This window comes from Scatophagus argus, chromosome 13 (assembly GCF_020382885.2).
Source record: "Scatophagus argus isolate fScaArg1 chromosome 13, fScaArg1.pri, whole genome shotgun sequence".
NCBI lineage: Eukaryota > Metazoa > Chordata > Actinopteri > Scatophagidae > Scatophagus > Scatophagus argus.
Genome location: NC_058505.1, coordinates 3388251 through 3528769, shown reverse-complemented (window position 1 = coordinate 3528769; position 140519 = coordinate 3388251). Strand labels below are relative to the sequence as shown.

Below are 140519 nucleotides of genomic sequence, written 5' to 3'. Positions count from 1 at the left end.
GAAACAGGGTGTTGCTGTCGACACTGTGGCTGAGTCAGGTGCAGCAGCAAATTAGCCAAAGTAGATGACAATGTTCTAACATGAATCAGCATATATTTTAACAGCACAAAGCCTCTCCCCGTTCACTTCACAGGTCCTGGTTTGGCCTTCATTGCTTACCCTCAGGCAACAGCCTTGATGCTTTTGCCACAGTTCTGGACTGTCTGCTTCTTCCTGATGCTTCTTCTACTGGCTGCTGATACACATGTAATAACGTTTGTCACATTACCAGCTGACAAATAACAGAAATGCAGACACAAATAATTATTTTTTCATTTATCCTGTCCCCAGTTTGTAATGGTGGAGAGTTTAATCACCACAGTGAGTGATTTGTTTCCGAAGTTGTTTCGTGCACCAGTGAGACACGAGATCTTCGTCCTCATCATCTGCATATCCAACTTCCTCGTACATCTCATCTTGGTTACAGAGGTGCACAAAAATATTTTCATGAAATCTTTTTTCTAAAACACATTTTAAAAATGCATTAAAATTATGTGTTTCAATCAAATATTGTGTCTTTCTGCTGCAGGGGGGAATTTACTTATTCCAACTCGTTGACTTCTATGGCTCCACCAGAGCCTGTCAGAATTTTATGGCAATTTGTGAATGTCTGGCTGTGGGTTGGATTTTTGGTGAGTGAGATTACTTATTAATTAAACCCAGTGACCCAGTTTTTGGTGAGTGAGATTAGGGAGTGAGTGAGATAAGGCTGCCAATATTCTACATTTTTATATTCTTACATTTGTCAACAATCCTGTAAAAGGCTAAAACCAAAAAGGTGTTAGTCACACAACTCTTAATTTGTTCTCGTTACCTTAACTTGTCTGCAGCTTTCAGCACCAAGCCCAACTGTTAAGATAGAAATCTTAAAAGAAATGGTCAAAAATATCTAGTTTCAATCTTCATATATAGATTTTTTTTTTCAATTTTTCAGTATTTTTTATATTCCCAAAAGAGCTGGCCACTGAAGTTTGGAGCCAATGGTACTCAAACTGGAGGCCCTAAATTCCCCCAAATCCCACAACCTGGACTTTAACTTTGTATGACTTTGGCATTATGGTTTAACTAAAAATATCTGTTCATTTTTAGAGAAATATTCCTAAATTCAATATGTTAATCAGTAAAAAAGATCCAGTGACTTTCACCAGACTTTCACATCAGCTGAGTGAGAGCAGATGTTTTAACCACTTTAACGGTTCATTCATCTGCCTGGATCACACTCTTCTCAGCACAATTCAAACACTGACTAAAAGGGTCATTTGGATTTTCATCAGGTGCTGACCGCTTTTGTAACATCATCGAGGACATGACAGGACAGAGACCATCTGTTTTATTCAAAGTGTGTTGGAAATACACCGTTCCTCTGCTGTCACTGGTGAGTCTGAAAGTTTATTTGTGTCTACCAATGATTTTACATTCTTTCATCAATGTTGGAAAGTTTGTTCAGTGGTTGTCAGCGAGATTTGTCAAAATGATATAAGATGATAAAACAGAATGGATCAACTTCTCCATGTCTTCACAGATTTCCTTCATCCTGTACCTGGTTGATTACAAACATCTCAGGATTAATGACTGGTACGTTTACCCTGACTGGGCGTACGCACTGGGATGGACTATGACACTTTCCTCTGTTCTCCTGGTGCCACTGTGTGCCGCTGTACAGATGATTTTGACAGCAGGGACCTTCAGACAGGTGAGTGTCCATCTGTTACAGTCTAAACAGTAGGAATAATCAGGATGTCCTTCTCTACGCTGCATGTTTTTGGTACTGGTTAATCACAAGGGTCCTCTTGAAAAGATGGCCCAGAATGTCACCTGTTGATTGTGGTAGTGCATAAACTTACTCATCTTGTCTGTTCCAGCGTTTGTCTGTCCTTTGTCGTCCTGGTGGAGATCCAGCCTGGCAGAGAAGAACAATGGAAGAGGAGGGAACGACTGTTGAACTGGTGAACCCTGCAGTGACAACTGAGTGACCTGCAACATCTAACTCAACATTTCAGCTATCATATAAGTAATTTAAATGACAAAGCCCAAACAGTGACGTTTCTGTATTGTTTTAATTTAACCTGTAACTCAAGCTGCTGCCCCCGCCTCCGATGAAGCGGAAGAAAATAGATGGATGGATGGATGAATCTTGAGCTCCGGAAAAATACGAGTTGTGTTTCCCAGTTTGTTTTGACAGCTTGAATAAATAAATAGTAAATGACAACCAATGGTCACACTTTTGTTCAAATCTACACTAAAAACTATATAGTCTAGTATAGGCTGCTAGCCTACTGGAAAAACAACAGAGTGGGGATAAGATGAGCAGAGGTAAGAATTTGGCTGGTTTGACCATTTACATCAGGTGTCTTCAGATGAAACGTTCAGCCTCAATACAGACAATGCGCTCAGCAGTGTCGCTTTTTATGAACCGACCAATCACAACCCGGAGGGGCGGGGACATTAAAAAAAAAAAAAAAGGTTGACACAGTACAGCAAACTTTTGAAATGTTGAACTTACTGTTTTGCATGAATGGTGATGATTGTTTCACATGTTAGTACTTAGCACCATAAATTTAAGATTCTAAATATGAAGGGATTTTTTTACGTGTATTTGTGTTAACCTCATGACTTATTATTCATTCTTTTAAATTTAAATAAGTTTCGACCTTTAACCGCTACACCCTCCAGTTGGCGGGTCAGCAGTGGTGGCCAGGTCACTGCCCCTCAATTCCAGGTCTCCAGCCCCCCTCCTGTTCTGGTGTTCTTGCATTTCATATGGTGCCATCCCTGTGTGGTTTGGGTGAGCTGTCTCATTAGTCGTGTCTCAGTCCTGGTCATTACCGTTGGGTCTGTCCGTGTGAGTCTCTCATCTCCCCCCTCTCGGAAGATTCTGAGGGTATTGTTCTAATTTACTAATTTCATAGTAAAATACTATGAAATTAAATGATTATGTTATACACAATTAGATTGTAAAATCATACACTCTTTTGCACTGAGCAGCAATGACTATCAGTGGAGTGAGGAAAACTCCACCTGCTGCTGTGGATGCCTGTGCTTCTAAAAATCTACCTGAGAAAGGAATGGCCTCTGCACAGACAGGATGTTTGCTCCTCTTATCATATGCCAGTATGCTCTAACTGCCTGAAGGAGATGTGGTTCATCTTTCTATGTACACTAAAAAAATAAAATAGAATTTGAACGACATTTATTCAACCGGTATTTTGACGCAGGGTGTCAAAGGAGCACAGCAATATCACATATTATATCTGTCAGCCTCTCTCTCCCAGCCAGTCATTAACTTCCCTGCCCATTGCAGGTCGCAGGTGAAGTTAGAATGGACTCTACCAAAAGTGATTGGCTGGGAGAGAGAGGCTGACAGATGTAATACCCAATGTCAGCAGGCTGGCAGCCTACTCACCTGGGCTAGTAAGAGACACAGCACCTGGGACCAGATTTATCTAACAAAGGTCAAGGTGACCTTTTGTTTTGTTTTATTTGATCAACAGTTACAGGTTAAATTAAAACAATACAGAAAAGTCACAAATTCATTTTGTTGATTCATCACTGTTTCAGCTTTGTCATTTAAATCGCTTGATGATAGCTGAAATGTTTCATTAATCAGACTTTGCAGGTCACTAAGTTGTCACTGCAGGGTTCGTCAGTTCAACAGTCGTTCCCTCCTCTTCCATTGTTCTTCTCTGCCAGGCTGGATCTCCACCAGGACGACAAAGGACAGACAAACGCTGGAACAGACAAGATGAGTAAGTTTATGCACTACCACAATCAACAGGTGACATTCTGGGCCATCTTTTCAAGAGGACCTTTGTGATTAACCAGTACCAAAAACATGCAGCGTAGAGAAGGACACCCTGATTATTCCTACTGTTTAGACTGTAACAGATGGACACTCACCTGTCTGAAGGTCCCTGCTGTCAAAATCATCTGTACAGCGGCACACAGTGGCACCATGACAATAGAGGAGAATATCATAGTCCATCCCAGTGTGTACGCCCAGTCAGGGTAAACGTACCAGTCATTAATCCTGAGATGTTTGTAATCAACCAGGTACAGGATGAAGGAAATCTGTGAAGACATGGAGAAGTTGATGCATTCCGATCTGTCATCTGTACTTGAAAATGTAAAATTCATACAAATAATCCAATAGCACAAACTTTGGCTCTACTGGTTTAATAAATCTCACTGAAATTCACTGAAGATCCTGCCAAATTAAGGAAAGAGCGTAAAATCGTTCATTACGACAAAAAACCTTCCTGCCTCACCAGTGACAGCAGAGGGATGACGTATTTCCAGCACAGTTTGAATAAAACAGATGGTCTCTGTCCTGCCACATCCTCAATGAAGTTAGAAAATTGGTCAGCACCTGATGGAAATCCAAATGACCCATTTAGTCAGTCAGTGAATTGTGCCTTTCTGTCTCTTTTTGTGGACAATGCAGTACGATTGACGACTGAAACAGTAAATTAAGGAGCTTTTCTGAAAATTAAGTTAGATATTTTGGACAAGATTTATGTCAGTAACAGCTAAACCACTTGTGGCTGGAAGTCAAAGAAAAAAACTTACTAAGAGATGGAGTAATACAAGTGAGCTCACAGGGTCACAGGGTTTAATTAATAAGTAATCTCACTCACCAAAAATCCAACCCACAGCCAGACATTCACAAATTGCAATGAAATTATGACTGAATCTGGTGCCGCCATAGAAGTCAACGAGTTGGAATACGTAAATTCCTCCCTGCAGTACAAAGAGAGTTTTGGTTAAAACATGATCATTTGGAATACATTTTTCAAAGGAATTATCTTTGTTACTTTGTTTGACTTGTAAAGAAAGATATATTATTTTTTCTCACCTGGGTAACCAAGGTGAGATGTATGAGGAAGTTGGAAACACAAATAGCGAGGACAAAGATCTCGTGTCTTACTGGTGCGCGAAACAACTTCGGAAACAAATCACTCACTGTGGTGATAAAACTCTCCACCATTACAAACTGGGGACAAAAAAATAAAGAACAAACGATTTTATTTCTGTCTGAAACACATCTACTGTTTGTCAGTCGGATATGTGACAAAGTTATTACGTGTGAGTCAACAGCCAGTAGAATAAGCATCAGGAAGAAGCAGACAGTCCAGAACTGTGGCAAAGGCATCAAGGCTGTTGCCTGAGGGTAAGCAATGAAGGCCAAACCAGGACCTGTGAAGTTAGCAAAGATGCTTAGTAGCATTAAAATATAAACCTGTTAAGGTTAGAACATTAGATTAAACATTGAATAATTTTTTACTGTACCTGACTCAGCCACAGTGTCAACAGCAACACCCTGTTTCTGAGCCATGAATCCAAGTACTGAGAAGACGACAAATCCAGCAACAAAACTGGTCCCACTGTTCAGCAGACAGAGCCAGAAACAGTCCCTGGAGGTCACAAAAAAGACGAGGACATTCCACTGCATAAATTTCAATATATTGTCTATTAATTGGTGATGTGACACAAAAAAAAAAGAAATCAGATCAAACAAAACTTAAGAAAGTATGAGAAAGAATAAAATGCTGTGAAACAGGAAAGTCACCTTAAAAGTAAAATTTATGACTTGCAAACAAATTACTCGTGTAATCATGTAAACTATTAGGTTTTGGTTTTTTTTTATAATGTGCTTTTGTTTACAGTTCTCTACTTCATCCTTATTTACTTACTACCTCAGATTTTTGCTCTTGCTCAGTAACCTGGACATTATTTTGTGCATATTTCATAGCTAACTTTACCACATTTCTATTAGACTGATAAAGTATAAATACTGAAAATGCTGTCACTACTACACTACTACACTCGACATTTTGTTGTCTTAGGTTAACAAAAGCTTGACTTTGCTTTGATGCAGCTTGATTTTTGGGTTTATAAAATTAACGTTAGCTAACTTGCTATCTCTAGCAATTGCTTGCTAAGGAGCTCCATATTATATGCCTTGGTTTAGAGGAGAGGAGATCATGTGTGAGTCTAATATTACTACAGGAAAACACTATGCTTTAGAAACCGTCTCAGAAAAATTCCTCTCAAAACCAATCATAAGGTAAGCTTACACTGCTTACACATACTACATCTCTATTATTACAAACCCCATGTTGACCGCTATTTTGAACCCTCACATTGGATGAATTTAACACATAACTATCTTTTCATTTTTCAGCATGTTCCTCTAGACGGAAAGACATTCACCAAAATGGTCAATATTGAGAATCCATAATATAGGACATAATACATAATGGCATTAGACTGAAAGTTTACGTAATGACACAAATAACTGCAATTATGCAAGTTATACATTTTACTTATGAGATTACTTTTTTTTTTTTTTTTTTTTTTTGCTTTAATGAGCTTCATTTTCTCTCAAATTCTTATTTTTGTTTAATATTTAAAAAGTCTTGTTTTAATATATTGGCCCAGACTGGATTCCATAAACCTTTTGCTCACACCAACACTGTGATACCAAATTATTTGTCATCCGTGTTATACTTACTTGTAACAGTTATTGTCTATAGGACTATAGCTTCCCAGGACATTTAGAACCCCTCCTGTCAGGCTGTAGGAAAAAAATATTTGAGATCCTGCCTCTATCCAGACCTGTAATGTAAGAAAAGGTGTATTATATATGACAATAAAGTATCTAAATTAAGGCGTCAATATGCTTAAAATTCTAATTCTACAGTTAGAATCAATTTAACACGCCACCTCAAGGTTAGCTAGGCGATTCAGGTCTGGATACAGGTAGTAGTAGATCCCTTCCCAAGCTCCTGGTAGAGTCAAGCCTCTGATGAGTAGGATGAGGAGCATCACATAGGGGAACGTGGCTGTGAAGTATGCTACCTTAAAAGAACAAAATGTTAACATGACCTTTCTTGTCCTGAGCATCCCCAGGATTAGGGTTACGTGATATTGGCACATTGCTATTGACTAATAAGTTTGTGAAATGACATGCGACACAAACTGTTGACCAAGTACTGCAGTTTTCTTATTTTGCTCACTGAATGTGTGTATTTTGGATTGAAAATCTGCATCTGCTAATGGGTCATAACAAAAAAGAAGGCATTGATAAGTTTGTTGCCAATGGTAGAAGAGATGAGTGAAAGTGTTTTTTTTTTTTTTTTAATGCATGTGCAGTTCAATGCCAGCTTTCGTTCCTTGGTCTTAAGGGCTAATTACCCAAGCAGGTCCACCAGGCCCTGGTGGCAACATGAGGGGGGTGCCCAAACTAGAAGGATGGTCACTCTCACCATACAGGAGGCCACTGACAGGATCCATGATATGATCTTGACAGGTCGAAAACCACAATACAGTGTTACGTTGTCGCAGAGCTGGGTATCTCCCAAGAAACAACCAAGTCTGTGTCCTGAAATTTCCTTGGGCCTGAGATGTGGATTGTGCACAACAGGTCGAGATACAATTTTGAGGCGCATACTGAGAGATTTATCTATGGATGAGACTTAGGTCCACCACATCTGATCAGAGACAAAAGAAAAGTTGAAAGAGTCTTCAGTTCCCAAGAAAACAAAATCTATGACATCTATAGACAAGGTCATGGCCTCCATTTTATGGAATGCAAAGGGAGGGCTGCCGGTGGACTTCCTGAAAAACGCTATTACAGAGACCTGCTATGGTAATCTGTTGAGATATCTAAACTGACAAATTGAGTGGTCTTCCACTGGGACAACATCCAGCCCATGGGAATGGCTGTCATCCAGGAATATGGATTTGAACTACCACCTGCCATGTTCACCTGGTTTGACAACCTCAGACACCTACCTGTTTCTCAAGATGAAGAAGGACCTTAGTGGTCAATATTGCTGGACTAAATGAAGGAGGAGATTATGTTGACAGATAAAGGTTTTCTCAAACTGACTTCTTCTTCAACAGTCCATGAGCTCATCAGTCATCATATTATTTTATTCCACTACAGGAAAGATTTGACATTCTCTGCAGATAGGTGTAAAAACATGTGCATATCGTTTTTGTTTTTATTGTTTTATTCAATTTCTTTGTACCACAAGTCTAACATTATAGGTGAAATAGTCCACTGACCTTTCCAGAGGATCTGACGCCTTTCCAGATACTGAAGTAGCAGAACATCCAGCCGGCCAGGAGACACAAAGCCAGCTCCCATCTCACACTGCCCAGCTCCTCGATGCCTCCAGACACGCCCAGCACCCGTCGTCTGAGGAGAGGGAGAATTTACAAGGAACATGTAAAATAACAAAAGACAGTATGCTGCAGTAGCTGTCAACCAGGTAAAAGTGAAAGGTCACGTCCAGTACAGTGTAAGCTGTATAGATGATTTATATGAGTTAGCGATCCCAGTTAGACACAAAGACAGAAGGACAGTAAAAGCAAGATTGTCATGACTTTGGACTGTGCAGCAGAAGGCTATCAGCAACCATTCTTTTCAGTATGATTTGTGGGATGTATTGCACAGACAACAAACAACTGCTTTCACATACAATGCAGTACACCTCTTGATTAAACTGAACTTCATGTGTAAAATCAATAGTGTCCCTTTTAAACGATACTGATTTTTTTGGGTCATCAATTTGTAAAAATCTTTATTATTTAAAAAGTCATGAAAAGAAAAAAAAAGAATTTTAACTCACTCCCAGAACTCAATTGCAGCAGAGGTGGTGTTTCTCAGCATGGTCTGATTTACTGTCAAATTCATTGAAGGAGAATCCAAAATTTGAAGACCCACACAGTTAGCTGGTTGAGAGAACAAACACATAATCATAGTAAAGTGCTCTCACACAAACTTACCTAAGATGTAAGAGAGTGAAGTTGGTGCAATTAATTGTATGTTGCAAAAATGTACTTTTTACAGAAACAGTTTTTATAACAGATGTCATCTCATCAAACCTTTTTTATGTTCTTTGCCTGTATTTATTTTTCTTTTTTTACTCGTCCACTTAAGGAGTTTTACAATGTCTTGCTCAGAAATTCGGTCTCGCTGCCATTTTGGCTTTGTGGGTTTTTTCATTGAGTGGTTTTTCTATTTCTCCAGTTACTTGCAGATCTGAAGTAAACAGCAATATGTGTCATCGTGGTTACTGTAATGTCCTGTTTATTTGACATTTTCAAGCTTAAGAAACATATTCTAAACATTACCTGTATTCCAGGTGTTCTCACAGGTGGCCCAGGGAAGCTGGGATCCAAACGAGAACACCAAGTAGAGGAGAGCCCAAACTTCGATTATAATGTAGGTGAAGTCATAAAAATTCTTGATCAATTGTCCGTATCCAATTCCTAAAATACAAAAAATTAATCTTTTCCAAATTTATTTGAGCCACATTTTCAAGGATAGGTGCGTTTTGCACAACTCATTACATTTCTGCAGTGTCATGTCCGTCATGTGAATGGTTTTGTTTTTCCTCTTCTAGTGGCTCATCTTTTATCTCAGCAAACATCAGCTCACCTTGTGCCAGTGGACACAACTTCCTCCAGCAGGTCACAAATCCTTCCTGGGTGCACTGACCAACTGAAGTCTCCAACAGGAACAGAGGTATCCCACAAACCACAGCTAACAGACCATATGGCACCAGGAAGGCACCTACAGGTGTAGAAAAATGATATGGACATGTACAAAAATGGCAGTGACAAGTTTTGTCACTCATCAATCATAAATATTCGCATTATTTCAGCGCAGTGTGCACAGAGTTTGTAATATTCACCTCCACCATTCTTGTAGCAGAGGTAAGGAAATCTCCACACGTTGCCCAGGCCGACCACATCTCCTGCAACGACCAGAATATATTCTGTTTTAGTGGCCCACTGCCCTCTGTCTTCAGCATTTCTCTGCTTTTCTGTTTTTCCTCTTTGTCTGTTCATCTCAGCTTGAAGACTTCATCTGCTCTTTAAGTTACAATTCAACAGTACTGCAAACTGGTCTTTGCTTCTTTTATTGTGTTTTTTCCTCATCTGACTATATCCTGCCCTCAACCCAGAAATCATCTGTAAATGCAAACCAGTTCCAGTGTGGATGTGCCAACCTTTATGTTTGTCAAGAGCTAAGGGGCCCTATTAAAGACTCACCAATTCTGACTTGGTTTGAAAGCATGCATTTCAATATATAATAGCAAGCTGATCATTGCTGCTTTCTCTTAATTTGACTACATCCTGGTCTCAAGGCAACAATTCCAGTCATTCTGGTGTTTTGTTTTATTGTTGAGTTTTTCATTTGAAAAACCCTGAAAAGTTCTTGAAGAGCCATTTTGTTTATTTTTTAATGAGGCTTTCTGATGAAACATGCAAATAAAAAACAAATATGCAAATCAAATAAGTCATTATATATTTAATTACAGTGGGACCAGACTCATTTAGTAATACAGTTTTGTAAATTAATATGTCATGTGGATAATTTTAATTGATAATCATGCTCTGTATAATTTGTATAATTTAAACAGAAGGACATGAAAACTGTCCCTCAGGCAACTCTGTCATTTATACACTTCAATGTACCGGTTGACACTGTGGTTTTTCTCTCTTTCTGCTACTGTCATTGCTTCCTCCTCTCCCATTTTTCTCCTCTGCCAGGCTGGATGTTCAGCAGATTGACAAAGCATGGTGAAATGCTTGAACAGACAGGATGAGTACATTTTTACGTATATAATTTTCTTGAGGTAAACCAAGGCAGCAAATGATGAAGCACTTCAAATAAAAGCCAGGAAAACAGACCTACAGGAGCTTAAACAGAGCCTTGACAAGGGGATGCGAGGTGGGCTGGTTGTTACTGATAACTGAAGAATACAAATGATTTTTCTAAGAAGTTATCCAACCAGGAAAACTGTTCTTCATGTTTTATATTTTGTAATGCAGCCTATGATTTATAGTCCATAGTAAAGTTTTTAGATAGTGCAAATACTTTTTGGTGATCCATACAATCAAACTGATGTTGATGTTCTTTTTCTTCAATTTAAAAGATGTTGGTAGTGGAAAGGGAAAGAAATTCGGGCCATCAGAGGTCTTAAACCTTTATATGGTTTCATATTTGACCTTCTGTTTAGCAACAAATGATATAAAACACCACATGAAACCAGTCATTCCAGTGTTTAGCTCTAATATTCTGGATGTGGTCTTGAAGAGAGAATTTGTCCCTCTTGTAATGCCGTCCTGTCACAATCTTCCTCTCATGTCTACATAGCTGTTCATTGTCATTATCTACCTGCCCACCAGGTGTCCTCAGACTTCCTTCTTTCTCACTCCCACATCCAGCTACACAAGTAGAGCTGGTATCACTGAACTAACTGGACTGATTGGCTGGCACCCGCACCAAATGAATAATTTGTTATTTTAAAACATTCGATGGCATCAGCTTCAAGGGACTTCAGCCCCTTCTCTCTCTCTGTTTATCAACATAACATTTTTCTTTCTTGTTCCATTCTCCTATTTTTTCCAAAGGTCACCTAACAGGACAGGAAATGGGCAGGGCACAGGTGAAGTTAGAATGGACTCTACCAAAAGTGATTGGCTGGGAGAGAGAGGCTGACAGATGTAATACCCAATGTCAGCAGGCTGGCAGCCTACTCACCTGGGCTAGTAAGAGACACAGCACCTGGGACCAGATTTATTAACAGAAGATCAAGGTGACCTTTTGTTTTGTTTCATTAGACCAAAACAAAAGGTTAAATTAAAACAATACAGAAAAGTCACAGATTAATTTTGTTGATTCATCACTGTTTCAGCTTTGTCATTTAAATCGCTTGATGATAGCTGAAATGTTTCATTAATCAGACTTTGCAGGTCACTAAGTTGTCACTGCAGGGTTCGTCAGTTCAACAGTCGTTCCCTCCTCTTCCATTGTTCTTCTCTGCCAGGCTGGATCTCCACCAGGACGACAAAGGACAGACAAACGCTGGAACAGACAAGATGAGTAAGTTTATGCACTACCACAATCAACAGGTGACATTCTGGGCCATCTTTTCAAGAGGACCTTTGTGATTAACCAGTACCAAAAACATGCAGTGTAGAGAAGGACATCCTGATTATTCCTACTGTTTAGACTGTAACAGATGGACACTCACCTGTCTGAAGGTCCCTGCTGTCAAAATCATCTGTACAGCGGCACACAGTGGCACCATGACAATAGAGGAGAATGTCATAGTCCATCCCAGTGTGTACGCCCAGTCAGGGTAAACGTACCAGTCATTAATCCTGAGATGTTTGTAATCAACCAGGTACAGGATGAAGGAAATCTGTGAAGACATGGAGAAGTTGATCCATTCTGTTATATCATCTTATATCATTTTGACAAATCTCGCTGACAACCACTGAATAAACTTTCCAACATTGATGAAAGAATGTAAAATCATTGGTAGACACAAATAAACTTTCAGACTCACCAGTGACAGCAGAGGGATGACGTATTTCCAACACAGTTTGAATAAAACAGATGGTCTCTGTCCTGTCATGTCCTCGATGATGTTACAAAAGCGGTCAGCACCTGATGAAAATCCAAATGACCCTTTTAGTCAGTGTTTGAATTGTGCTGAGAAGAGTGTGATCCAGGCAGATGAATGAACCGTTAAAGTGGTTAAAACATCTGCTCTCACTCAGCTGATGTGAAAGTCTGGTGAAAGTCACTGGATCTTTTTTACTGATTAACATATTGAATTTAGGAATATTTCTCTAAAAATGAACAGATATTTTTAGTTAAACCATAATGCCAAAGTCATACAAAGTTAAAGTCCAGGTTGTGGGATTTGGGGGAATTTAGGGCCTCCAGTTTGAGTACCATTGGCTCCAAACTTCAGTGGCCAGCTCTTTTGGGAATATAAAAAATACTGAAAAATTGAAAAAAAAAATCTATATATGAAGATTGAAACTAGATATTTTTGACCATTTCTTTTAAGATTTCTATCTTAACAGTTGGGCTTGGTGCTGAAAGCTGCAGACAAGTTAAGGTAACGAGAACAAATTAAGAGTTGTGTGACTAACACCTTTTTGGTTTTAGCCTTTTACAGGATTGTTGACAAATGCAAGAATATAAAAATGTAGAATACTGGCAGCCTTATCTCACTCACTCCCTAATCTCACTCACCAAAAATCCAACCAACAGCCAGACATTCACAAATTGCCAGAAAATTCTGACAGGCTCTGGTGGAGCCATAGAAGTCAACGAGTTGGAATAAGTAAATTCCCCCCTGCAGCAGAAAGACACAATATTTGATTGAAACACATAATTTTAATGCATTTTTAAAATGTGTTTTAGTATAAAGATTTCATGAAAATATTTTTGTGCACCTCTGTAACCAAGATGAGATGTACGAGGAAGCTTGATACGCAGATGATGAGGACGAAGATCTCGTGTCTCACTGGTGCACGAAACAACTTCGGAAACAAATCACTCACTGTGGTGATAAAACCCTCCACCATTACAAACTGGGGACAGGATAAATGAAAAAATAATTATTTGTGTCTGCATTTCTATTATTTGTCAGTAGGCGATGTGGTAAAAGTTATTACGTGTGAGTCAACAGCCAGTAGAATAAGCATCAGGAAGAAGCAGACAGTCCAGAACTGTGGCAAAGGCATCAAGGCTGTTGCCTGAGGGTAAGCAATGAAGGCCAAACCAGGACCTGTGAAGTGAACGGGGAGAGGCTTTGTGCTGTTAAAATATATGCTGATTCATGTTAGAACATTGTCATCCACTTTGGCTAATTTGCTACTGTACCTGACTCAGCCACAGTGTCGACAGCAACACCCTGTTTCTGAGCCATGAATCCAAGTACTGAGAAGACGACAAATCCAGCAACAAAACTGGTCCCACTGTTCAGCAGACAGAGCCAGAAACAGTCCCTGGAGGTCACAAAAAGACCATGGAGAGCAAAGTAATATTATGTATTTTAACTAGTCTGTAATGTAACAAAAGCTTTTTCGTACTCCGGCATGTAGTATGAAGTATGATATCAATGTTATACCTACTTGTAACAGTTGTTGCTGTAGTCATTATAGCTGCTCATGACAATTAAAGTGCCTGCGGCCAGGCTGTAGGAGAATAATATTTGAGCTCCTGCTTCTATCCAGACCTGTAATGTCAGAAATATGAACAGATGGATATGCACTCCTTGCTGACTAACAGTTTCTCTGATGTTTTCCTGGTTAGATCACTTCTTAGAAAACTAAATTGTATTCTTCAGTTATTAGGAATGACCAACTCACCTCGCATCCCCCCTTCTGAGGCTCTGCTTAAGCTCCTGTATGCCTGTTTTCCTGACTTAGTTTTTAAGTTTTCTCATAGGTTTTAATGAGGTATTTTACCCATTCTCTCATATACTTTATCATTAATGTTATTGCATTAGCTGTCTTTTTTTCTTTTGTAGCATAAAAGGTGAGATATAAATTAAGTTGAGTTGCGTTAAACTGTAATGCTAAAGTTGGGTTCAGACAGGCCACCTGATGGTTCGCCAGGCGGTTCAGGTCTGGATACAGGTAGTAGTAGATCCCTTCCCAAGCTCCTGGTAGAGTCAAGCCTCTGATGAGTAGGATGAGGAGCATCACATAGGGGAACGTGGCTGTGAAGTACGCCACCTTTAAAGGAAATAAATAAATAAATTCAACATCATCTTTTTTCATAATTTTGTCATTGTAGGTGACTGACCTTTCCAGAAGATCTGACGCCTTTCCAGATACTGAAGTAGCAGAACACCCAGCAGGCCAGGAGACACAAAGCCAGCTCCCATCTCACACTGCCCAGCTCCTCGATGCCTCCAGACACGCCCAGCACCCGTCGTCTGAGGAGGGTGTTAAGCACAGTTCATAGCTTCTTGTTTTCTTCTGAAAATACTCATCTCTTGTCTCGTTTTCAGATCACATCAGGGACTGGTGGTTTTCTCTCGTTTTAGTACCTCAGTTTTTATCTTCCAGCCATTTCTCATGGTGTTCTTTTGTGGTAATCAGACCTTGCTTCTCGTGTATGCGACTCTGACCTTATCCAGTGTTTTTGGATAACTGAAACTACCTGCTTTGTGTGTAAATCTCTGAATTCCCTGTCTGTTGGTACCAGTGGCACAGAGAGGGGAAATCATTATATTATGGGGTATATCATCATATGTCAACTCCTTCATTAGTGTGACTCTCGAGAACTTCTGAATAAATCTTCACATCACTGGCCTCACATTCAGCCTCATAAAACCTTCATTCATTCATCTGTTTTCACAGATGAACATCGATGTCCTGCTCCTTTGAATGTTACACTATAGTTAAGGTTGTTTTGACATTTTAAGTGGGTCGTCACTGCATAATCTTTCATGCATAAAAAGTCATGAAAAGAGAACAAACTGAGACTCACTCCCAGAACTCTGTAGCAGCAGAAGTGGTGTTTTGCAGCTTGGTCTGATTTCCTGTCAGATTTGCTGAGGGAGAATCCGAAATCTGAAGACCCACACAGTTAGCTGGTTTAGAGAACAAACAAATAAATGTCGTAAATGACTCTCATACAAACAGCAGAATATATTTAAAGATTGTGAACCTCCCAAAAAGAGCTGTCATCCTCATAAAGGCTAGTAAGACAGCTAGAGCTTAAGTAATGTCTGAAGTCAGACTGAAAGTTGTTGCAACTACTTAAATGTCATAAAAATGAGCGGGTACAGGTAACAACTTTTTGTGGGAAATGTTACCTGTATTCCAGGTGTTCTCACAGGTGGCCCAGGGGAGCTGGGCACTGAATGAGAAAACCAGGTAGAAAAGAGCCCAGACTTCAATGATAATGTAGGTGAAGTCATAAAGTTTCATCATCAAATATGCGCATCCAATTCCTAAAATACAAAACACACACAAAAAAAACCAACTACATATTGAGACATCGTTGAGTTGTTAAAATATAACATTTCTGCTGTGTCATGTGCAAAGTGTAACAGTGACGTTTTTGGTTTTTCTCTTCCTTTGACTCATCTTTTATCTCAGCCCACATCAACTCACCTTGTGCCAGTGGACACAACTTCCTCCAGCAGGTGATGAATCCTTCCTGGGTGCACTGACCGACTGAAGTCTCCAACAGGAACAGAGGTATCCCACAAAACACAGCTAACAGACCATATGGCACCAGGAAGGCACCTGCAGGTGTAGAAAAGTTATACAGACATGTAAACACATGGCAGTGACAAATATTAACATTATTCTCATGCACTGTGCACTAAAATAATGCAATTCGACTAAAAACATAGTTTGTAATATTCACCTCCACCATTCTTGTAGCAGAGGTAAGGAAATCTCCACACGTTGCCCAGGCCGACTACAAATCCTGCAACAACCAGAATATATTCTGTTTTAGTGGCCCACTGCCCTCTGTCTTCAGCATTTCTCTGCTTTTCTGCTTTTCTTCTTTGTCTGTTCATCTCAACTCAAAGGAGGTTATCTGTTGCTTATTTCCGTTACAGTTCAAAAGTACCCAACTGATCCTTGCTCTTATTAGCATTCCTAATCTGACTGTATCCACCAGTTCCAGTGTGGAGGTGCTTGCTTTGCTGGAGCCAAGCATGCATTTAAATATGTATTAGCAAACTGGCAGTTTTTGCTTTCTCTTAATTTGACTACATTCTGGTCTCAAGATAACAATTTCAGTCATTCTAGCGTTCAGTTTTAATGCTGAGTTTTTCATTTGCAAAACCCAGAGGAACTCTTGAAGAGCCATTTTGTTCCTCTTGTAATGGAGCTTAGTGGTGAAATATGCAAAATAACCCTGTTAAGCTCAGGTTTATTCAAATATCTATTGAAGTTATGTTTGTTCAACTTGAGAAGGTCATGGCAAATCCAGTCACTGATGAGCATACTTACTTAAATACTTACATCACAGATAATCAATGCTCTGCATAATTCGAGCTACAAACAACATGCATAATTTAAACAGCAGATAGGAGAACTGCCCCTCGAGGATCTCTGTCATTTATTCACTTAAGTGTACCAGTAATGGTGAGGTTTTTCTCTCCTGTAAATGAATTTGAACTGTGACTGTGCCCAGGGCTGTGGATAAATGTGTCCAAGACCTTAAATGGGGGAAATTGGAACATGTTACTGTAAGTACTTTGCTAACCTTTCACCAAGACAGTTACCAATACAAGCTTTCTATCAGATGAATATGTTAATTCTACAAAAATAATTTAGTCTGTAGGTTAAAACCATATTTGAAATGACAGGGAATAAAGTAGTAAGTAAAAGACCCAGACTTCAGAGTAGATTAGAATTATTATTTTCTTACTGTTATTCATCAGATTTTCCATTTACTCAAGATGTAGACAAACACTGAGAAATACCCATCGTATTTTTCCAAAGCTTAAGATGACAGCTACGTACATTGGTCATATAAACAACAATAAATCTGTGTGAAACCCCAAGCCAGTGGGCCAAATCCAGCCTAGCACCTCATTGCATGTGCCCTGTAAGAGCTTTCAAAGAATATAATTTGCACAATGGTATTCTATGCTCTCTTACCAAAGTACAGTGTCCAAAGACCATATGTCCCAACATGTAGTCTAGCCTATGTAGTCATCTGAGGTGCTGGGTTGCTAGGTGTCTGTATACCTGAGTATACATTGCCATTTCCAGCAGTGTTTGTAGCTAGTAATGTTCATAGCAGCTGAGTGTCCAAGAGAATAAAGGTGAACTCAGAGGGAAGAAACTTTAATGAGGGATGGGAAGGCAAATACATTTGTATACAGCTGCACTATGACGCCAAACATGGAATGCGTTCCCCAAAATTCCATCTTTATTGTTGTTGATCAAATCGTTCCTTCGTCAAAGTGCTTTTGACAAAGTACATTTCTGTGTTGAAGTTGTGTGAATAGTTCTGCACATGAATGCCTTGCTTGCCATTATTTTTTGCTAGACTTTTTCTTTCATAGCTAGTTACTGATTACTGAGTTAATACTAAAGCCAATAATGATAAAATGAAAAAGCGTTAACATAATATGAAATAAAGTAGATGAATTTATATATTCAACTGTCTCTTTGAGGGCAACCAAAATACTGACTTAGCCTGGAACTGGAATTGACACCATGTTATACAGTATGATGCCGAAATGTGTAGTTAATTTGACTTTGACACTAAGTTGTCACTGCTGGCGACGTCAGTTCAACGGTCGTTCCCTCCTCTCCCGTTTTTCTCCTCTGCCAGGCTGGATCTTCAGCAGATCGACAAAGGACGGACAAACGCTGAAACAGACAGGACAAGTACCTTTTTTACAAAATCAATGGCTGGACACTGAATGAGAGGATGAAACCTTCATTATCTCAAAGATAGGAATAATCTACTACAGCCTGTTTAGGCTGCAACAGATGGACACTGACCTGTCTGAAGGTCCCTGCTGTCAAAATCATCTGTACAGCGGCACACAGTGGCACCATGACAATGGAGGAGAATGTCATAGTCCATCCCAGTGCGTACGCCCAGTCAGGGTAAACGTACCAGTCATTAATCCTGAGATGTTTGTAATCAACCAGGTACAGGATGAAGGAAATCTGTGAAGATATGGAGACATTTTTCTGTGACACTTAAACACAGTATTACATTGATGCATTCTGTTACATCATCAGCACTTGTGTTGGTTGGCAGAAAACAAAGGAAAAAATGAAAGAGTTCGTAAAATGTAAAAGTCACAGTCAGATAAACTGATAACAGATAAACACAGTCAAATAAATGTAAAATTCACCCAAATAACCCAGCAGCACAAAATCCAGCTCTGCTGGTTTGACAAATCTCACTGAAATTAACTGAATAAACTGCCAAAGTTAAGGAAAGAGCAAATAATCATTCCTAGCCACAAAAACCTTTCCAGACTCACCAGTGACAGCAGAGGAATGGTGTATTTCCAGCACAGCTTGAAGAAAGCAGATGGTTTGTGTCCTGTCATGTCCTCGATGATGTTAGAAAAGCGGTCAGCACCTGAAGGAAGTCCAAAGGATTGTTATAACATGTTGTCCAAATTGCAAAAAGATGAAGAAGACAGGTGGTGGGATTTTGCATTTTTTTTCTGAAAAGAGCCATGTGTCTTAATCCACTTCTGAAAATATGAAATTGCTGAGCCTTTTTGAAAAGTAAACTGATTTTTTCGACAAGATTTATGTCATTCGTAACCAGTCTGCTTGTGGCTGGAAGCCATAGAGAACAACTTAATGAGAGATACACACCCTTTGTTTTCAATAATAAGTCATCTCACTCACCAAAAATCCAACCCACAGCCAGACATTCACAAATAGCCAGAAAGTTCTGACAGACTCTGGTGGAGCCATAGAAGTCAATGAGTTGGAACACATAAATTCCCCCCTGAAGGAGGAGACAAAACTTGCATAAAACATATACGGTAATTTGGAATACATTTTTAAAATGAACCATCGTCACTATTTTAGTGAAATGTTGTAGTGAAATGTATGTCATGAAAATATTTTTGTGCACCTCTGTAACCAAGATGAGATGTACGAGGAAGCTTGATACGCAGATGATGAGGACGAAGATCTCGTGTCTCACTGGTGCACGAAACAACTTCGGAAACAAATCACTCACTGTGGTGATAAAACTCTCCACTATTACAAACTGGGGACGGGATAAAAAGAAGTCATAATTTTGTAACTGTCTAAACCACATCTACTGTTTGTCAAGATGTAGGTGACAAAAGTTATTACATGTGAGTCAACAGCCAGTAGAATAAGCATCAGGAAGAAGCAGACAGTCCAGAACTGTGGCAAAAGCATCAAGGCTGTTGCCTGAGGGTAAGCAATGAAGGCCAAACCAGGACCTGTGAAGTGAACGGGGAGAGGCTTTGTGCTGTTAAAATATATGCTGATTCATGTTAGAACATTGTCATCCACTTTGGCTAATTTGCTACTGTACCTGACTCAGCCACAGTGTCGACAGCAACACCCTGTTTCTGAGCCATGAATCCAAGTACTGAGAAGACGACAAATCCAGCAACAAAACTGGTCCCACTGTTCAGCAGACAGAGCCAGAAACAGTCCCTGGAGGTCACAAAAAGACCATAGAGACTCAACAAACAAAGGACATTCCACTGCGTACTTTTCAATATATTATCCTTTAATTGGCAATGTGGCTAAAAAAGAAAGATATATTCAGTATATTCAAACAAGTTTCATTAGATATCAAACAGAATAATGAATTGAGAGAGAATAAAATGCAGTGAAGCAAAAAGAGTCATCCTAAAATTAAAACTTAAAACTTGCAAATAAATGATTTGTATAATCATGTAAACTATTAGTTCTTTGCTTTTTTGATAATATGTGTTTTAGTTTACCATTCTCTGCTTCTTTCTCACTGACATTATTTCATGCATATTTCATAACTAACTTTACTAGATTCCTACAAGATGAATAAAACGTAATTATTGAACATATTATCTATATGTTGTCGTTTTAGGTTAGAGCTAAAGCTCAGCTTTGCTTTTATGTAAGTTAAATTTTAGCTTTTACAAAATTTATGTTAGCTAACTTGCTATGTATAACAGTTGCTAGCTAAGTAGCTATGTGTATGTGTTGGTTTAAAGGACATACATAAGATAACATTATTAGTTCCACACTGGGGAGGAGATCATTTGTGAGTCAGTTAACATTACTACTGAGAGGAAAACTCTCTGCAGTTAGAAACAGCACAAATAACCCGAAGAAACTCCTGAGCTAACATAGAGACGATGATGTTCCTAACAAACAAAAGAGAAGGACTGGTGCGTGAGCTCCAGCAACGGAAGTTGGGTTCCTCTGAATCTGCCCTGCCTGTGAAGATGCTGGAACCCCCATGAGGTTAAGAAGCTCTTGGCAGAGTATGCAGTCAAAGACATGCTGCCTCTGTTAACTGTAAAGTCAAAGCCAATCATAAGCTAAGCTAATGTTGCCATAGACCAGGTTAAGGCAATAATGTTATTACAAATGCCAAAGATATCAGTAAGACATAGAAACATACAGTATTGTCTACCATTTTGAACCATGGCATAGCATGAGTTTGATCTTTTCAACATGTCCTACTAGACAGAACGACGTTCACCAAAATGGTCAACACTGAGCATCCATAACCGGAAAGAAGCAGGCAGAACCTGAAATGGAACATAATATGTTTTTCTTTTTTGATTCAAGATTCAATTAGTTTATTTTCTCACAAATTCTTATTTTTGTTTAATTTTTTTTGAAAAGTCTTGTTTGATTACACTGGCACAAACTGCATGCTAAACACTGACATTATGTTTTCCTGTTTATTCAGTGTTATACTTATAACAGTCATTGTTGTAATCATTATAGCTGCCCAGGACATGTAGACCTCCTCCAGTCAGGCTGTAGGAAAAAAATATTTGAGATCCTGCCTCTATCCAGACCTGTAATGTAAGATAGATAGATAGATAGTTTATTGATTCATATTGGGAAAATAGGGAAAATATCCAGCAGCTCACATGCAAAAACAAACAAAACTCATCCACTCATAAAAAACTTAAATAAATAGAAAATAACCCAAAATAAATAGTGTAAAAAAGAGGATAAAAGCAAGCATGGTGCAGCATTACACAGTCAAGACAGGTTGTGGCAGGGGGGTGAAATGTGTGTGTATGATCGGGGGGGCAACATTTTATTATGTCTCCTTCAGGAGGTGTCCTACTTTAATTTAATGTGTGAATCTTAGCAGTAATTCCGAGATGCTTTATAAATAGGGGCCCTGATTTCCTGAAGAACTCCAGGTGATGACACCACAGTGGACAGATTAAACTGAAAATGGAGGATGCACCTCCAAGAGCCAAGACCACACCCAACATAATAATAATAATAATAATTATAATAATAATATAGTAAATAATCTAAATTAAGGCCTCAGTATGCTTAAAATTATAATTCTAATGCTAAGATAAAATGAAGAGGCCACCTGAAGTTTAGCCAGGCGGTTCAGGTCTGGATACAGGTAGTAGTAGATCCCTTCCCAAGCTCCTGGTAGAGTCAAGCCTCTGATGAGTAGGATGAGGAGCATCACATAGGGGAAAGTGGCTGTGAAGTAAACTACCTTAAATGAAGAAAATGTTTACATTATCATTTTTGTCATAACCAGAATGCATGATATTGGCACACTGCTACTGACTGATTTGAAGTAGGATTTGAAATTACATACGACAGAAACTGTTGACCAAATACTACAGTCTTCGTATTTTGTTCACTGTATGTATGTATTTTGAAAAGCACCAAAGGTCTGCGTCTGCCACTGGGTCATAATGATAAAACTTGGCATTGATAAGTTTGTGGCCAGTGGTGAAAGAGAGGAGTTATAGCTTTTGTTCTCTGCATGTGCCATCCAGTTCTTTGAGCAGCTAAAAAGAAAGTTAAAGAAGTTAATAACTTTTTAGTGGTAAAGTCGCAAGTTGATATTGTCTGAAAAAATGGACAATTCTCGCCTTTGAGCAGTCATCTGCTCCCTCGGTCTCAAGAACTGGTCTACCAGGACCTGGTGGAAACAGTAAAGGAGGGTGCCCATCCTACCATCCTATGAGGACAGCCACTCTGATCACATCAAAGACCACTGATAAGATGGCATGACATGATCTTGACAGGTCAACAAATAATATAGTGGTACATTGCCACAAAGCTCCCAGGAAAGTGTCAACACAGTTATCCGCAATGAACTTGAAATAACCAGCGTGTCAGCTTGCTGGGTCCCGAAACTTCCTTGTGCCTGATGTGACTGGTGGGATTGGTTGGATTCTGTGCAACAGGTCAAGGAACAATTTTGCTATTTTTGAGTCAAAATTTCTTTGTACGACAAGTCTAACACTATAGATAAAATAGTCCACTGACCTTTCCAGAAGATCTGATGCCTTTCCAGATACTGAAGTAGCAGAACATCCAGCCGGCCAGGAGACACAAAGCCAGCTCCCATCTCACACCGCCCAGCTCCTCGATGCCTCCAGACACGCCCAGCACCCGTCGTCTGAGGAGAGGCGGAATTTACAAAAAAAAAAGGTGAAATAAAAAAACACTGTATGCTATGGGTAACAGATGGCAATCAGGTAAAAGTGAAAGGTCTCGTCCAGTACAATGTAAGCTATGTAGATGCTTTATATTTTAAGTAATTTGTTGTCCCTCTTTGACAGAAAGAAAGAGAAAGCAAAAGCAAAATTTCTTGCATCATCACACTATGCAGCAGAAGGCTGTTCAGCCACTGTCGTTAGTGCTGGTTCTACATAGTAAACTTATGACTTCATAATAGGCAAGGGTTACAGCAAAAATATAAAAATGAATTCAGATTTTTATGCCTCTGCGGCATGAAGGCATTATGTTTTTGTACTGTCAGCGTCTCAGGAACGCCTTGAAGGAATTTATTCAAATTTACCTCAAATATCCACTTTGGACTCAAGGTTGAACTGATTAGATTTTGGTGGCCAAAGAATGCATTCACTGATCATTGCAGCATTTCATTTCTAATGGGACAAATTGATGAAGTGATGACAACTTTCTGTCCGTTATTCAACAGCATAACTCAGTAACAGAACAGCAGATTGTGGCCATATTCCACATTTGATTAGACACTAAATTGGTGACACTAACTTTGGGTTTCAAACTTGAGCTGACTGTATAGACGTACTGTACTGCCAGTTTGAATGAATGATTTCAAGCTTCAGGTGATTGTCATTGCCGCATGCGATGAAGCTCTCTGGCAGTCAGCACATAGGAGTCTGAACAGGCTGACTGGTATGACCATGAGGATGTAACTCTAGTTTAAATAATGAATTGATCCATCCATGTAAATAAAATTGATCTGTGTTTCAACACTTTCAGTGTCTTCGGAAGAGACAAATGAGGTTGTCTGGTCGATAGTTGTCATATCTGAAAACACTGACAACATATTTTCTCAGTTTCATTGCACAGACAACAAACAACTGCTTTCACAAACAATGCAGTACACCACTTGATTAAACTTAACTTCATGTGTAAAATCAATAATGTCCCCTTTAAACGATACTGAATATCTGGGTCATCAATAATCTTTAATATGCAAAAAGTTATGAAAAGAAAAAAGAATTTTGACTCACTCCCAGAACTCAATTGCAGCAGAGGTGGTGTTTCTCAGCATGGTCTGATTTACTGTCAAATTCATTGAAGGAGAATCCAAAATTTGAAGACCCACACAGTTAGCTGGTTGAGAGAACAAACACATAATCATAGTAAAGTGCTCTCACACAAACTTACCTGAAACTTAAGATGTTTACAGTTACACTTTGAATGTCCCAAGAACATCTGTCACTCTGATAAACACTAATGTGGCAGCACACACATAATGTCTAATTTTCTAACAAATAGCAAAGAAAGTAAAGTCAAATTGAAGGTTGGCGCAATTTCCCTCGGGATCAATAAAATATCTATCTATCTGTTAACTGTATTTCGTTAAAATGAACTTTTTACAAAAGCCGTTTTTGCAGCAGGCATCATCACAGCAAATCTTTCTTCTGTTCTTTGCCTGTAATGTCCAGTTTGTGAAATTTATGGTGTCTTGGTCAGAAATTCATTCTCCCTGTCATTTCTGCTCGATGATTTTCTTCATAGAGTGTTTTTATATTTCTCAAATTAATGTTTCCCAATTTTTTTATTTGAAATTTGGTCTCCCTGTCTGCTGTTGCAGATGCAGTCAGAAGAACAGGACAAAACCCTAACCCTATGTATCTCACTAAGGTTATTGTAATACTCTCCTTGTCTGGCCTAATTCAAACTCAGGAAACATATTCTAAACATTACCTGTATTCCAGGTGTTCTCACAGGTGGCCCAAGGGAGCTGGGATCCAAACGAGAACACCAAGTAGAGGAGAGCCCAGACTTGGATTATAATGTAGGTGAAGTCATAAAGTTTTTTGACCAATTGTCCGTATCCAATTCCTAAAATACAAAACAAGTTAATCTATTTTCAAATTTATTTAAGTCACATTTTCAGAGGTAGATGAGGTTTACACAACCAATTACATTTCTGAATGTCTGTCATTTATTTTATTGATTCATCTTTTATCTCAGCACACATCAACTCGCCTTGTGCCAGTGGACACAACTTCCTCCAGCAGGTGATGAATCCTTCCTGGGTGCACTGACCGACTGAAGTCTCCAACAGGAACAGAGGTATCCCACAAAACACAGCTAACAGACCATATGGCACCAGAAAGGCACCTACAGGTGTAGAAAAGTTATACAGACATGTAAACACATGACAGTGACAAATATTAACATTATTCTCGTGCACTGTGCACTAAAATAATGCAATTCGACTAAAAACATAGTTTGTAATATTCACCTCCACCATTCTTGTAGCAGAGGTAAGGAAATCTCCACACGTTGCCCAGGCCAACTACAAATCCTGCAACAACCAGAATATATTCTGTTTTAGTGGCCCACTGCCCTCTGTCTTCAGCATTTCTCTGCTTTTCTGCTTTTCTTCTTTGTCTATTCATCTCAACTCAAAGGAGGTTATCTGTTGCTTATTTCCGTTACAGTTCAAAAGTACCCAACTGATCCTTGCTCTTATTAGCGTTCCTAATCTGACTGTATCCACCAGTTCCAGTGTGGAGGTGCTTGCTTTGCTGGAGCCAAGCATGCATTTAAATATGTATTAGCAAACTGGCAGTTTTTGCTTTCTCTTAATTTGACTACATTCTGGTCTCAAGATAACAATTTCAGTCATTCTAGCGTTCAGTTTTAATGCTGAGTTTTTCATTTGCAAAACCCAGAGGAACTCTTGAAGAGCCATTTTGTTCCTCTTGTAATGAAGCTTAGTGGTGAAATATGCAAAATAACCCTGTTAAGCTCAGGTTTATTCAAATATCTATTGAAGTTATGTTTGTTCAACTTGAGAAGGTCATGGCAAATCCAGTCACTGATGAGCATACTTACTTAAATACTTACATCACAGATAATCAATGCTCTGCATAATTCGAGCTACAAACAACATGCATAATTTAAACAGCAGATAGGAGAACTGCCCCTCGAGGATCTCTGTCATTTATTCACTTAAGTGTACCAGTAATGGTGAGGTTTTTCTCTCCTGTAAATGAATTTGAACTGTGACTGTGCCCAGGGCTGTGGATAAATGTGTCCAAGACCTTAAATGGGGAAAATGGAACATGTTACTGTAAGTACTTTGCTAACCTTTCACCAAGACAGTTACCAATACAAGCTTTCTATCAGATCAATATGTTAATTCTACAAAAATAATTTAGTCTGTAGGTTAAAACCATATTTGAAATGACAGGGAATAAAGTAGTAAGTAAAAGACCCAGAGTAGATTAGAATTGTTGTTTTATTATTGTTATTCATCAGATTTTCCATTTACTCAAGATGTAGACAAACACTGAGAAATACCCATCGTATTTTTCCAAAGCTCAAGATGACAGCTACGTACATTGGTCATATCAACAACAATAAATCTGTGTGAAACCCCAAGCCAGTGGGCCAAATCCAGCCTAGCACCTCATTGCATGTGCCCTGTAAGAGCTTTCAAAGAATATAATTTGCACAATGGTATTCTATGCTCTCTTACCGAAGTACAGTGTCCAAAGACCATATGTCCCAACATGTAGTCTAGCCTATGTAGTCATCTGAGGTGCTGGGTTGCTAGGTGTCTGTATACCTGAGTATACATTGCCATTTCCAGCAGTGTTTGTAGCTAGTAATGTTCATAGCAGCTGAGCAAAGTGTCCAAGAGAATAAAGGTGAACTCAGAGGGAAGAAACTTTAATGAGGGATGGGAAGGCAAATACATTTGTATACAGCTGCACTATGACGCCAAACATGGAATGCGTTCCCCAAAATTCCAGCTTTATTGTTGTTGATCAAATCGTTCCTTCGTCAAAGTGCTTTTGACAAAGTACATTTCTGTGCTGAAGTTGTGTGAATAGTTCTACACATGAATGCCTTGCTTGCCATTATTTTTTACCAGACTTTTCTTTCATAGCTAGTTACTGATTATTGAGTTAATACTAAAGCCAATAATGATAAAATGAAAAAGCGTTAACATAATATGAAACAAAGTAGATGAATTAATATATTCTTACATTTTCAACTGTCTCTTTGAGGGCAACCAAAATATTGACTGCCTGGAATTGACACCGTGTTATACAGTATGATGCCGAAATGTGTAGTTAATTTGACACTAAGTTGTCACTGCTGACGACGTCAACTCAACGGTCGTTCCTTCCTCTCCCATTTTTCTCCTCTGCCAGGCTGGATCTTCAGCAGATCGACAAAGGACGGACAAACTTTGGAAACAAATCATTCACTGTGGTGATTAAACTCTCCACCATTGCAAACTGGGGACAAAACAAAAATAACAATTTTATTTCTGTGCAAAACATGTCTACTATTTATCGAGAGGTTTTGTGACAAATTTTATTGCATGTGAGTCAACAGCCAGTAGAATAAGCATCAGGAAGAAGTATCTCAAGGAAATTCAATCGAATGCAACTGGACTTAGTTATTTGTCTTTGAAGACGTTTTACCTCTCATCCAAGAGGCTTCATCAGCTCATGATCACTTGACTAGGCTGGGACTAGTCCTATTCACAGGCTTATCAGGAAGAAGCAGACAGTCCAGAACTGTGGCAAAGGCATCAAGGCTGTTGCCTGAGGGTAAGCAATGAAGGCCAAACCAGGACCTGTGAAGTGAACGGGGAGAAGCTTTGTGCTGTTAAAATATATGCTGATTCATGTTAGAACATTGTCATCCACTTTGGCTAATTTGCTGCTGTACCTGACTCAGCCACATTGTCAACAGTTACACCCTGTTTCTGAGCCATGAATCCAAGTACTGAGAAGACGACAAATCCAGCGACAAAACTGATCCCACTGTTCAGCAGACAGAGCCAGAAACAGTCCCTGGAGGTCACAAAAAGACAATGGAGCCTTGTCAAACAGAGGGCATTCCACAGCACCTTTAATTGTTAAACTGACAAAATCGTTTATCAAATCAGGTTTGTGCCAACAAGATTAGTCAATAAAAATCCATGGGAGTTCAATCCCTTGTGCCATTCATTGCCCCTTTCAATTTTCCCCATGTCACAATCACTGTGAATAAAAGTAACAATTGATAATCCTACATTATTTTTTAGAAGCAATAAAGTAACCCTAAAGTAACACCTTACTCATAGGATCTCAGAGATATTATTTGGTTAACTATGTCACCTAACTTGTTACTGCCCGAGAACCCTATTATGATATCAGAGCAATGCCAGTGTTACACTTACTTGTAACAGTTGTTGCTGTAGTCATTATAGCTCCCCAGGACAATTAAAGTGCCTGCAGTCAGGCTGTAGGAGAAAAATATTTGCGATCCTGCCTCTATCCAGACCTGTAATGTAAGAAAAGATGTATTATATACTGAAGGTGTATTATGTAAATTAAGGTCTCAATATGCTTAAAATTCTAATTCTAAAGTTAGAATCAAATAAAGAGGCTACCTGAAGGTTAGCCAGGCAGTTCAGGTCTGGATACAGGTAGTAGTAGATCCCTTCAAGAATTTCCCTTCAGGGATAAATAAAGGAATTCTGATTCTGATTCTGATTCTGATTCCCAAGCTCCTGGTAGAGTCAAGCCTCTGATGAGGAGGATCAGGAGCATCACATAGGGGAACGTGGCTGTGAAGTATGCTACCTTAAATGAAGAAAATGTTTACATTAGCATTATTGTCATAATTGGAATTAATGAAGATGATCCATGAACATAAGTATTTCATTCTAATAAACATGACGGCAATGTCTTTGTACCACAAGTCTAACTCTATCGATGATATATTCCATCTGACCTTTCCAGAAGATCTGACGCCTTTCCAGATACTGAAGTAGCAGAACACCCAGCAGGCCAGGAGACACAAAGCCAGCTCCCATCTCACACTGCCCAGCTCCTCGATGCCTCCAGACACGCCCAGCACCCGTCGTCTGAGGAGAGGGGGAATTTAAAAGGTTCCTACAAGATAACAGGCCACAGTGTGCTACACTAGCAGGTGGTCACCCTAAGGATGTTAAGTTGAGTATAAGATATTTTTGTATCTGATTGCAGGCATTTGGGAGACATTTTCCACCTTTAAGTAAAAGCATGAATGTTGAGACACTGGACTGTGCAGCAGGAGGCTGTTCAATCCTTTTTCTGTGGAGTTTCAGTCAGCACCACCAGACCTGCAGAAGACTGTCACCACTGCCAGCTACAAAATGTAAGCTTTTCATCTTGTGACAGTAACGTTAAAGCAAAGATTTCAATAAACATGGCAGTGATAGCTGTGGCCAGAAGCATTATGTTTCAGGGTTGTCCTTCTGTCTGTTCATCCCTCTCTTGTGAGTGCAGTAACTCCGGAACACCTTGAAGGAATTTTATTCAAATTTGGCACAAATATCCACTTGGACTCAAAGTTGAACTGTTTAGATTTTGGTAGTCAAAGGTCTGTGTGACCTCACAAAACTTGTTTTTAGGCAAAACTTAGGAGTTCATGCACTAATTATGACAACTTCTTGTGTAAAATTAGTGGTGTCCCTTTGAAAAGATACTGGATATCTGGATCATCACGATGTAACCTTTAATGCCTAAAACATCATGAAAACTGAGACTCACTCCCACAACTCCGTAGCAAGTTTGATACATAAATCCTCCAGTCTGCAATGTTAAAGTGTCCTTATCCAATTCCTAATTCGTAAGCATTGGTGGTTCAGTGGTAGAATTCTCGCCTGCCACGCGGGAGGCCCGGGTTCGATTCCCGGCCAATGCATCTGTTTGGTGGGCAGTCATGGATCAGCGGTTAGGGTGTCGGACCCGTAACCGGTGGATTGCTGGTTCGTTTCCCCGTCCCGGTGTCCATGGCTGAGGTACCCTTGAGCAAGGTACCTAACCCCCACTGCTCCCCGGGCGCTGCACACGGTCGTCCACTGCCCCGGGTTTGCTGTGTGTGTGTGCACGTCACTTGGGTGGGTTAAATGCAGAGCACGAATTTTGTTGGAGTGAGTTCCCTCCAATGACAAAATATGTCACTTTCATCTTCATCTTTAAAAATACAAAAAAAGTTAATATTTGCCAAATTTATTTAAGCCACATTTTCAGAGATAGATGAGGTTTACACAACCAATTACATTTCTGCAGTGTCATGTCTGTCATTTTTTTTATTGATTCATCTTTTATCTCAGCACACGTCAACTCGCCTTGGCACCAGGGAGGCACCTACAGGTGTAGAAAAGTTATACAGACATGTACACACATGACAGTGACAAGTCTTTTGACAAAATAATGCAACTCAACTGAAAACAGAGTTTGTAATATTCACCTCCACCGTTCTTGTAGCAGAGGTAAGGAAACTTCAACCCTTTCCTCTTCATTATTTCACCATGTGTTTGGACTCTCTTGCTATGGCATTCATATATATTCAAATGAAAAAGCTCTGTTTTAAACTTTGTTCATTCAATATTGTTTCCTTTGAAAAATTTGTTATCTATTCATCCTGGATTCTGGTTGTGGAACCTGAAATATATGCAACTTTCTTTTTACTTGTTTGGGAGCAAGATGCATCTAGACACAATAACTGAAGACTTGACAAATTCAATTTATACAACATCCATGAAATTTCCCTCATGGGAGTGAAGTATTTGAGCCACAGATTTGTATGTTCTTTAGTGAATGTGAAACATTTATGACATTGTTTATACAACTTCTTTTTCGTGTCAACATTGTTAAATGTGATGATAAGGTATTGAGCACATAAGATCAAAATTATTCAGCAAAACATGCGGAAAAGCCAAGTGATAGTCACAAGATCCACATGATAGAATGTCTCCACCTTCTGGCAGATTGTGGGTTTGGCTGTGATGCCAGGTCTGCCATTTTATCTTTTTGATAAGCTCAGAAGCATGGTCTTAAGCCAAGCATTCCAGTCAGCCATGTGTTAAGTGCTTAAGTTTTCATTTGCAAAGCCACAAACAGTTCTTATACAACCTTTTCGTTCCCCTAGTAATGCAGCTTTATCCCTTTTAGCACCATAATAATAGATATATTTATTAAAACGCCTGTTTGTTTTTTTTTTTTGTCTATTTTTGTCAATAATCGTGTCATATAGTTTGAAATACACATGCGCCGTGGTGTCACTGGTGATTCCCGTGGTTTTAAAAGAGTTAAGGTGAAACATGTACAAATACTCCTGATATATATATATATATATATATATCCATATCCAGAAAGGCTAGCTGCGTAACGTTAGCAGTCTTCCTCTGTGCCAAATCATTTCAAAATTGTCTTTACCCCTCATCCTAAGAGATTTAGTGAATATTAGCTGCACATATTAGCTACGTATGTATATACTGTAAGTTATGTTTCTGGGCACTTGTTGCACATATTGAGGGCTGTAGCTAATGCAGCGTTAGCTTTGTGTGAGATTGAGGGCATTGAACATTGAACACAAATGTTATTCATCAGATTTTCCATTATTCACGATGTAGAAACATGCTGAGAAACACCCATAGTATTTTTCCTTGCACTGATGACAACATGATTGTTGAAATGTCTCCAGACTTTGCAGTCACACTAATTTATCACTGCAGACAGTGTCAGTCGTTTCCTCTCTTGTTTTTCTCCCCTTGCAGGCTGGATCTTCAGCAGGGCGACAAAGGACAGACAAACGCTGGAGCAAACAAGATAGGTAAGTTTTTACATCATCACTAGGACAATTAGAGGAGGCATTTTTGAGCCATCATTTAGAGTCTTTGGCTCTCTAATCACCAAAAACAACAACTGCACATACAGGGTACTGGGTGATGAAAGATTTTTAATTTAATTATCTCCGAAGTGAGAATAATCAGCTACAGCTTGGTGTATGGACTGCAACAGATGGACACTGACCTGTCTGAAGGTTCCTGATGTCAAACACATCTGTCCAGCTGCCCACAGTGGCACCATGAGAACAGAGGAGAGTGTCATAGTCCATCCCAGTGCGTACGCCCAGTCAGGGTAAACGTACCAGTCATTGATCCTGAGGTGTTTGTAATCGACCAGGTACAGGATCAAGGAACTCTGGCATTCGTTGGATGTAAACACAATATTTTGTTGTTAGATTATGTTACATTGTCTGCATTTTTGGTAGGCAGTGCAAAATATGGTGTTAATAATAATACATAATACAAATGACACCGCAATGGATTGTCTGATCCAGCAGCAGAAAGTCTGGCTATACTATGGCAAACCCATTTGATTTAATCTTTGGAGATAACAGGGATTATACATATCAACAATTATTTTATGGTCAGTAGAAATTCTTACCAAAGATATCCAAAAGATAATCCAAAAATTAACTTGATATCAACAATTAATAACTTGAATATTCATTGTAGATGCCTCAAATAAAAACCTATCTCTGATAATGGTCAGGGAGGTGATTGATATGAAGAAAACAACGCCAGTCCTCAAATACAGGCTGGGTGAGTATATGAATGAATGAATAGATTCAAATAGAAGTGCCAATTAATGTCAGCTACATATAAAGCATGTACTTTGACAATGACCCAAGTAATGTTACTGGAAAAACAGAAGCGTGAGTTGGTGTTAGCATAGCACGGCTAGCATGGCTCACGTTGCATTTGATTTGTAAGTAGTAACTCTGGACTTGGAGTGACATCACATCCGTTAAAAACCGAGACAAACGTGCTAAAAACATGTAGAACCACAGCTTTTATTGGACATCTACTCTTGAGTGAGTATGAGGCAAGATGTCTGTGGCTAGGATATTTGTGGGGTTGGCTACAAATATCTCTACTGCACAAGAACCTCACTGGACATCACACCATCATGGCCCTTACAGGCTGACGTTGATTCAATGAGAATATCTTTAATAAGTATCTATGTTCTTAAAATTTACATATTGAAATGTCCTTTCCACTTATTTGTATTTGTCAGCTCTGCTGAATGTTTAAGGGACTGGCCGTAGCTGTGCTGGTTTGATGAATCTGATAAATTTACAGAATGAACTGTGAAAGATACTGAAAGAATTTCAGGTCATCAATAGCCATAAAGAAGCTCTCTGACTCACCAGTGACAGCAGGGGAATGGTGTATTTCCAGCACAGTCTAAAGAAAACAGTTGGTCTCTGTCCTGTCATGTCCTCAATGATGTTAGAAAAGCGATCAGCACCTGATGAAAGTCCAAGTAACTGTATACTATGTAGTCAAAATTGTAAAAAAATTAAAGAAGAAGACTAGGGCCAAAAAATTCAGTGAATACACCAAAATGTGTATTAATCCACCACTGAAGATCACTGTGTGTGCTGTGAGAACATATTGACAAATGGAAGAATATCAGTGTACCCACATCACAGGCTTTAAGTAATAAATAATCTCACTCACCAAAAATCCAACCCACAGCCAGGCATTCACAAATTGCCATAAAGTTCTGACAGACCCTGGTGGAGCCATAGAAGTCAATGAGTTGGAACACATAAATTCCTCCCTAAAGCAGGAGACAAGAACTGAATAAAACATATACGGTAATTTGAAATCCATTTTTAAAATGAATCTGAATGAGAACACTACTAGAGAAGATGATGAAAAATATTTTTGTGCACATCTGTAACCAAGGTGAGATGTATGAGGAAGCTTGATACGCAGATGATGAGGACGAAGATCTCGTGTCTCACTGGTGCACGAAACAACTTCGGAAACAAATCACTCACTGTGGTGATTACACTCTCCACAATCACGAACTGGGAACAAAAGAACAGTTTTACTTGTGCTGGCACATCTATGTATTACATCAACAAGTAATATGACAAATGTTATCACATGTGTGTCAACGGTCAGTAGAATAAGCATCAGGAAGAAGCAGACAGTCCAGAACTGTGGCAAAGGCATCAAGGCTGTTGCCTGAGGGTAAGCAATGAAGGCCAAACCAGGACCTGTGAAGTGAACGGGGAGAGGCTTTGTGCTGTTAAAATATAAACCTGTTTCGGATACAACATTCAACTTGGCTTATTTGCTACTGTACCTGACTCAGTCACAGTGTCGACAGCAACACCCTGTTTCTGAGCCATGAATCCAAGTACTGAGAAGACGACAAATCCAGCAACAAAACTGGTCCCACTGTTCAGCAGACAGAGCCAGAAACAGTCCCTGGAGGTCACAAAAAGACCTTGTCAAAAAGAGGATTCTTCTGTGGATTCCTCACTTTTAAGGCCTGTTTATTGTGACAAAATCTTCCTCTACAACCAGTATCAAAGTTGTTGTGATATTTGACTTGTACCAACTTGTAACAGTTGTTGTTGTAGTTGTTATAACTGCCCAGGACATTTAGAGTGCCTGCAGTCAGGCTGTAGGAGAAAAATATCTGAGATCCTGCCTCTATCCAGACCTGTAATGTAAGAAAAGGTGTGTTAGATACTGAAGTAAGAGTTTCATGTTAACGTTTAGTGTGAGTTCTGGGCAATGATTCTGAGATGCTTTCTTCACGAGGGTGATAATGAATAATGTTACCCAAGAGTTGTCCAGTCAGCCATTGAACTAAGCCAGGACTAAGTCAGTCTCACTGACTCAAAGTGGGGCCCTCGGGCCAAAGTTGGCATAATATTGTTGTTTCTGCTTTTCTTTTTTGTGAGGTAAAATTGCTCTTTAAATTCTTACTATCCTTAACTATTAGTGATTTTTTTATTGTGTGAGCACGGCAGACAGGGTGGTATGGTGGTTTAGTACAGATATCTTCAATAGACACCATACAACCTGATTCAGTTAAATCATAATAATGAAATAACTGACATTTAGATGCATTCTCTTCCTCTTTTGTGATACCAACAAAGTTTTAAATATAGGATCAATTTAACACGTCACCTCAAGGTTGGCCAGGCGGTTCAGGTCTGGATACAGGTAGTAGTAGATCCCTTCCCAAGCTCCTGGTAGAGTCAAGCCTCTGATGAGTAGGATCAGGAGCATCACATAGGGGAACGTGGCTGTCAAATACGCTACCTTAAATGAAAAGGAAATTGTTAGGGGGGAAGTATTTATTATAGATAATGGATAATTACACACGCCTCAGATAGATACATTAACCAGATTTAAAATGTTTCCATCTGACCTTTCCAGAGGATCTGACACCTTTCCAGATACTGAAGTAGCAGAACACCCAGCAGGCCAGGAGACACAAAGCCAGCTCCCATCTCACATTGCCCAGCTCCTCGATGCCTCCAGACACGCCCAGCACCCGTCGTCTGAGGAGAGGGAGAATTTACCAGGAAATGCTATAGAGGGACGTGGGAGGTAGGATTCGTGGAGTCACAAAGTGACATGCAGTAAAATCACTCACTTAACTTACAGATAACTTGGTATTACAGTGAATTACAATAGATGTTGTCAACTTTGAATAAGTTGAGTAACCTTTTAAACACAATTTGTGGTTTACACCTTTTTAAACTTTTTTTTCTTTATCAGAGTGCACCTACTTTTTAAACATAGTGCATTTCAACAAATAGCACAAACCCAATACTGATTTGAATCCTCGAAATTTTAATGTTCCTGTTCTGAATACGCCAACTTTTGGAAAGCTTCAAAGTACACATCCAGAACAAGTAAAAGCAAATCCTTCCTAAAGTAGCATGACAACATATAGTTGGAAAAAAACTGATATTAATCCACAAAAGTGAAAGATTCCTCCTTTAATATTCCTTCATTTATGTTTGAAGAGATGAGGAAAAAGAAACTGGACTCACTCCCAGAACTCAATAGCAGCAGAAGTGATGTTGGTCTGATTTGCAGTCACATTAGCTGAAATGACAGTCTGAAGACCAAGACAGGTAGCTGGATTGGGGAACAAACAAAGATTTCACTGAGGTTAAGTGAACTGAAGGCTCTAGACTGTATTGGTGGTGTGAAGGTGATCGTGTGTTTAAAGGGACACAACTCACAACACAACTCACTTGCTCCAACCAGCATTGGTTGAGCGACTTGCCCAAAAGTGTAGCGAGCTAAGCCACCGGTTACTCGACCTTAAATGAAGCTTCACTAAGCTGCAGCAACCACTCAGAGAAATGTTATTTATTGAACCTACTTCATTCAGGTCAGTATATCTCAGTGAGCAAGAAAACTGTCAGGATGATGTTAAGTTGAGTTGTTTATTAAGCTTCACTCTCTGCTCTAACTGCTCCAAAACCAATTTGGCAAAAATTCACCCACATTATTATGAATAACAACATAATCACATTGCAGTATAATAGCAATCTATGTTTTGTGTGTGTGCGCGCATGGTCATGCATGTGTGCATGTATGCTCTTGTACATACATGACAAACCATAAGAAAGCTTAAAATTCTCAACTCAACTCAAACCACAACAGTAAAAGAATAAGAATCCCAACTCGCTCAGGTTCGGTTTCTCTCTGTCCTCACCCTCTGCCACATTTCCATCCAATAGACCTTAGAAACCTTAGCTCACCTGTCTGTGCTCCTCTGCAGCAGAGACGTCATATTCATCAGCTGCAGGATTGCTATGTGTTGTCACAGATTCTTAGGACTTTGGTTTCAGACCACAGCAGAAAGCTCTGCTGTGTTTTCGGTTTGAAAGCCATTCATCGCACTTTTGTTATGTTATGTGGACAAGACATCATAACCAGGGTCCAATGATAGTTTGGTTTGTAAAAATTCTCAGAATAGTGAGAAATGTTGTCAGTCATCTATTTGATTTAACTCAACGTGGAAGCCTGATTCAAAAAAATGTTGGAATGCTGTATAAAACTTAGATAAAAACAATCCAATCATTTGCATTTTTTTTACCAATAACTATTTAACAAAGTATTGCTGAGCCCATGTAGTAATATATATATTTGTGTGTTTCACAAAGTGGTGAAGATCACTCCCTCCTTGTGAACGACACTGCCACCTGTTATCAAGTAACTTGTTTACTCATGAAGTATTCAAACAGGTGTTTTTGAGCAGCCACAACTTCTCCAATCTTTTGTTGTTCCTCTCCCAACTTCTTTGAAACATGTCGCTGGCATTAATTTCAAAATAAGCGTATACTTACAATGAATTCAGTTTTCTAAATCATTAAATATGTTGTCTATTTACTGTTTTCAATTAATTACATATCAAAGAGTCTGTTTTAGGTACTTTTTACACACACTCTTGGAATCAGCGTTGTATACTGTTGAATAATATTCTTCTCTAAAAGACTCTAAAGTGCAAGTAACTCAAATTTATATTTAAGTACATTACTTGAGTAAATGTACCGAGGTTAACCTTGTACATTTTTGAAAAAAATCTTGAACAGTTTAAAGTAAAGTAACCTGAAAAGTCTTACCTGTGTTCCAGGTGTTCTCACAGGTGGCCCAGGGGAGCTGGGATCTGAATGAGAACACCAGGTAGAAGAGAGCCCAAGCTTCGATTAGAATATAGATGAAGAAACAGAGTGAAATTGTCAGCTGTCCAAATCCAATTCCTTCAGTAGAAAACACAAGCCACAGTTTTAAAAACACCAACTGGGATGCAAAGCAACTTGAAAGATTTTGGAGAAAACCGTCATTTCTTATGTTGGTTTGTCTCACGTCAACTCACCTTGTGCCAGTGGACACAACTTCCTCCAGCAGGTGATGAATCCTTCCTGGGTGCACTGACCGACTGAAGTCTCCAACAGGAACAGAGGTATCCCACAAAACACAGCTAACAGACCATATGGCACCAGGAAGGCACCTGCAGGTGTAGAAAAGTTATACAGACATGTAAACACATGACAGTGACAAATCTGTTCACTAACCAGTGATAAATATTAACATTATTTCAGTGTACTATGTCTAAAATAGTAGAAGTTGAGCTTGTAATGTTCACCTCCACCATTCTTGTAGCAGAGGTAAGGAAATCTCCACACGTTGCCCAGGCCGACCACACTTCCTGCAACGACCAGAATATATTCTGTTTTAGTGGCCCACTGCCCTCTGTCTTCAGCATTTCTCTGCTTTTCTGCTTTTCTTCTTTGTCTGCTCATCTCTCATATGTTTTTGGTTACAATTTAAAGGTACTGCAATTTGATTCTTGCTGCTGTTACTGTGTCTTTTTCTTATCTGACTTTATCCTGCTCTCCCAAAACAGTTCCAGTGTGGAGGTGTCTCCCTGTTTGTTTTCCTATATTGATTATTCATCTTTCTTGATTTGACTTTATCCTGCCCTCAGTCCAAACCAGTTCCAATGTGGATGTGGCTGCGTATTTGTTTTCTTATATTGACTATTCATCTTTTCTTGCTTTGCCTAAATCCTGGTCTCGAGATGAATTTTAAATATAAAACCAGTAAGTCTGGTGTCACAATAACCTTGTTAAACTTCAGTTTACTCAAACCAGATGCATCTTGGCATTTTAGCTGCGCAGCACATATAAGTGACATTAAAAATCAACCTGGAATAACAGATAAGTTGAGAAATGCAAACCTGTGTAAAACTGACAGCATGTCCGTAAAATATATGTATTCTTTAAGAATATTTTTGGGGTAGCTTTTTAGGTTTTATTTGATAGCTGCAAGCTGCAGCCATGGGCCGTGGGATGGAATCGAACTCTGGACCCTACTGAGGACTCAATCTTGTGGTGATTTTGTTGTAGCAGCAACTTGAAAACACCTGCAGTCAAGTTAGCAACCCACAACAGAAAACATATGCAGACTTTTCAAATCAGACAGACCTTATCACTTCATGATGAGCCAAATACTTAATCTTCCTCTTCTGTGTGTTTCCACGTCCTCACATAGAAAGAAAGTCTTACGCAGTGAATGTGGGTTAGAATTTCAATCAGTGTTGGGACAGTTAAGTTGCTCCTCCAGTTCTTGGGAAGTTCATTAAAAGATTTACACACACATGACAACGGGTTGTCTCATCTCACCTCTGGACATTTATTTAAATCAAAAAGCATGTGACATGACAGACATGACAACTTGTGACATCTGCTGATAAATTAAGAGATTATAATTCTCACATTGGCACGTTGGCTTATTTAGTCACGCTAAGACTGGTTATTAAAATGAAACGATGTGAAAGCACACGAGTGATCAAGGACAGAGCCAATTTAAAATATGATGAGAAATTAGATAGATACTACAGAGAGTAGACAGGAATACCAGACTTGGATGTTACTACTAAAAGGTCAGAAATATCATTTTCCTGATAAAAAAACAAGATGTGGAATTCCCCAGCTACTGTTTTTATCTCTTCTATTAATGACCTAATGACAGATTAAAGAGTCTAGTTGTTAAAGTGTGCAGATGTCGCCATTTCAGCAGTAATTCCCTCCTCTTTCATTTTTCTCCTCTGCCAGGATGGATCTTCAGCAGGGCGACAAAGGAGGGACAAACGCTGCAACACCGAAACAAACAAAATTAATAAATTCAAATGTGAGTTTATTAATCATCACAGTAAGTACACATCCAAGGACAGGCATCTCACTCAGACCCCTCCAAGGGATTTGGATGAGGTACCATGCAGTCCATCATGCCTAATCACCCACACCACTAAATATGACTGGATGGGCTAAAGTCCCATCCAACTCAGTGTAAACACAGTCTGTAATTATTGTCACTCAATCTGAAGACTGAAGCTAAACACCAACATGCACAATGTTGAGTGACTTTGCAAAGCACACATCAATGGAAGCCCATAAAATGTAGCATGATATTGTTTATTTGCTAAGAAATACACTGCGTTTTAGGGATCCAGAGTTGCAGCATTGTTCTCTTTAAACACCAACCTGTCTGAAGGTTCCTGCCGTCAAACACATCTGTCCAGCTGCCCACAGGGGCACCATGAGAATAGAGGAAAGTGTCATAGTCCATCCCAGTGCGTACGCCCAGTCAGGGTAAACGTACCAGTCATTGATCCTGAGGTGGTTGTAATCGACCAGGTACAGGATGAAGGAACTCTGTGAAGATGTGGAGAGTTTTTGAGGAGGAAAAGCAGCTGAGCTTTAAAAAATGTCACAGCACTTTAGACCCTCTAATAGCCTGAATTATTCTGCACAAACATGCAGCACGGCTGCCTATATGGCAGTGTCGGTCAGTTGGTTGTTGGTTGGTCCAACACTTTGGTTCATATCGAAATGTCTGAACATGAATTGGATGGATTAACGTGACATTTTGCAGGTCAATGACCACCCTTGGAAACATTATGTGTAGCCCAGGAACGTGTCATGAACTTCTTGCAATTTAATACTTTCACTTTCAGTCACCTGCATTTATACTTTATAGGCTTCCCCTAGCAAGTATCTGTCAGGTTAGGATTGCCAACTTGTTGAAATTACTTGTTGTATTGTGGAAAAACAAACGCTGTGTGGTTGAGAAGAAAAGAAGGTCTCGGGTAAAACGAACCAGCTCTAAATTCACGTGACCTTAGGGGACAGTTAAAGTGATCAACCTTTTCTGGAAACGGGTGAATTTGGTACACATGGAATTTGATGTTAAGCTCCCTTATCCGACCAGCTACAAATAGTACAAATTCATGGGTTTTCCTGTGTGACACCCATCATATGCAGGTTTCTGAAGTGGACCCTCAGTCATTACACTGAGTAACTCCACTTGAGCACCACCACCACCATGAGCGACATGTCTCCACAGCGATCAAAAGAATTTTTGAAGGTTGCCAGGGACTTTGGTTCAGAGATTTTTCTCTTCTTGTAGAATCTGTGGTGATCTCTTAACTCTTGCTAGAGCGCCACCGTCAGTTCATATTTTTGATTTTTCTAATACTTTAATTTATGACTAACTACTTGCAAAAATTGGGACATTCTCATCACCTTCATGTTTGCATGCTAATATGCCTGTAACTGTGGTTGGTCTTAGCGCACTTAGCATGGCTGAAGACTCTTGTGTTCCTGCTCAAACCTTTCTGACTCACCAGCGACAGCAGAGGAATGATGTATTTCCAGCACAGTTTGAAAAAAACAGGTGGTTTATGCCCTGTCATGTCCTCAATGAAGTTAATAACACGATCAGCACCTAGAAATTCATAGACTGTGCATTAGATGAGTTTAAAAGTCATATAAACATTATTTCTTACTATTACAGAGTATTGTACCTAAAGAGCAAGCAGGAAAGATAAACAATCTTTTCAAAACGTTTGGTTATATTCAGGTAATGCAGCCATTCTAACAAAACTAGCCAACTGAAATTAAAGAAACCATTCAAACGAACAGTATATTTATTCATCCTCCTGTTGGACCAGTATTTAAAAAAAAACACTGACTGATTAGTACAAAAAAATTGCTGCACATGAGCAAACAGAACACATCATGAAAATGAGAGGATAAAGATTCTTGTTTCCTTACCAAAACACCAGGCCAAAGCCAGACACTCAGACAAAGCCATGAAATAATGACAAGCTCTGGTAGTGCCATAATAATCAACAAGTTGGAATATGTAAACCCCTCCCTATAGGAAGAAATTTGAATGTGGTCATATAGACAACAAATCAGTGTGTTTTGCATTCTAAATAATAATGGAATTTAAAACATCTGGATTCTGTAAGTGTAACACATTATCACAGATATATTTTCTGGTAACCAGGTTAAGTAGTAAAGTGATTTTGCATCTTGAGCTTAACGCTGCCATCCATCAGTTTGTCTGTAAAAGACCTGTACTTCAGCAGAAGTTATGTAAAGCATTCAAACATTAAGGAAACATTTTTCAAACCACAGAAAACAACAACAGCTAGGTTTAGCCTGGAAATATTATATTCACCTCAGTGACCAACATCAGATGTATGATGAAGAAGAACAAGCACGTGATGAGGACAAAGATCTCATGTCTCCCAGGTTTACGAAACAGCTTCGGAAACAAGTCGCTTATCGAGGTGATAAAACACTCAACTGTCACAAACTGAGGGAGGAAATAAAATGGGAACTCTATTAATTGTTTGTCCCTTTAGTACACTGGAAATTAATTACAACAAAATAGGAGAAAACATCATACATGTGTGTCAACACTGAGGAAAATAAGCATCAGGAAGAAGCAGACAGTCCAGAACTGTGGCAAAGGCATCAAGGCTGTTGCCTGAGGGTAAGCAATGAAGGCCAAACCAGGACCTGTGAAGTTAGCAAAGATGCTTAGTAGCATTAAAATATAAACCTGTTAAGGTTAGAACATTAGATTAAACATTGAATAATTTTTTACTGTACCTGACTCAGCCACAGTGTCAACAGTTACACCCTGTTTCTGAGCCATGAATCCAAGTACTGAGAAGACAACAAATCCAGCAACAAAACTGGTCCCACTGTTCAGCAGACAGAGCCAGAAACAGTCCCTGGTGGTCAAAGTCAGACAGATAAGAGGCATATCACTACATCTATCACCACTGCCTTCTTCTGCTGTTTGTCAAACCACCACAATGTCCAGCCAGTCACTTATGGTTATGCTGTTCCTGCTATCATCTTTTACCCTGCTGTTATGTGCTGAATAGTCTCAATGGCACCTTTGCACAGCCGGCTCCTGCGGTCCTTTCTGGTATGGTAGACCTCAGCCTCTATTGACCTTGTACTGAGTGCCTGTTCTTCTGCTGCCGTGATTAGTGCTTCTGTGCTGTCCTTCAATCCAGGCTTCTCTAGCCATTGGGAGGATCTGCCACTTCTGTCGATCTATCTATCTATTTATCTATGATTGTCACAGCCTACACACTTTTATAAGACACTCATATAATTCTGTTTTGCAGCTTATACTTACTTATAACAGTTGTTGTTGTAGTCATTGTAGCTGCCCAAAACATTCAGAATTCCTAAAGTGATGCTGAAGGAGAAGCATATTTGAGATCCTGCCTCTATCCAGACCTGTAATGTCACAGAATATATGATAATACTTGAAGATCAGGAGGTTTGATTCTGTTTAGGTCTCCTCTTCTTCAGACTTGGTATATGTTTGCCATTTGTCTTAAGTAACACTACATGGGCATGGCTTCACTTGTTGAATGTTTAATGCTTTGTGCTGTATTTTTGTAAATCAAAGCATGTGCCTTCAAGTGCAGACAAATGCAAGATGCTTAGTGTGCATAATTTTTAACCCAAAGTTTAATTCATCTTGGCCAGCATGTTCATCAGGTCTGCACCATGTAATATTTAATCTTTCTCTAGCCTCACCTAGAGTGACTGTCAATATACTGTAAACTTTAACATAAACAAGGTACCTCAAGGTTCGCTAGGTGGTTCAGGTCTGGATACAGGTAGTAGTAGATCCCCTCCCAGGCTCCAGGAAGAGTCACACCTCTGATGAGCAAGATCAGGAGCATCACATAGGGGAATGTGGCTGTGAAGTATGCTACCTTTTATAACCAAATTTAAGAGACATTATGAATGAAAGTTAATAATAAGTGGCAGAATACTTATTGGAATGCATGATAATGACAGGTTTGATGTACATAGATGAAATAGTCTACTGACCTTTCCAGAAGATCTGACGCCTTTCCAGATACTGAAGTAGCAGAACACCCAGCAGGCCAGAAGACACAAAGCCAGCTCCCATCTCACACTGCCCAGCTCCTCGATGCCTCCAGACACGCCCAGCACCCGTCGTCTGAGGAGAGGGAGAATTTAAAAGGTACACATCATGTTACAAAATAATGACGTTTAGCATACCGTGATAAAGTCATGTCTAGTCATACTATTGTTTACTAAATGACTGATCAAAAATGTTCATACTCCCATTTATGCATATCAACAAGTAGCCAGTGCGTAAATTTGGCTGATCAAAAACACTACAGAAAAATGGCTATAACATTAAGAAGTTATAGGTCACAGGCTGACAGAAAAATGATCACGTAATCCTTTACGGTTAACTCCCTGTTAATTTGCAAGCATGTGACATATTTTTTAGTAAACACAGAAGGATCGGCCTTCTGAATGACTCCTTCACTACTTTATAATAATAATCTGAGCAAAGGAAAACAGTAAGAGGGTCCAGGACATGACTGTGCCTGTAATTGCTGACATGGTATATCAGAATATTTTTTAAAAGAAAGAAAAAGAAAAATATAAAGAAAAGAAGTTTAAACTCACTCCCAGAACTCAGTAGCAGCAGAGGTGGTGTTTTGCAGCTTGGTCTGATTTACTGTTTGATTTGTTGAGGGAGAATCTGAACTCTGAAGTCCCACACAGTTAGCTGGTTGAGAGGACAAATATGATGATCTATGACCTATCAGAGTAAAAGGTAAAAGTCTGATTTTATTTTTCTGTTAAGTTAAAGTCTTACCTGTGTTCCAGGTGTTCTCGCAGGTGGCCCAGGGGAGCTGGGCTCTGAATGAGAACACCAGATAGAAGAGAGCCCAGACTTGGATTATAATGTAGCTGAAGTCATACAGTTTGATTACAGTATTCCCATATCCAATTCCTAAAAAACAAATTTAAGAAAAAGTTTATCTTTTTGTAGAGTCTTACATTTTTGTTGATGCTTTGGAGTACAGCCTGCAAAATACAGTGGTATTACTCTGGAGTTATGGTGTAATAAAAGTTTCTTGAATTTCTCTCTGGATCAATAAAGTATCTATCTATCTATCTATCTATCTATCTATCTATCTATCTATCTATCTGGCTAGCTAGCTAGCTAGCTATCTAATACTGAACCAAAGCAGTATGTTCCAGTACATTTGTGTAAGTAGTGGAGAAGGTTGAAGTTATGGATTAAGGAGGTAACAAGTCTGGAGTTTACAAAGAACTTATTCTGTAGGCACTTTTTAACTACTGGGTACCTATTTTATTATTACACAGTGTGTATGACGTACTGAGCAGTAAACTGAATGTTTGAAAGAGAATGAAGGAATTTATACTGTAGATATTATTAAATAAATACTGGGTATCTATTCTATTACTATTAGCCCAACAAAGCCTGGCATGACCATAAAACTGGGCAGAAATCTGGACAACTCAGGAAAGTTTACTACCTATACATTATCCAGTTTAAGGTTTTGAATTCTTCTGTATTGGTTTTTAAAGGACACTATATTTTGTGGAAGTACAATCATCAGCAATAACGGAAAAATATAAAACTTTTTAGAGCTGTCTGCATCTTTTATCTCAGCACACGTCAACTCGCCTTCTGCCAGTGGACACAACTTCCTCCAGCAGGTGATGAATCCTTCCTGGGTGCACTGACCGACTGAAGTCTCCAACAGGAACAGAGGTATCCCACAAAACACAGCTAACAGACCATATGGCACCAGGAAGGCACCTACAGGTGTTATTACAAGGACATGTATGCCCATAGATATTACAAATTAATTGAACAATATCTTTTTACTCACAAGTTGGAATTCTTAACATAATTTCAGCGCAGTGTGCACAGAGTTTGTAATATTCACCTCCACCATTCTTGTAGCAGAGGTAAGGAAATCTCCACACGTTGCCCAGGCCGACCACACTTCCTGCAACGACCAGAATATATTCTGTTTTAGTGGCCCACTGCCCTCTGTCTTCAGCATTTCTCTGCTTTTCTGCTTTTCTTCTTTGTCTGTTCATCTCAAATCCAAGTACTTAATCTGCTCAGTGTTTTGGTTACAATTCAGAAGTACATCCACTCTGATCTTAGCTTCTTTTGCTGACTGTTCCTAATTTAACTTTGTCCAGCCCTCAACTCATAAATTATCTTGAAATACAAAACCAGCTCTGGTGTGGAGCGGTTGCTTAGTTTCATTTCATTTGTCATTAATCCTGACTAATTATTTATCTTTCCTTAATATGACTTCATCCTGACCACATAACCAGCAATGTTTATAAAATATAAAACCAGCCGTTCCTGTGTTAGAATAATTCAGTTAATCTAAGATTTGAGGATATTTAATTTCAGTGAAACCATATTTCTCAATTTTGCTTTGTCATTGTAATGTAAAGTGAAATTACAGTAACAAATATCAATGCTGTGGTAATTTGACCTATTCAGAACGTGTACAGTTCAACAGCAGGAGACTAAGCCTAATCCATCGATAACCTGACATATATAACTCTCTCTCTATTTGTTACTGTCTTTTTATAAAATGTGTGTGTGTGTGTGTGTGTGTGTGGTTGGGGTGGGTGGATGTAATTACACCGACTTAATAAAAAACTTACGTTAAATTCATGTAAAATCATTCATTATTGGCCTACTATGGTGGTATGGCATAAATCTACACACAACAAGACTGTGATAACCAAGACACAGCTGTCGACTAATGTATGTCGACCTCCGTCTGCTTTGTCCTCTGAAGCAAAGTAGCAGAATGTGTAAAGAAAGGTATGAAGAGTACAAACCAGCTCATATTACTGAATACCCCTGAACAGTAGACTATGTGGTCTCAGGGAACTTGTTGCTCAATGACAACCAGCTTGCCCTGTTAGCTCACACAGAAGAACCACACCCGATTGCTTCCTCGGTGAACACACAAGTGGGCCAGTCGAACTGGAATTTGGATTAGCTCAGCACACCGACCTGAAAACGGATATCCTTCACTCTTAGGGGGAGCGGCCAGAAATTGTGTTGAGCTGCTAGTGGTTTGCCACGGCTTTTCGTTCCATTATGGCATCTGTTGAATGAGGTCAGACGTGATGCATTTTATTTAGGAGGAGATCTCACAGCTGCAGCTCCCATAGCCTGCAGTCTTAAAGACAGCTGTGTCACAGTCATGTCCTCTTTTTAGGTACAACAATAGCAGCAGTGTTCATAGTCTTTCCCTTCCGTTTTCCATGAAGCCGCTCATGTCTTCTTCTACACCACGTGATATCAAACTCTTTGTTACTCGCCCCTGAGTTCCTTTGAAGCTTTATCACACTTACATTTGGTGAAACATGATGCAGATTTTAAATGCCTGCACATCAAACAGAAAAAAAGTCATTTTGTGTTATATTTCACATCCACATGTCCCTATAATTTAGTGTAACTGGTATCTGTAAATCTGGAACACAGTGGGATCTTGAGTAGTCATTAGCTTTTAACAGTTTTAACCATGATGGAAACACAAATCTATGATAAATCTGCAAATAGGTCTACAGGGTTGTACAGGTTAAAAAGCATGTGATTAAAAGCACATTTTCCACATTTTTTCCTCAAACTGAACCAAACGTTTTTAATTCTATTACACTCTCAGAGCATTGAGTAAGTTTAGCAGAGCTCCAAATGAATGAGAAAAAACCCATGGCAGTATTTGTTTTTCACATCATTCTTGTTTCAGTGTGATAAAGTACCTTGACTTCAAGTATTTATGTTGTTGGATTTTCCCAAATAATATTTCTGACAGGTTAATTTATTAATCCAGAAAATTTACTGCATAGTGTGTGAAATGTAAAATTATCTGTACTGTGACGGAGGATTTTATCCACACTGTCTGACCATGGTGCTTTAAGTACTGAATATTATCATTTTGTTTTTACCATTAATCCACCACATTTAGCAGGGCCAACACACAAAGACAAACAACCACACACTCTCACACTCACACCTAGGGGCAATGTAGAGCAGCCAATTAACCTAATGTGCATGTTTTTGGTATTGTGGGAGGAAGCCGGAGAACCCAGAGAAAACCCACGCAGGCACAGGGACCGGGATTCAAACCTGGAACCCTCTTGCTATGAGGCAACAGTGCTAACCACTGCACCACCGTGCCACCCTCAAATGTAAATATGTGTTACATATACATTTTTAGGTGTATCCACACTGCCTTACTTCTTACTTTTTGTTTTACTTTTACCAGTCAAAATGCCACCAACTTGACCAGTTACAACATTCAAAGCCATCCTTTATTCAAAGCTATTCACAGAAAGGATCCTTTCATCGTGCTGTACTTGGATTATTTATGATGTATTGACATGTAAGCAGTATTTTAATGCTGATCAAGGTGGAGAAAATCTAAATTACTTCATATGTTTTTTGTTCATCTTGACTATGGCAATGGACCATGTAGTTATCAGCTTATCATCTACAGATAACATCTTTATCTGCAAAGTAAAGAGTATCTGTGGGCATTGTAGACAGCTGTAGTGGAGAATAAAAAGCACAATACATCCCGTTGAAATGAAGAGGAGTAAAAGTATAGCAGAATATTACAGACATCTTACAGAAGTAAGCAAACTGAAGTGGCTCACTTCACTATTCAGAAAACAAAACAAGCAAACGTCTGTGAATAAACTGTGGTGGTGTCCCTTATGCATGATATTCCCTGTTGCTTTTGGAGGCTGGTTGACGGTTTTGTTGACCTTCGCTTTTTTATTAAGTGATATCACTACAACGACACAAACACGGTGAGGATGGGAGCGTCCAGGTGACGTCATGGTGAACCACATCCACAGCAGCAGGAGGGGTGAGGTGGCCAGCCGCTCATCCACCGGTGTCATGGCTTCCTAACAGGAGGGGGAAGTGATTGAGAGGAAAACAAAGATTTTTTGTTCAGTGCCCGACAAATAATCGGCCTTTCTAGAACCTGAGATTGGGATTGAAGGGCTCGGCCTCCCTTTTCTCCCCCCACGGCCGCTCCTGGGATCCAGGATACACTTTAATTTTATTTGTGAATTTCCATTCGTAAACCGTGGAAGATGGCCGACCCGGCGGAGTGCACTATCAAAGTGATGTGCCGTTTTAGGCCCCTGAACAACTCCGAGGTGGTTAGAGGCGACAGATTCATTCCCAAGTTCCAAGGGGAGGATACCGTTGTTATCGGGGTGAGTTTCTTTGAGTTATTATCTATTATAGAGTGTCCTCTGGGACGGTCAGCAGTACGCCATTTTTGATTGTCTCGTAGCTAAGGTAGTTAGCACCTTAGCATTTTAGCTAACGTTAGCAAGTGCTGACCTGTTCACCATTGCGTTGTTCCGCTGGCCCTCCGCTGCAGTCAACTTCTGGCGCCACCAAAACAGTCAGTTACATTGAACGTGTTACTTTTTCGGTGCCCAGTTCGTGGTCAGCCAGCAACAGCATTTAGTATCACAACTGAAAAAAGCCAATTGCCGTTGCTGTAAAATATCTCTTTTCGCAGTTGCCCTGTCACGGCTAGCGAGCTGTCATTCAACAAAGCCGCAAACACATCGGCTGGCACAGGTTAAAATGTCGCCAGCGTTAGCCTGCCAATCCTGCACGCTGTTGACTACGTTATTATAACCACATTAATTAAGAAGTAGCTGTGCATCTGGAACGATAAGGCTATTAATTATGAACAGTGTGCGTCAGCATAAAGTGTAAGCCAGCTTTGATTTAGTAGTGGCTAACAGACTGTTGGCTAGCAGGCTAGGCCAGCTGGTAGTTGACAGATTAGCCGGCCTTGGCTAGCAGGCTAGTTTTAATACTGTTGCTTAATTAAAGCTAACATTTGCTAGCTGACCAGCTGGCCGCATAACCAGCCCTTTTGTAGACCAAGGTGAAGTCACTTCGAGTATTGAATATTACATGGAATGAAAATATTCTTCCACTAAGGAATATGAACACAGACAATAGTAACGTCAAAATATTACCAGAGGCAGTGAAAATGTCAAATTTAAAACGGCTGGTGGTATTCATTTGGCCTTTAGTGTCTGGATACTTTACAGTCAATAACCCACGAGATTCAACTATATATTCAAAAATGTAAGCAAATATTCAGTCTTAGTCTTTAATGGAGGACTTTAGACGCAGGATCAAACCAAAGTTTGTTGTCTTTAGTTTAATTAGCCCTCTCACCACAGGGCCCTCCAGCACTTGATAAGGGTAATGACATGGGCACAATCTCTACTATGACAAAAGAAGGAAATGACTTTACTTTACATGGCATCTCCACCTTACTGAATCTACAAAGAATTTGCTTGGGGTCAGTTTGGATGTGCACTTGATGCTTTGTCATCATATTATTTAGGCCTGTTTTATAAAGGCATTGTTTACACAACCTCGGTTCTTGATATTGCGTGCCTCTGCACCATATCTATATAAAAAGGAAACAGAAGAGGTTGGTCTTTTTGTATGCTTCTGTACTGCAGTAATTAGAAAGCAAGACAACAGCATAAAAGCTAGCCTGATAATTCAAGTCTGGACATGCCAAATGCTCAAAAGCCAGAGGAATAACATTTGGAGGAAAAAAAAATCATGGTTAAACATTAGGTTTCCTTCATAACAAACTTTTATTCCCTTTGTGGACTTTTGTCCGTGCTCGGCTATGATTTACAAGCGTTTACAAGGCAATAGAAACTGATCTTGGATTCTTTTCATAAAGTTGCATGTTCTGGCTGAGTGGATATGAATCACATCCTCTTGGGATTTGAACTACTAATTTAGGTGGTGAATGTAGAATACAACAGAAGTATTCTCTTTCTGACATGCAAAAAGGAAAAGACTGTTGTAGCTGTTGTGACTTCTTGAATGGTCTTGCTGACTCTGGGTTTGGGCCTTTTGCTAATAGTAAGCGTACTGTCTGTGCTTCTCAGGCATGATGCGGCCCAACCCAGTTCAGAGTGCCAGTCATGGTGCCAACATACCAGTGAATATTGTAAGGGACACAACTGGTTCAGGCCACAGCCTAGTAGTCTCTGCTGGTGCATCTGCTTTGAGAAGCACATCGCTTACAATGCCCATAAGCAGCAGCACAGGCCTCCTGGGTAATCCCTCTGTGTTTTCTCTCCTGGTTACCAGCTGTTCGACCAATCACAGCAGGCAGTTGGCTGGGTGCTAGGCAATGTCTCTGGGTGGGGAGGGCAATTATTATGGTGATGTACTTTTGTTTTGCAGATACATTTATCCAGGGTGACCATCTCACTTAGCCTTCATTTTTATCTGCTCTGAAACAATCTAGGGCGTGGACCCTGTATTAGAGCTGAAACCGCAGCAGTGGTGCTCAGCCAGTGGTGAGGCTGACCACATTGCATGCTGTAAAGAAGTCTGACAGGCAGCTTCACCATTGCACATTGCTTTGAAACTCACAGAATTCATGGAAGGTCAATTACTCCCAAACCAGAGATTTTGTTTCTTTCCTACCAGAATTTCTGTTATCCTGTAATTACTGCTTTTTTTTTTCTGGAAAACATTTGAATGCTTGACACGCTGAAATCTCTTTGGTCATAGAGTCTGGTGACAATAACTCACTCTAAGCAATTTTGGAGAAATAGGTGTGGGGGCGAATAATGATATCACATTTTACATTCATATTTAATTGCAATCATAGTCCACAAGTTAATTTGCGATCTTTGTTCTCTTTTATGAAATTCCCTGTAGAGTAGACGTGAGCAAATGTGAATGAAGAATTGTCAGGTTTGGATGAGCTTGAGCAATGCCTTCGATTGGTTGACAGGCTCTGCTAAGACGTCATGGGATTGTCTGTGGACAGCTAACAAGGACAATAACTGTTTTCAAGATGGAAAAATGGATGAAGTCATTTATTGTCAGGTTTATCATTAGATTTAGTTTAGTTTTCAAAAAAAAGACACTGCAGTTCAGGGCTGTTAATGTCTGGACATCCAGCTGACAGTCAGCGCTTATGGAAATAGCCTAAAACACAGAACTGCACTGAAGATAGTTCTTTTTTGGCACAAGCTCCTCAGCCATTCTGTGGTTAGCTGTAACTCAAAGTGCATTGTCGGCAAGATGTCACCCAAGGAAGAGCAAAGGAAGTTGTCCAATCAGCTGAACCATCTACTTGGCAGCTAATGAGTGAGATTTGGAAACAGAAATAAGAAATAAGATGGCCTTAAATATTGAGATCTCTACAGTTTGCCTGCAAAATTGATTGTGGGGGGAGGGCTTTAAAGATCGATCTCGATCTAAAGTTGTCAGATTGCCTGCTCCTGTGGAGAGTTGGTTGTTGAGGACGTCAGATATGCCGCCCTTTGGGTTGTAGTTCAGACTGAGCCAGCACTGGAATGAGGCTCAACAATCAACTGTCATTCCACTGTGTTTGACTGTTGAGTGTCATTCCCAGGTTGTCAGCTGCCAGCACTGTGGTGACGCACACCATCCATGAATTTAATTAATTTAATTTAATTAATTTTAAACTCAATAAACACAGATAGTGTTTGACTGTAAGATCTGTCATTTGTTCAGAACATTAAAAAGGACACACACACACACACACACAATGGAAACACTTCTCCTATAACATATTCCCGCTGTACTTCCATACTCGGCTGTGGCTCTCCTGCCAGTCTTTTACCAGAAAGGGAGGGAGATGAAGTTTCCAGATGAGGTGCTATGGGTGTCACAGCTAGCTTTGTAGTGTGTCACAGTGTAGCGTGAGTGTGCAGCAGGTAAATTATTCATGCATCCATTACTTCCCTGTCAGTTTTCCACATAAAAGTTATGGTCATGTCCCCCATGCTTTCTGTAATATTTCCAATTTGCATACATTAGCTTGGGCTGCCCCATACGAACACAACTGAGCTACTTTTAGATGGTGTAGTTAGTGGTGGCGTGAGGGATAAAAAGTAAGAAAGGGATTACAGACATAAGTGAAAGTGCTCCTAACACACTTAAACAAGTAAATGATAGAGGCAGTGCACACCTGGTTTTTCCCAGCCTGCTGTTTCCCAGGATGCAAGTTTACCAACAAACCCAAGTTGATACATACTTTGCTTAGCAGCACAAATCCAATTAGATTTCATGCATCGTGTCACAAGAATCATGTGGATGCTGCAGAATGACGTGATGTGTGATTTTCTCTCCGGAATATGTGTGCCTGGACACGTAACAAAGCCATCAGGAAGCAGAAACATGACGGAGCACTTATTAATACTGTAACAATGCTTTTCACTGTAATTACATTTTCAGCAAGTAATCCCATTAGACAGAAGTGTAGGTAACGAGGCCAGCAGCAGCAGTGACAATGAGGACTTTAAACTCGGGCTGTGCTATTGTTTGCTGACAGCGTCTGGCAGGCCTGATAGTGGCTCCGTGCTCATGTTCTGGGCGGGGTTAATTACCAGGATGTGGCTAACTGAAGTGAATTATCAAAGACTTAAGACACTGCTGGCCTGTGTTGCACCGAGCTGTGCTTTAAATGTGGGGATTACAAGCCAGAGTACAAACTGAGGACACATCAGCTGTGGCAGTCTGGATAATTCCAGTACTGGAAAAGGTGCCTCAGCTTGGAATGCCAGGCGGTGACACTTTTGTGGTTTCACCTTGAGTTTTAAATGTGTTTACATGTACTGAAGGCCCTAATCAGTGGTGTCACCAGCTGCTTGACGACATTCTCCATCTTCTCCTGCTCTTACAGGTGTCACCTAACATTGAATCTGATAATAGCTTCAGCTTTGGGGTGTATCTGTCGTAACCTGGGGTATCACACGTGATTGGGGCTGTTTTGTTCTTAAACTCGTAATATACACCGCAGCTAGAACCCCACCCACCAGGCTGGAGAAGCGATGAGTCAACCGGGACTTCAAACACCCAAAGACATCAGGCCATCTCAGTTGAACCTCAGAGTTGCTTGTAGCATCAGTTTTATTAGCCCGCGGTTGCCTTCTTAAATCGGTGTATTGATTTTGTACTTTGAAGTTTTGACTGGCACATCACAGTTAGCTGCACTCTGCTTGTTTTCCAGTGATGAAAGTTCTGGTTTACTTCATTATAGATGAGGAGTTTAAATGTGATGACGGAAGCTGTTTCAGGACAGCCAGCTTTAAGAGGTGCACTAGAATGCAACTAACGGGGAGAACTGGGTTGAAGACATAAAATTGTGGCATCTTTAAGGCGAGGCGAGGTGGACCAAAAAAACATTATTTTAATTATCATTAACTATCACTTTTCTTCTCTTCCTTCCAGGGAAAACCGTACATGTTCGACAGAGTGTTTCAGTCAAATACAACACAGGAACAAGTGTACAATGCCTGCGCCCAGAAGATTGTCAAAGGTGACGTCTTGACACATCATACCTATTATTTAGAGACAAGTTTACAACAAATAAAAATGATATTTTGCCAGTGTTTTTTAATCTTCACTTACATATTAAAACCCAGTTAATGCTTGCTTCAACACGTTCTGTGCACTGTGTCTCGTAGATGTCCTGGAGGGATATAATGGGACAATTTTCGCATATGGGCAGACATCATCTGGCAAAACACACACCATGGAGGTAAGGATGACGTCTAAGAACTGATGTTTTGTTTTTTCCTAATGAAGTTCATCTTCGCTTCTCGTCTTCACATTAATTTTCTGAATGTGTGCAGGGGAATCTCCATGACACAGACTCAATGGGGATCATCCCCAGGATAGTACAAGATATCTTCAACTACATCTATTCCATGGACGAAAACCTGGAGTTTCATATCAAAGTAAGTACTTAGAAGTTGTTGATGTGTTCAATTTCCTGTTTTGCAGTTCTGTATTAACTAAGCAGTTTTTTTTTTGGTGAAACACACAAAGTGATGCAGGATGCTGATGTGTGACATGTCACTTAGTGCTGCTGCATCATTTCCTGAATGACCCTCCACCATCTGCATTACAACAGCACACTGTGGTTGTGTGGGGAAAGATAAAAATAGTGTCACATGAAAATTTAACAGCAAGACATGTTATTGTTCAGAAAATACCTTATCTAACTCAAGCTGACTGAAAATATCAGATTTGAGTATGTGTCTGAACACAGCAGAACTAACTGAATGACTGCAAGCCAAGTTGGAAGTAAATTCAATTGAACACCTTCACACGTCAGATTTTTTTTTTTTTGTGTATTTTAAAAAAACTTGTATTCGGTTTTATCATTTGGAATAAAGAAACCCCTTGGGTGTATTTTTCTCTGGTCTGATCTTTCAGCTTGATTGCCAGATAATGAGGCTTGTTTTCTGTTCACAGGTTTCATATTTTGAAATTTACTTAGACAAGATCCGGGACCTTTTGGATGGTAAGTGGCTCTCAGATACAGTCTGTGGCTGACTTGCCAAAGCAGCTGCTTAGTTAGTAACTTGACGGACATGGATGTTAGCTCTAAACACACACAAGTAAAATGTGTATATTCAACATACACCACACATGGAAAAAAATGTTCTGAACTTGAGGCTGTTATACTGGTCACTTCAAGACAAATATCTGACACTGGCCAGCACCTTTTGTATACACACGCAAGGATATTAACTGACTGTATTAAAGTGGTATACGCACAGCATACCAAGTCAGTTTCGCTGACGTGTTCTTCCTCTCGTCTCCAGTGTCAAAGACCAACCTGTCGGTGCATGAAGACAAAAACAGGGTACCCTACGTCAAGGTGAACGATAACCTCGTGTCAAGTGTTTAAGTATCTGGAAAAACTTGTGTTTGAAGACCAAATCTCACCTCATGTTCTGCTTTTCTTTAAAGGGCTGCACTGAGAGATTTGTCTGCAGCCCAGAGGAGGTCATGGACACGATCGATGAAGGCAAATCTAACAGACATGTAGCGGTTACAAGTAAGACACCATTCTGTCGTTTAACATCCATCTGTGGTGCAGCTGACTGTTTTTGCACCTGATGTGTTTTGACCACATGAGTGTCATTTCTCCTTTAGACATGAACGAGCACAGCTCCAGGAGTCACAGTATTTTCCTGATAAACGTCAAACAGGAGAACACTCAGACAGAGCAGAAGCTCAGCGGCAAGCTTTACCTGGTGGATCTGGCTGGCAGTGAAAAGGTATAAAGAAACAAAGGAAAGCTAAACCAACTTAAAGATGTGCATAGATCCATTTCACTTGGTATGTTCATTACTTTGTGATCGAGTATTGAGATCTACGTTTCTCCTTGACCCACTTTGCCTGTGTTATCTACTTGTGACACATCAGAGTCTGGTCTTTGAACACTTGGCTGAACAACACCTTGTTGACGTTATTGTCTGTGTGATTTTCAGGTCAGTAAAACAGGGGCAGAGGGAGCTGTGCTGGATGAAGCCAAGAACATCAACAAGTCTCTGTCGTCCCTGGGAAACGTCATCTCTGCTCTGGCTGAAGGAACGGTCAGTAACTGAGACTCTCTTCGGTCATAGAGGCTTTGGATTAAAGCTGCCATTAAATCTGTTGGTGCGATCTGTGCATATCCATTTGTTCAACATGTTGTGGTGTTGCTCTGTGAGTTTTGGTTGGGTAGCTTGCATTTCAAGTAAAAGTAAATTATGTGGTGAGTTCAATGTGTTTCCCAGTTGAGGTTGCTGTGACCTCAGTTGCACAGTCCTCACAGCTTTTACTTTTACTTGAGAATATGATGAGCCCAGTTTTGGTTTTGGCATTACTGTGCGGCTTATTCAGCACAATTGTTAGATCTGTTGATGGTGATGCTTTTATTCCAGCATTTTGAAATTACAGGCATTACTGCTAATGTGACAGACATAGGAGAAGTTTGCCATTCAGCACACGGCTCAGAGCGAGGTGTGCTTTTCGAAATCATCTTTTTTAGTTATCTTGCTGTGAAAGTGCCATTTTTCACCATGTACAGGTCCTTTGTTCAAAAATAACCGGAGCAGATAAAAACTTTCCTCCAAGCTGTGTTTTGTTTAGCTGCTTCAGAGTGATTTCACACTATTCACTTTAATCAACACTTGCTTTGTTCTCAGGCCCTTCAGCTCTGTAAGCAACCTGAGGCTGACAGCTGCTTATATATTTGTGGTGGTCTAAAACAAATGAGCTGTTGTGCAGAGATGTCTAATTGGTAGATGAGCATAGTGGTGCCTAAGGAATTATAGCAGACTGCTGCAACATGCCTCTTTTTATCAATACAGATGATATGTCAAGTTATCATTTAACTGCCATCTGACTTTACTGAACTAATGAGTGTAACCAGAGCCATCACATCCTGATGGCTGGTGAAACCACAGACCTCTTCTTTGGTTTCAGGACAAATGCACCAGCACATGTAACTGTGTTATCCCAGCTTAGGGAAACCTTTCTTTTGTACTTATTTCTTTATGTCTGTCTCTGTCATGTAGGATATTATTGTCAGTTTCTGTCATTGTGGTGTGCCAGTCAGATCTACACACATTTTGTCTACTTATCTATTTGGGTTAACAATGGATTGGTTGCACAGCAGCCATTTTGACTCGTCACACCAGAAGACTCACAAGTGCATTAATGATTTCTGCATTCCACTTAGAGGGGGTCCATCTAACCGTTCAAATTGGTTCGGGTTCATTAATCTGCAACAAGTCAAGATGTCGGCTGCACAAGCAGTCCATAGCCACATGTGGTACAGTCAGGGAATTTGTGCTCTGCTTGTTAAACTTTCCTCTATGCGTTTTTTTTTTTGTGCACTAGGCCTACATCCCCTACCGAGACAGCAAGATGACCCGTATCCTGCAGGACTCGCTGGGTGGTAACTGTCGAACCACCATTGTAATCTGCTGCTCACCTTCCTCCTTTAATGAGGCTGAAACTAAATCCACCCTCATGTTCGGACAGAGGTTGGTAGACAGTAGAACGAAAACAATCCATACTGCTCTGTGTGTTTTCTTCAGTTTGTAAAATAAATACTATAAATAACTAAACGGGTAATTTGAGTAATAGTTTTTAAAAGAGTGTGTATGTGTTGAGAAGTTGTGGAAAGCCATACATTTATTGATAACCTTGTCACAGTTGGTTCAAGTTTGGTTGCTGTTATATTTAGGTACCTTTTTGAAAGAATAACGGTGCAGAAAAGTGCAACAAAATCTGTTGTTTTATGCATCCAGAGCAAAGACCATCAAGAACACTGTCTGTGTGAACATCGAGCTTACGGCCGAGCAGTGGAAGCAGAAGTATGAGAGGGAGAAGGAGAAGAATAAGACCCTGAGGAACACCATCACCTGGCTGGAGAACGAGCTCAACCGCTGGAGGAATGGTGAGCAGACAGACTGTGTCCTAATTCATTGTTACATGTAGATTCCTACTGTAGGAAACATCTGTACACCTTTCTGTGTCGGTCTAATGCATTAACACAGAGAGAGGTGATCATTTTGTCTTTGTCCTTACAGACTGCTAACTGCATATAATTTAAAGGGCTTGTTTTGGCTTACAGTGTATTGGGGATGACTTAAAACTTAACATGTGTGTTACTTCCACTTTAGGTGAGAGTGTGCCAGTGGAGGAGCAGTTTGACAAAGAAAAGGCCAACGCTGAGGTGCTGGCCCTGGATAACATACTCAACGACAAGCCAGCCTCCACACCCAACGTGCCAGGTGTTCGCCTCACTGACGTGGAGAAGGACAAGTGTGAGGCTGAGCTGGCCAAGCTTTACAAACAGCTGGACGATAAGGTGAGGGAGAGGACAGGGCGTTCATAACGGAGGTGTATCACAGAGCTCTGCGAGGGGTTCGACCAGCATGGTCAGCTCGGACTCGGGCTCTCATTTGACTTCTCCTTCTGTTGTGCCCGTACATGTGCAGGCCACCATATGAAAAACTGTGATTATAATAATATAATATTATTCATATGCCTACGTTCTCTATGTCCTATGCCTGCATTATATGCTATTTTGGTACATTACACACGACAGTTTAGTTGACCATGCAGAGCATCAGGACATCAATTACAGGCTGAAATTGGGCCAGTGCAGGGCTTTAGGGTGTCTAGTGTGTTTGTCAGCTCAGCTTATTATGTGTACAAGTTTTATACGCTACGCATCTGTGCACACTGAAACAAGAATGTGTCATAATGAAGTTCATTATGAAATATGCAAATGACACTTCTGTAGGATGTTTGCAGGGGAAATAGATCAGATCTGTACAGAAGAAAGCCGAATTGAAGAATGACATAGCTAGTTAACTAAAGAGTGATCAACAAGATTGAGTGCTTCTTCTGCCTCAAGCTCCTCACTGATTGGATGATTTACATCTAATTCATCTTAAAAGAGAGAGAAGCAAAGCAACTGTTCAGTTCTGACAAGTTCCTGTTGGTCTTTTGATCGTAGGCCACCAGACGGTGATTATGTTTTTTAGTAAAAAAACCATGGATGTCGGCTTCTGTTTGACGTCCGTGACTTTCATCTCATTTGATTTTGATGTCAAAAACCAATAATTGTATGCATAACTGAAAATGACAGCAGGCCATTGTTGCACGAATATTAATCTAACACTTGGAATAAAGAGAACTAGACAAATTTATACACACACAAACAATCTCCCTTGACTGCTGCGGCTTCCTGTGCGAGTGCTAATGTGTCTTTGTTTGACTTTACAGGATGAGGAAATTAACCAGCAGAGCCAACTGGCTGAGAAACTGAAGCAGCAGATGTTGGACCAGGAAGAGGTGAGTGCTGGAGGTCCTGACAGGTGCACAGTGAAGTCTTCATGTTTGTAGTTTCAGAGGTGTGAGGTGACGCTCTGACAGCTGTCAAGTTGTCTTTATGTTTTACTTAACTCCAGTCCTGTTGTCTCAAGTAGGGCTACCATCTACAGTTACATTAAGATTTATTTGGTAATTTGGTCTAGTAATCATATTTTTACTCTCAGTGGTTTTTAGTAGCAGACATAATGTGCTCCTAGTAAAGTTTGCAGTTTGTTATACTATGTCACGTTACAACTGCAAGCCAAGAGGAAAGGACCCTCCTCAATTCATTTTCAGAATGACCACATGTATCTATCTGTAAATTTTACACATACATAAAAGGTAAAAAAAGGAGAAAGCTTGCATGTTTAATGATAGATGGAATAAAAACGTTAATTTCTTACTCATCCATGTGACATACTTACACTTCTCTCCCCTACTTGCAGCTTCTAGCCTCCTCCCGCCGTGATCACGAGAACCTCCAGGCAGAGCTGAACCGCCTGCAGGCAGAGAACGAGGCCTCCAAGGACGAGGTGAAGGAGGTCCTCCAGGCTCTGGAGGAGCTGGCGGTGAACTATGACCAGAAGAGTCAGGAGGTGGAAGATAAGACCAAGGAGTTTGAAGCCATCAGCGAGGAGCTTAGCCAGAAATCGGTGAGCTGGGGACATCAGTACGCCCAAAGTCACAGTGATGCTTTAATTTTAGTCATATGCCTTTAATTTGTCCTTTATTTAAGATGTGTTCGTATGCAACACACAAGCACGTAATACTATAATTAAACTACATCCTGCAGGCATAAAAAGAACTGCAGGCACGAACACATTTTTTCTGCTAAAGCTCTTTCCTTTTTTCCTTATTGCAAAGGGCTTGGATGGTGACTATATTCCATCAGTGTCCCTTTAGTACAACAGTGTGGATCTACATTGGAGTGAAAGTCCTCTTCATTAATCACATTATGCTAGAACTTAAAATAAGAATCTTGTCATTGGTGATGAGGTAGATCTACACCACTGACGATTTCGGTCAGTCCCTGTTAATTTGTAAAGATGTCAAGAAGAGGGGGAGAAACGTAACTTAATGTGTTACAGCAGCTGACGTGGCAATAAACAAAATCCACACACTTTTCTCCACTCCCATAATATAATTTATTTCCTTTTGCTGTTCCTCCTCCATTGAAGTCAATGGGAGAACACACTGAGAGAAAGAATGAATGTCAATGAAGCGTTCTCTTTCTCTTCCTGTAGTCCATCCTGTCGTCTCTGGACTCTGAGCTCCAGAAGCTGAAGGAGATGTCCAACCACCAGAGGAAGAGGGTGACCGAGATGATGTCTTCACTGCTCAAAGACCTAGCCGAGATTGGCATCGCCGTAGGCAGCAATGACATTAAGGTAGAGGAAGTTGTTGGAATTGATTGAAAGATTGATAAGATGGAATCTTTTCACAGGATGTTGCAGTGATAAAAGTATATAGAGGGAAAAGAGGTTCAGGCCCAGTCACTGCCCAGGATTTTTATCCAGTACAATGTCAGTTCAGATATTCTAGTGCAGTGGTTCCCAAACTGGGGGGGGGGCAGAATATTCTGATCTACAAAAAGGGGCCATGCAGGAAAAGGAACCACTGTTCTCGTGAGATGCAAGAACGCCTGCCTCTATGTGGTCGTGCCTCTTCAGCTTTGCTTTTGTGCCCTTTCAGCAACATGAGAGCGGTAGCGGCATGATAGATGAGGAGTTCACGGTGGCCCGTCTCTACATTAGTAAGTTGAAGTCAGAAGTAAAGACTATGGTGAAACGCTGCAAGCAGCTGGAGGGCACCCAGTCAGAGAGCAACAAGAAGATGGACGAGAACGAGAAGGAGCTGGCTGCCTGCCAGCTTCGCATCTCCCAGGTACGTAGGAACCAACCACAAGTAGTGTTGGGAGCTGACGTGGCTGATCCTAGTTTGTATGGATGAACATCTGTGTTTCTTCTGTCTGCAGCATGAGGCCAAGATCAAGTCCCTGACTGAGTACCTGCAGAACGTGGAGCAGAAGAAGAGGCAGCTGGAGGAGAACGTGGACTCTCTCAACGAGGAACTTGTCAAGCTCAGCGCTCAGGGTACTGCAAGAGATAAAACAATGACACCAGCAGTCACTTCCTGTCCGCCCAAGCAATTATAATGAAGGCAGTTAATCTTGAGAGGAGCTGTGGAGTAAAAGTTAAAAAGGGTCATTGAAAATGTGTTAATTAATATATTTTGTTGCAAGAATAGAAATTGAAGTTCTTTGATGTTTTTAACTTAAAGTTAGGATATGTTCTGCTGTGTCCAGTGAAGTGTTGATGAGCTCACACATTCATTCCTCTCTTTTTTTACATCTTGTCTGAGAGCTTCTGTAAAAGCTGCTATCTCTCATTATGAAAATTCTCAAAGTTGTAAAAGTAATTAACCTCGTCCCAAACTGTAATTTGAGGGAACTGGACCTACAAAATCCTTGAATTTGATTTTAAGAAGGTGTGAGAACCCTGATTTTATTTACAACTAATATGAATGAATGGAATTGGAACCCTTTTGAAGAGTGAATACCCAATCCTTTACGATTTTCATGTTCCTAGGCTTCAGTTTATCCCTCTGGCCCCACCTCATTTCAGTGAATCCTGTTTGTATGTTTTACAGAGAAAGTTCATGCTATGGAGAAAGAGAATGAGATCCAGACTGCCAATGAAGTCAAGGTATGTTTTGTCCTGACATTTTTGGATAGTGTTCCCATCAAAACCATTTGAGATCTCTGATGAGAAAAAGTAGAACAATTTGAACCTCCTAAAGCTACACAATCTACGTCATAAATCTAGTTCATTTTTGTATAAACAGTATGATGGTATCTGCCATGTTCTTATTGAATCATTCTGTCACATGAATAGTAAGCACATGTGGTGTATTTGTGTGTCTTCAGGAAGCAGTGGAGAAGCAGATCCACTCCCACCGGGAAGCTCACCAGAAGCAGATCAGCAGCCTGAGAGATGAGCTGGACAACAAGGAGAAACTCATCACTGAGCTGCAGGAGTAAGACTTTTTAAAATTTCTGTCACCTTCACTCACTGCTCCATTAGAAACAAAGGGACAGCAACAGGGGGGCGGATGTTAAAATAGGCTTTTTAATTAGGAAAATAAACATGTAAATGTCAATAAAGGAACGCTAAAGGAAATGTCAATAAAGGAACACTTGTTGTTCTGACACAGATGTTCTGATCATACAAACATGATGCTTTGTCGTCTCTTTCAGCCTTAACCAGAAGATCATGCTGGAGCAGGAGAGGCTCAGGGTGGAGCACGAGAAACTGAAATCCACCGACCAGGAGAAGAGCCGCAAGCTGCATGAGCTTACGTACGTTTTGCATGCACACACTCATGTTAGCACAACATGGTTCGCTTTAATACAAGATAAAATAAATGTGCAGCCTTTCATCACCACTGACACGTTTTTATCAGAGGCTGAGCTCATGTGCAGCAGCTGCTTCCTGACTTTTGTTCCACACAACAGCATCGTGGCATGTGGATTAAAAAGGTTTTAACTGTTGTTGTTCAGGGTGATGCAGGACAGAAGGGAGCAGGCCAGACAGGACCTGAAGGGTCTGGAGGAGACAGTGGTGAGTTCATATAAATTAACTACTGATCACTTCATAGGGTTACCACCGTTTCCCAGTGAGACTGATAGTATCTTTGAGTTGACTTCTTGTTTGCTTGAACAGACGTGTTGTTAAGTGGCGGGAAAAAAATTCAGAAACAAGTTGCACCAGTAATTTCCACTTTTTTGTTGTATTCAGCAGCTAGTATTTACAGTTTAGTATGACTGTGAATGAATGAGGTTTATGAGTGTGAATGAGTTTTAATAATGTCAGGAAATCTGTTTGATCTGATTTGATTTCTGCTCAGTTCTTTGATAGAACACTGATTATTTGAGTCTGTCAAGTTATTTTTATTTATTTTGATTGCTTTTCTCTTCCATCTAAGGCCAAGGAGCTGCAGACCCTGCACAACTTGAGGAAGCTCTTTGTCCAGGATTTGGCTACCAGGGTGAAAAAGGTGAACCACTTTGAACCAACTTTCTGTTTTTCTGTTGGAAAAGAAAATCTGCTTCACTGCAATGAGGGGAAAGAAATGAGGCTACACAATTACACAATTGATGACAAAATTAGTGCCATGGACACCAATGTCAGGATGACTGAAGTGGTTCAGATTAAAGGATTATTTGATGTGTTCATAAGTCCCCCCCCAGCTATTATTTAACTTTTAATCCCCGTGTTGTGTTTGCTGTGTAGAGCGCTGAGATGGACTCGGATGACACAGGCGGCAGCGCAGCACAGAAACAGAAAATCTCCTTTCTTGAGAACAATCTTGAGCAGCTCACCAAGGTTCACAAACAGGTAGGACTTTAATATACACAGCCAGATTATGGCTGTCCTTTTAACTCACACTGTGTGACTAATCTCCCTTAGCGGCTGCCCTCTTCTTTTTTTTCTTCTTGCTCTCTCTTCATCACATTTTGTGCCTTTGTGTCTTCTCCTTGTGGTCGTCTCGTCTTTGACTGATATCTCTTCCCATTTCCTCCTGTGCCTTCGCGCTTGAAAACTGCTGCAGAAACATAAATGAAAGACAGTATTTAAAAATGTCCAAATTGTCCCACAGCTGGTGCGTGATAATGCAGACCTGCGCTGTGAGCTTCCTAAACTGGAAAAGCGTCTTCGTGCTACGGCTGAGCGGGTCAAGGCCCTGGAGTCTGCTCTGAAGGAGGCCAAGGAGAATGCCGCCCGCGACCGCAAGCGCTACCAGCAGGAGGTGGACCGCATCAAGGAGGCCGTCAGGGCCAAGAACATGGCCAGGAGGGGACATTCAGCCCAGATCGGTCAGTAGGGCAGAAAATGCAGGATTATTGTGATTTTGAGTTTGTACTGCATTTATTCAGATGACTTACATTTTTACTAAACCTCTAAATGAGGGTTAGTTGCCTTTTTAGGTAGACCACTTTTCTCGCTACACGGAAAGCTGATTGGATACATTGCAATTTTCATAACCCGGTTTGAAAGGAAGTTGGTTGTACTCACATTGTGGTGAGAATGGATTAAATGTAGTATGACTCAAGGGCCAAGAGTCGCCATGGAGTCATGTGGCAGAGTCACAAGGAGTAGTAATCTTATTCAGAAGGATACTCAAGTACACAGTGGGTGCAGGTGCCCCTCAAACGTTGACACTTTCAGTTACATGTAAACTTGAGAATATTTCCTCACACACTTTTCTCTTTAGATGAACAGATGACATCTTGATTTATGTTTTGTCTGAAATGTAACTGACATCACGAACAACAGTCTTCACTTGACTAATCCTCACTCTTGGCTTTCACTCCTCTTCAGCCAAGCCTATCCGGCCCGGGCAGCAGCCAGTGGCGTCTCCCACCCACCCCAACATCAACCGCAGCGGAGGAGGCTTCTACCAGAACAGCCAGACGGTGTCCATCAGGGGTGGAGGCAGCAGCAAGCCGGAAAAGAAGTAAGAGACGCTCTGCTCTTTGTCGTGAGGGAGCTAATGAGATAAGATGCAGGAGCTAAAGAGGCAGCATCACAGTCTTCTGGTAACAGGAAGTGTACTGCATGTGGTTTCATTTCTGTCTGATGCGTTGATGAATTACCTTCATTATTGTCTCCAGTTTGACTCTGGAGGGTTAGGGTTAACCCTAACCCATTTGAACCTTTGTTAACATGTCTTTTTGTTATGTGCGTCTCCACCATCCAGTCAGAGCAAAATGCCTTCAAATCTATTAAAAAAACTCAGATGATAAACTATGAGCTTGTGACTAAGTGAGTCGAGGAACTGAGTGAATGCATAATAGTTAACGAACTGCTTCACAGAATTAGAGTATTTGAAGAAAAGGCAGTAAGACTACAGAAGAGAAAGAAAGTATAATTAAAATGACAAAAAGAAGAAGAGGGAGCAGAACGTATCAGCTGGAATCCAGTTTTTAGTGTGCCTGTGTTCAGGTTTTCCCCGTTTGCTTCCTTATTGCTTAAAGTGACATTTGTTTGCCACATGTTGAATATATTAGATGATAGATGGTAGCATTTACATGTGACAGAAAGTGCGACGCCCGCTAAGAGCGCTTGTTTTCCTGTTTGTCTGCAGCTGAAGAGCGTGGGGATTGAAGAAGGACACCACTGAGGAAGCCAATGTCACCCGCCCGACCCACCCCACCCCCGACCCCCGACAACCTGTCATTCCATTACAGCAAACAGGCTCCTCGTCGCTGCTTCAGAGCCACGAAGGAGTTTCTGAATTATAAATATATAAATATAAATATCCCTGGCCTGTACAGCTCCGACCCCCACACCTCCCCCTCCTTACCCCGCCCCCCCTTCCAATTCTCACTATGACTTATCTCTTTTTCTCTTACTGGATATAATAATAATAAAAGACAGCAAATTTAATTTAAAAAAAAAAAAAGGAAAGGTAATATCCTTACCCACCGAACCAAACACAGTCTCGAGCGCAGCCTCGGCGAGCGAAACCGCGCGCACCTCAGATGTGTGGCTTCGGTTTTTGTTTTGCACAGCCTGTCGTCATCCGTCGTCGTCGTGCGAGTAGTTCTGCTCTGTGCCAAGCTGAATGTAAGGGCAGCAAACAAACAAGTGAAAACACAACCTAAAACAAACGAAAAAAAGGAGAGCTTACCAGGAGTGATAGCTTGATCCTTTAGGCTAACCTCTGTACATTTCATCATTACTATTATTGGTTGTTAACCACACTTTTCTCTGGATAGATTTTACATGCTTCTTTAAGGAGGAAAACCTAAAAAACAAAAACAAAAAAAAAACTGTACCGTTTTGAATTGACTAGATGGCGTCGAGCACTACTGTTCTGTCCGGTCTTGTACAGATGTAAAATTGGCACTACTGCACATGCTTCCCTGCAGAGAAAGCTGTATGAAATATGGGAACGACTAAACAGAAGGATTTAAAATTTAAAAAAAAAAAAAAAAAGCCAAGACGTGCGACAGTGTACTGTAGATGTATTTAACTAAATACCTGTGGAGGCCAATTGTTTTTATCATTAAGTTAAAATAAAACCTATACTCGTTATTGGTGACTTCATGAGAAGGATGTACAGGATGTCGAAAGGAATGAAGAGAATGATCCGGTTAGAACTTCCACCTTTTAGCATAGCCCATGCTAAGTAGCTAAATGTACTGTTTTTACTTCTCTCAGTGGTTAATAATTCTGTGTTAATGGATGCTATTTATATCTCTCTGCACAGTGGAGCACATAGACTGCAGACACATAGACTGAGATAGCACATGTCACAATGCTTGTCCTGTCCTAACTGGGTTGCAGTCACTCACTCATCTCCAGGACCTGTTTTCTTTTTTGTTTTTTGTTTTTGTTTTTTAGTTGTAAACCAACTGTTTGATCCCTGTTGCATCATGATTTCTTCTCAAGGGGGCCTCACTTTGATTTTGTTTTTTCTTTCGTCTTCCCTCTCGCACTCATTGCGTTTGTTTGTTGTAGTAGGACCTGTAACTGCCCCGTTGGATGTAAATTTGCAGAAAGCGACGTGTTATGCTGGGTTTCGCGTACTGTACCTCTTTCATTGTTCAGTAGATCAACGTTTAGTTGCGTATTTGAAGGGGAAAGGCGGGCGGTGGTGTCAGTCGATGGCTCGGGCCTTTGCCACTGATCAGCCAGTCAGGAGAGCAGGGTCTGAAATTGCACAACAATCTTCTGTCATCATCTGGGGGAAGTGTTTATTTAACTAAATCTAGTCAGGGGTGTAGGGTTTATTTTGTATTTTGTTGTTTTTGTTGTAATTTTTTTAGTGTCATGATTTTAATCACCCCCCCCCCCCCTTTTTTTAGCCCTGTGATGAAGCCCCAGTGCATTGGTAAAAAGCTCGTAGTGGTTGTAACCCCAGTGTGAGAACACTAATATCTTGTCCAAGTGCAATATACTGTAAAAGACACTGTAAATCAGTCAATTGGCACGTGTAATGAGGGTGTGCTTGCAGCAGCAGTCCTGCTATGTGCAGCCGAAGTCCTGCCCCTCTTTCCTGTTAGCTTGTTCTGCGAAACCTTTGGTTCTCGTTGTATTTTCTCATCAGGAACCTTTCGGAAAAGCTGCAACATGATGCAGAAGGCTTTCTGGACTGCATTCGAAAACGTGGAACTCTAAATGTAAAATACATAAAATAAACTCTCTAAGTGATGATACTGAAGGTGGTCAGATTTTACAAATCTGTGCAGTGGTATATATTTAAATGAATTTCAGCTTTCTAAAAATACAGATGAAAGAAACGTTGCACTGCTAAATACAGTTTTGGTTGAGACGAGTGGAACAAATCTGGCCAGAAAAGAGTGGTGGGATTTTGGTTTTCTTTGGTAAGATGTCACGCTATACTGTGCCATCTGGTAACAGGAAAGAAAGCTGGATTTAATAGCACTTCTTCACATCACCTGCACTCGTGAAAACACTCCATATGTGGCTGTTTGTGACTGGAGGGAAAAAAAGCCCTGTAAACAGAACTGTGTGCTAACGGTAAATAATCGAAGTAGTCTTCTACAAGCTGCAGCAGGAGTCGCTCCCCGTTACAGGACAGCATTCGGCGTCTATCGAGGTGGTTTGTTCGCTCTGTGTAATCGTCTGGATTAGTTAAGACTGTGCAGCGTGGACCTCAAAATGTTTATCCTTTGACCTGCCGCCAAAACTGGATATGAAATGGGGGAAAAATAGTTGATTAAAAGAGCAAAGAATATTTATGCTGTTTACCTAAATTGAAATTTGCATTAATTCTAAATAAAATCAAAGTGTAGCCACTTTTTTTTTATTACTGTGTAATAGTTGGTCAGTTTTTAAAGGACAGCTTTGAGGATCCGTCAGTGGACAAGGTACTGGATCATTCCTGGAGAACTGGGGCACAAATAGCAGGGCTCTGACATGAACGGAGATGGGAAGTTCAAGAGATCACAGTTTTGGATTGATTGCATGATGTAAATGTATGTGTGATTAAATAATTATGAGAAAACGCTTGCATTTCTCTGTCCTTTCTTGTGTGTTTGGCTGAGATCTTCTGATCGTATTCTGTGAGTGAAGTAAATGATTAAATGAGACTTTTCGTGCTGTGGTCCCAGGCTGACAAACTGATTTTCTGAAATCATTTTGCTGCTGTTAATCTTGAAAATTAATTCTTTTATTATTCATTAGGAAGCACTTTATCGCCAATATCACTACACCTTTGGTCTCGTCTCGGTTTGGTCTTGGCTAATTGATGTTAGAACATACGATCATATTAAGCCAATAGTGGGCCTCCAACCTGGCAACAGTTTGGGGCAGCTTGGTTCAGATTTAAACATGACAATTTCCCTGTGCGCCAAACCAGGTCAATAAACAAATGGGTTATTTTGTCCCAGTTTGGTGTGGGAAAAGTTCACTCCATCCAGCACTATTGGGATCTATTGGGACCCAACATTGCTTGTTGGACTTCACTAATGCTCTTGTGGCTGAATGAAAGCACATTCCTGCAGGCAGGTTTCGGAGGCCTGGTGGATTGTGTTCCGGTGTCGTGCAGTCACCATGAGCGCTAAATCAGAGTTTAAAATCGTGAAGCTGAACAACTAATGAACAGTGTTGGTTGTTGTTATATGGTGTTTGGGGACTTACGGGATTTTTATTGCTTACTTTGCTAAAAACAATTTTAATAAGAGACCACAAAGGACATCTGAACGGCCACGCGTTGAAGTGGCCTCATTTCTGACCTCACTACTCGGCACGTAACAACGTGATTGCGTCACAGCTTTCGCTTTTTTCCCCTTTAATCTCACTGGAAATTTACGAGTAGGATAAAAATATTTGTTTCAAAATGTATTGCCTAGCAGCTGTTGCATTTTCAAAGATATGTCGAGATATGTGGAGATCCAAAAGGTGTCTGTACTGTCTGCCCGAATTAATCAAAAGTTTGTCCTAAGTGAAACCATTTAATAAATCCCCACATCAAAAGTAAAACGTGGGGAAATTTGAGGTTTGACATCTGGACGAAGACCCTTTACTCTTTAATCTGCATGTCTGTTAAATGCGAACCTGCTAACAACAGCAGGCTAACTCAGCTTAGGATAGAGACTGGACGCAGAGGCAAACAAGTAAAAGCATCAATGCATTGGTGGTTCAGTGGTAGAATTCTCGCCTGCCACGCGGGAGGCCCGGGTTCGATTCCCGGCCAATGCACAAACTTTTAATTACTACTATATCTAGTATATATTACTACTATACCTACAAAAATATCCAGTTCTGTTACTAATTTCTTGTCCTGTCCTCGTTTCTTAAATGTGTACATTTATTATTATTATATCTATTATATATTACTTATTCTGTCTTGTCCTGCTCACTGTGTTTCTAAAGTGTTAGACGTAGCACCAAATTGTTCCTGGAGAAACGTAATTTCATCTCACTGCGTACTTGTATGTGGCTGAGACGACAATAAACCCACTTGACTTGATCAGCACTCACCTCTGACGCAAGGATTTATGTATGAAAAACAAACGGAGTGCAGCAATGTATTTGTACTTTCACTTTATGACCGTCGTGTGGCGCTGATTCCCCGTTTGCGTTACGAACACCTGAGCGCTCGGACCATAGAGTTACAATTAGACAGGAGCTCTCACTCTGAACGTATTACTGCACCAGACGTGAAGTTTTAATGAATTGACTGAAACAATAACGCACTATCAACAATTCATCAGCAACACAATATACACGACCGACGGTTGTGTTGACGGACACATAAAACTGCATTTATTTACTGCTTGAAATATCGCGTCTAAGTGTGGTCACCATAGTAGCGTCAAAGTTTATTGCCGACCGTAAAGCGGGCGACAGTTTCTCCTGAAACGCCTCTAGAGTGACACATCGAATTGATAGACGATCTTTGCCCTTAAGGTACTTGCCAAAGTTGTCAGGGCAGGCGTGAGTCCACGGGAACGAGCACTGCTGTTGGATTACACCGTCCAGGGAAGAACAGGAGGGACGGGAGCGTCGCTGTCTGACTAACCTGACAAGAAACGAAGTGCTTTCACACGGTGGTCGGTCGACGGGACAGTTGACGGGGATTTAACGTCACCCAGGACAACTGGACTGTGTTCTCTTCTCTCCGAGGACCGTCTCACACCAGTAGAGAAGGTACGTGTGGCTGTTTGACCGCGGCAGTGTGTGGGACAGTGAGGAATGTTTAGCCACAAAGCTAATTAGCTAGCTAACGTTAGCGACACTTTAGCTCCCGTAAATTAAAGACACACACCGAGACAAGAGCTAATAGTCCACATTAAGATGATCAGAAGCCAGCACAGGTTGAAGGTACACCTTTGCTGGAGGTGCACAAAGGTGTTCTCATGGTTAACAAAGTTGAAGGGAACGTGCTTCGTATATCAGGTACTGTAGAGTTAACTAATCCCGTGAAGCTACCTGAGAGAATCAGCACTAACGCCTGACAGAGGTGTGTGTGTGTGTGTGTGTGTGTGTGTGTGTGTGTGTGTGTGTGTGTGTATACTGTTTACCTTAAAGTTTCTGCCGAGCAGCCAGCCCACCTGGGGAGCTTGCAGTACATTTTTACCTGTGCTGGGCTTCAACCTGTCAGGGTGCAGCCGAGCAGGTGACATGTCACCGTGATGGCGTTTATGTGAGATATCGCGCGCTTGCGGTTGATACGGTTGGTGTGCTGTTGATTGATCTGCGCGCTGATTTCTCGATTAGTCGAGCAGACGCGCGGTGCTTGTAATAAGTGAACGGTTTCATGTGTTGATGTGTTCGGTTTCGTGATATTATAAGTTGGATAACAGCGCGCATTTCTGTGCTTTTATTAAGTTGTCACTTACCTGGTAACTTACAGCAAGTGTCAGCTAATTTAGTTGACAACAGTATTGATTATCAATGAGTAATTGAAGTAGTTGTAAACAGAAAATACCAAATATTTCTTGAAATGTGGTTTTGGACTTTCAGTTAGTTTATTTAGAATAAAGCAACGTAGAACCTTGAAAAACTTTGATGGGCCTTTTTTGGTGTAAATGAAAGCAAAATCAATGTATTAATTGATATTATTACATATACATATATATATACAAATTCATAACGGATTAATTTTCTTTTCTCCATATGGTTATGACACAGCGTCTGGTTGGTGATCTGCTTCATTCATCACTGAACATAGGAAGGTGATGTCTGGGGTGAAAGGGATCTGATCAGCTGGTGAGCCCCACACAGCCCGCCCTCGTACCTTCCTCGTGTTTTCCGTGGCGTTTGTCTCCTCTCTCGCCATGCCCTCAGTAAGCGAGCTGCAGCTGGACGTGGTTTGTCGAAGTGTGGCTGATTGCGGTTGTGTGACAGGGGACGCCGGGGACTTGAGTTTCGAGGGAAAGTCGTGGTGAGACGGGGCCTAACTGGGACAGCCTGTGCTGAATCCAGGCTGTCTGGGGAAACGTGGACCTACATTTGGAGTGAGGACGTGTGAAGGTCGCAGTTCAGTACTTGACTGGTTCTGCTGGTGTGACTTGAACACTTGTCTCACTTTGTCGTCGTGCTGATAAGTTTCTGTTTGATGGCTGTATCGTTAAAATGTCTGTGTTAGAGGTGAATGGTGCTCACAGCATTTAAAAACGCCTGTCAGAGGCTTACACCACAGTGGGAAGTATTTCCAATTGACTGTGACGTTTGTGAATCAGTTGATATCTCGGCTGTTCAGATGAGCTCAGCGGGCCTGATAATCATCTCACCAACCTGATTTCCTTTCTCTTTAAATAACTCCATAATGGGAGAGAAACATGCTCCCTCTGATGAGAATAACTCCCTCAGAGTCGTCGCTGGGAGCCCGGCTCTGGATAGAAACCGTCTGACCTCCGTGTCAGGTGAGACCCGATCCGGAGAAGTGACTCTGCCGCCTCACTTGTTCATGTTTCAGCAGAACGATTTCAGGCGTTAACGGCGTTTTGCTGAGGCGGGATGAAGTGGGAGGGTGTGTTGTTCCTGCATGTGCTGACAGCGGCAGGTTTTTCCACCACGTATCAGTCCAAACACTCGCCTCACTTTCTACTTGTCAAGCCGAGGCCCTGCGGTCATGTGTTGCATTGATGAGACCCTCCCCATCCACCCCACAGCCCGCTGTAAATCTGATTACCATCACATCAAATTGACGTGCTTCCTCTGATTTTGCTGATTGGACTGTGAGAAGATTTGTGCTGTCTCCTGGATGGCGGTGCTCTTGACGGAGCTTAAGCTACAGGCAGAGATTAGTGAAAGATACACTAAACCTCAAGTCAAAGTCAGTTTCAGTAATCAAGGTAATTTGTTTGTCTTTGTTTCTGCCTGCGACCTGACGTTAGCCAGGAGCAGCCTGGAGTCCAGCCTCCTCCCGGGGCGGTCGGGCTGCTCTGGTAGAGTGATCGAACAGTTGAAAGGTGCCGTTGGCGGTGATCTGTTGTAAAAAGCTGCTGCGGTTCAGTCTGACTCTTTTAATCAACGGCTGTCAGACTGGTTGGTGATTTACCTGAAACCTTTGGCACAATATCGACGTGGAGTTAATGAGTGAAGAGAAAACAATCAGGCTCAAATGTGGTTCAAGGAAGGCAGGGAAACTCACTAACTGCTGCGCTGACAAAAGTGCCAGAGTTTCCCAGACACTTTTGGCTCATTCACCACCAGCCTGGTGAGACTTGTTCACTCGAGCCTGTGAAGGACGACACTGAGCAGATGGTGAAAGTCAGGCTCACTGTTTGCTCTCGATTATTAATGTCTGAACGGTACAGGAAAGACAAATCTGTTCTTCTGTGAAGTGCAGCACTGTGACAGATTGTGTAACAGAGCGTCCAGCGTCGTCGCGATGTGCGCAGGTGAAATCTCTCACCTGCTGTGGAGTGATGTGATGTGATGTGAGTCAAGGCTGAAGCGTGGCTGCTCGCTCGTGTGTCAAAATGCTAATCCTGATCATTTCGATTGTCCTTATTTGTCAGTTTTTTTTGGAAGAGTGCTTTATAAACAAGGCTTTGTGTTCAGGCAGAGTTCCTCAGAGCCCACGTCTTCGACACAAGGATTAGACAGAAATAGAAGAAATGTCTTCATCCCGTCAGGCCAGACAGCTGAATTAGCAGGTCACAGGTTAATGAGGAAAGCTGCCAGTTCTTGTCACCGTATTCCCATCACCCCGCTTAATACTTAAACCCAGCAGTACTCTGTGTATTGTTGCTGTGAGTTGGCAAAGGCAGTGTTTGGTTTAATTTGGCTAATGGACGTTCTGTCGGTGAGGTTTCCTTCAGTGCCGGTTAGCCTGAAGCGGCGAGGTAATCCGTGCTGATGTACTGCACTCACTGTATCAGCACTAATCCAGCACTTGTTGGCCTCATCACACCTAACCACAGATGTTTTTATGCTAATGCATAAAGGTGAACAGATGTCTCAGTCGTATTGCATATTAGCTGCCTAACCCACATTTCAGTTCAGTCACCAGAATAAAATGTCATGGTGCATCGGTGCAGATCACATTCAGATTACAGGTTTATGAGCTGACTCTCCTGTCACTGGGAGGAGGGGGTGGTGGTGGTCTGACATGGCTGCCAGCTGAGAGGACACCATTCGCCCCCTGCTTCAAATAACAATGGAAAAGGAAGTAATTTTAGCAACTGTGGGACATGTTGTGGCAACAAAACCAGGTATTTTTAATGGGACACCTGGACATTGTCCATTTGTCTTTGTGGCAACAAAAGACATTTACTGGTTCGCTGTGACTTTTGGGATGACACCGCGGCTGTGAAGGGACGTGTAGAACTCCCCAAAGAGAGCATCAGGACTTTGTCTCACGGCTGCAACATAGACATGACAAAAGCAGAACGTTAGATTTCTGGTCTTGGTTGTCCGTTAAGGTCGTGACTTCTAAGGCAAAGGTCTCAGTGGATGTGACTCACTGATGAGTTTGTGGCAGTCGTAATTATGGCCGTCATTTTGCCATCCTGCTGTAACTGTTCGGCTGCTGCTGTAATATCCTGCCCACTCACCCAGGTCAGATGACACCCAGCCAGACTGCACCACTGTCTGTGAACCTCCCACATTCTCCTTGAGTAATTTGACATGATTGAGCGGATGCAAACGTTTCATTTCCTAGATCACCAGCATTCTGGGAAACTGTAGCAATAAAACCAGAAGTCAGTGTTGTAATTCACTCCTACCTCTGCTGCAAGAAAATTGCTGAAATATACCTTTAATGTACATGTACAAGTTTTTAGTAATCTTTGCTGTCTTGCCTGCTGAGCTGCTCAAGCAAAATACAGTTCTTTAAACTCTTAAACTTGTCAGAGCATGTAGTATTTCTTTTCTTTTAAGTGCCTTAAGCGCCAGCTAGCACTAGCAGTAATTTAGTACCATCAGAGGTAGCCTGAGGGAGTACAAAACAAGATCTCATCCTGCCCACAGGCCAAGCGCGTCCGATTAATTTAATGATATTTTTTCTCAGCTTTGGTCTCCGTTTTTGTCTTTATTTGCCCGGTGGATCCGTATTATTAAACTAAAGTTTACCCTTGAACTTCAGTACAGATAAGAAGTGCCTTTTGAACTAAGGTTTGGCTCCGTTACGAGCTTCTCGTTGAGTTGAGTTATGAGCATTTTTAAAATTACTTGCTTGCTCAAGGTGTGCTGGAACCTCGTCTCATGTTGTAAGAGAGTGTGTGTGTGTGTGTGTGTGATTGTATGTACACAACATGTGACATCAGCAGGAAACTATGTGTGTGACTGGACTGCTCTCTGCGCTCAGCATGCCTCAGTCGCTGCTCGGCTAGCTGTCATTAGCAGAGCAGCAGGAAGACAGAGCTGGGCGTAGAAAAACAGAGATAGAGTGGTGGAAGAAGACCTCGTGAGTCACTTTGCTGTCCCCCCCCGCCCCCCCAGTCAAACAGGATGTGCTCCTCTGGATCTGCACAGCCTTTGAAGAGGATTAAAGCTCTCCACTTTGTGTCTTATTCGTTTGTTCTGATTGGGTGAGGGGAGTATTAGGCTTTAAAAGACATGGTGGTTTGTGTCTTTGTTGCAGTATGTCTTGTGTACACAGTTTTTCATTATTGTGACACCTTTTCTCTGGGATTTCTCATTTTAACCAGTCAAAGTTATGGGTATATGATATTGAAGGAGATATTGACAGCACTTGAGAGCACTTGAAATTGATGAAATGTGTGAAGAGAAAGACAGGAATGGACTTGGAGGTTATATGGTACACATCTGTCAGGCCCAGTAAACACTTTAGAAGGCCCAGGTCTTGATTAAATCATCATTGTGGTACATAAAATGACAGTAGAAAACATCAAAATGGACATGGATTGGTCACTTACTTTAGGTCCTTTTTGTTTTCCCTCCAGCTCTGCTCAGGAAGCCATGCTCATAAACGTCTTTCTCTTGCGGTGAGCTGCCTCGCGGACAGTCAGAGGCACAATGGCGGACTTGCCTATTGCCCCAGGCCAGGTCTACATCGAGGTGGAGTACGACTATAAATACAAGTCCAAGGACCGCCTCATTTCCATCCACCAGGGGGAATGCTACATGCTGGTCAAGAAAACCAACGAGGACTGGTGGCAGGTTAGGAAGGAAGAGGGAGCTAAAGCGTTCTACGTACCTGCTCAGTATGTCCGCGAGGTCCGCAAAGCCCTCATGCCACCCCCTAAACCTCTCCCACATCCCCCTGCTGCCACTGGCAACACAGCTCCACAGAGTGCGGGTGCGCTCTGGGTGAAGCCAGCCAATCTGGAGCTGGGACTCAAGGACCGGCCCGCTGAGAACCTCCACAGACATGAGTCCAGCTATCGGCCCGCCACCTCCTCTGCCCACAGTCCTCCGATTCAGCGCAGGGACAGCAACCACCACCATCACGCCCCCAGCACCCCCACCGAGCATGATCGAGCCCTGGCTGAAATCCTCGCCCAAGGTGGAGTCCCCCAGCCTGACCACAAAGGGAAGGCCAACAGTCTGCCCCGCGCTCGAGCTCGATCTCCAGAGCTGGTCAGAGCCCCGCTGGACGTGGACAGCGCCCAGCACTGTGACTCCGCGGGCGAAGACAGACGCACCAACGACTCGGAGTCAGGAGACGAACTGAGCAGCAGCTCCACCGAACATCTCCAGGTAAGCTCATACAGAAGGAAACGTTGTATGTTTGTGCTGTTGAACGTCGTTGGCTTAACTTAATTTTGGCTCTGAGACGCACTCAGAGCGTGCATGTCAAGCTGTGAGGCTGTCTCCAACCATTTGCTGATTTTGTCAGTATTTGTAGGCAGGCTGTTTTCTGTTTGTACTGTGCTTGTTTTTGAAGAGGCATCTCCAGTTAAGCTGTGTGGCATCTTTTCCAGCAGAAATTTTTAAGTAATGTGTAATTGTTAGTTTCCTCCTGTTCCTATCATAGCTAAATCATATGTCTATATTTGTGCCTTTATTTAACAGTGTAAGCTTATTCAGAACAGTCAATTTGTTTTGGTATGTGCACCAAGCTGTGTGCAGTCGACTCTACTTTGTTTCCCCGTGTTGTTCATTTAAACCTTGGCCTTCCTTTAGTTCTTCTCATTTCATCAGGTGATCCGATCTCTTGACCCAGTTCTGAGAGTTTTGTTTAACGGAGGGGCGATCTGTCACTCCGGGCCTAAAGCAGAGAGCCTCAGTGAGATGGGGCAGCTGATTAGCTGTGAGCCTGGTCAGTGAGTGGGTGTTTGTTCCTGAAATCATTAGCTCAGTCTGCTGCTGAACAAAAGCCAGTGGAAAAAATAGAAACGGGGTCTGTGTGGTGGTGCTGCTGGAGCCGCCGCTGGTGCAGGCCTCTCTTTGTGCGTGTAAAGGAGGGGATTGCAGTGCAAGTTGTGTACGTATTTTTAGAGCAGTAGGCCTACTTACTTTTTAGTTTGTGGCCTTGAATACAACCTGAATACAAACTCAACGCCTCTGCCATTTTTGTTTTTTTGTCCTTCCTGATACTGATTCCGACACCTGAATTCCAGATATGACCGATATTCATTCTCATGCCGTTCAGCCCCCCACATTCTGGAAAGACCCCCTGAAATGTACTTTGAGAATCCACGATACCTTTGTTGAAAGCATTAAGTAATAAAAATTGTGTTGAGTCTTCTTGTATGTGCACCCACAGGTGTTGGTCACTCCAGCACTGTCCACTTTGCCTTTCTGAAGTGCTGAATTCAGAGGCTGACTCGCTATCATGTGATTTTAAAGGTTAGCTTGAAGCGAGCGTATAGGATTTCAAAGTCCGTATATTCTCTGAAAGCAGCCCCTGTTCACAATGGAGTTCCTTCCTTCCCCTGCCGTCCTGTGTGCCTTTTAAATGGCAGGAGAAAGGCCAAAGTAGTCGAGCTGGTTTTTGGTTAATACACATGACAAGTCCTGCTCTGTGTGAGAGTAAACGCTCTGTGATTTTCTCGTTCTGTGTCGTTTGTTCTGCAAGCACAAATGTTACGTCAAATACAAAATCACTGCCTTATGATTGCCTGTTTTTTTTTGTTTTGTTTTGTTTATGTTTTTAAATCTTCCTCCCTCACGTATTTCTCCAGTTAATGAGCGAAGCACCTTCATCGCACAGAAAGTATTAATGTTTGAATGGATGTTAAAATTGGATATCGGGAATCTGTTCCGTTCTGTTCTGTCTTAACTGAGGGTTGATCACAAAATCTTATAATGGTTGTTAATAGTCATGCTTAAAATTATGGTTTTAATTTGAGTTGGCTGCTGTATAATGTGATGATGCAGTTTGAGGTGTCCTTCTCTTGGAAAGAAATATTCCAATGGCTGTTCTTCACCTCCACCTCATGAGGACACAAACAGAACATGAGTGAATTGTTGACTCCACACTGATTGTTGTTTGGTCAGGTGGACACATGGTCCCCACATGGCTCACATGAGCCAGGGTTTCCCCCCATAAGCCTGCTGATGAGAAACTGTCCCCGTTTCAGTGTGTTGCTTGTTTGTTTTCTCTGTGCGCTGGCTGCAGGCCGCTGGTGGCAGCAGCTCAGGTGTGAGTCAGGACTCCCTAAAATGTGCAAACTCCACCCCTCCCTTATCACTTTTCTCGTGTTTTCTCTTCTCGTGCCTTTTCTTTCTCGCAGTGTTTTTATTTTGAAAGGGCGTGGGATATAAACGTGTGGATCTTAAAGCGGCGTGCCTGTAAATTTGAAGCAGCAGGGTGAATGTGGAGAGCAGGGCTGTGTGTTTGTGTTTTCAGGTGCCAGGTCTCTCGCCGCTCCTTATTGGCATCTTGTCCAGCTCCTTCTGGTAAGCTACTGGCTCATGAGTGTGGAGGGCTGCACAGGTTCTTGCCAGCCTCTTATCTGCCACTCTGGCCCTGACACCGAGGCCTACTTTGTCATCCTCCAGGACTCGTTCCTTGCCACTTTTTTTTTTAAAGGGTCTGCATGGTGGGTTATGGTTTTATCACTCATAGGTTATTATCTCAGAAGGCTGAGTTGCTTTTTAATGAAGTTTGGAATTGTTGCATGTTCTTCTGTTGTGGTCTCTTCCAGAAATATTACTTAAAAGTGAACTGAAAATAGCATCAGCTGTGAAGAAGCTACGTGGAGCGCTCAGTTGTAGTCTTTTCTGGTAGTTCAGCCTCGGTTAGGTCAGATTTTAGCTGAGGTTAGCAGATGTTTTCTGTGTGAATTTGGACATGGCAGATCACAGTATATAGCGGACCGCTAAATGATGGCAAAACTTACATTATTAATGATATTATTATATTATGTTGCGTAGTTTGACCCAAGAACAGCTCTGCCAGCGACTCCCTGCGTGCTGTGCCTCTCGGCTCTACTTGCAACACTCCACAGAGGCCCTGCAATGCACAAAACTTTATTGTTCACGTTGAATACTTCAGATACGCTGACCTGCTTTTTTTTATTTTGTCATCAAAGGGAAAAATTGCTTCATGTTTGGTGTGAACCAAAGGGAATTAATTTCCCCGGACGCTATGACCGGAGGGTTTAAAATATGTTGGACATTAACTGATTTTTCTGGTTTAAGTCCCACAGTTAATATTGAGTTTCTCACAAGCCTCTAACAGCAATTGATCCTTAGTTTGAAAATATTGAAGTTATCACTTGATACCTTCATGCATACAGTATGTTTCAAAGCCTTTGGCCATGGTGGATTGGACAAAGTATCCACTGAGGCAGACGTTTCCCTCCAGCCACAGAATATAATGGCTGTTAGGGTCTCAGTGTGTTTTAATTTGCTGCTTCACTGCACCGCCTCATCCATTCTGCTTTTCATCACCGCTCTTCTCCAGGATCCTTATAATCCAACAGCTCTTGTGAGAAACGCTGGCTATGCTGTGTCCTGTATGAACTTCACATAATTTGTTTTGGAGATGAACACTTGGCGTTGGCTTAAGAAAGTGGCTCTTCAGGTGAGCAATAACACCGTAAACTCTGCAGAATTCAAGTCGCTACCTGAGGTATGCAATGTGCTCAACAAAGGACAGCCTGCTTGAAGAGTTGACTGAATCAGACCTTTAGCATGGTGTTTTGGGACTAAAAATCAGCTCTAGTTTATCCATAACTCTGCTCTGACTCCTTAGTGTCTCGCTTTTGAAACTAACTGACACGTAAGAGTCATCTTTGCCCTCCTGACTTTGATTGTCACACACAGTAACAACCACTCAGCCCTGCAGACTCCCATCGTTCTTTATGGCAGCTGTAATCAACTAATGACTCGCACCAGGATGATTGATTGGAGGAAGCACTTCCTCATTTGTTTGATTACCCCAAGTGGCAGCAGGAACTTGATTTAGCAAGTGTGTGTGTGTGTGTCTTCATGCTGTCACACCTTGTTGTACTTTTAAGTGGCTGAACACACCCGTGCACATTAACGTACGTCAGTAAAAAAAAAAAAAAGTCATTTGTTAGTCCAGTCATACATGTACTGAGGCAAGCAGTCTTCGACTAGGAGACCCATCTCTGTTCACACACACACACACACACACACACACACACACACACACACACACACACAGAGTGTAATAGGGGTCTGTTGATGGGAAACCAACCAGCTGCACTGCTGTTAATTCTCTTTCTCTGCCTTATTGAAAAGGCTTATTATATCACATGTTGGCAGGGGGAATCGGAGCTCACTGCAGGGTTATTCAGAAGCTAAATCATCTTCTCTTTCAGGGGGTCCCGAATGTTTTCATGCTGAGGACCTTCAGGTGGAAGCATAATAAACAATCCACTACTTCTTCTCTTCTTTTGTCTTCCTCTACTCGACTCGTGAACAGCAGTTAAATAAGTTGCTGAAGGGCACGGCGATGCCGACAGAAGGGGAGTGACGCAGCAGCAGTTCACATTTTTTCCCCTGACTCGCCGCTCTTACAGTCTTCGCTGTGTTTCTATTCTTTCTGTTTCGTCTTATCTTCCAGCGCCGTGTTTCCTGCCAGATTTGTGGATTACAACTGGTGACCTTCTGTCATAAACCCACTTCGCTCACATCTGGGTCACCATTCAGCCAGCAAGATGACTTTGGCTGTCAGCACAATAACATGATGACGTGCTGTGTTTATTAGGGCTGCAGCTAAGGATTATTTTTGTTTTTCTTTTCTTGAGTAATCGATGTGTCATTTGGTTTATTAATCTTCTAGTCTTCAGTCATCTTGTTTTAAATGAAAAACTGCCAAAGACCCAAGGAAAACAGATCTGCAATCCGATAAGGTCAAGAAAAAAACTTTTTTGTTAGAAAAATGATGATGAATTGATCAGTAAAATTAATTTTCTCTCGATTCAGCTCTAGTGTTTGCTGTCTTAGACCTGTCTTAAAATGCGTGAAGAAGGCAAATTGCTCTGTTTCTGCTGTGGGTTCTGATGTATTTTGGGATTTGAGCCTGAAATGACTTCACAGATGTCTCCTTTCAGGAAAATCACCATCGGCAAACAGCAGCTCATTTGGGAATAAGCAGGAAAGTCTCAGTGGAGCACCGCAGACTGTGCTAATGTCGGTTTTAGTGCTCATGGCCGATATTACAAAGCAGCCCTGAGGGGTTTATAGTACTGTTCTGTTCTGTTCTCAACCTGACGCGCACACACACACACACACACATGCACACAGCTTCAGGCGGTCTGGCAGCTGACCCGCTCCTCTTTGCAGTGTGTTTGGTTGTTGTGTAACAGAGCAGGGGTGAGGCCAGTTTTGACACATCTCCTCCTTTCATTCTCTCTTTTTCACTGCTTCTTTTTCATTTGCCTGAATTTAAAATTCACCTTCTCCTCTTTCAGCTCCGGTCCAGCTGTGCAACTTAACCTGAAAGCAAATACTGCTGATCCATAGAATCCATGGGTGGGAGATATGAATAAAATCTGTGCATCTCTTGAAATTCAGTTGAGAATCCCTTTACAGATAAAATGAATAAATGGGAAGGTCTGCTTTTGAGTGTCCTGCAAAGTGAAATACTGAAGTTGCTTCACACTGATGAAAAATGCTGGAAAAATCCTGCTGATTCACAGCACTGCCTGCAATGCTTGCATACTTTTGTTAGACATCATGCAATAAAATCTTATCAATCGTTTGCTTAGTTTCATACTTGATGAAAGCATGTTTTGAAACTGATGTCTTGCTCCAAGGTTGATTGATATGACTTACATTTCCCTCGGGATCAATAAAGTATCAATAAAGTAAATAAAGGTACTTTTATTTGGATGCGAGCATTCACACGTGATGTGTTGAAATGTACACAAGCAACCGATTCCACCTTTTTCAGTTCCAGTACTGATTGTGACCCTTCAGTCCAGGGTGTCTGCAGATGGAGAGCTGATCTGATGTCAGGAAACATGAGGCCAGGGATGGCTGTGGTTAAATAACTGCATGGTGTGGATCAGTCATATCACTCTGATCCAGTGTCTCATGTTGTCTCAGAAACATGTCTAATACATGAAGAACCCAGAAGAGGTGTTGTTTTCCAGCTTTCACACTCACACAGAAATAAACTTTTATGCAGGAGAAAGTGAAGGTGATTTTTGCCTCAGCGTGATGCTGATTGATGATGATTTTAGGGGTTGCAGGAGTGATGGAAGTTGGACTTGTGATGAGCAGGAAAAAACACAACTGTCAGCAGCATAAAGAACCTCCTGGACAGTGATTACAGGAGATCATCCAGTGTAAAGCGTAACTCTGCCCTGCATGACTTGTTTGATTAGAGACAAAGAAGAGAAGATGTGTGTGTGTGTGTGTGTGTGTTTGAGGGGGGTGGTTGCACGATGTTCCTCAGTTTACGGAGCTTTTCTTAATCCCTCTGGGAGTTTCAATTGGATATCTGAGAGTTTGTGTGTGTGTGTGTGTGTGTGTACATGCATGTTGGTTATTATTTCAGCTGGGGTGTCCTGTGTTGTGTGTTGTGCAGAGCAGCATTATGGCATTATGTGTGGGGCAGGTCAAGCAGTGTGTGTGGTGGCAGCTCAGGGAGGATGAGCATCACTTTGCTCTGTACACACACACACACACACACACTCTCTCTCTCCCTCTCTGTGTTTATGTAAGGATGTGTGAGTGAATAAGCGTCAGTGTGTGTTTCTGAGTGTGAGCAGGGCCACAGAGTGACAGTATCTGGTTTGCCACAGTGGCATGTCAGTCTGGGAGGGACTTTGTGAATAGGCAGAGAGGCTGCTGTGTTTCTCTGCATCATCAGTGTCCTCATCAGCACCGCCAGCTACAAGACTTATTCCTCTGCAGCGGCCGCTCAGCCACAGGACAGCATGTACCCAGATGAGAATGAGACGGTAAGACAGCTTCTTTGTCTGTGCTTGTGTACTGGCAGCAGGGACGCTCAAAAGAAATATAGAAACGGTCAACTTGCGGCATCCACAACTCGATCTGCGACTACATGCAAGTCAGCACAGCCCTCCACATGTTGTGCTGTTTTGTACCAAAGTAATGTGCTACACACTGACTTATGTTTCCAACACCACTCATTATAAAGCACACCGATGCACATGTCAGCTTGCATTTTTGAATTTGCCATCGCTGGTTGCACCCTGAGAGAATCTTATCTTTAAATGAGATGCTGTCTGTGTAAATTTCATTATGCATGCTACTCTACGCTGCACTCATACTGTGATCCCAGAGTGTTGATCCCTGAAGTTATCTCCAAATGCTTTCACACACGTGACGAGACGTTTGTCACTGTTCCCTCCCAGCTTTGTATTTCTGTCTCTCTTTGTGTCTCTGTTTTACACTCACACACGCAGCAGCAGCTGATTCTGCAGCTCTTGTTCACGAGCTCAGGCGCACACTCGTGTTTACTGCCCCTTTGTTCGGCGTGCGTGCTCGCAGCTGATCCATAACGCTGATTGTTTGAATCCCAGATACTTTTTCGAGCCAGAGGGAACAGACGTGAGGTTCAGTCATACCCCCGAGAAGTTTGAAGTGATGATAGCATGAGACGGGATGGCTAAGAGGACGCGCTAAGCACTTGCCATGCTTCATTACATAAGTCCTGGCTACGTAACATTTGTTTGGACAGCTGGCTGGTGAGACGAGCTCAGGGCAGCAGTGATGATGGAGGGAGGGCGAAGAGGAGGAGGAGGAGGAAGAGGAGGCAGGGTGGCGGACAGGACACAATATTCTGTGATTTTTATCTGGATTTTAGTGTACTGTATACCATTTAATATACTCCTACTATTCCCTATATGTTCTCACTTTGTTTCTCAAGAACCAACGTACAAAAAGCGAAAAGGTAGAAACATACGTGTTGGCTCTAGCAAAATATACTGTTAGGTTTTTAATACATGACAAGAAGCTCTTTTTACCACTTAATGACAGAGAGCCGTTTGCACCATAATCTCCTGGTCCAGTATAAATAAAGGTTTGCTTGTGGCCCTGCCCATGTGTACTCATGCTTGTCCGGCTGATGACAGCCTGAACTGTAATTTCTCACTTTCCAGTGGAAAGGACTGTGCTTGTGTGCACTTCGGCCCCAGTGAGACTCACAGTCAGAGATTATTAACTTTGCAACATGTCGGCAAGCTTTATAATCTTACTTGGAGCCTCGTTTTGATGTGAATAACAGGACGAGAAGAAGCTCAAATCGTTGATTTGTTTAATGTTTTGATTTACTTGAACGTTTTTTATTAAAGCAGCAAGCCTCTTTCAAGAACGCTGCCGTCTTCTCAGACTGCATTCTTGGGTTTGGGAAAAGTCAGCGAAATTCACGTCTTCATTTCTAAATAGTAAGAAATGTGAAAACGTATCCAAAACAATGGAAATTAGCTTATTTTTTATATAAATGTGAAGGACAATTTTAGAAATGGAAGTAATCATTACTTTCAGCCCAAGTACAGTTGGACTGTTTATTCACTACGAGCTGATAGATTGGAAAAACTTTACTAAGCAATTTATTTCATTTTATTTTATTCTTTTCTTTTTGCCAAAGCATTTCTAACATGAGAGTGGTGAACGTGGACTGTAGTCGTGGGAACGTGAGTGGTGGCTGTTTGACTCGTTTGGTCTTCAATCACAACGACCTGCTTTTCCCCGTAGAGCTTACAGTGGGTTTCTTAGAGACGTCAGGGGGTCACTGCCTCTTGCATTGTTGCTTTTTAACCCTTTCACTGCACATGTAGCTCAGCGATGTGTGTCAGTTTGTTACAATCAGGTCAGAGGATGAAGAAACCGGAGTGTGAGTGGTTGTCATATGAGCTGGTTGAGGATCAGTGGCGGGATGAGCTTAGCTTAAGCTCTGTTCCACTTCTGCTTTGTGTGACATATAGGCTTGTTAGGATTCTGTTGTTATTTTCAACCAATACACACACCAGGAGTTTCCTGAGAATTTCGCAGATTTCATTTCACTCTCTTTGTGTTTTTAAATGTGTTCTGTTTTTGTGGTGAAGCACATTATAAAAGCTGCTATGTTAAGAAAGTGTGTTATTATTTATTATGCGAATGTTGGGCACATCATTGCAGCCTGGAAGCAAACAGTCTGTGGACCAGTACTGGGTTCTGATCCGGTACTGACAATCTTCTAGTCCCACATGTCTCTGCATAGGTCAAGACCTCCTTATTTGGCGTTTAATCACAAATTAGCTAAGAGACGTCTAGGCTGGTGAGAGAAGTATTTGCTGAGATGTCATGTTGCTGGGTGGCGTAAGAGTTGGATGGTTCAGACTGAAACTGGATCATTACGTGTTCAGACCTAACTCACCTGTTATCATCATGCAGGTGCGGTCATGAGTGTCTTCCTGCTCCTCAGCCTTCTCCATGTAAGACTTGCACAACACGAAGCTCCCAGTTACACTGTCTGAAACACTGTGATTTAATTGCTATGATGAAGACAATCAAAGATTACAGACAAATCTGCAGAGTCATGCTGGGAAATTAGCTGCACGCACTCAGTTCTCTTTGGTCTCATGTCAGCTCTTCTCCTGCAGGGTAAAAGCTTCTTAACTTCCTGTTTGGAGTGTGACCCTCACTTAATTCCATTTCAGATTAGATTAGTAGATTATTCTAGGAGACTTGCTTGGCTGTTCCTCATCCTCCTCCTTTTCCTCTTCCTCCTACTCCTGCCATGTGACAATGTACATCAGGTTTTTAACCTATGTACCATACCAATCCTTATTGTCTGTGTGATTTTTTTTTTTTTTTTCTGGTTGTTGCTGTAGTTATCAGTGAAATGCAAATGAAATCCCTTTGTCTTGTTGAACTGGTTTGACATGAGCAGAGTTTTGCACTTTGTTCAGGTTTGCTGTCTGAGAAGCCAAAGACGTGATGGAGTCTTCTGTTCTTTTGCATTCAAGACCTGAAATACAGGTTCAGACGCAGTGAATAGCTGATATTCTGAAAAGCATTTTTTTCCCCAAGCAGTTGGATTTTAGTCAGGTGATTGTTTTCTGTCAGTTTCATCACCACCTCTGTGTCAGGCCCTCTGCTCTTTGTTTTCTGGTGATTTGTAATTACTAAAGTGTGAAGTGCTGAAGCTGATCCTTGTCCTTGCTGCTCTGCTTCACACTGTAATGGAGTAAATGCATCAGCGAAGTGTCGAAACTGAGCCGCTAGAGCTTTTCAAGAGGTAAACCTCTGCTGGTTTGTGCTTTATCAGCTATTGTGGAGATAAAGTATGTTGAGGAGGCGCAGGAAGGCCATGAAAGAACACAGTTCATCCCAACTCAGAGATATCAGCATTTTATTTATCCCTCTGAAGGACACACAAACTCCAGCATTATTGTCCCCTGTCTTGCAGCCAGGTGAAACATAGAATAAACAATAAAACATGTTAAAATATGATATGATCTTAAATGTGAAAACAGCAAACACAACACCAACCTTGAGGAAACATTGTGCTCTATTGTATCTTGGCTCTTGTTTTCACAGTTTTGGCCTCCATTCAAGCTAGCAAGCTATCTGAAGCGTCCCCACTGCTTACCCAAGGCCAGCTGGGGCCCGACGCCAGGGATGGATGGATGATCCAGTAAAACAACATTCATTCGCCAAAACTGTTTGCTGAGATACCCTTCATAGTTTACAAACCAACTTCACATTGAATGTTATGGACATTTCAGGTGTCTCAAATTTCTCTTTTCCCTTCAAGTCGAGTGGTTTTGATAATCTGGTCAAACTGTAGACTTGGTCGCAGCCCCTTCTTGCCCTGGTGGACTTAATTGTAGAGATGTTGCCATATTCTCAGAGCATGTTATCCTGTGTTATCAGAAGTCATAGAGAAGATGCCCTAAACTATAAACATAAGTACCAAGTTGTAATAAACGGTCCTGCCTGCTACTCATCCAAACACCAGAACTCACCAGTGAAGCTCGTCAGTTTACCACCCAGCTTGATTCTTTGATTACAGTGAGAACTGTAATTAATGCTTGTTTCTCACCAAAGAGGCTGCTTTTGAAAACAAAAATCAGGCAAACAGGAAGCGGAGACTCATGTGGTTGTCTCCATTCAGCCATGTATCCTTCATGCCTTCAGGCTCTTATCAGATTGTCCTTATGATTTGTCTTGCTGTCCTGTTGTTGTGGAGAACATTTTATCTCACTGTCTCCTGATATTAAGCTGTATAGTCACAGAGAGCACTTATGAATTGATTTGTAGACTGTGGTGCTTTAGGGTTTCCGTTACTAATGCAGTTGCTTCACTGCACCACTTACTCAAACTCGGCTTCCAACCGAGTGCTTCTTGGGCAAATTTTTACTTTTCGGTTCAGGTTGGAACATGTCTGGGGGAAGTAGCTGTCTGGCAGCGTTTTCTCAGAACTCCCTGCAGAGTTGTCAGTTTTCCTTCTACCTCTCTGCCTCCCTGCGTGTCTAACACAATGACCTTGCAGGGTTTGCATGGTCACTGAAGTAATCACAGCCAGCAGTTTCTATCTCAGGCTCATCTCCCCACGTTGCAGAGATCAGCAGCAGAGATCATTTTGAAGGCAAGCTGACCACTCCTGCCACATTTTTACTTGTATTTATCCAGGGTAGGTTGGCTGCACCTTCCCTCACAGGTAGTCAGCAACAACAGCTTCTCAGTGCAACTGCTGTGTTGTTTGTTGGTTTTTTTAACAAAAGGAGCAGAGTTTGTGTTTTGACTTACAGGCCGGGTATAAATGAGGAGTCAGTGAGTGAGGGTGTTGTCTGTTGTTATTTTACTCTTCTTTTATTTGCTGAAAAGCTCGTAAACCCTGTGTTTGTGAATACACTTAAATGTAGAACGATAAATGCTAGAAGCGCCGTGTATTTACCCTGTAAATTATGTATATTATGATTTTTGTCCGTCATTATACAGCTGCTTGAAAATGCCTCCTTATTCGTAGCACACAGTTCCTCGCAGCCTGAGTCCATAAAGTCATTTTAAATGGAGAAGTTCTGACATGCTGCAGGCTAAATGAAGGATCATCTTCTCCTCCTGCCTGTCTTCCTCATACCTGGCCTTTTACTCTCCTCCTCCTCCATAAAGAGGTGTGCTGTTGAGGCATGCGGCTCTGAGGAAACTGGGACACGTGGCCTCTTCTCTGTAGCTGGAGGAGGTGAAAAGTATTTTAGTACATGCATGTTTTTTTCTCTATCTGTCTCTCCCTGCTCACCACATTCTTTAAGGTGTGCAGAGGCAGGTCGATACACGACTCTGTGCTCAACCAAAAGAGTGTGAAATGAGTTATGAAGGACTACATTTGGGAAGAGAGGATGGTGACATGAAAGATGATATTTTAGAAAGGGCAACTGGATTTCTGCCATATCGAAATCAAATATTTTCTCCAAAATATTAAACTAGTTCTTCACTGAGAACAGCTGAGCACTTGTGATGTAGGCATTACTGAAGTATTGCTCAACAAAACTTCATTGCAGATGATCCTGTGTGTTGTGGTTTTCTGTGTGAGTTTTGCGTTGGCCTGTTTTCTAGAGGCACCTGTCTGCAGCACGTCGTGGTTTAACTGGGATACGTGATGATCAGCTAAAACAGCAGGCTAACCCGCGTGGACCGAGACGCAGATTTGCTTTGATCCACCTCAGCATCCCGGGAAAGAAAAACAAGACTAATTTACGCTGTATAATAAAGAGTTTTCCTTTTGTCTAACAGTTAAGTCAGTTGACGGGACGAAGCATTTTTGCATCTTTGCGTCATTTTTCTATGGTTGTGTATTATTTCCTTGTTGCTCAGTTGCTTGCCAGTTGCTTTGCACTGCTGTTGACCTTGTGAAAAGACTTTGGAGGGAATATTTGGGCACATTGTCAAGCTTAATTACACTCTGAGCTTTTTTAATTGCTGTGTCATTTTCTCACTGCTTGCTGCTGCTTCACTTTCCTGCATTGCAATTATTGGCGTCTTCTCTTGCTGTATAACAGTGTGCTGAAGAGGACCTAAAGGCACTCAGTGTCCTGCTGGTTTTTACTTGTCTGTTAAATATCATTCTGGGTTTACTTTTGATTCTGGATTTTCGATGAAGGCTACAACTGGAAATTATTTTCATCGCTTTCATAAGCTGCAAACTATCGGCGATGAATGCAAAATGTCTGTGAACATTTTCCTGAATAGTTTATGTCTTCAGATGTTTCATCCGAAGATATTCAGTTTACCGTGATACAGAACAGGCAAAGCAACAAATTCCCTCATTACAAAAGTGAGAACCATTCAACTTTAGGCATTTTTGCTTAAAATAAAAATAAACAAACATAACATTCATAGAGACAGAGGCAGTTTGGTTTGATCGTACAGGCAGAAACATGAGATTGCTGACCGTCAGTTTAGTTGAACAATTTAGTTTCAGCTACTCGCTTGACGTCATCGCTGAAGAGTTTCCCAGGAAATAACAGTTTACCAGGAAGTTCTCAAAGATAGAGAAATGCCGGTGATACCGAGGGGAAACGTTAACTCGGAAGAAAGCGTGAAACTAGTTTTGGCCTTTGATGATGTCTCAGTCAGCTGAAAGCATGTGTTTACATGAAGACTGTATCAGCATTCAGAATGCAGTGACAGTGTCTGACTAAATGGAGCACAGTCAGCTTGTGATACAGCTGGGTGTATCAGTGAGAACGTCCTACATGTCCTACAAATGTCAAGGCACTGACCTGATTAACGCAATCAGGTCAGTGCTTCACTAACCTCATACAACCCCGATACCGAAGAAGTTTGAACGCTGTGTAAAACATGAATGAATGCAGTCATAAAACATGCTGCTGCGATCAGATTCAGAATAAGCACATGTTCTGCTTTTATTTATGTTTAACACAACGTCCCAAAGTTTAAAACAGCCGGCAGCTTCTTGTCAGTTCTTCTCCTGAAGTGCATAAGAAATGGAAATTAAAAATGATGCACACTCTGACGATTTCAAACAAAACTGCAGGGTTGTTTTTGGGCTGCCTGATGGGGGGAAGTCAGCCAGATAAAGACTGTTGACTTGACCTGCTGTGGTGCTGCTGCTGTTCTGTTTCAGAAATCTGTTAAAGTGGACTAATTTGGTGCTGAAGTTTGCTGTTTGTCAGATACTGTGCCCTCCATTTTAAGTAACGCATTCATCTCATCTCAGTCATCGCTTCATTTCTTTGTGCTGTCAGTTAAAAGGCCACTTGTGTCAGACCTCAGGCGTGACTCACTGTTTCCCAGTGCCCACTCATGTTTCCCAGTGCCCACTCATGTTTCCCAGTGCCCACTCATGAATGAGGTCCACAGCCTGAAGTTCATCGCCTGTGCAGCCCAGTAAAGCTTTTCTCCAGATTCTGTTTCATGAAGACAGAGTTTTCAACATGATGCTTCATTTCATAATATTCATTTGCTTGTATCTTCTTTAGTGTGTGTGTTGAACTTCATTTCTAGCATTTTCAGTCCTCAAATCTTGAAGTGGTTGCATCTGATGGGAGTATTTCCTTCGTCGTTTGTCATGTTTGTCAGTTGTACTCGTTTGATGTGACTTTAACAGGGAACTTTAGAGCCAATGTTGAGTCATCAGACGGTGTGTAGGCTGTGTTTGATGAACCTTCAGTCTCTCTGCCTGCATCTGCCGTTTCACTCGTCACCCACATGTTTGACCTCACGGTGTTATCAGTGCTTGGAGGAAATGAATGTGGCTTTTTTTGAGTACTGCAAACCTCCAGGGTTCTGCGATGTTGCCCCAGGAAGTCTCGAGGAATGTAATGAACAAGTGATTTCCAGTACCTATTCTGGTTGTGGATGGCTGGTGTGTAAGTCTCAGGGGTCTCCGGCTGCACCTAACAAGCATGTTCATCATCGGTTATTCTGCTTATTACTGTTTTCACTTATTGATTAATCGGTTTATCTGTGAAGAAAATAGTGAACCCACGATGAAAGCTGTTAGTTAAAAGATATTTGAAAAGCTGGAACTGCTTAACATCGACCTCCATATCTATCAAAACAGGTCCAGATTAATTATCTGTCAACCAATTATTTTGACTTGGGTATTGAGGTCACTTAAAAAAAATTGACAACAACAACAAATCATTATTTGCTATGCTGTTCTTACCAAGAAAAAGTAGAGAAAAGCAGAGATTAGTCAGTTATTGTTTGGCGTGTTCATCCTCGTATGTTATATTTAACACATCTGCTTTTGCAGTGACGTGTTGGTTGAAGGTATGAGGAAGTCAGGTGACATTGTGGAGGTGTGCTGCTTCTGCTTCAGTCACAGCTTTAGGAAACAATGGGGACACCATGTGACTCTGAAAACAATAAAGGAGGCCGGTAATGTTTTGGGAAGCTTCAACTCTCAGAATGGAGGTTGTACAGTGCACATAAATGCTTGGATTGAATGCTTGTCGCTGTTTAGTTTGTATGAGCTTTTGTCTCTTTAGTTAGTGAGACTGATGAGAAAATTATTGAAATTTCAAAATGGCAAAGTACAACATCTTAAAAATAAAGGTTGAGGGTAAATTGTGTCACAGCATTGGCAAAACCATTTGGACAAAGTTTTACAGAAATGTCTAGCAGGATAAAGTGATGTGAAGTGAAGACATCATATATAAGGGTCAAAGGTCAACGTCACCGTGACATCATAATGTTTTCTGCTTATTATTCAACCGCAGAACTCAGGAACCGAAGGGCAGATCGTGACCAGATTTCACATGTGGTCACACACTGAATTTGAGACACTAATCTCGGGTGTCCACCTTCAAACTGTGCTGATTGTGTGGATCTTCTGTGCTGCTGGGTTGAACATGTGTTTGAAGCCTCCACGTTCTGTCAATCACTACATAAATTATATTAGTCTAACATAAATTGAAACTGCAACTTGACTGGTGGGTGGAGACATGCAACCACTCATTCCTTTACTTGTGTGCCGGGTTGAGAGTCGTTTGAAGAAGGCCTGACCGGGAATCAGCACTGAGACGAGCGTTTAAATTGAAGGTGGACCACATACAGCTGTTTCTGAAGACGTCTATTGACAGCTGGTGGCCTCACTAAAGACAGACGTGTAGCTTTGAATGAATGAAGTCCACTTTTATCAATTCTCCTCCCTACTGAGCCTCCTTTTTTATCTTTGTCAGTAATACTGCTGCGCTCAGTGTCCTTTTTGCTGGGTTAATGGACGACACCCTCATTCATGTCCATGAATGGACACCGAGCACATTCAGACGGATGACCTTAAAGGATCCGTGTCTGTGTTGGAGGGAAAAACAGTCTGTTCTGTCCCTCCCCGCTGAGTTTGGTCTGAACCCGTTCATCAGACACAGCTGGGTCAAGATGCTCACCAGTGAAGCTGTGTCTGTTGGAGTGTGATCTGACAGGATCAGCAGCGAAGCAAGCTGATGGCTTCAGCGCCTCACTGCCATGTTTGGTCATTTCCGAAGTTCACTGCGAGTTGTAGAGCAGATTTGATTTTTTTTCAGTCGTGGTCACTGATCTGATTGTTTGAATCAACAAGTTTTGTTTCAGTGTGCAGGGATGCTGTTGATGTACATTTGTAGAAAAGGAGCTGTAAAGCTTTAAGGATACAATTACACCCAAAGTTTGTTTGTGTGCAAACTGAAAATGATTGACTTTGATGTCATTTATTTGATAATCGAAAATAAAAAAGAATACAGGTGGGTAGTCAGGTGGTTCAGTGGCCTGTAAGTATTGTAGCGACTACACCCATTTTCACTAGGACGGACTGATATTTCTACACACAGAATAATTTTAAAGATATAAAATCACAAATGAATGAAAGTGTAGTTAAAACAAACAGTAGGTTTAGAATTAATATGAACTTCCCAACAAGTGTGCTGTTTGAGACTGGTGCTGTCATTAGTCGTCTCCACTGAAAACCAGGCTGCGTCCCACTTGTGTCCTCTAACTGAGCGCTGCTGAGTGGCAAACGAACTGAATGTGTCCTGTCTGCCACTGAAGGATTACGACACGCTCACACAGACATGCACGCACACGCTCACACGTATGCAGCCATCTGCCACGCCACTTTCAAATCAAATCAGAGGTCTGGTGCATCAAATTAGGCACAGAAAAGGCAAAACGGTTTTTGACAGTGAGTTAAATACCTTCTGCTTTCAAAAGCCTGTTGTTCCCTCAGATGTGTAGACCTCAGGGGGTGGCTGTGCTGCTGTTGCATGGTGCTCCAGGAAAGAGTAAGAGGCTGAGGTAAAAGAAGTGTAGCAGACAGGTGCATGGGGCTGCAGGTGTTCTCTCTCGCAGCCTCCAACTCAGCGGCTTCTGTTTTGCACTCAGTTGGAAATGTTTGGTATGCCGTATGAGCCGTTCTGTTGACATTCTCTGCTGCTGACAGCAAGGAGTGAATGTTTTCCTGTGTGTAAACTCTCACCTCCTCTGTTTGGTTTGTCCGTGACATTTTCATGTTTGCCACTTTGACCATGAAAACACACTTGGCACAAACGCATTCAAAATTTTAAAGGAAAAAGTGCAAACAGTTGCAGAGGGCTCGCAGATATATTCATTACCACAAAGTCCCTGCCAGGCCACTTTTGTGGTTTATATAACTTTTAGACTTAGCAAAGCCTGTTTGAAACCCCCTGTTTGAAACAGATTTTATATGTCAATCAGCTTGGACCAGCTCAACCAGAAAGTTAGAGTTCTCTTTCAGTGCAGAGTCTGACAGTATGAGGTTGTTGTCATATTCATTACCAAAAGTGTAAATTTTCTCTGTGCTCGTTAAAAATCAGATCTTAAAAGGCAAAGCCTGCGAGCACGAACTGTGGCGTCAGAAACAGCTGGAAAGCCAATCCTGATCCCGTTTACAGCACACACAAGTGTGACATGGAAACGTGAAGCCTCCAGTGCACATACAGTGAGAATGGACTTATTTTTAAAAGAGACAGACGAAATAGATGTCATTTAAAGGGTTTTAATTTGGTCATTCTGCTTTCTTCTGCAAAATCCCTATCAGATACACATTAGAGAATTTTTATATACACGTGTACTAATACACATATGTGTGGGGCTTAGTGTTACCCATAATTGCTTCCTATTGCACCAACAATTCACTTGTTAAAACAGTGGATAAATGTAGTTTTTATTTTGCAGTATCTCTGCTTGCATGGCTAACAACTTTTTTTAGTTTTCTAGGTCATCTTGCTGGCTCAAAATCACTGGAGAGCAGCTGTACATTAGTGGGGCTTGAAATCCTCAGACCAGCTGAGATGAATCTGGCTGGAAAGTAAATAAAAACTGCTCACACTGCTGTTGAGCAAGGCAGTGAACACACAGCTGCTCTGCTGAAGATTCCCAGCCGCAAAAAGTAGACAGAAAAGAGAAAGACTTAAAGATATAAATTAAATGGGGTGTTTCTGCTCGGGACTTTGGTTAAGCACTTTATTTAATACGTGTGGGGCGTCACAGGATGAACCTATTGCGATAACCGGTTGCCAGGTCTCCAGGAGGATGTTGGGACTGAGCCTGGTATTAACAGTGAAGGCAGGACAGATACGGGGAGTCTATCTCTGCTTCATATCTTAATCCCCCTCAGGTGTGTTGGTGCAGCAGAGCTTCATTGCCATAGCAGGAGTGAAGATGTAAACATCCGTCAGTCAGAGAGCCCGTTGTTTATTTCAAATCGAGCGGAGCAGCGGATCTCAGCGGTGTCTCATGCTTTTCTGTTGTGAAAGTGAAAACCTTTTGAGACGATGCTATTTTAGATAACTTTTCTGCCTAACAACAAGGTTTTATAGCTTAGTGTAGCTGCATTAGGAGAAAAAAGCAACACTCAGCGTACATCTTCCTAAGTCACGTCCCATTGCATTATGTGTCCTGAGCAGTGACTGCAACCCCACCCCCCAACCCGCTTACATAATCACCCCCCACACACACAAACACCACACACACACACTGTATATAGGTGCCAGCTGTCCTGAATGGACCCCTCCAGCCTCCAGCCAACCACCGTGCAGGAGAAGCAGCGTCATGAGCTGCGACTAGTCAGGTAGATGGAATAAGAGGATTAATCATTGAGTTGAGGCTGTCGGCTGCCTCAGTGCTTCCACCACAGAGCTAATCATATATTTAACTCTGGCAGTGTTACACGGCCATTTTTAGAGTTTATTGAAAAAGCGTGTATCACTGTGGGAAAAACTTCTGGGCCAAAGAGGGAAAACGTGTCATTGACCAGCGCTGAATCCCTTCCAGCTCACTTATTTTAAATCTCTGTGGTTAAAAATGTCTGTATGGTGTCTTACTGCAAAACTAGATTTTTTAAAATTTGTTTTTTTACTCTCCCTTCGGAAAATGTGAATTGGGGTTCAGGCTTTAAGTCCAAACCATCAGGGAACAGCCCTCAGCCCCCTTGTGGCGAGGGCAGAGCTGCATCCAGACAGCATATGGTCGTACGCTCTCCAGTCTGAAACACGCATGCAGCTGTAAAAAGTTCATTTCCTGTTACCTTTGGGCAGCACCAGCACTAATCACTTGTCACTTTGTGTGTGCTTGATGTGTGTGCTTGTGTACTTTTGTACATTTTAGTCGCGCAGTCCAAAGTCAACAGTACAGAGTCCTTGTAGAGACTCGTACTCTGAGGAACATGTGACACCTTGCTGTGAAACCATGGAGATGGACAAGAAATTCTTATTTTGTTTGTTCCGTTGCTTAAGGACATCACACCAACTTTTAGCTCTGCACGAGGAAACCTGTCATCGATTTCAATGAGTTCCTGTGGCAAAAAGAGCAGTTGTCAGTTGCCAGGCAGAAACGTCTTACCTGGCTCCGCTTTTTGCCACAATGCAACATCGTCTGGCAACACGCAGCGTCAGCCAGTCAGGCGCATACAAGCACGCACTCCAGGTGGATCACAGTGCTTTGTGACCTGAACGCCACATTTTTTTCACCGCCGCACAGTCCGTTATTTTAGTGCAGGGTCGTAAAAACACACAGAGCTCCACATTGTTGCAACATTGGATTCATGAAATACTGTGGTCAGTCACTTGGGCTTATCTTCAAAACACATCTGCTCTTACACAATTAAAAATGAGAGACTGGGAGACCGGCAGCAGCGTAGACTTTATGTATTTTTCTTTCTATTCGTGGATGTTATTTCTAAACACAGTCAGACCAGGCTGCAGTGGACGCTCTTTCACTGTAAATGACACACAGGTATTGATATAAATGGTGTACAACCTGATGTATGAACTCCATACTCTGTAATGTACAGCAGCTTAACTCATAACTCAAACTTTTACATTTCAGTGTGTGTCTTTTGGAGGGTTTTTTATCAATAAGTCAAAACTACAAGACAAGAGACGGATCATGTTGAAGCAGCTCCTGCATCACTTTGTCTTCTTCCTGCTGTGTCATACTTTTTGACCCATTTGCAGCTCGTGCTGAGACGCGAGTAGATCAGAGTTGGATTCACAGAGAGCCTTTTGTTTATCTTTTTTTGTTTATCACTTTTGCAAAGTGCACTTCAGACAGATCATGTTGTCACAAAATGCCACCGAGCCAAAAGCTGGCAAAACCAGTTTGTGCATCTCATAATTCATTTAATCTATAAGGCAGGAAATGACGATTTGTGGCTTTCAGATATCATGGAAAATGTACATTTTTTGGAGTTTGAGTGTTGGTGGTCTTTCATGTACAATTCAAAATAGGGGAGTGGTTGAAAAGTTGATGCTTAGATGCACCTCGAGGCGGATGTGGACGATTCGGCACCAGTTCTCCAGTGTCAGAAACTGATTGTCTGAGTGTTGGTTGATAACCTGATGTTGATGAAACAAAAAGGCAGAACTCCACTAAGAGGCCACATCACAAAAGGCAGTGGCTGCACACAGTTTTTCACTTTGTGTCTGAGTGCTGTGCACTGCTGGAGCGTAATGTCAGCACAGCAGAGCTCTCTGAAATGACATGTGGATAAGAGCCACATTGTCTAAACTAACTGTGGGTGGTTACAGAGAGGCTGTCTTAAAGGTAGCAAGTAGTTACACAGTGTGAGAAAATATGCATCATGTATGGGAATAAAACATTTTAATGCATCGTGAATCAGGTTTGAATTGACAAACAGATCTGGCTGAAGCTGCCTGTGGAGCATCGCCTGCAGCCGGCCTGCTTCCTGACTCCAGAGCTCGAACTCACCTCAGGCTGTTTAAAGGGTTGTCCAAGCGTTGCATTGTCTGCTCTTTGCCCCCCCCCTGAATGTAACTGCTCTGGAGTAGTGCAGTTGCATTGGGTGGTGCCAGCGCTTCATGGCCTTTTTGTGTTGACTTTGCAGAGCGTTTGTTCGCGGTTTGCTTTTCTTTCCTATATTTGTTTCAGTGAGATTTAGTGAGATTATGTTAGCTCAGACCAGACTCAAACAGATGTGCGTGGACACATGTAAGCGTAAGGATACCTTTCTTGTGTTTCAGTGCTCGTTTTCCTTTGTATACTGAAAAGTTAGTTTCCTCTGCTCACTTTTCCCACCATATTCAGTGCATCCCTTTATCTGGAGGGGGGGACAAAATGATGACTGACAGACTTCAGTTAGAAGTACAGAATAAAGGTTTGGAATCAAACATATCAAAATAGCAATTGCAAAGCTAGTAGGTTGAAAAACGGCCGAGGCTTTTTAAGTGTTTTATGGCATTTGTGATGTAATCTTATCTGGAAAGACGGCCTGGCCATTTTCCATGTACACAACTGCTCTTTGATACGGCCTCCTTTCTTCCGGTTTCGATCCAGCCGTCACACCTCCTGACTGGTTTCCCTGGTCATTTGTTTCACATTCAGCAATATCCCTGATACACCAGTAACTGCTTTTTTGTTCAGACGTGGATTGAGTTATCAAATTGTTTGGCTTTCGTGCTTTCTCTTGATGTAAATATTGGTTGTCCAACTTGTAAAAACGCTGATAAATGTCCACAGCGGACAAACTCTGATGTATAAGGTGTACGTACAGCAGACTGCCTGCATCGGGATCAGATTTTGTATGTTATGGCCATGTTGTCTGGATCCAAACTGAATGAAACAGTGACTATAAGATGAATCCTGTTCCCACACACGAAGGAAAAAATCTGAATGTCACTTTCTCTCTCTCTCTGTCAGCTACATTTGAAGTGTTTCTAAAGAGGGAAATATTACCAAACATTTCCTACTGATGTTACTCAACATACGTCATTTGGCAGCCCCTCAGTAACGCTCACTGTGTGACTGTGGGAGTGTAAAGCTCTGCGGTGGCACTTTGCCCTACTGAAGCTAAGAGCTGAATGGACGAGGAAGTAGAAAAGATATGCATGTTCTCTGTGTTTTTGTCACCGTGTTTGTACATGTGTGAGCCTGCATGTTTGTGTATTAGTCTAACCCACGCGCTCCAGTACTCCAGTGTGTGTGTGTGTGTGTTGTGTTTTGTGTTTTCATGGCCCAGCTCCCTGTGGTATGTAGCAGAGCAGGTTCACCTGTGTAAAACAGAAAAGAGGAGGTGAACGAGTGCTGCTCCTCCTCCATCACTGAACCACCTCCTCTTCAGACTTCACAAACATTGTTGTCAGGCTGCCACCTAAAGGACGCTGCAGCCTGCACGTCTGCTCTGGTCAGCTTTGCCCGCACTGGTGTTTATGGTGGCTGGAAAACAGAGAAACATTAGTTTGGTATCAGCTGAAGAAGACTAGACAGCTGAAACGTGTTGTTGGCTGTGGAACAAATACAGCTTCAGCTTTTCTTTTTTTTTTTTTATTGTATTTTTTTTGCACATTTATGCCTTTAATCGATAGGTCAAAGAGAGTGACAGGAAATGGGGCTGTGAGAGAGAGGGGAAGACACGCAGCAAAAGACGATTTCATCCCTCTGTAAGTGGGGCAAGTGTACGAACCTCAACTTCAGCGTTTAAGGATGCATGTTGTCACACAGTTCATCAAACCTTTCGACTGGAAGAGCGGCAACAAACCCTAAAAGGACCCAGCAGGTTTCACCTGGCCTTTACTTATTAAAAAAACAAAACAAAAGAAAGGAGCCCAGCAGTTCTACAGTGACCTCCAACTTTATGTGAACGAGGGCAACAACTTTGTATAAAATGAACACGGCGCTCTGAATCTGCTATAAATAATAAGCAATGTGTTGCCAAAGCATCTGCCGCCGTTTCGGTCTAATATTAGCTCTGATGCTTTCAGTGCCTGAAGCAGAGTCCTCAGTCTTCTCCCACTTCTCTGTGTTTCTCCCTGGCTCTGATGTGGTTTATCTGCTGCTGAAGAACACTGGACCAGTTGATTATTATTCCGCTGCAGTGCTGCAGGCAGTACAGATAAGAGTCTGCAGGTCTCCTCTCTGGAACTGGCAGCATCACTCTCCATCACTTCCTATTCTCTACCCATTAACTTCTGCTCTGACCCGACACTGGTAATTATGAGTATGCAAACCGAAGTGTTGCGTGGCTGCTGTGGTGCGGTGTGGCTCAGTGCTTCTTACTGCAGACTCGGGGCCTTTCTCAAACTGGATCCTCCGCTGTCCCACTCTGTCGCATCGTGATGCGTTACTGCATTCGCAGCTTAATGAAGCAGCCTTCATTAAACAGGACGCGTCGCACCTTTTCGTAACCGTGCTTTTCTGTCATGTCTTCCTTGTACACTTGTAGACTCAGTGTGGAAAGGTTTTATAAGTCACTTCCACTCCAGGTTAAATGGTTTGGGAGGACACTTGATGTGATGAAGACAGTCCGTTAGAGTCCCCACGTGTTGTGGTTGAGGGTTGACCTCTGGTGTGATTGTTGCTTTTTGTTCACTATGTTAATCAATGAGATCAGTCGATTCATGGTCTCCTTTGCTTCCCACAGCCAGGGTTTGTGATTATTTTTTATGATTAATCGAATTGTCTGCTCTATTAAACCGTCAGAAAACAGTGAGAAATGCCTCTCAAAGTGTCTTCAGATTGCTGGAGTTGTTCGACAGTTCAAAAGAATGTTTGTAATGATGTAACAAGGAGAAAACCAGTAAATTCTCTCATTTGACAAGCTGAAACCAGATAAGTTGTTTGATAAAAAGTTAATTAGTTAATTAGTGTTCAGGAACACTTGACAATTTCACAATACGATACATATGATAGATGAAGATAGAACTTCTTCCTCTCAGTTTGGTGTGCTGACTGGATATCAGTAACCATGAGCAAACATGGCTGTTCAAAATGCCTCGCCACGGTGGCTGAATCCATTTAACGTTGATCCACAATGTGAAAGTGAACCGATTTAAACTGCTGAACGTGTCTTTTTACCCAGCATTAGGAGTCCACACAACTTCACGTAAAGCTCAGTAAGTGAATGCTTTTGCCAAAATGGCCAGGAGAGTTTCATATCCATTCAATCAAAGCAGATAAAGCAATCAAGACTTTTACTTTCAGAAACCTCGATGCCCAAAAATATCTCCTATCATTTAACAGCCCTTTAGTACATGATTACACTTGTAGACCCAGCAACCTCTACTGGAGCACAGTTTAAGAGGTCAACCACTTAATGTCCCACTGTGGTTCAGTGCTTCTCTGGTGCAGTATTGATCAGGTGGTCAGTCTGTTCGTAGCAGATGTCCAGCACCAGATGCTCAGGAATATACCGCTGCTATAATGGAGTCAAGCAACACCGTCTGCATTTCTAATGAGCCAACCTGGCGGCGTAGCCTTTACTTAGTTACTTTGAGTGCTGTTATTTGACAAAGCTCTTATTGCTGCTGTCAGTGGAAGACCTAGCTGCAGTTTCTGTGGGTTTATTGCTCAGGCTTTACTCGTGCTGAGAGCGTTTCACTGCCTTGTGGCTTATAAAACCAGTTCAAAACCAGTCAGACCAGAGGGCTGCTGCTTGAAACTGCTGTTGACCTGCCATATGAGGCTATAAGATAATTATGTAATAAAAAAAAAATCATACAATTTCAGGACTGTTCTCTTTTTGAGTTGCGCCCGGCTGTATACTTCAAATCCTTCCTCAACCTTCTGTCTGTGTCATCTCCAGCTTCTCCTCGCTGGACTGAAATAGGTTTATCAGGTGAAAGCGAGCGGCCGAGAGTAAATACTGATAACAGATCTTCCTGACTTTTGCACAGGTTTGCTGGAACTTGGACACATAGACCACCTGGTAAACAGTTTTAAATGATTTTGTGCCCACCTTATCATCCCACATCTTATTGTGGGATGTTTGTGAAGTTTGAGAGCAGCCTTAGGAGGAAAGTGTGGTTTTGTGGCTGATGCTGAATTGGGATACTAACTTACTGGCTTTTTAACGGTCGATTGACTGCCAGGACTTCCCCTTTGACAGATCCATGCTCTAAGATCACATGTTCGCTCAGTGTCACACAGGAAGACCACAGAGCAGTGTGGCCAGTGCAGCGCTGCAATCCAAATATTAAGCAGGGACGATGGCGATGATCCGCTTGAGGAGAAGTTTTTTCCGAGCGTTCTCAGCACATGAAGAGGATGATGTGTTTACTAGTTGCTCACCACCTGAGGTAATATTTAATAAACAGGTATTTCATGTAATTCCTAATCTGCACCTTGATTCACTGTATTTGTGCACAGTAGGGTTACGTAGAATTTTGGGTTATTTTATTTTAGAAGTCGTTTTGCTAGTTTTTTTTTGCAATTGCTAGTTTTGCGTTGCTTCAGAGATCGATGCTCGATGGCAGAACTTGCAAAGTGAGTTTCCTTGTTTGGTTTTGGCTTTCCAGCTGGTGACCACAACCAAGTAGAAGACACGACACGAACTTATGTAACATATTAGGCATAATGTACGCAGTCTCCACCTTCTTATTGTCTGTGATCCCATGTCTCAGGCTTCCTGTTAGTCCACCAAATATTCGATCCTCATGAGTACCTCCAGCTGTTAGCTCGGCTCCTGCATATTTCATCCTTATTGATCCCCGTGCAATAAAAACATCACAGAGCCAGCGTTAGGAAGCCTCGGGGCACTGGCATTATTTATGACTCTCTCTGCACTGTCGCTCTGCAGCCAGGCCGCTTCTTTGTGATGGCAGCATGAAATAATCATGACAAGCAGCCCATTGACTGGATGAGTCGTGCGTCAGGGATTTTGAAGAAGGATGCTCTGTCATTAGAGGCAGCAGGCTGGCTGTGCTGCAGCTGTGGAAATGCTGTAGTTTGACTGGATTCTGGAACTTTTTTATTTGCTTGCCAGTGGTATTCTGATTCATACACACATTCACCAACTTATTCACTTGTCATTAACCCTCAGCATTTTAAATCAAGTTTGGTCACCCGCCACTGTGACAGTTAACAGTGGACTCTCCCATCCTAAACAGAAGAAAACATTTGTTTTGCGGCTCTTCAGGTTTCCCATCCTGTTTAATGGGAACATTTCTGCAGTGTGCCACTCTTTTGCCAGAGGTCTGCTCTGCTCTGCTCTGTTGTTGTTAAAACCAAAACAGGATCTGAGACGTAATTCATATTTTTTCTTTTCCCAGTATGAGTCTTTACTGTCTGCGACAACTTCTTCTGATTCAAAATCCAACCTGAAAAGTGAAGGTTTCAAAGAGGATCACAAAGATTTTAGCTCCAAAGGGAGAAATCATTTCAGTGGTGGTTTACCAACAGTCTGAGTCTAGGAAGTAAAAATGCATTTGTTGCTTCCAGCTTCTTAAATGTTAAGCTTTGTTGCTCTTTCTTGTCTTACACAATAAACATAATGACATATATTCAGTGGTTTTGTTTAAATCAGACAAAAAAAGGCATCTTGAAGACATCAACTTGGGCACAACTTAGGAAGTGATTTATTTTCTGATTGTCCTGATCAATCAAGAAACTACTTGGCAGATTAGTAGATAATGAATGTGCTTGATACCCGTTAGGTTTGTACATAGCTACCAATTTTATACCCCCAGAATATCTAGATAAGGCTCAAAAAGTAGTTTGAAAAGCACGTAGTTTAATTTCTATAAGAAGGATTTTCACAGTTCTGTGCTCACAGCTCTAAGGATGAGCCTGGACAAACTGTCCTCCAAGTGTTCAGGATGCGTGTTCATAGTCAGTTTTACTTCCTTATTTCTACCTGACATGGGTCGCTGTCACTCTCAGTTATATAACAGCACTTCCTTCCTTCCCTGTCCTCCTCCACTTCAGTTCATTCAACTGCTCTGCTCCTTTATTGCCAACAATGGCTGTCAGAATGAACTGTTCCAAGCTGGCACAGCCTTTTCAGCCACTAATAAATTGACATTTCCTTTATACACAAATGCCACTCAGTGTGTAGTACAAACACTGCACAGGTAACAGTGTGGGGGCGAGGTGTTAGATGTGTGTTTTAAAGTCTTCAGACGCAGGCTTACAGGTGATTCACGCTCTGAAAGCCGTGAGTTTTTTACATCATCGCTTGCTGTCGAGGAGCTCCTCCCTGATTGTATAACAGGCTTAAATCCCCTCACAGGTGACTAACGGTTCCTCCTCCCTCTCTTTCCTGCTCCCCATCAGACGGTGCCTTCATCGGGCCAGGGCCGCTCCGAGTCGCCCGTTTACACTAACCTCCAGGAACTGAAGATCACCCAGACCAACCTGCCCCCTTTCCCCTCCGGCTCCCCCCTCCACGTCCTGGGTGAATGGGAGACTTACAAGGACCAGAATGGCAGACACTTCTACTACAACCGCTCCACCCAGGAGAGGACCTGGAAGCCGCCCCGGGCCAGGGACACCAGCATGGGGAGCTCCAGAGGAGAGAACCACAGCGCAGGGGAAAGCTCTGAGGTACGGATCAAAAATGCTCCACATAGTACACACATACGTGCACACGTTGTCTTGCATCGAGTTGTCAAACAAAAAACATCTCCGAGAAAATGACCATTAAAAAAAAATTGACCGTTAAAAATACACAACGTGCAGCTTCTTGCATTGTGGAAATTATTACAGTTTTATGTGATGAACAGTGAATGACTGCAGACTTGACAGTCAACTCTCACACAAACACAGATTTTGTGAGGGAGTCATCTCTGATTAAATGGCTGCACCACACTGCCACCTACAGGCAAAAAGCTGCCACTGTCACTTCATTTATTTATTCCATTTCACACTGCAGCAGCCACCTTCAGGCTTACACCACACTGTCTAAAATTAAGCATGAACTTTATTGATTTTTAGCCCTCTGGTGGGTCTTCTGGTTGTCTTTACTGTACTAAAGTGGTGTTGGACCATCTCTGATTCGTTGATTCTGGGTTCATGACTGTCTTTTCTCCTCTGGGACTCCATGGTGAAAGATGCCCTCTGCTTTCTCCTCTCTCTCTCTCTCTCTCTCTCTCTCTCTCTCTGTGCACTAATGGTAGACCACTCCTCTCTCGCTCTCGCCATCAATCCTTCCCTTCCTCTCGTTCTCCATTGGTCGACTCCAGCCTCTGTCATCGGAGGACACCTGCTTCAGTACCTACTCTAGCCAGTCAGACAGTCAGTGTGGCTCGCCGCCGCGTGGTTGGTCGGAGGAGATGGACGAGCACGGCCACACGCTGTACATCAGCGACTATACTAATGAGAAGGTACCGACTGCACGGAGCTGATCTGCCGTCTCTTTGCTGTGGTGGTTTCAGGGGGTGCATGTGGGGTCGGACTTGGGGTCGTTTTATGGTAGTTTTCCCTGTGTAGTGCACAGTTGACGTTTCCTCCACACTGATTAGGCAGAAATGATGAAAATATCAAACTGTTTCCTGCAGTTTCGCTCATGACACACTCAAAGCGACATGCTCGTTCTGTAGGTTTGATGGTATTGCACAAAAAACTGAAGTAAAAGTCATGACTCACTCTAATGAGGCGTGTGTTTTTCTTGTCTGTCCGTTTGTAACCAGTGGTTAAAACATGTTGATGAGCAGGGCAGACCGTATTACTACAGTGCAGATGGTTCGCGGTCCGAGTGGGAGCTGCCAAAGGTGAGACTCTGTGAACCTGTCAGGGTTAATGCTGCACCAGGCAGGCCAGTAAAATAACACAACTGAATGTAAAATACTCATGTTCGTGCCACAACGGGATGAGACCAAACAGGCTGCAAAAATAATATGATTGTTTTCGTTATGGGTGAAGCCAAATAGTTTAATATGGAAAAGTAGGGTCCACTACTTCCTGTGTTTTTTTGGGTTTTTTTGTCCAGCAATCAGTCCCAAACCACTCAGAGACAATTGGCGGTGATATTAAATGATCTGACTGTATATTTGTTACAGCTCCACTCTGTGATTATGGCTCAGAGGATTGATGTTCAGTTGTGACATCACGTTAACTTTTGGCAGAAACAGTCATCTCGATGACTAACTTGTTGTATTCACGTGTGTAAATATTTTCATTAGGTAACGCTAAAAGTGTATTGACGCAGTTTGATTCCTCGTTCCCCCCCTCCAGTACAACCACTCCCCTCCGCAGCCGTCTGGAGACGCTCCAAAGAGTCGCAGTTTGGACAGGAAACACGTGGAGCCCATCGTCCTGACCAAGTGGAGACACAGCGCCTACGTCCAAGACCCCAACGACAAGGTCTGACACCCACATCTGCAAAGTCAACTTTGCAGGACGAGCGCCGGTGAAAATGTTCAGAAAAGTCTAACAGCTGCGTGATTTGTATTTAACCTGCGTGTGGACTTAACAGCCTTGTGCACAGAATGCGTTTGTGCCACATGGAGCTGTGATGTGATGTGATGTGATGTGATGTTTAACTTGAGTGCAGAGTTTCAGTCGTAGGTTGGTTGTTTTGCAGCGGCTGTTAAAAACCAGGCGTTTCCGCACAGGCTCCGCCCGCCTCCACCCGTACAAACACAAAGTCAGTAGACTGTCGAACCGACCAATCAGAGCCTTGCCCCTTAATCCGAGCGGACAATCACTTTGCATGTTACAAATCACAGAACAGGAGCAAAAATTGCATTCCGGTCTCTGCCTGATTTCCCTGAGTTGATTCAGCCTGTTCATGTGAATCTTTTCCACCAAGAAGCTCAACATTCAATCACGAACTTGATTAACTTTTGGACTGGAGGGTTTGGCCACCGTGATACATCAATAATTTGTCTGCAAAAATGCTGAAGGTGAAATATTTCGTCCTAGTCGCAATACGTGGCTCCACATGTAATTTATGGTCACGTTTGTGCAGGTACTCATCACACTTTGCAGCATCGTAATCTCACTGCTGTTTGCCGTCACACTCTTTCATCTGTCTGTGTCTTCTTAACCTCTCATCATCCTCTCATTAACCCTTTAAGTTCTGTCGATGTGATACTTTGTTTATTTTTTATTTTTTTCCCTTCCTGTCTCCTCACTAGGACGCTCCTCAGGGCCCAAAGCCCCCCTCCCCCGACTCTGACTCCTGCCCTTCATCTCCCAAGCCCCCCGCCTCTGTTAGTACTCACCCCTCACCTCACCTCCTCACAGCGGCTCAACTCCATCGGCCAGGGGTTTAGCTTGGCCCCTGATTGTAGGCAGCGGCACGCGTTGCAGCTTATTGCGGGGTTTCTACACAGCTTTGGAAAATGTGGAAATAGAGAAAAGGGCTTTGTCCCAGTATACAGTAACCTTAAAACATTACGCAGCAGAAACAAAGTTGCCGAATGAGAGTTAATGTGAGCCTGTGTAGAATCTCTGTTGATAAGCAGGAATTGCTTGGACTCAAAATGGCACAGGAGCTTTTTTGTTGTCAAGAAACACTTGAATAAATCGTCTGGTTTCTTCCTGGGTGCGTTGATCGTCTGTGTTGCACCAGAAATTTCCACGTGTGTCAAAATCTGAAACAAAAGATTGCTGGCTAAATGTTGCACAAGCAGTTTTGCCAATAATTTATGGTTTTATCTTAATACGGACTTTCTTTTAATCTGATGTCTGCTTGCACTTTCTGTTGTTAAGTCATTTGCCTTTCTTGAGTGGGAATAATGATAGCAGTCTGTTTGTGCTCTGAGCAGAAAGCTGTGATTATTCTGGAGGGTGGAGGGTGTTTTCTGGTGGTGGTGGTGGTGTTTCACTATGCAGTGACACAGTATTCAGCAGCTTTCTGTCCTGTCATCCTGCTGTGGTTGTTAATCATAGATCAAGTGATTGGTGTGTAGACATCCTGCGTCTTTAAAGTGTGTCCTGATGATGTTTTTCCTCTCCAGCCGTCTGAAAAGCACGGCTCCCTGAACGTTACGAAGATCACTGAGCAGGGCAAGAAAGTGCGGTGAGTAGCAGTGGCTTCTTTTTGTGTTTGTGCCTTGACTCACATGCACGAGAGCCATGCAGTACGATCCTGCAGATGAAAGCGTTCTCGCTGAGCAGCTTCCTGTTTCACTGGTCTCACGTTCACTTGCTGTACGCACTCACTTTATTAACCGCCTGTTGCAGGAAGAACTGGACCTCCTCCTGGACCGTACTCCAAGGATCCAGGCTGCTGTTTACGTTTACCAAAGGCCAAGGAGGTGGAACCAGCTGGGTTAGTGTCAGAAACCGTCTCCTGAAAAACTGAGCTTGTTTCACATCCACATTGTGTCTGGACAGGCTAACACAGAAATTGTTTAAGTTCACTGAATAGGCTGAGGAAGAGTCAGTCATGTCTAGACCTCCAGTGTTTTTGAGTGGTCTGTCAGGTCACTGGACAGGAGTTTGGATTGTATTTTGTCTTCCTTTTCCATCTCTTTACCTTTGGTGCTGTTGTCTTCATCCCTCTCCATCCATCCATGCAGCCATACTACCACCGTGGCTCCTTCCCTGAATTCCTCCTGTCACTGTTGAGTAACTGGAGGCCGCCTGCTAAGAAACGTCCTGCTGTCTCCTTTGACTGCTCTGAGCTCCTCAGAGCCTCCTCTGTATGTGCTTCCTCCTCCTCCTCCTCCTCCTCTGCATGCTGCCCCCCTCCTGTGTGCCATCCTTTCACCAAAACCCCCTCTGTGTGTTATTACTGCCTGACGTGGGGCAAAGATTAGGCGCAATATTACTGTGTCATTATTTGCTAAATCGTTTGACCTTTGTGGCTTTAGCGGACTTTAAATGGATTTATTTATTGAACATTATAGGCACCCAGGTAATGTTTTTGCCTCGAAGGGTGGGATGGAGTCCAAGAACCACTAGGTTTAATCAGAGAGCTGTTTTCTTGAAGATGGAGAAGTTGTAAAGGTTATGCTTTAATCAGAGTGAGACGCAGAGCGTGTGGAGGTCTGTAGGGGTCTGACAGGCTGGTGTCAAGCTTTTTGATTACACAAAGCATGACACACAGGCAGGATTATTTCCAGGTTTTAGTTGCACATGAGTAGACTGTCGGAGGAGACAAGTTTTCTGCAGTTAATGGGGGGATTCTGAAACCGCAAAGTGATCCACTTCCTCATCTGCACAAATTGTTGCGTGGTTGAGAGCTGAAGACATCTTCAAACCGTCCCTCCATGTGTTAATCTGCTCTCCTTTGAATGGTGTCCTCTCTGACCAGTTTGGAGGCGGTCAGTCCAAACCGGAGTTCACCGTGGATCTGAGGGGCGGCTCGGTCGAATGGGCGTCCAAGGACAAGTCCAGCAAAAAAAACGTCATAGAGGTGAGACAGACCTGAGGTTATTCGCCCTTCCTCGGCCTCCTCTTTGTTTTGCGTTGCGTCCAATGGCGAACACACGGGAAAACAAACACTAAAGGCAGTTGGCAAAGTGGATGATCGGAGCTGATAAAGTTGTGTCTCTCTCCTGCTTGCAGCTGAAGACTCGACAGGGCACAGAGCTGCTCATCCAGTCAGAGAACGACGGTCTCATCAACGACTGGTACCGAGCGCTGCAGGACACCATCAGCACCCATGTGAGGACCAGCACCTTCACCCGGTCCCCAAAACACAACCAAATGTTGTTCTGATGTTGACTCATTTGATGTTTGTTTTGCTCTCATGAGAGTCCAAAGGTGCAGCAGATTTTACAACCATCTTATCTGTGTCTTATTTGTGTGTGTGTGTGTGTGTGTGTCTGTCTCAGGCCTGGGAGTCTGATGAAGCCATTGAAGAGGACATGCCGGAGTCGCCTGGCGTGGAGAAACATGACAAGGAGAAAGAACACAGAGACTCAAAGAAAGGCAGAGGTGTGTGTGTGCTGTTGAATGGTGTTGAAACTGAACTGATGAAAAGCAAAAACGACAGGAGAGAGGAAGAAAATAAAACAGAGTACACACATGACACAAGACGGAAAGCGAAAGCACTTCAGGTGTTACTCACGTGTCACATGTGCCCTATAAAAGTACCTGCTGAAAACACTGAGTGGCTGTCATGGCGATCAGTGTGTTGAGACGAGTGGTGGACAACACTTTCCTGTCCCATGTGTCCCCTGCAGCCATGAAGACCTCCACCAGCATGGACAGCTCGGACAACAAGAAGACCCGACACAAGCTGAAGAAGTTCCTGACCCGCCGTCCCACCCTGCAGGCCGTCAGAGACAAGGGATACATCAAAGGTACCAGACTCCACGCTGGTTTGTGCTCACTGTGGAAAAGATTAACAGAATTCAAAGAGTTCCACTCGTTCTTAGCGGAAATCAAATTAGGTTGATGCTTTGTGATACAAGCTGGTGTTTTGGTGTTTTTGCTGCTGTTTTATTCCATCTTTCATTTGTTTCTGTACACTTTCTTCTGCTTTCTGAAGTTTCTGTACATAAATTAATTCACTTTAACTTTAATAAGATCTTATTTTTATTTAATGTATCCACCAGTGAGCCATTTTGCCTGCAGGAGGAGGAAAACTTAATGTTTTATAGTTCTGTAGTGCTTAAGTGGGAAAACCTCTGGGATTGCAGCCATTTTATATATTTGCTGCAGGAAGTTTTTGTCCTCCATGACATTAAAACCTCCTTTCTCGTCTCTGTAAGAGGAAGTGATCCGGCACAGGGATTGTCTTTTGGACCCGGCAGCAAAGCATGGACTTTGGACTGTTTTGTGACCTCGTCTTTGTTTGTGTGTCTGCAGATCAGGTGTTTGGCTGCAGCCTGTCCAGTCTGTGTCACAGGGAGAGCAGCAGCGTGCCGAGCTTCGTCAAGATGTGCATCGACCACGTGGAGAACAACGGTGGGTTCGGGCGTGTGTCTTCTTTCTGGTTTCGGTCTTACCTGCTGTAAAATACGAGAGAGGTTTGCCACCTCGTGAGAAAACAGGAAGTGCCTGACTGTGTGACTGGCGTGTGCAGATGTTACTGAACTGTTTTCCCATGATCCCCCGCAGGTCTGTGTGTGGACGGGCTCTACAGAGTTAGCGGGAACCTGGCTGTCATACAGAAGCTACGCTTTGCCGTGAATCACGGTGAGTTTGCTGCTTTCTGTATGAGCCTTTCTTCATTATTTGCGAGGAAACAAAGTAGAGAATAACGTGAGCAGACTGAAAGGTCATGTAGAGCCGTTTTGACTTGACTTTCTGCCAGTTTCACGCAAGTCGCTCTTAGTGTCTGTCGATGGCACTCGGACTGAAGTGTTTGTGTGTGTGTCCAGACGAGAAGGTGAACCTGTTGGATGGGAAGTGGGAGGACATCCATGTGACCACTGGAGCTTTGAAGATGTACTTCAGGGAGCTGCCGGAGCCCCTCTTCACCTACGCTCTCTTCCACGACTTTGTCAGCGCCATCAGTATGTGCTACACCCAGCCGCGCCACACCTGTCTGTGTTTATTCATGCTGCTTGCATTTGACTGACGTGAATGTCCTGTCTGGATTTACTAAGCATGTTGTCAGCCTCTTTGGAAGCAAGACAATCTATGTCTGCAAAAACACAAACCTGGTGATGAAGCTCCACTGCAGTCCCACAAACCACATACCCAACGCGGCGCTGGTGACGGAGTAGAAGATGGCTGCTCAGATTGTGCGCTCGGACTTTAATATCTGTTGTGTTTTCGCTCTGCAGAGATTCCAGACTACAAGCATCGAGTTCAGTCCATCAAAGAGCTGGTCCGCCAGCTGCCGAAGCCCAACCACGACACCATGCAGGCGCTCTTCAAACACCTCAGGAAGTAAGAGTTGAATTCCTTCTCTGTCCAGAACCCACAAGACCAGAACAATTGAAATACAACTTCAGAACGAACAATCCTCATTCTCAACACATAAAAACAATCATAACTGACTTTTTGTTTAAATGTTGACAAACATCTTAATTATTTCTTTGTCTGCTGTATGACTGGAAATGGAGGGAAAAGATTTTTCTCACAAATTCTCACACCTGAAGCAGAAACCAGAGAATATCTTACACTTAATTGCTTTTAAGCAATTCATTTATTATCAGAATTGTTTCACATCACATAGATTCTCAGGTGCTGGCGATGCTTGTTTGAAGACCACAACTCCCATGATCCCACACCACTCGCTCCCTGGAAGACCCAGAATCTGCATTCTGCGTGTTTAACTCTGCGTTGTTCCCCCAGGGTGATCGACTACGGTGAGGAGAACCGCATGACCACCCAGAGCGTGGCCATCGTGTTCGGCCCCACGCTGCTGCGGCCGGAAACGGAGACCTGGAACATGGCGGTCCACATGGTCTACCAGAACCAGATCGTGGAGCTAATACTGCTGGAGTACGAGAACATTTTCGGCAGGTAGAAAGAGACACCGATGGATGAGCCTCTTTGTTTTTTTGGGGTTTTTTTTCTCTCTGTCTCTCTCTCCCCACGCAGAGCTCTTCCTAACCCAGCCCAGCCCGGCTCGGCTCGGCCCAGTCTGGCCCGGCCCAGCCCGGAGGCAGCTTCTCTTTATCTCAAACCGACATGCATTCGCTGGCCTCTCCAGTCTTAGAACCTGTGGACCAAAGCCTCGCACTTTTGTCGTGGTTCACACATAACGTAGACGTAACAAACTAGCGACCAAAAACAGTTTGCGACTCTCTGCACTTTTCAGTATCTCGTTCTGTCCTGCAGCTGCTGTTCACTGCAAAGGTGACGTCTTCCTGTCCCGACACTGGATTCCTAAACCCGATGCAGGGGCCAAACAAGCCTCTGACTGCTGCACAGACTGACTGAGCCCAGAGGAGGCTCGGAGGCGTCAGTATTGGAGGAGGAGGAGGAGGTGTAGCCTGTATGTACTGTACTGTATGTCCCACGACCTGTACGGACCACGCTGAGGAACCCACCTGAGAAACCAAACTGCTGTGCTCGGCTTTAGACATTCAGACCCTAAAGAAGAACAAGAAGAAGAGGGGACGACATGGAGGTCTATATGTCGTCAAAGAACATGTCGTTCTGCCCTTTCTGCTCTCTCTTTATTTCTCTTTATTTTAAATGTTTTGTTCCCCTTCGTCCTCTTTCCGCCAGAGCTTGTCACTCTGTTCTGTGTGTCTGCACGCCACCTTCTCCATCTTGGCTTTAAGAACAAATCGTCTCGCGGCGGTCAGAACTTGGATAGAGCAAACAGTGGTACTCGGCCGGGTCTTGACTCTCGGATCTGAATTGTTCTGACAAACCGCCTCTGGATGCGACTCTGTTGGTGAATCTGTACAGTGTTTATGTGTGTGCATGTGGGGGGTGGACGGATGAATGGATTTAATGACGATATATTGTACAAATAGTAAATACAAGTAAGTACGCCTGGAGTGTTAAGAATGAGGGAGAAAATGCTATTTTGTGATCTGTAAACAACAGATGTGGAGGTTTGGAAGATTGTGAATGTGATGTGGGACAGTAACTGTTGGCTTTATCAAACTGGAATAAAGACCTCTGATACGACATTTTGTTGTTTTTATGCTGAATTCATACGTTTTAGTGTCCACTTGTGCAACAGGAGTCGTTTGTTGCGCGACTGAAACAGAATCTGTGAGGTTTGACCTGAAGTTATTCAAGGAAATCGTGTAACGAACCAACAATATGTAATACAGTGAATATATTAAAACATGAAAAAAATCAAAAATTGAAACACCAGGCCAAAATTTTGTCTGTTTTGAATGTCTTCATTTATAACTCAGATAATTCCCAAAAGGTTGGGACACTGTGTCAGATGTAAGTAAAAGCGTCTCAGCCTTTTTGGAATCAGGGATGTACTCATAACGACTCATTTATCGTAAATTTGCCTTTAGTGTATCATAACTGACGTACCACATTATGATTTTGACTTGTAAGTCAGAAGTCTGAGTGTCATATTGACTGATTTACTAAACCTCACATATGACTTTGCACTCATAAGTTTGACGTTCCATAAGATTTGTCATGTTTTATTTTCTCGCCCCGTCAGGAGTTTGTCTACAGATAAAATCGCTAAGCAGGTCAAGAAACTGTCGATCTTTCAGAGGCGTTTCTGTGCCCTGTGAGAAGCCTGCACTTTAGTGGGGTGATGAGGCAGCTAAGAGGAAGCCTGTGTGTGCGGCGAGTGACTTTTTATCAGTGATTAAAATCTGAATTTGAATGAATTAATGACATTAGTGATGGCTCTGCTCCCCGTGAGTGTCACAGTCAGCCATGTCAGAGAGCCAGCAGGGTCCTGGACCTGGTGCCTGACTGGAATTAAGCCTTGATTAAGATGCTTAAATACACCTGTGATCGTTTCTTCCCCCTGAGCTGCAGGATAAAGAGGCCCGGAGGAGAGGAGGCCGACGGGTGAGGAAATGAACATGATGTGAAATGACTGTGAATAAGACTATCATGTGACTCGTGACAATTAGCAGATCAGAGTGCGAAGTCCGACGCTGCAATCACACCTGTGCGCCACTCTGTGAGGTAAACTAATGACACTGAGGCAAAACCACAATTTTTGCCATGCAGGTGCTCAGAAAGGCAGCAGGATTGTGGCACAGGTGACGTCTGGTGCAGGATGAACCTTCACAGTGGATTCTTTCATCAGAGATTTCCTGGTGCAAAGAGAGAAATGCAAAGTGTTCAGCAGGGGCCAAAGCTTTTCTTTCTTTCCGCTGTGGAAATGTCTCCTATTTCGGAGACATTTCCACATTTTGACTCCACCTGCAGTTTCCTGGCCTCTGATTTCACATCAGATTGCTCTGAGCTTCAGACGCGCAGGAAAAAAAACTGCATGTCTGCTAGCTACAGACGTGTTTGTCTTCCTGCTACAGACGTGTTTGTCTTCCTGCTGGCTTTCCGATGCCCTCGACAGAACACGCCGGCGAGTTCTGCTCATTTGAAACATCTAAAGAACAACAAGAGCAGCCCTGAGCGGAAGTTATCTGCTAAAAGCCAAAGCAGCCGACCTCCTCGGCTGTGCCGCCGCGGTCACACCTCCCGTCACCGCAGTGTGGGATGTGGAAGGTGTCGAGATCAGACACATCCATGCAGCTCAGGAGGTGTGATGTGCAGGCTCCTATGGGGGTGCAGTTCAGAGGCTCAGAAAGCTTTTCATGTCAGGCCCCTGCGTCACACCACAGAGCAACATTTCCCCCTTTTGGTTTCCTTTAGAGGCAGGCAGCAGCGGTGACCATCAAATGAGGCTCGTAATGATGATAATGTTGTCACCCAGCACAAGGCTGGAGTGAGGACTCTCTGAACTGTGATAAAGAGAGAAAATCTGTCTCAAGGAAGACATCAGTTGTGTTGTTTCCACATGAATGTTGTCCAGTATCAACAAGGCTTTTGGTTCAGCATCGCCTGAAAAAGCTTTTAAAAATCAATTTGTGTTCACTATGTGGCATCTTGTTTCCACAAAGAGCTTTGATTTTGTATGTATGTACTTCAGACTGATTCAGACTAGCACAGCTAACTGCTGTTATCTCAGGGCTGCATCACAGCGCTGCACCTTCATTCATCAGGAGAACAGTTGTGCTGAGCTGGCGTGCTCCTTTTTAGGACTGACCCACTTTAAATTGCTCCAGTTACAGAGTCACGGCCATGAGACGAGGTCAGGACGAGCACTGGGCCCCTGGCGCTAACCTGATCAACAGTGTTTTCTAAAGACTTGATCCTGAAGAGGATTTTGTAACGCGCTGACACTCAGGACTTAATTCAGTCTAGATAGATAGATGCTTTATTGATCCCGAGGGAAATTCAAGAATAAATACATGCATTGGCCGGGAAGTTATGGAGGGCAAACTTTGACATGTTACCACACCTACATTTTGGCTGTAAGTGAATTCATGTCCTCAGCTTAAAGCACAGCTTCAACAGGAAGCAAAGACAAGAGGCTGGAAATCTAATGTTGTCAGGGATGCAACTGAAAATGATTCTCATTATCAAATATATATATTATAATTTCCAAATGTCAAACAGTCCGATCAAACATCAAATCCCAAAAACATTCTTTTTACAATTATTTTAAACAGAGAAAAGCTGCAAATCCTTGCATTTGAGAAGCTAAAACACGAAAATGTTTGACTGTTGGACGTTTTATTTTTGCCTCCAATCTTGCCCAGTGGCCACTCGTGGTATTGCAGCCAAAAAATAAAACTAAAATTCCCCCTCTCAATATGATCAACTAAGCTTTCTCAAAAAGATCTGCTCTGGATGTGTGAGAAATGACAAACGCAGGCTTCTCCACCCGAAACTGGAATCCATCCACAGCAAACTGCAATTAGATCCGATCTTGATTTTTAAGTGTGGAGGTTCCTGATGCTGTCTGAGACTGTAATTAACAAGGCTGACAATCATTTTCCAATGAGGGGACATTTCTTGTCTGAATGGCGTGTCTGTTAGCATGAAGTGATTATGATGTGCTCGCAGCCGCCCAACAGTCTGGAAACATCACTTCAAACGAGACATGAGTGCAATTTAGATGGGATTTACATTAGGATTTTATTTTTTATGGAGCTGCTTTAGCAAGATAGATGTTGATAAATTTTATTTTACTGTTGCTAAAAAGGCAAATTGTTTCAGTGCTAATATGAACAATAGATATCGAGAAACAGACAGACAGTTTTATCAGTAACAATATTTGAATATAGTTCACAGTGGAGATCTGAGTGTCGAGACTCCGTCAACCAAGTGAATGCGAGCGACTGACAGTTTGAGCTTCTTCGAGTTTGTCTGCACTCGTGTCTTACTGTTTATTATGACTGCTGGAAAGAAATTTCTCTGAGTAACAAGTCATTCCTTCTTGACTTCGGCGTCAAAAAAAAAAAAAAAACACAGCCGAGTTCACATTTGCTGTACTTCCTTTTTCAATTTGTTCTAATTTAATGACTCTGTGTTTTCTTAACGAGATGTCTGACTATTAGATTAATTAACAGAATGTTCCCGCATGAATTCAAGTTTCATTAAAGAGCTGAGTGACAGCTGGAGGACGGATGGAGAGACGTGAGGAGCATCAGCAGTGGACTGTGACAGGTCAGCACGCGCACACACACACACACACACACACACACACACACATGTCCTCTGTGTCTCCTGGTAATCACGTTCTCCTTTGGTCATTTAGACACAAACCCACACTCGGGTGGAGGCTGACGGGGTTCCTCTCCGCCTGCTTCCGCCACGTCTGAGTCCTCTGTGGAGGCCCTGCTGTCACACACTCGCTAAAATGGACAGCCGCGGTGTAAAAACGACAAGATCGGCGCAACATCTCTGCGTCACGCCTTTCATGGGTTTTGTTTGTGGTGCGAAGATGAACTGTCATGGCGTTGATGGCTGAATGAAGGCGAAAGGAAACAAACAAAAAGACAGACTGAATGTATTTCAGTTCGTTCGGTGTTCGCTCAGTGCGTGTACTGTGAGGTGCAGATGATAAAACCTCAGTGCCGCGAGAGCTGGGACCCTGTGCAAACCGGGACTGCAGTTTGGCATCAAAGACTTGTTGTTGAGTTTCATCAAACTTGGTCTCAGAAGTGAACGCAGGCAGTAAACACGTACTGCATGTTGTCTGAAGGGGAAACGGTTTTCATCATCAAACATTTAAACAGGAGAGGACTGGTGAGAGCAGGCCCCCCCACCCCCTTTTCAAGGTCGGCACATACAGCATATAAATATATAATATTATAATAAATACGTATACATAATACATATTCAGTGCAACAAACCACCTTTTGTTTAACTTTCGTTTAATCAGACAGGCTGCCGTACTGATCGAGGACCATCAGTAGCCAGTACACGATCAGCTAGTATTTACCGTATCACAGAGCTTCACGTACGACTTTAATTTCCCTCCAGCTCACAAGTGGATTTTGCTGTGATCGAGGGAGGAGTTGTTGTGTTAAGCACAGACAAACAAATCAAGTCGCTCTTCAGCTTTGAGGACGTGTCGAGTTGTTCAAATCCGGCGAGTTTCTGACTGAGCAGCTGCCTTCGGTATCGCTGCTCTTGGCTCGCTTTTGTCTCCACGTGGCTTCGAGCTTCAGTGGTTACTGCACACTGTGAGAGAGATCTCTATTAAGATCAACCTGACTGACGAGAGCTCCAGGTAGCCAAAACCCTCTCAGCGTAAACCAGTCACTGACAGGGAGGGAAACCAGCCGGAAAAGCTGAACGCTGCTCTGAATTTCACACCCTCTGCTCCTTCCTAGGCGGGTTTTCTCCCTTCACTGCTGTCCTCCAGCAGAGAGACCCAAAGTGTTTGATGTGAATGTTATCTATCGCTACCTTCACATGGAAATCATGAGCTCTTGTATTTTCCACACGGGAAACGGCGTTCAGGTGGCTTAAGGTGTGATAACAGCTGCAAGGCGACTGACGTGACTTCAGTCTGCCACTGAACGAGAAAAGGGTTGAAAAAACAAAAACATTAAAACTTTAAACAGTACAGCTTATGTCACAACCGAGCAGCAACCTCCAAGGCTGAAAGCCAATAGCAAAGAGCCAAAAACTGCAGTTCCTCAACTGGCCACTTGAGGCTGGCTCCAAAAGCGAGTCGGTCCCCATAAGACCACATGTTAAAATGCCGTGTGGTACAGCCCAAAGGTCACAGACAAAATGTCCATGTTTTATACAATAACTTGTGAATTCGGAGCTTTCAGAAATTTTTCACGTACGTCACGAACTTGTCTTTGAGAGGTTTGGGGGGTTGTGCTCTAATACTCCTCTGTCATGTTTCTTATCCGACTTCTGGTTCTGGGGTCTTTGACCAAGTTGGTGGAGCCCAAACCCCCACTGGGCCGTTTGGCTCTACTCAATCATCATTTTCTAATGTATTTGAAGCCAAGCCTCACTGGGCAGATGGACCAACTTCACTTCGCAAACTGACTTCAAAATGAGAGATCTGCTCTTTGGACTAAAGTGACGTCTAGTTTACAAGTTGATTGATAATCTGAAGCCCCTAATTGGGATGGGATTTAGTTCTGTGGGACAGCTTGACTGGTTTTAATAAGCTGTGTGTTATTATCCTCCTCCGAACTCTTTATTAATAAGAGACCTACAGAGCTGCTGTTTCCCAGCCTGCCATCGTATGAGAGCGAAACAAGAAGTTTCCACGGCCTAAAAACTGTTTGTGTTTGAATTCCCTCATGGCTCGTAGCAGAGGTGCCCGTTTTCTCTTGACATTTTGGTTTGATGACTGACAGCAAAATGGCAGTGTTACCAAGTTAATGAGATTTATCCAGAAAGGCCAATCTGCTGATCCGCTGAGAGGCTGTAACATTTCTGTCGCTGGAGATTAATCGATAAGTGGCCAGACCGTCTGCAGACCACTGCATAAACCGTCCCCACAGGCTAAACTTTAAAACAGAAACGCACACACGATAAGAACTGACTTTAAGTCACACGTCTGCCTGGAAACAAACAAAGCAAACTTTCTTCCCGTGCAGAACAGACTGAACTCTTGCGATATTCTAAAACATGAAGGATCCGTGAACAACTGGTTTTGTGAAGACATGATGTTAAAAATCTGACATAAAAACACCCGTTTTGTTTATTTTCGGGATTTAAAATGTTTTAGGGCTTTTCGTCCTGCTGTGGATAAACGGTGACGTGTACACCAACAGGTTGGTGTTACGTGCATGCAGTTTGCGGGAATAAATGCATTTATAGCTTACTCAAGTGAAACCAGCATTATATCCATAGGAGCAGGTGCAAATGACCTCCACTTCTCATTTTTTGAATTGAAATTGCTTTCCTTGCTTGCTGCCGACGTGCACACTCAGTAATCTGAAGACTTACTTTCTTTAATGTTCCTTAAAGAACATAACTCTCCAACTGTGCCTAAGCCGATGCCTCCTTGAAAGTGTTTAGGTCGAATAGAATGAAATGATGTTGATCTGATCTTCAAAGCTGCTCTGTGAATAGAGATGATGTGAATAAGTAAAAAAATAGTAAAAAAGAAAAAACAAAGAAAGCAAAGAAAGCATTTTTGTACGTTTCCAGTTGCATTTTAAATCGTGACAGATGCTCTCTTATCCACAGAAGCTGTTCTGTTGACTGGATGTCTGCTGGCTGTGGTGGTGACACATATCAGTGGTGAAAGTCACAGAGTCAAATCAATGCCAGCAGAGTGTGTGTGTGTGTGTGTGGCAGGCGTTAATCCCAAAACTGTTTCTCCAACTTGCCTGAGGGTGCAGCTGTCTCCATCAAGGGCAAACGGAGGCAAATAATAGAACAGATTAGCATACAGCATCATGAAACAGCTCAGGGATTTGTCGCCACACTTCTCCTGCACACTGTCTCCTGTAAATATATTCACTGCATAAAATAACACCAGTGGGATTGTCCTCCTAAACTCGGGTCTTCAAGGCTGAATGGTTGCTTTGCTGTCGTTTAGTTATTTTGTGAGGCTCTGCGAGCAGCTAAACCTCCATCTGCAATCATTAGATAAATCCTGCAGTTTGTCGCAGCATCTGCTAACACAGCATGCTTGGTTAGATCGGCGAGCTTCCTGCTCCACAGGGAGACTGTCGAACAAAAGCAGGAGAAACGCCATGTTGTGATTTTACACGCTCGGTTAAGTTTGACCGCCGTGTCGGCTCCGAGCTTCGCAGTCGTGCCTGATTGCTCCCAACAAGTTCCACTTCTCAAGTCATTTGCTGTCAACAAGTTCCATCGCACGCTTTGCTATGGAAGTCATTTGCATAATAGCTGCCCTCTGTGGCACTACGAGCCGCCGGGGGAAAACTGCTTCCTTTTTCCTCTTTCATCCGTCCTCGTGGTGCAGGACAGAGAGGTCTTATTCGGTACGAAAGCCAGCCTGAAATCTGTTGCCTGTGAGGACGGAGGAGGCGTGTTGGCACAAAGCGGAGATGTTTATGTTTGTCGAGCAGCTTTGGAAGCGAAGGACGATGTTTTCTCCATGTTTCCGTCGCTAATCGCTGTCTAACTGGAACCTGCCAGAGCAACACAACGGTTGTGCGATGCGAATTAGAGAGGAGGAATCCTTTCGCTCCATGTAACACAAGTTAACAGGTTTAACTGTGGAGCTGAGAATAATGCTGGGTTGCTGCAGAGACAGAGACAGGCAGTCACTCTGAGTTATGTAAATTTCCACAAGCTTTTTCCAGTAATCGTTTCCATTGTAGATTGTGGTGTAATTGTGCTGCTGTTGGCTGCTGATAAACCTTTGGAAGAGTCTGGTCTCCGCTGGATTCTATCAGGAGGCCGTCAGACAGAAAGTGTTGGCTCAACCAGGCAGACGGGAGCTTGTTTTTGGTGGTAGTTTGTCCTCTTTGTGTCTGCAGCACGTGAGACAGAAGCAGCAGACGGAGACAAACATCAACACATCAGGGTCGTCACACGCAGCTCGCCGGACGCTCTTATCTGCGGCAGCTCACGGGCCCGGGAGCGTCCGGACTCTGAGTTCTGGTCCCACAGGAGATAAAACCACTGACTGTGGCGGAGACGCTCGACTTGTTGAAGTTCACAGGACTTCTGCGTCTGTTCCTCTGCCGTCTGTGGCTCCATCGGACACTTTGCTGACAGATTTGCTCTTCGGTCATTTTAAGCTCAACGTTGAGAGACATCAAGGACGCAAAGGTGGAAAAAGTCCCAAAAGTTTAGTCAGTGAAGTTCCAGTTGGAATATCGCATTGACGGAGGATCTTGATCATGAGGGTTGACAGCTTCACTTCATAAGGAGTCAATGTCTGTCTTTTGACACATGCTTTGTGTTGGAAACCTGGTTATATGTACACACAGTCTGTGCACAGCTATGGAAAAATCAGATTGGTAATAATAAATAGAAGGAGAAATCATTGAAAAATGATGCAGACATGTCAGTGGCCCCTTGGTGTTTGGCTGCAGTACAGGTTACAACCCCCCCCCCCCCCCCGCCCTCCATGTTAGCAGAGGGGCCCTGAAGGTCAGGAAGAGATCATATTTGGCTTAAAATAAATGTTTTGTTTTGGGGTTTTTTTTTGCCACTGACAAGACTTGAAACTCTCGTGACTTCTTGTTGAAAACATCCACTTTAGCCGCCATAAATTCAGCTGGAAAATCTCCCGAATCTACATCCCAAATCTACTTTTGGTGCCACAAAGACGGGTACAAATGTCCAAACAGATCCGATCCACTGGTTGAAGAGGACTTGCGCTCGCCAGACTTTGACTGTGAAGGACACAAATGTGTCGTCTTATTTCCCAACGTTTGCCGAAAGTAAAAGTCTCTTCAGCTCTTTTTGCATTCAGCCATTTTTAATCCAATGTGCTTCAGTGAGAGGTTTTAAAAGAAAATCCTGCTCTCTAAATGGCTTCCTTTCTGTTTGCCGTGTGGAGGACAGAGCTGTGTGATGACTTTAAGCCACTGAGAGTGAAGATTATAATTACTCTTCAGGACTGTCTGAAAGTCTTTTCAGAGGAGCCGAGGCTTTTATGCATGTATAATTTGATGAATTCTTTAATTTACTTGGAATTATATCAAAGACTTCTTTTTCTCCTTTTGCGTCATCAACATTGTTGTTGTGGAACAGCCTGCACAGACTGAGGGGCAGCTATCTCGTATATAAATATAAATCAGAAGTGTGTCCCACAAGCTTAATGCTGAAGTCAAAGCTGCTACAGACACTTCCTTCGCTCTGACACAAACAAGGCGAGGTGATAAACGAGATAAAACACCTGCTTCTCATCATTTATTTACCTGATAACTATCATTGGGGAAAATGAACTAATGAGGCATCTGTGCACTAAACTGCTAAATAATACACAGCAGCTTTACACGTGAAGAGAGAAGCTCCAGATAAACTTGTTGTTGCTGTGGATTTCAGGCCCACTGAGGGCTTTTTGTGTGCTGCCGCTGAATGCTGATCGACAACAAAACCTCTGCACAAGCTTTGATTCAAATTCTCCCAACAAAACAAGTCCAAGGTCATTTCATCACAGTCACAACAGCAGCACAACAGGAGGCGTTTCTGTCCACCGGGAGTCGGACTTGTGCGGTGACTGGAGCCCGTCGAGGTGGACGGACGGACGTCCTTGGCTGAACTCTGGACAGGATGAACAGCAAATCTGATGAGAGTGACGCCTTTACAACTCGGCCTCTCGGCGTTCAAAGTGTCCTGGGTCGGCGTGAGTCTGGGCAGGACGTGAAATATTCTGAGAGGAGGATCGCTTTGATCAATATTCAGCGCATCTTTGGAACTTTAGTTGTGATCCAAAGCTGTTAATTCTTTATTTGCTGTAACAATATGAAGCCTGCAGTTCTGCAGAGCCTGCAGCTCTGGAGAACAGACGGAGGACAGTAAACATATCCCAGACCTGCTGTCTGCCTGAAGGAAGCCAGAGGCATGTTACTGTTCGCCGCAGGGCGAAATCGTTATTGGACAATGTGTGCAGGATGTTATGCTGTAATGCTGAGAACACATGAAAAATTCAAGCAGCAGTTAATTTCTGCAATTCTTATTTCATGTCTTAAAACCAGAAAATGGTGAATCCCAGACAGCCACGGCTGCCCAAATCCGGCACTTACTGGACTCTTGGCGGGCTGGTGATGAGTGATGGACCAAAAGTGCTCCAAGTAGCACTTCTCCGGTTCAGGTCTACGTTAGTCTAAGTGCTGCTAATTAGAGCTGATGCTTAATTTAAATTGGGTCAAGTCCCCTGAATTGTGTTGACTGTGGCTGGGTTTTGGGTGTGGAGGCGTTTTATCAGGGTTACACTAATGTTAAAATTATTTTAAAAGCCAACATATTAATTTAAAGGTCCCATAGTTTCAAACAATTTCCTGGAAAGACATTTAGACAATATTTGGAGGAAGGCTCCCAGAAATCTCTCTGTGATTTGGTCCTAATTCAGAGCAATGGACACCGCATTTAGTTGATATATTTCTTGTTAATGGATTACAAAAAAGCAAAATGCAGTGAATCGTCTCGTGAGTTTGCAGCAGGGAAACATGATGTGTGTCTGCGAGGATCAAAATCAGCATTAAGGAAGTTTCCAGTAATAAACGAATAAATAATTGCCTGAGGTTTAAACAGAGCAGTCCACAGTAAAGGCATTTCTTTGGAGCGGCAGCCTCAGAACTGAACCTGCTTTCATATGATTATGGACAGATCAGGAAGGAGGTGGGAATGTGGACCTGGAGGATAAGATGCTACGTATGTGAGGCGTCTGTGGTCAACATTAAGGCTGCTTCAGTCAGGAGGATTAAAATGGTTGCAGCTCTGAAAGGCGGAGCTGCCGACAGACGGACGAGAGCGTTTTGTTTTCGTCTTAGCTGAACACAACCTTAACTTTCTGCTTTGTTCTAACAGCCTCTGCGTCTTTGTAAGCTTTGGTTTGGACTTTTGTTCTTCAGTTTACCGTCACGGCAGAGTGAGACTCCGTGTCTGGTCCGGGTGAGCACTTTTCTGCTTGGTCGGTGTGAGAACATGCAAGCTAAGGAGACTTTACAGCCTCCGCCAGCCCTCGAGCCCGCCGGGACGACACGTTTCGTGGGTCACGTCGTGTAATGGCAAAGGAGTGCAGACAGAAATGAAAGCTGTGGCGACATTTGAAGTGCTTTTTCCATTCTGTATGATAAAACATCAGGCGGCTCCAGACGCCGGCCCACATGGCGAGTGCTTCTGCGTCCGCTGGATGTTTGGTGATGTCGTCCTGGCAGTAAAGACGCCTTTCTGTCACCATGAATCTTCCTCTTCCGTGTTCAGACTCAGCGCTTTCACCTCTGCGAGCAGCTTTATTGTTCTGCTTGCGCCCCATTGATCGATTAAGTTTTATGTCTTTCTGTTATTTCCTGGTCAAAGGTGACACTGGTCTGTCCCACGGTGTTTATTGGCTTCACCAGAGAACCGCGACGATCCCGCTTTGCTTTGTCGCTGGTTCTGCTCTGTTTCCATGGTAACCATGTCAGGCCACGAGCCTGAGTCCAAGAGCAGACGGGACCTTTTTTCCCTCCTCATTGTGTGGTGCTGTTTGCTGCTGTGCTGAAGATCGTCAGCGCAGGACAAATGAACACGGCCTCATTTCTCTAAAGTTTCACGTATTCTCCTTTAGTGTGGCGGTTTGACAGTAGGAGCTGGCAGGAAAGTGTGTGATGTGCACCAAAGGTTGCTGGCTGGTGATGTTGCGGTTGCCATGCGGCCGTGTGGACATGTGGACATGTGGACATGTGGACATGTGGACGTGTGCACTGCAGCCATACCAAAGTCCACGAACACACATGAACATGTCGTGGTTGTTGTGTTACTGGGACCAGTGCTGAACTGTGAACATCGTCTGCAGTGGTGAGAAACTTAATGGTGGCTCATCCCAACCAAGTCTCTCAGAAATGACATTTATATCCAACTAATTTGTAACAGCAAATACTTTACATTTATGAGGGAAACTTAATCGATTATATTCAGTGATCATTTTTATTTGACTGAATCAAACATCACATTTATGCGTGGAGCTGGATGGCAGGTTCAGACTCTGTTCTGTGGTTAAGTTTAGGCAACAAAAGCGCTTTTGTTGAGGTTAGGGAAGCAAATCTGTGTCTGTTGAAAGAAATAAATGATCTGTATTTGTATCCTGACATGGAAATGGGCGGGGCTTAAGCAGGAAGTTGGTGCTGCTTAACCTGGACCTGGATGGGACTGAAAGTTGTTAATTTAAGTCTGAACCTGATGTGGGATGATCAGAAGCTTATTTCAAAGGTTTATTTATTATTTATGAGGAAACTATTGACTGAAAAGTCTCAGAATTAAGCTTCAGATCAACGGCAAGTTCTTTGTTGCTTGAATGAATAAACATCAGTCAGTGACCCAAGGAGCTGCTGACACATTTTACTGTGCTGATACTCATAAAGTACTCAGCAAAGTACTCGCTCAATCAAAACACACACTGTCTGACTGTATTCATCAGAAAGCAGGTCATCAGAAGGACTGTCAAAATAAAAGCTCTCCATCCAACGAGGGTTGCGATATGGACAAAAAACAACTCTGAGTTAATTAAACAAAGAAAATGAAGAAAAGTTTCTCCAACGATTAAGCAAGTTAGTACGAGAAATAATTTCACCCTCACTGACTGCGATGTGAGGATGTCACGCAGACTCATAACTCAGTGGTTTGAGTTGTTGGTTGTGGGGTCTGCTTCCTGCTGGGAATACGTATTCTACAGAATGTATGCAGAAGCTTTGGAAGAGCATTTCTTCTGCTTTAGGAGGAGATTTAAAACATGAAGAATTAATCATAGCATGTGAAGAGCAAAGTGAGAGGATGATCAGGACAGAAAGGGGGGAAATAAGTGAAAGAAAGGAAATGAGAGCAGAAGACGAAAGGGCAGACGCTGTCGGGGAAGAGTCCACGGCGGGAGGTGAGGAGGACAGCATGGAAGAAGCATGTTGACTCCAGCCCTCTCATTATAAAGGTCGTTAGTGGTTCCTCTCCTCTGGGTGCTGATTAATAACATCATTTAGATCAAAAGACCGCTTAAGTCAAGACCTCTGAATTATAGTTTAGAGAAAATAAGGTCATCAGAGAGAGAGAGAGAGAGAGAGAGGCAGAGAGCTACGAGGCAGAGCTCTCACTGCACTGAAGGAAAAATATGAAATATAAACATTTTATCTTAAAACAGATTTGCAAAATGATTCTCAAAGCTGGCAGACGTTTAATCAAGAGGAGCCTTCGTCAAACCTAAAAGTTTACACCTTCAGAACTGAACAAATGAAGGCAGGTTTTATTCTTCTTCCTCTTTGTGGTTTAATCTCTTTGTCTCATCACGTCTGCTGTCTGATCTGGAATCAGCCAGTGATGAAGAGAAATCTGAATTCATAACGAGTCGGACTGACTCTCGCCTCACGCCGCTTTGATTATTCATTCAGTCCCGCCTTTTCCTCACGTCCTGCTCTCTAATTTCATGACGCTGGCGGCACATTTGACTCTCTCTCACTCAGCAGTACACCTGGCTCAGTTTAAATTTTAATCTCTCCTCTCGGCTGTGTTCATTATGTGTGTAATTGTCTTGTTTCTTTAGCGGCTGACTTTGCCTGCAGCTCAGAGAGCAGAACGGGGCTGCAGCCCGGCTGTTAATGACAGCAGAGAAGAGTCGCAGAGTCACACTGAAGGTTCAGAAGACTCCCCGACAAACCACACACACATTTTTTTAAGTGCGTGAGATTGTTCAGATGTACTGTTCTGTTGTACCTACTTCATTCTGCATCGGTCACCATCATGTGTCACGTTACAGAAAAGGTCGATAGAAACCGTAAAAATTCAGGTCTCATATTTTGCTTTCGTGCTTATTGGGAAGTGGAAACACCTTGACTGAAAAGGTTGTGATGTAGCTGCACCAAGAGAACAAGCTGTTTCTGCTTTCCATTTTTCTCTCTTTTAATGACCGAAGCGACTGGTTTGGTCGGCTTCCACTTGGCTGCTTGTTCTCCACCTCTGTGTGACGCAGCTGCACACACCACCACCTCTGTGGGCTCATCAGCCATCAGCATCAGGAAGTGCAGCCAGTCTGCTTCCTGGGGAGCTGAGAAAGCGATGCAGTATGTGATTAAAACAACACAAAAGTAACACAAGATGCTGCCACCTTATCTCCAGCAAGTGGCTCCACTGGAAGCCAGCCAGTCTGAAGTTTGTCTCAGCATGAACTTTGGTCAAAGTCTTTTCTAAAGGCAGGCCGGCTGTCAAAGGTAACTCAGCTCAAGGAGCGGGAAAGCAAATTTAAGTGGTCAGCGCTTGAAGCTGTTCCTCTGAAATTACAAGGTTACCCTTTCTTTGAAGTTTGAGTCGCAGATCGTTTCATTAACAATCTGACTCGGTCCAGGTGAAAGAGCGACCGCTGCTTTCTAATGAAACGGCAGCCGCAGCGAGTCTGCACAGGCGAGAGCTCTCCTCCTCCACATTTACAGCATCACCGGCAGCGCGCTGCAGGCGTCCTGCTGCGCTGATCTGAGGCCGGGATCAAGGCGAAGGGGGGCCGACTCAGGCAGAGGAGAGACAGAAAGACGTTGTGTTGCAGCATGCGGAGAGCGAACAGACGGCTCAGCTCTGCTTCCACTCCTCAGCTGGGATTCTGGCCTTTCCCTGTGCTGTTTAACGCTTCAGCAGTTATCAAATCATTAATTAAGACTGCATCAAATCAACTCCCATAGAGCCCTGTGTGTGTGTGTGTGTGTGTGTGTGTGTGGGCAGGGTTATCCTCTTGTTCCTCAAATGCAAATGTGAAGAGGAGTAGTCATCATGTTGCTCTGTGGTGTTAACTCCTCCACGGGGAAAATGTTGGGAATCTTATTTGATTCAGCCAACCAGAAACACCCTGCCTGCTGTGTTGCCGTGTTTGACTCTGCAGCCTGGTATCACGAACTGCCGTGTGAATAGGAAAAATGTCGGGTGACGCAGTATAAAGTGCAGGGCAAAGTCGAGGAGATGTTTCATAGGCAGGGAATGAAAAGTGGTCCCACAGTGTGACCGGAAACGACTTCTCACATGTAAAGTGTAAAACCAGAAGTACGTTCAGCTGTAACCTCACCGGACTCCACTCTGCATGTTAGTTTACAGCCACTTTGGTCTCCTTTTTTATACTTTTACAACCAGAAGTTTCTCCGTCGTTTCTCTCAGTTCATGAAACATCAGTCCACCTTGTTAGCATGCAGCAAACTTCAGCGGCTGAACGGATGCACAAAAACAATCTCTTAGCGCCTGGGAACAGTTTTTTCTCTCAGTGGAGAACAAAAAACAAACACAAAACTGCTTGACACAACAATGAAACTGGTGTAGGAAACGTGAGGTCGAGGTCTCACAGCGTTGTAGCTTTCAGCCTCACGCAGAGCATCGTTCGTTGAACTTTTCTCAGCGTGAACCGGTTGTTGTTAAATTCCTATGAGAAACTGTGTTCTTTGGACTTTGTTGTTCCCCACAGGAGAGTTTGAGTACTGCAGCCCGTTTTGACAAGTGGGTCACCTTTTCAGGTTGTTTATCATGAGTGCTCGAGAGCATGCAGGTGCTGCGGTACCTTCCAAAGTATGTCAAATGACTCCACTGATGGGCAGGTAGCAGTTATCATGGTGTCATAAGTACCCAAATGTCGTACACGGTGTAAATGTAAAGATATCATGCTGAAGTATTACTTTGGTGAAAGTGAAAGGTACCCAGATGAGTAGTGCTCCAATTTCAAATGGACTTAACTGTCAAAAGTACAAAGTGCCTTTGATGATAGTCTGAAGAAGAGAGAGTCAGGTGAAGGTGTGACGGTGCTCGCTAAAAGCGTCATTACGATTCAGCACAGCTTACTGGCCACATTTCACAGACTGAGCCTGTTAACTTCCATTTCACAGCCACATGATGGAGGGCAGCTGAGACTGACGTGTGTGTTAATCTACCAGATGAGAGGAGATGATGAGGATGAGGATGACGGCAGGAAATCTTCTCAATCAGACGCTCTTTGGAAAAGAATCTCGGGCCTCAGCGGGTCTGACAAAGCGCAGATTGTTGTTTCTAAAATGTAATCAAAGCTCCACGACTTTGATTGGCCGAGCGTCTAAACCGACACACAGCCTCCTCCCAGTGGGCGCTAAACTGAGTGGAAAAATACACCGTCAACCATTCGGCAAGGCAGACGATGAAGAGGGGAGAAGATAACAGACGAGCAGGTTCAAGTCTCAGTGTCGTTATCAAGCGGCCGAACAAAACATAATGCGTGAATGTAAGCACAGAAGACAGCGAGATGTGGTAGAAAGTCCCAAAGAGCTAATAAGTGGACCTTTGCTCCCAGATATCTGGACCGACAGTGAAGGCCTTGGCTCATCGGCAGCTCGTGGGAGGATGAACTGACTTTAGATCTGATCTTGATAAACGTGAGAGTGAATAAATGAGTGATGACTGAGAGGAGGCAGCGTTCAGTCCGCTCGCTCTGTTATTGCCACATGAAATCACAGCCTTTATTCCTCCACTTCCATCTCCTCTCTTTCTCTGTTGCTCTTCCGCTGCCTCCATGTTGGAATATCTGACATCAAAGTTGGCCAAATAGGCTAAATCTCTCTCTTCTCTTTGTTCCCTCTCGCCGCCTGTCTCCTCTTATTACCTCTCTGTCCTCTTATTTCTTTCTCTTTCGCAGCCTCACTTGCTGGCTGTCAGTTGAAGTCCATTACTGTACGTGACGGCGGCTTGGAAGCGCCGAACGTCTCTGTGGTCTCTTTGAGGTCTGTTATGTGATGACAGGAGCTGCAGGTATTTCCCCAGGAGGAGTTTGGACCGGTGAGGTCTGAGGGTCCAGGACACCTCCGGCTCCACCATGCTGTTTGGCAAACCGGCCTTTGGTTAATTTTATATGCTTTTATACTGTCAATCGGTGGAAATCTGAGTAGCAATAGCAGTAATGCCAGGTACGATTCTGTCGACATGTCCGTCATCCCTCAGAGCCTCACACACACACACACACTTTCCCTTATTCAAAAGCAATTTAGTTTCATTGTCACATATCAGCCTTTGGATGGAGCTGAGACGAAAGGATTGGATTCAGTTTGAGAGGACGTCTTTGTGTGTTTCGGATTAGCATATTTTAGGAAGGTCAAGGCCCGAAGCTGTTTGAAAGGCCTGATTTCTGCTTTGTTTTATCAAAGGTCAGTAAACAGGATGTAATGACAAACTGGCTGGACCTGACCTCTGATATCAGGGAAGAGGATTCCCGTGAGATTAGGCATTAAAAACACAGACACGCACAAATCATTACGCTCTTATTAGCTGCATCGCTGAAAGCTGCTCACATCAATAGCAGGTCTGGGCTCAGTGCCACGGCCTCCACAGACCTGCAACACACTGGCTGATGCTCAGGATTTACTGCAGGAATTCACCTCTCAGTGGAAGTGAATTACCAGCCTGAACATGTGCGGAGGCAAAGACGCCACAAACAGGACGTTGACGAGAGTCGAGGCGTTGACAATTCTTTCAGGTACGAAGGGGTTCGCCGTGATCGCAGTATTTTTATCTTCCTCGTTTGTATTCCGGATGAGACTCTCAGACTGTGTCAGATGGGTGATAATTACACAGAGCCGAGAGAGTCTCCCTCATACTGCCATCGTGACTCGACTGAGCCCACTTCAGCTCCCGTGATGGGAGGAACGCTTGCACGCCAACAGCCCACGGCGCACTGGGAAGTGGTTACCTCGAGCTGGGACTCCGGTCTTCACGGTGAAAAGTCGTGTGTGTGTGACCCACTACTCAACACTGAAGAAATAATTCCTCAAATAACCACAGCTTGTCCTTTGAAACTTTGACAGGCATAACAACGGTGCAAATTCTTAGAGGTTCACCGTTGGCTGTCAGTCGAGGATGTCGAATGCAAAGAAAAGCAAACCAAACCACTTTATTCCAGAGTTCATGTCTTTTTTTTGCTGTTTCCTGATTTGCAGGTCAAGTAATTAAAGTTCTGTGCAGAGATGACTGAAGAATTTAATGTTAGAATTATGAATACGGAGCTTTACAAACTTTGGTTCAAATGAGGGCATTTGAGTTTATTTCAACGTCGCCCAAATTAGCTTCAAACTACTGTAAACAGATTTCATTTAATCCCAGTTAAGGTTGTGAGCTGCTGGGTGTCAACATCAGCGTGTCACTTTTCATTTCAGTATGTATTCATTACATAAAGAAACAGATGATGAAGTGTGAGGGTTTTTTCTCTCCTCTTTGGTCTTTGGTCAATGTAATAATTAATTCCACCGTGACAAAAAGGGAATTTTAAGCAGGTCATTAGTCGTGGCAGAACACAAATGGCTGCAACTGTGAATAAATGACCCTCTGAATCTCTGGTGCTTTCAAACACCTTCGAGCAGAACTGAAACGTGTTGCACCTTCACAGACAGACAGAGAAGAGAACTGGGAGAAGGAAAAGCCACTTAGACGCCTTTATGGCCTTGTTAAATCTGCACATCCAACCGGAAATCTTTCAGCTCTCCTCAGATTACCATATCGCCACTTTATTTGCCTTCCTGGCCCCGAAGGAGGAATAATCCATTAACCCTTTGAACCTGCAGCCACTGAAACACAAACACCTTCACTCGGACTCAGTCGAGTCGTTAGCGGCCGCGTAAATTCTGCACTCAGAAAACAATTCAGACAGCCGGCGGACTCAACAGGCAGGTCTTCGCTTACCGAGAGAGAAGCTCGTTACGGCAGAGTGAATCCATTCCTCCTAATGTTCCGCCCGGAGAGGAAGTCACAACTGGAATGCAGCTGTGCAGCTCAAACATTATGATACGGGATCAGCAGATCGCATTTGGATGGCGAGACTTTCCCGAGCGCCGACGAGCCCTCAGACGGGTTTCAGCCCTCAGATTAAAGTGCTGAATTGTTGTATGATTGTTTGACCTTTGACAGCAAAGTGCTGATGGGAAACGAGGCGTTTAAGTTATTATATGAGCATTCGTGTCAGGTCAGGTTGAGTCTGACCTTTGACAGCACCGTAAAGGGCTTACAAAGGAATAACAATGAGGTGTTGATGAAGCTGGTTTCATCTTCCGAGACTTCATTAAACCTTGTCCGGTTTCACATGGATGGAGGGGCAGCGGAAAAAAGCTGATAAACGTTTCACCTTTGGCTGCAAAGTTTGTTCTTCATGGCTGCCACGAGGATTTTGTGATTTAAGCAAATAAGCTTTAACTGGTTGAGTGTATGCTGATTGCCCAGCACCAAAAGACCAAAAGGGCATGTAGGCAGTCAGTAATGCTGATCAGACCTTTGCTCATATGCTGTCTATTCTCCTTTAGCCAGAGACCGTTAACTTCAACAGACGCTCGGAGTTTTTGCAGCTGAGGCCGACTGCTGTTCAGAGACGTCCTCACCTGTTGCAGAATTAAGGTCAAAGCTTTCATGTAGTTTATTTTGTTGGTGAACGCAACATTGCCTAGTAGCATCTCTCCCTGTGTGTCTGTCTATCTGTGTCTCTCAGTGGTCAGCAATGGAGGTTTACAGGGAGGAGGAGGAGGAGGAGGAGGAGGAGGAGGAGGGGAAATCGTTTGCTCAGATGAGCCCCGCTGCTGTCGGCTGGAGATCGGGTGGAAACAAGAGTCAGCTGTGACAGGAGGAAACCCTGCAGAGGAAAACGACTGAAGGAGCTGATGAGAGATGGACAGACAGATGGAGAGAGACAGACAGGAAGATGGTGGCGTAGACTCGGTGAGACGGGAGGAGGAAATTACAAATGTGAAGGAGGAACGTAATCTAAATGGAGAATATGGCCTGAGGCAGAGCTAAATACATTAAGAGTTAGTGAAGATCAGGAAATTATGTAATTACTGAGGAGTGTGAAGCAGGTTATTAGAAATGAATAATTATCCAAATGTATATGTGGACAATTTCCTTTTTATAGCTTTTGGCCCTGAGACCAGAGCAGCAGCACTGCAGGTTTTTAGAAAGTCACTCCAACCAACCTGAGATTAAAAACAGTCCGACCAGTCAGATTTCAGTCCCCAGTGTAATGAAAGAAGAAGAATCAGCTTTATTGACAGTATGTATATTTTTACATACACACACTGAATTCGTCTTCTGCATTTGACCCATCCTTAGTTCAACACACACATGCAACACCCGGCAAATTACATGCAGTGAAACACACACAGGAGCAGTGGGCAGCATCAAGCGCCCGGGGAGCATATTGTGGGATTAAGTGCCTTGCTCAAGGGCACATCAGCCAGCTAATGGAGGAGGGGGAGAATTTTTCGCATTAATCACTCCACCACACCCAAATTTTTCCTGTCCATCCGGTGGGGGAATCGAGCCGGTGACCCTCCTCCGATCACAAGCCGCTTCTCCAACCTCTAGGCCGCGGCTAGAGCCTAGAGCGATCGTGATCAGTTTCATATCAGATCATTGGCAGTTTCACTCCTGGGTCTCGTCCAAATCCATCAGCGTCCACACTTTGAATAATCTGAGCACAGTCATCCTGTCCTAACAGCAGGTTTAGTCTGCTGACCATCTCATTATCTCACACTGTTGAAGCAGTTTTGCTCTTTTGGCAGCGTTTTGTTCCAGGTGAGAGCAGCTGTCAGTCAGAGATGCTCAGAGGACTCTTAATTCTCCCGCTGTGAAGCCCAGGGTCTAATATCACGCTTCACAACACTCCTCAGGGCTCCTCAGCTGGATACAAACCTTGAAAACCCGTCAGTGTGTTGGGTGTACAAACAGGTATTTACAGCGAGCTGTGAAGTTTAGAGCCATGAAGACTGAAAGCAGCAACAACATAAAAAGAAGTGATGTGTAAGAAGCCCAGTGTACGATAAGACCCCATGAGGTGGGCTGAGTGAGGCCAGCAGGCTTTACAGCAACTGATTAACTCATGGAAGCTGACCTCAGACCTGCTTGTCGGGATAAAGCAGGTCATTTGATATGAAGTTGTCTTAGCCCAGCAGTCTGGTTTTGAACATGTTGAAAAGTGCTGCTTTGCTGCAGTTTTTTGTTATTTTTTCTTGAGCACTTTAAGTTTGAAGCTTTTGCCGAATCGGACGTCTTGTCAGTGTGTTTCCAGACTGTGAGACGAGTCTCAGCAGGAGCAGTTGGTGCTTTTCCTGCCTTACTGTGATAGCTCAATCGCTGCCTTCCTCGGGCCTGCGGTCCTCCTCTTTCTCTTCCAGGTGATCCTGACGTTCTGTGCTGCACCGTTTGTTTGTTACTTGCTCCGTGCAACACATTCAACAGAATATAACAACATATTTAACAGAATCTAATATAGTGAAAATTACTGCAGTCAACGCTGCAGTGCAGGCTCTCCTCATAAGAGAGAACCCATTAAATTCTTTTACCGAGAAGCAAAATTATTCGCTTCCCTAAATTGAAATTTGAGTAATAAACCAGGGAGCACCTGAATATCATAAATAATGTACTATAACTTAATAGCTCCTCTCCACAAAACAGTGGAAAATGCAAATATTGACTCCAGAACTTAACTGAACTTCTAACTGAATTTCTTTGAAGAAAAGTAATTACTTATGACCATGGAAATTTGGCAAACTCCTAAGTGAGAATCAAAAACTTTAATAAGCTCTACACAACGTGCCAGACTTAATGAAGCACTCACAGCTTTCCAAGACAAACGCACAAACAAATCCGTTAAATCTCAGCAGCAGCACAGCTGATGACGCCCTACCTGCCCTACTCTGCCTCTGATTGGCTTATCCTACCGTCCTCACTCCTCGTGCACACGCACAAGGTCAAGTAGTACCGACCATCGCCTGCCGGTGCTGATTGGTTTGCGGGCAGTGCAGGCTGCGACACATGGAGATCAGTTTGTGGGCTTCAGCCACGTCTTTGCTATTGGAAGTTTACCTCCATGCAGTTTGGATTTGAAGTGGCCTTTCCACTGAAAGCCAGTATGTTATTAACATAGGTTAAGTTGAGCCCCTGCTGGGCTGTGAGCGCTGCTGTGTTGCTGAGAGTCTGGTGACGTGCATGTATGTTAACATGTTGACGTGACAGACTGTGGGAAAAGTTGTTCCTGTGGTTCTCTGTCTGATCCTGGACTTTGAGTTCTGTCATCACGCTGTCCAAAGCCCTGTTAGCGGGTTCACTTCCACATCCATCGGTGCTGTCAAAGTGCTCAGTAGTCTGCAGAAAGTCACTGTGCTCTGGGAGCAGGTCTAGACCCCTGCAGTTTCTCTCTCTCTTAGCGGCGTTTTGTTCCAGGTGAGAGCAGCTGTCAGTCACAGCTGACGGGCCCGAGATGCTCGGAGGTTGTTAGGACTCTGAGTCCTCTCGCTGTGAGGCTCAGGGTCTAATATCACGCTTCACGACTCTCCTCAGGGATCCCCAGCTGCATACAAACCTCAAAAGTCAGCCAGGCAGTTTGGTTGTACAGGCAGGTATTTCGTGCAAGAAGTGAAGTCATTTAAGAGACATGAAGTCTGAAGCAGCAAAATAAAAGGAAAAGTAAATGATGTGTAAATGAACCACCGACTCTGCCGCCTTGTTTACATGACAAACTGCATTACAAAAAAACACTCTTTTTCCTGTTAGAGGTGTCAGTCTTTTGTTGCACCAAAATCTTCTCATCTCTGAAACAATGTCAGGCCTTTCTCACCGGCAGCGTCTGGTCCCTCTGGCATCGTTTCAGGAGGCGACAGTCTGTTGTAGGAGTACGAACATCAATGAAAGTCTGAGTCGGGACCATATGTTGAAGTTGCTTTTGAACGTCGTGATTAGGTGAGAGACGAGATGTTACCGACGTTCATCAGTTACATCAAGTTAGCAGACTTATTTTAACCCAAACACAATCTTTTCTTGAAGCAAACCAAGTAGTTTTTGTGCCTAAACTTAACCAGACTGCAACACGCAGTCAGTCACATGAACAGAACATGACAACAGTCACTTATCCTGAGGTTCGGTCTCCGTGTCCACCTCACATGGTGGCCCTCTTCAGCAGACACACCGAGGGCAGATGAACACAGATATAATTACTGCAGTACATTTCAGCCTGTTGCTATCAACCTCAGCCCATTGCAATCGTCTGCATGAACAGTCAGAAGCCCTTATAGATTTTACAGCAGTTAAACTCCTCTCTGTTGACTCTTTTATCTGTCTCACTGTCCTCGGTGAAATGACTGCAGACTCCTGTTCTGTGGAGAAAATATCTGCAGGCGAGTGCTGCTTCGCTGACTCTTATTCTCCACTTATCTCTTTGTGAGTTCGTCACAATAAACAAGATGTTTGTCTGATCCTTTATTCACTTGAAAAGACAACAGAAACAACAAGAGTTTCTGCTTGTTCTCAGATCCATTGAGCTCAGTTATCTGATGCGGAAAATACAAACGAATGTTAGCGAGCAGGACTCAAACTGACTTTGGGAGAAATGAAAGGAATAAGCACGTTAGGAGATAAGCTTTTGGATCAACATGACATTTCAACCATTTGCTGGCCACTCTGTCACAACTTTTCACTGGCTGATCTGAGATAAACAGTAATTGTATATCCTTCGTATGTTTGAGAAGGCTTAAGGAGCTCTGCTGTCTCTTATCTTCAAAGATATGTTTCCACTTCTGAGGTTGTGAGCGTGTCAGGCGAGATAAACCAAACGCCGCTTCATAGGTTCAGATAATTCACACTATTTTTATGTACATTTCTGCGCCTGTCTGTCATTGTGTGAGTAAATCTCATCTGAATAAACTGAACCGAGATCTGCAGCACAACTTTAACAAAGAAAGAAAGAAGATTTCCATTTCTGAGGCTGTTCGCTTTAAATCAGGCGCACTTCAAATACGCCAGACATTTAACTCGTCGAAATAAATTCAGCGACCATCAAAGAGAAAAACATCAAACTTTTTCAAATTTAAAAATCAGGTTTATGTATATAAATATGACCCATTTGGGAAAAGAAGGTGCAGATTTCTTTATTTAAAGTCTTTTATTTATTGATTTGTCTTAACTTTCTCAATAACCAATGAACACACTGACATTTTGAACCAAACTTTCAGTAAATCAAACTCCTCAAGGGGATCGTCACAGTCGTGACACGTTTCCAAAGCCGAGGAAAACACGCTCGTCTTCTCGGGGTCGTGTGAAGCGTCTTGGTTGTCCTTCAGAATACACAGGATCAAAAAAGCTGTTCTTGTCCCACCTGTCTGGGCGAGTTTCAGGTGTGCAAGTGGATCAATGAGCAGAGCTTTGGAGGCTGCGGGAAAGCATTGATGAGCGTCCCGTTCAGTCCTGCCGCTTTCAGTCTTTCCCGCGTATGTGAATGTGAGAGACGTGAAAAGGTTTGAGGTCCGTTTGCAAAAGTGGCATATTCAGTTTATTTTCTTACCGTCATCAAACGCCACGAAAAGACTAAAAACACTCTGAATAGAAAATATCAACTGTGTATCCAAAGCCGGCAGCGTCTTCTCCTCCTGTGCCACAGAGGGCCATTAATGGCCAGAAACGATTAAAAACACATCAGTGAGTCACGCTGTTCCTTCCTTACCATGCACACACACACACACACACACACACACACAAACACACACACACAGTAGACTCTATCCCACACACACCATCCTGTTGCCAGAAATCCCCATTAGAGCACCAAATGCGTAGTAAACCACTGAAAACAACACTACAAATCCAGTTTTTACTCCCCGTCGGCGTAACATTTGCTCCAAACCACAGTGTCCATCTGTTATCGAAAATGACTGAACCTTGTTTTTAAAAGATTTGTGTTGTGAATGGATTAGGGGCTGAGTGCCACAGACTGGATGGGGGAATTTATAAAGCACTGAAAGCGAATAATGTATTGCTGCTTTTGTTTTTTTCTTGGGATTTGTTGAAAATACACAGTGATGCCAGTCTCATCCTTCAAAGGACCGTAATGTCAGTGTGGGTCAATTCCCCGGCTGTGAATTTGTAATGCAAACACAAAGCTTCTCAGCATCACGTGATTTTCCTCTGTTTCTCTCCTGGTTCTTGGAGAGATTTTGGTTTGGTCTTCTCTGCATTTCCCAGTTCCTGCCCAGTGGCTTCCAGTAGACCTCTGGAGCCCCCGAGTGTGTCTCTCTGCCTGCATCCCCTTCAGTTGGCCCTCCGGCTGCGTCCACACCAGGTGTCCCACCTGTCTGCGCTTTCATTAGCTCGCCGTTGGCTTGCTTCTCGCATTTCAAGCTTCTTCTACTCGGAGCTGTGCAGAGATCTCAGGTCATCTTACTGGATCTGAAGATTAGGACATCCTGCTGACAATCAGTGATTGTAATTGAAACTAAAACATTAATATTGTATTAATAACACACATGTGATAATGTTGAATATGATAAACATTCCAGAGCAGATTGTGGATGATTTCTCACTGTTCAGTACATTTAGTTGTTGTTCTTGAACACTTTTGTCCATTAAGCAAAGTTAAAGATGATTATTTGTTAAAAGCTCTATATGTCGTCGTGATAATATCATCATGAGCGTTGTCTCGTCCCTCCTGCCAGGCCACCTGCTGCTCCTCACTCGTCTTGAGTCGAGTGTCTCTGTGGTGGCCAGAGCAGAGAGGCTGGGTGTCCACAGGGAAAACCCCGACTTGCTGAGTCCTGGTTGTAGCTGTGAAGCTCGGTCACACCCAGTCCAGAGACAGAGACAAGAGCAAACCCAGGACTGGCTGTGACTCACTGGCGAGAGCTTTGCAAAATGAAAGGCTATGTGACAGATGTTGAGGTGGGCTCATCGCTCTTGGAGCCTTTAGTATCTGCTGGCTTGCACGATGTTGCTTTAAATGGATCCAAGGCCGTTGCTGGTGGTTCCCATCATCCCCATCAGCCTCTCCAGAGTCCCAGCTGCAGGCTGTGCCAACAGCCATCCAGCTGGTTGGAAAAAGCTGCTTTGTCACTCTGTCTCCTTAATATCCAGCTGCTCTGCTCTTCTGCTCTTCCCTCGGTTTGTCCTTTTCCTCTTTATTTTATGTATTTTACTCAGACTAGTTGGTGACGGTGAATCAACTTTTGGCAAGAAATTAAATGCATTCAAATGAATTTCATCCTCCTCTGCCTTCGCTGGCTGACCAGCCATCCATCCCTCGGTCTGTCTGGCTTCTTTCCTGTCTTCCTGCCTGTCTGCACACCGTGTTGGCCAGGCAGTATTCTGTGAGCCAATTAGATATGTTTTCTCTTCTCCTTCCCTGCATTACAACTCAGTAGCACTGATACTGACAGCAACGACTTCATGGAGCAAACAAACATGCATTCAGTAGCCAGAGTCCACATAAGTATGTACTAAATAAGTAATTCATGAACTACATGATTAATTGCCTCACCAAAGATGAGCTGATGATGTGGGCACAGACAAATATTCTTCTCAGAAACATTTTTAATGAAGGAGAGGTGGACTGAAATGCTATTTTCAGGTTTAATGAAACCCGTGTTCCTCTGTTTCCTTTTAATGAGACCATTAATGCACCAAAATAGTGAAGCTGTGGTGGAATCCATTTACACTCCAGAGCTCTGACTGACGAGAACTCTTCAAAATTAAAATTTGATACCCCCTTAAGAGTGCCGAGCTTCCTGCACTTCCTGGACATATTCATATTGTTAATGCCTACATAAAACCTACTAAATATAAAGCAGTAAATAGTGTATTTTCAGCCAAGGTAAAATCCATGTGTGTTCCTGTAAACGGTGCACAAATGATCGATGCATTAGCAGCGAGGATATTGTCTCCTGTAGTAAATGGATGTTATGTAGATCACTGACTGTTCACTAGAGTAAAAGCATTAGTGGCAGTAAATGCAACCTTCTGTTTTTCAGACCTTTTTGCCTTTACTGGAATATGATTTTATCCATGTGGCTTGACAACATCAAACACAATTCATCTGCAGCAGAAAATCACCTCGCTGACTAGTTTCCATTCTTCATCAACCCAATGTGTCACGTACTGCTGAATGAAATGATCTCTGAGACTCGCTCCACCTTCAGCTGCGTTATGTTGATGTCCGCTGTTGACCTTTGAGAGAGCGGAGCTTCTGCCTGTTGGCGTGTGATCCAGCAGCAAGCAGGTGAGAAGAGACGAGGTGAACCGACCAACAACTCGGACATCTGCAGCTTCCAGGACGCGGCTGCCAGTCTGATCGGCTTTGTTACGAAACAAGAAAAACTTGGAATGGCCTGAAAGAGAAACCAGCAGGATTAGTGAGGCTGCCGACTGTTGTTGTCCAACATCAGTGTTTCAAGGATGGAGCAGAAGAAAAGTTATCCTGAGCTCACTTTTAATGCCATTTGGATCTCCTTTGTTCTCTGGCCAGCTTTCATAAATCCGGGATTATAAGCGACTTCGGGCTGTTTTTAACCGTTATTGAAGCAGGCGTGTTGTGTAAAAACATTCATATTTATAGCATCAGACAGGAGGAGTCGCTACAAGGTGGGGGAAGGTCAGATAAGAAGAATGTGGTCAGGTTCACCTCCATGCAGCTATCTGAGCCCGGGCAGGAGGGGCTCAGTGCCTCAAAGCCTCTCAGGAGGTACAGGAGGGATAAAATCCATCAAACAGAATGTTTTTTTGGTCACAGAAATTTCCAGATGGCAGAAATGAATGCAGTCGTTGATATTTTTCCTCTCTAAGTAAGTTCAGACTGAGTGGAGCTGACGCTGCCAGTTTGGTGAATTTCGAGACTTTTCAAACTTCCCTGGTAAAGCAGGGCTGTCTGTAAAGAAGTCTGCTTTTACCAATAAATCAATCGGGATTTTCTTTTCTGTTAATCGGGTCTGCTCCACATCAGCTGCTTTTTACTGTCCCTGTGAAAAGCTGCAGCCGTCTGAAGACAACAGGACACAAATCTAGAGCCTCCGATTTGTCTTGTATATTTTCATACTGGATAAGTGAGAATAGTTGGATGGATCTTTTGAACGCATTTTAATTGTTTGATCAGATGAATGTTATTCTTACAATCCTGAAATCCAAATGCAGAGATTGTTTATTTTTCCAGGGGCCAGCAGTGATGAAGAGGCGAGAACCTGTCA

At 42.6% G+C, this 140519-nt stretch overlaps 9 protein-coding genes, 2 long non-coding RNA genes and 2 other non-coding genes across 28 annotated transcripts in view; 7 read left to right on the top strand and 6 right to left on the bottom strand.

The window, feature by feature from the left end:
* The window catches only part of LOC124069726 (sodium- and chloride-dependent GABA transporter 3-like), a 5111-nt gene extending 2946 nt beyond the window's left edge, over positions 1-2165 (top strand). Inside the window, exons 8-14 of the mRNA XM_046409127.1 lie at positions 1-38; positions 134-246; positions 331-468; positions 569-671; positions 1314-1414; positions 1562-1732; positions 1902-2165. The exon at positions 1-38 is cut by the window's left edge and continues 87 nt beyond it. Coding sequence (XP_046265083.1) covers positions 1-38; positions 134-246; positions 331-468; positions 569-671; positions 1314-1414; positions 1562-1732; positions 1902-2012 — 775 coding nt within the window. The 3' untranslated portion in view covers positions 2013-2165. The remainder of the gene's footprint in view (positions 39-133; positions 247-330; positions 469-568; positions 672-1313; positions 1415-1561; positions 1733-1901) is intronic.
* A 1241-nt stretch (positions 2166-3406) lies between these two features.
* On the bottom strand, positions 3407-4752 carry LOC124069403 (sodium- and chloride-dependent GABA transporter 3-like; the record flags this gene model as incomplete). Its single annotated transcript, XM_046408564.1, has 4 exons — positions 3407-3767; positions 3937-4107; positions 4305-4405; positions 4674-4752. Coding segments are annotated over 4 exons (459 nt in total), but the record flags the coding sequence as incomplete, so codon positions are not given.
* A 4311-nt stretch (positions 4753-9063) lies between these two features.
* Positions 9064-11634, top strand: LOC124069683. Of its 2 annotated transcripts, XR_006845086.1 has the most exons (3): positions 9064-9271; positions 9453-9574; positions 11470-11634. It is a non-coding gene; the product is annotated as an uncharacterized LOC124069683 (long non-coding RNA). The 2 variants fall into 2 exon arrangements; XR_006845085.1 differs by lacking the exon at positions 11470-11634 and having other exon boundaries at positions 9453-10345.
* Positions 11635-11696: 62 nt separating this feature from the next.
* LOC124069681 (sodium- and chloride-dependent GABA transporter 3-like) lies at positions 11697-16403 on the bottom strand. Its single transcript, XM_046409052.1, has 14 exons — positions 16247-16403; positions 15988-16122; positions 15687-15824; positions 15359-15461; positions 14669-14801; positions 14464-14598; positions 13993-14096; positions 13742-13866; positions 13534-13646; positions 13312-13449; positions 13109-13211; positions 12411-12511; positions 12093-12263; positions 11697-11923 (listed from the first exon to the last, which is right to left on the bottom strand). The coding sequence occupies exons 1-14, from the start codon at positions 16401-16403 to the stop codon at positions 11816-11818; spliced, it is 1764 nt and encodes a 587-aa protein (XP_046265008.1). The 3' UTR covers positions 11697-11815.
* On the top strand, positions 13304-14878 carry LOC124069682. The gene is made up of 3 exons (XR_006845084.1): positions 13304-13423; positions 13548-13620; positions 14660-14878. It is a non-coding gene; the product is annotated as an uncharacterized LOC124069682 (long non-coding RNA).
* Positions 16404-17540: 1137 nt separating the features above from the next.
* Positions 17541-25472, bottom strand: LOC124069402 (sodium- and chloride-dependent GABA transporter 3-like). Its single transcript, XM_046408563.1, has 14 exons — positions 25316-25472; positions 25057-25191; positions 24772-24909; positions 24072-24174; positions 22837-22969; positions 21917-22051; positions 21274-21377; positions 19892-20016; positions 19684-19796; positions 19457-19594; positions 19225-19327; positions 18846-18946; positions 18352-18522; positions 17541-18216 (listed from the first exon to the last, which is right to left on the bottom strand). Exons 1-14 carry the CDS (start codon positions 25470-25472, stop codon positions 18109-18111), a joined length of 1764 nt encoding a protein of 587 aa, XP_046264519.1. The 3' UTR covers positions 17541-18108.
* Positions 25473-27537: 2065 nt separating this feature from the next.
* LOC124069401 (sodium- and chloride-dependent GABA transporter 3-like) lies at positions 27538-28694 on the bottom strand. Its single transcript, XM_046408562.1, has 5 exons — positions 28687-28694; positions 28472-28535; positions 28259-28362; positions 27766-27890; positions 27538-27670 (listed from the first exon to the last, which is right to left on the bottom strand). The coding sequence occupies exons 1-5, from the start codon at positions 28692-28694 to the stop codon at positions 27576-27578; spliced, it is 396 nt and encodes a 131-aa protein (XP_046264518.1). The 3' UTR covers positions 27538-27575.
* Positions 28695-29698: 1004 nt separating this feature from the next.
* trnag-gcc lies at positions 29699-29769 on the top strand. The gene has a single exon. It is a non-coding gene; the product is annotated as a tRNA-Gly (tRNA).
* Positions 29770-30061: 292 nt separating this feature from the next.
* On the bottom strand, positions 30062-37992 carry LOC124069400 (sodium- and chloride-dependent GABA transporter 3-like). The gene is made up of 14 exons (XM_046408561.1): positions 37836-37992; positions 37566-37700; positions 37312-37449; positions 35728-35815; positions 35097-35229; positions 34853-34987; positions 34276-34379; positions 34017-34141; positions 33815-33927; positions 33598-33735; positions 33380-33482; positions 33067-33167; positions 31884-32054; positions 30062-31665 (listed from the first exon to the last, which is right to left on the bottom strand). Exons 1-14 carry the CDS (start codon positions 37990-37992, stop codon positions 31564-31566), a joined length of 1743 nt encoding a protein of 580 aa, XP_046264517.1. The 3' UTR covers positions 30062-31563.
* A 3632-nt stretch (positions 37993-41624) lies between these two features.
* LOC124069724 (sodium- and chloride-dependent betaine transporter-like) lies at positions 41625-43542 on the bottom strand (the record flags this gene model as incomplete). Its single annotated transcript, XM_046409123.1, has 6 exons — positions 41625-41857; positions 41951-42063; positions 42157-42281; positions 42698-42801; positions 43155-43289; positions 43408-43542. Coding segments are annotated over 6 exons (774 nt in total), but the record flags the coding sequence as incomplete, so codon positions are not given.
* Positions 43543-48304: 4762 nt separating this feature from the next.
* LOC124069300 (kinesin-1 heavy chain) lies at positions 48305-68173 on the top strand. Its single transcript, XM_046408334.1, has 26 exons — positions 48305-48645; positions 53702-53789; positions 53938-54011; positions 54106-54210; positions 54731-54779; positions 55084-55139; positions 55232-55319; positions 55418-55542; positions 55756-55860; positions 57152-57297; positions 57565-57713; positions 57940-58127; positions 59051-59119; positions 59584-59790; positions 60382-60525; positions 60830-61021; positions 61113-61230; positions 61787-61842; positions 62064-62173; positions 62394-62495; positions 62697-62757; positions 63122-63193; positions 63430-63534; positions 63797-64013; positions 64519-64654; positions 65285-68173. Exons 1-26 carry the CDS (start codon positions 48520-48522, stop codon positions 65286-65288), a joined length of 2892 nt encoding a protein of 963 aa, XP_046264290.1. The 5' UTR covers positions 48305-48519; the 3' UTR covers positions 65289-68173.
* Positions 68174-69298: 1125 nt separating this feature from the next.
* trnag-gcc lies at positions 69299-69369 on the top strand. Its single transcript has one exon. It is a non-coding gene; the product is annotated as a tRNA-Gly (tRNA).
* A 715-nt stretch (positions 69370-70084) lies between these two features.
* On the top strand, positions 70085-112590 carry LOC124069086 (rho GTPase-activating protein 12-like). 15 transcript variants are annotated; one of them, XM_046407821.1, is made up of 20 exons: positions 70085-70320; positions 75528-76284; positions 103429-103698; positions 104337-104477; positions 104784-104864; positions 105328-105456; positions 105677-105739; positions 106233-106307; positions 107058-107119; positions 107284-107371; positions 108359-108460; positions 108613-108711; positions 108882-108984; positions 109233-109352; positions 109861-109959; positions 110113-110190; positions 110376-110510; positions 110784-110889; positions 111298-111468; positions 111787-112590. In XM_046407821.1, exons 2-20 carry the CDS (start codon positions 75601-75603, stop codon positions 111806-111808), a joined length of 2628 nt encoding a protein of 875 aa, XP_046263777.1. In that variant the 5' UTR covers positions 70085-70320; positions 75528-75600; the 3' UTR covers positions 111809-112590. The 15 variants fall into 15 exon arrangements, with proteins under 15 accessions (XP_046263777.1, XP_046263775.1, XP_046263784.1 ...); XM_046407819.1 differs by having other exon boundaries at positions 104271-104477; XM_046407828.1 differs by lacking the exon at positions 104337-104477 and having other exon boundaries at positions 70086-70320.
* The last annotated feature ends 27929 nt before the right edge of the window (positions 112591-140519 follow it).

Coding starts and splice junctions, on each gene's coding strand:
- LOC124069681 (XM_046409052.1), bottom strand. CDS start 16,403: ATGAACAGACAAAGAAGAAAAGCAGAAAAGCAGAGAAATGCTGAAGAC. Junction 13,450..13,533: donor TACTGGCTGTTGACTCACAC/GTAATAACTTTT, acceptor TCCTGTCCCCAG/TTTGTAATGGTGGAGGGTTT. Junction 11,924..12,092: donor CAGCAGGGACCTTCAGACAG/GTGAGTGTCCAT, acceptor TGTCTGTTCCAG/CGTTTGTCTGTCCTTTGTCG.
- LOC124069402 (XM_046408563.1), bottom strand. CDS start 25,472: ATGAATAGACAAAGAAGAAAAGCAGAAAAGCAGAGAAATGCTGAAGAC. Junction 20,017..21,273: donor TACAACAATGACTGTTATAA/GTATAACACTGA, acceptor TGTGACCTCCAG/GGACTGTTTCTGGCTCTGTC. Junction 18,217..18,351: donor CAGCAGGGACCTTCAGACAG/GTCAGTGTCCAT, acceptor TGTCTGTTTCAG/CGTTTGTCCGTCCTTTGTCG.
- LOC124069401 (XM_046408562.1), bottom strand. Junction 28,363..28,471: donor ACTGCCTGGCTAACCTTCAG/GTAGCCTCTTTA, acceptor CTTACATTACAG/GTCTGGATAGAGGCAGGATC. Junction 27,671..27,765: donor TGACAATGTGGCTGAGTCAG/GTACAGCAGCAA, acceptor TTCACTTCACAG/GTCCTGGTTTGGCCTTCATT.
- LOC124069400 (XM_046408561.1), bottom strand. CDS start 37,992: ATGAGCAGACAAAGAAGAAAAGCAGAAAAGCAGAGAAATGCTGAAGAC. Junction 35,230..35,727: donor GCTGCTATTGAGTTCTGGGA/GTGAGTCCAGTT, acceptor CCCTCTCCTCAG/ACGACGGGTGCTGGGCGTGT. Junction 33,736..33,814: donor TACTGACCGTTGACACACAT/GTGATAACATTT, acceptor TTTTGTTCCCAG/TTCGTGATTGTGGAGAGTGT.
- LOC124069300 (XM_046408334.1), top strand. CDS start 48,520: ATGGCCGACCCGGCGGAGTGCACTATCAAAGTGATGTGCCGTTTTAGG. Junction 54,012..54,105: donor GCAAAACACACACCATGGAG/GTAAGGATGACG, acceptor GAATGTGTGCAG/GGGAATCTCCATGACACAGA. Junction 63,535..63,796: donor TCACCAAGGTTCACAAACAG/GTAGGACTTTAA, acceptor ATTGTCCCACAG/CTGGTGCGTGATAATGCAGA.
- LOC124069086 (XM_046407819.1), top strand. CDS start 75,601: ATGGCGGACTTGCCTATTGCCCCAGGCCAGGTCTACATCGAGGTGGAG. Junction 106,308..107,057: donor CTCCCAAGCCCCCCGCCTCT/GTTAGTACTCAC, acceptor TTTCCTCTCCAG/CCGTCTGAAAAGCACGGCTC. Junction 108,712..108,881: donor AGGACACCATCAGCACCCAT/GTGAGGACCAGC, acceptor TGTCTGTCTCAG/GCCTGGGAGTCTGATGAAGC.